Source organism: Rhipicephalus microplus, unplaced genomic scaffold (genome assembly GCF_043290135.1).
Source record: "Rhipicephalus microplus isolate Deutch F79 unplaced genomic scaffold, USDA_Rmic scaffold_18, whole genome shotgun sequence".
Classification (NCBI taxonomy): domain Eukaryota; kingdom Metazoa; phylum Arthropoda; class Arachnida; order Ixodida; family Ixodidae; genus Rhipicephalus; species Rhipicephalus microplus.
In genome coordinates, this window is record NW_027464591.1 from 10,495,728 (window position 1) to 10,639,906 (window position 144,179).

Consider the following 144,179-nt stretch of genomic DNA (forward strand, 5'->3'; position numbering starts at 1 on the left):
TAAAGCATCAAAGTTACTTTCACTTCATTTTCAAGCAGATTAAGTTATTTTCACTTTACTCAAAAGCGAACGCGTGGCTGTGTGGCAGAGTATCAGCTTGCCTCGCAAACGACCCGCCTTTGATCCGTCATTCGGACCCAGAATTTTTGTTTTTTTTATTTTATTTGGATCTTTCTCTGCTTTTCCGTCACGCACAATATGATTTTCGCTGACAACCAACGACGCAACGCCAGACCTTCTACGAAACGAGCTCTTTATTTCCATTAAGTTAAAATGCAACTAACCTCACAGAAAACGACAAGCAACTGGAAAATTTTGCAAGCAACTACGAGGAAAAAGCAGCTAAAAACCGTTTGTCATAAGCAGAACTAAGAACTATGACCATCACCTAACTAAAACGAAGAGCTTAGGTACAGTGTACACAGTAGCTTTGATGTCGGTGTTCGTGGTGCTCTTGGAGAGGTGGTGATATCGATACAACAGGTGCCTTACGAAAAAAAAAAGTGTCTCGTCGTAAGGGTAAAGCAATGAACCAACTGAGAAAATGTTCTAATGCTGTACGAAATAATGCGTGCAGCAGATTCTTGTGAATCCGATTTAGTGTAGCCGTAAAAATTGCCGCTGTACTTGAATACGGCCACTCCAGAGAGTGAGTGATTTACACGCTGTCTGTCGTCATAACACTAAGTAAATGGTCAGAGCACAGCATCCGCAGAGGCATAAGAGCAGTATCTGTTGTCTGTCAAAACAGAGCTCACAACCAAGCCCTTTTGATCAAAAGTTCGTGGTCACTTTTCAAGCGACGCCACCCTCTCGTCCCTCTCTATACCGGTACCTCATCAAGCTCTTTCTCCTGACAAAAGCCGGGTGGGGCACTTCCTCTCTGGTTGGGGAGCCATTCGCTCTTGGTCTAGCGCTTCGTATGACGGATTGCGGCTGGCTCCTTTTATCTCTGCTTCAGCCGCATTTATCCGCCACATTCACGCGCCTTCACATGAGCATAAAACACATGATCCGAGGAAGGACACTATTAATTCGACTTTATACTGAACATTATCGCGACGGCAAAACTCACCGACAGTGTATATATAGTTACTATCGCTGTGAAGGTTCTTTTCGCGAACGTGTGTGAAAGCAATTGTATACGAAGTGGAAACGGTCATCTGCGCCCGTTGCCAATTCCCTCTCTCAGCTTTATTCTTCAGACTAACCTATGAAGGTGGGCACGTGAGCACCATGTATTTATGTGTTAGCGCAACAGCTCACACCATGTTGCCGCGAACCGTGCATGAGGTTGGTTTATTTGTGTTTTGCTTTTTCGGCCTCGCTGCGCCGGCCTGTGCTATCACTGTTGGGTGTGTGTCAAGCACGTATTCTGTTCTTTTTGCACGGCATGTATTATCTCTTGTGATAGAGACAGCGTTTCGAACAAACGTGAACCGTCTAGCATAATCTCAGTTCTTCTAAAGTGTTCTCAATACAATTCGACTATTCGAGAAACCCCCGCGCCGAGGGATAAATTCCCGCACAGCCGATGCCGCGACATTCGATCGCCGACGCTCACTAGCGTGCACGTCGTTTTGCCGATCGCTGCTTCGCCGCCTGTGTATTCTTTCAGTTGTTAGGGGAGCACAAGTTCGCTCCAATAAACTTGTTCTCCTTATAGACAACTGCGTCGTCCTTTGCTGCGTGACATCTGGTGGAGGTTCTGGGTACATGAACCCTAAGCCATTGCCAAGCCGACAAGCAAGCCCAACTCGTGTCAGCCGCCGACAGCAAGGCTTTCAGCCAGAGTTTGGACTGCTCCCGGATAAAAAGAAGAAAGAAGACGTAAAAACCACGATGATCAACGCAGGCACCATGACCAGTGCTACCAACTCTCCCGTCGTTCTGCAACAACCTCGTGAGCCCCCATCATTCCGAGAATCTCCTGGTGAAGACCCGGAAGAGTGGCTGGAGAAGCTGGAGCGCATCCGCATCTCTAACAGGTGGGATGACGAAGAAACGTTTTGTCATGTCTTCTTCTATTTGGAGGATGCAGCTCGAACGTGGTTGGAGAACCATGAAGACTCCCTAACCGACTGGACTGTCTTTGAAAGCGAATTCCTCAAAACATTCGCTACGGTTGTGCGGAAAGAACAAGCCGCCCTTTTGTTGGAGACGCGAATGCAACACCCTAACGAAGGTGTTGTACTGTTCGCTGAGGAGATGAAGATGCTGTTCCAGAGAGCTGACCCCGAAATGGCAGAAGAGAGGAAGGTGCGCTTTCTGATGCGGGGAGTTAAACAAGAGCTCTTCGCTGGACTCATCCGCAACCACCCTAAGACCGTCGCTGAGTTCGTCACCGAGGCTTCGATGATTAAAAGGACCTTGGATATACGTTCGCGGCAGTACGATAGACCACTCAACACCCTTTTGGTGAACCCGGTAAATGCCCCTTGATTGGCGACGGAAGACTTGCGGGAGACCATCCGCGCCGTCGTTCGCGAGGAACTGAGGAAGTTGTTCCCAGCAACGCCGCAGCCCCAAGTCGCCTCCCTCACTGACGTCGTCCGCGAGGAGGTTCAGCAAGCACTGGGGAATTCTACGCCGTCGGAAGCATCTTACGAAGCACAAGCAATGACCTACTCCGCTGCTGTTCGTCGACCCCGACCCGTCCCGACCCGCCATCAAGAGGCCCCGCCGTACCGCCGCCCAATGTCACCCGCCCGACCCCCTGTAACCCGAAACCAGGCGCCCAGGAAGACCGAGGTGTGGTGAACGCCAGATAATCGTCCGCTGTGCTACCACTGCGGAGAGGCCGACCACGTCTACCACCGCTGCCCGTACAAGAGGCTGGGTTTGCGTGGGTTCTCCGTCGACGCACCGCGCCCGCGAGCCGGCCAGCGCCCATTTGAGATCGAAAAATACCTGTCGAACAGCAGCCGTGGACCATCCCGTTTCAACCGTTCGCCGTCGCCCTACCCGTACCAATCCCCCAACCGTCGCAGCAATGCTGACTTCGACCGTGGAAGGTCCCCCAGCCCACGAGGGGGAAACTAAAAGCAGCAACTTCTGGAGGTGAAGTTGCACAACGGCGAAAAAATGAAAACCCTCCAACGACGCAAGACCGTGATTCACGACATGCCCACATCCCGACGACCTGGCGACACCCTGACGAGACTCCCGTAAACGACGACAGCTACGCTGCGCGACGCGTACCCGAAATGACGAAGCCTGCCGCTGAGAAGACGACGAAGACGACGCATAGTGCCCGACCATCAGCACGCGCAAGCCTCGATACGACGCCCCGACGCACCCGAAATTCGAGGAAAGCGGCATCCGACGTCCAGTTGTCCATCGACGGCCTTGACGTAGTCGCCCTCATCGACACGGGAGCTGACTACTCGGTCATGAGCGGGTCATTCGCGTCCAAGCTAAAGAAAGTTACGACCAGATGGGACGGTCCGCACATACGCACAGCAGGAGGCCACCTCGTGACCCCAAGTGGAATGTGCACATCGCGCGTCACAATAGACGGCACTACGTACCCTGCGGAGTTCGTCATTTTGCCTAACTGATCCCGCGACGTAATTCCCGGAATGTACTTTTTGACGGACAATGGCGCAATAATTGATCTGCAGACCAGGTCGATAACGTTTTCTTCCGATCACTCCACGACGCCGCAGCTGAACCTCGGACACCGTGCTGCTGTAAGGATCGCCGACGATCACGTCACCCTGCCACCCCGCGCAAGCTTGATGATCACCGTCTATTGTGAAGGTGCTGCTCCTGACGTCGACGCTATCGTGGAGACTGACCAAAGGTTGCTTCTAGACTGCGGTGTGTCTGTCGCAAGAGGCATTGCGCGGTTTAAGCAACGCAGGTCCCACGTTTTGGTCACCAATTTCACCGAGGAGTACCAGCATCTAAACAAGGGCACTGCAATTGCGTTCCTCGAAGAAACGCAAGAAGCGAGTCAAGTGATCGCGGTCGCCACCTTTGAACGCGCACGCGCAGATGCTTCCAGGCTGCCACATCCTTTCGACGTGAACCCGGCGCTGTCGCAAGAAACTCGGGACGGATTACTGGAGTTGCTCCATCGCTACAGCGAGTGTTTTTCCTCGAACTCGAAGTTACGTCAAACACCTTTGGCGAAGCACCGGATAATAACCGAAGATAGAGCCCGACCTGCCAGACAGTCACCGTACCGCGTTTCTTCACAAGAGCGCGAAGCCATCCGGACTCAAGTAGATAACATGCTCAGCGACGACATAATACAGCCATCGAAAAGTCCGTGGGCTGTGCCGGTTGTACTCGTGAAGAAAAAAGATGGCACTTTAAGATTCTGCGTTGACTACCGGAGACTAAACAAAATCACCAAAAAGGACGTGTACCCCCTGCCACGAATCGACGACGCCCTCGACCACCTCTGCCACGCCAAGTACTTCTCATCCATGGATCTGAAGACCGGCTACTGGCAAATTGAAGTGGACGAGAGAGACCGAGAGAAGACTGCATTTATAACCCCGGACGGTCTATACGAGTTCAAGGTGATGCCGTTTGGGCTGTGCACGGCGCCCGCAACGTTTCAGAGAGTCATGGACACTGTGCTAGCAGGCCTGAAGTGGCACACTTGCCTCGTATACCTCGACGACGTTGTCGTATTTGCCCGGACTTTCGACGAACACCTCACAAGGTTGGAATCAGTACTCGAGGCCATTCGTACGTCGGGGTTAACGCTGAAGCCTGAGAACTGCCGTTTCGCGTACGAGGAACTCAAGTTCTTGGGTCATATCGTGAACGCCGCGGGAGTCCTACCTGACCCGGCAAAAACATCAGCCATTGCGAACTTCCCAAGGCCGAAAGATAAGAAGGGTGTGCGAAGGTTTATCGGACTGTGCGCATAGTACCGGCGTTTCGTCGCAAACTTGGCACGCATTGCAGAGCCATTCACGCGCCTGACGAAAGAAAGCACCCCTTTCAGCTGGGAAAACGACCAAGAAAAGGCATTCTGCGAGCTGCAACAACGCCTGCAAAACCCACCCGTGCTCGCTCATTTCGACGAAAACGCCGAAACGGAAATGCACACGGACGCCAGTGATATCGGTTTGGGTGCCATCCTCGCCCAAAAGCAAAGCGGTTGCGAAAAGGTAATCGCCTATGCAAGCCATGGTCTGTCGAAGGAGGAGAGTAACTACTCTGCCTCCGAGAAAGAGCGCCTGGCTATCATATGGGCCATTTCAAAATTTCGCCCATACGTCTATGGTAGACCGTTTAAGGTTGTGACAGACCATCACGCGCTGTGTTGGCTCGCCAATTTGAAGGACCCCTCTGGCCGTCTTGGGTGGTGGAGCTTGCGCCTGAAAGAGTTCGACGTTACAATAGTCTACAAATCCGGCAGGAAACACTCCGACGCCGACTGCCTGTCCCACGCCCCCGTCGACCCACCACCACAGGACTCCGATGAAGACAGCGCGTTCTTCGGAGTCGTGACAGAGAGTGACCTAGCCGCCCAGAAGCGTGCTGACCCTGACCTCCGCGCCATGATCGACTTCCTCGAAGGACGCAACGTCGCCGTGCCTAGGGCGTTCAAGCGCAACTCACCAGCGTTCAGCCTCAAAAACTCCATCCTAGTGAAGAAGAATTTCAACCCCGGAACGAGAACGAATTATCTACTTGTCATCCCCGCAGACCTTCGTGACGAAATTTTGGAAGCGTGCCACGACGACCCGTCTTCCGGACATCTCGGAACAGCTCGCACGTTTACAAAAATTAAGGCGAAATACTTCTGGCCCCGCCTTACATCCGATGTCACCCACTACGTCCGGAGCTACCGTGACTGCCAGCGACGAAAAACACCACCGACGAGACCCGCCGGACTTCTGCAGCCAATCGCCATCCCAACGAGACCTTCCAACAGATCGGAATGGACCTTCTGGGCCCGTTCCCTACATCCCGATCCGCGAACAATTGGATTGTCGTAGCGACAGACTACATGACGCGCTACGCAGAGACCACCGCTCCTCCGAGGGGAACTGCGCAAGAAGTTGCAAAGTTCTTTATTAACGAAGTTGTGCTGCGACATGGAGCCCCTGAAGTCCTAATCACGGACCGCGGAACGGCCTTCACTGCGGAGCTCATGCAAGGAATCTTACGCTACAGCAACACGGATCACCGAAGAACGACGGCGTACCACCCCCAAACGAACGAACTAACGGAACGGCTGAATAAGACAATCGCGGATATGCTGTCTATGTACGTCGACCTTTAACATAAGACGTGGGACGAAGTCGTCCCGTACGTCACGTTTGCGTACAACACGGCTATCCAAAAAACCACGCTGATGACACTGTTCGAGCTCGTCTACGGAAGACGGCCGACTACGATGCTCGACGCCATGCTTCCGCACGTAGAAGATGACGACCTCAACGCCAACGTCCAAGGATACCTCCAACGTGCGGAGGAGGCCCGCCAGCTCGCTCGAGTTCGTATAACGGACCAGCAACTGGTGGATGCCTGACGCTACAATCTCCGACGCCGAGACGCCGAGTACCATCCTGGAGATCGTGTGTGGGTTTGGACTCCCATTCGACGACGTGGACTCGGTGAGAAACTTCTACGACGCTATTTCGAACCCTACCGGATTTTACGACGTGTTGGTGAACTAACGTACGAAGTGATCCCCGATGGTGACTCCCGTACATCACTACGACGCACGCGGCCCGAAGTCGTCCATGTGGTTCGCTTAAAACCTTTCTACGGACGATGACGAACTTTTATTTTAATTTGTTTGGACTGTCCCTTATGTTAGCATCGGGTCGATGCACTCTTAGAGGGGGGATAATGCCACGAACCATGCATTGAGTTTGTTTATTTGTGTTTTGCTTTTTCGGCCTGGCTGCGCCGGCCTGTGCTATCACTGTTGGCGGTGTGTCAAGCGCGTATTCTGTTCTTTGTGCGTGGCATGCATTATCTCTTGTGATAGGGACAGCGTTTCGAACAAACGTGAATCATCTAGCATAATCTCAGTTCTTCTAAAGTGTTCTCGATACAATTCGACTATTCGAGAAACCTTCGCGCCGAGCGATAAATTCCCGCACAGCCGATGCCACGACATTCGATCGCCGACGCTAACTAGCGTGCACGTCGTTTTGCCGACCTCTGCTTCGCCGCCTGTGCATTCTTTCAGTTGTTAGGGGAGCACAAGTTCGCTCTAATAAACTTGTTTTCCTTATAGAAACTGTGTCGTCCTTTGCTGCGTGACAATATTTACGTCGTCTCGGCAGCCACATTTGGCTCTGCTTAGCGGTCAGGATGCGGTTGGCGGAGAGTGCATGATCTCGCGGGTCATGCCAACGGCTGCGCAAACGTGCCACTACGGAAGAAGCATTGTCGCTGCTTTTGATTTTGTACGGTCAGGGGCGTAAGCCAGTTTTTTTCTGAGGGCGAGGGGGTAGGTAATCTTTTTCATCTGAAGTGAGGGTGGGACTGGCATATGAGTCTGAGTATATTGTTTTTTTTTTCGGATGACTTCCTGGCATGTCACTAAGCGCTGGACAACGCCAGGACTGCTGTCAACAATACTGACCAGCGACGCAGTGCGCTAGTCCAGAAGGGCTGCTCGCTTCAGGATACTGTCGCCTTTGTCACCCAGCTCGCTCCCTTCTACGAGTGCACCGGCTTCGCCACGAACTCGGCAGCCACCTCACCCCATTTTACATGCGCGCCAGCTCCCAACAACAACCATGTACGGATGTGCTGATGGCTGTACCAGCTGCGACCATACGTGCTGTGCTTGTGCTGATACCGACACAATCTCCGACCCATTGATTACGTACCGCTGCTCTTGTCACGCACGGAGCCCTCGCCGCGGAGAATTAGTCGGCCAAAAGTGCTCCCGCATTGAGGCCAACAGGACTTCAACACGTGAGTTCAACGAACCGCTAATTTTCTCATGCCTGCGCTACGCGCCCCGGCTAGTGCTTCACGCGCTCAGGCAATCAGAACGTGCCGTTCTGAAGTCAATCAGGGTGGCGATTTCGGCTTGTTTGCATGATAGCGTGATAATAAGGCGGCTTAGAATAGCGCACCGCAAGCCCTTCTGGTACACTCACTGCCACTGCGCATGCGTCAAAACGCGAACCACCATTCACGTTTGCGGCCCGCCCGCAGAAATTCCGAAACAGCGTGCGGCGATCGCGGCCCGCGAGGCCTGCGAGGTGCTTTGTGCAGCGTCCGTGCATTTGAGTTTGCGGTCAGGGTGAAAGTCCTTAGACATTTCCCTAGGGCGAGCAAACGCTATTCTAAAACTCATATGGTGCCCGCAACTAAAGTAACGCCCGCAACGCCCGCGAACGTTATTCTAAACCTCCCTAATTTATGATAGCGCAGTTAGCCAAGTTATCGCTATATATGTTGGCTTGAATGTGCCTTCTAATGTCCATGTCGTTTGTCTGTGCTGTCATATATTATCATGCGCCATTCTGACCCGCTTGTTTTGCTTCTTCAGAGAGTAGTTTTTCCGGCCTATACCCTGCGGCTTTTGTTCTGGGCTGTCCGTTGCGTGCAAGAGCGCTTACTGGGGGCAGACAGACACACTCCATTTTTTTGGGGTGAGCTGACCTTATTAGGCCAACACTCCACCATCGCCATTTTGTTTTTTTTTCGGTGGACCCTTCGCTCCACAGGGAAAGGAATGTTTGAGCACTTAGCATAAACCCGTTGAAGCTATCCTATAATATGTATGCCGCAAGTGCACTTGCGCAGTGCTGACTACGCCGAATTGCGTCTGCTAATTGGCGAAGTACCCCCTATGACCCCGTAAGATAACACGCACAACTGCACGCTTTGGTGATGATGCTGCTGATTATGAATATTTATGAGTCCATTCTAATCAGTGGGCCTTTAGACCAACCCCTTTGCACAGTTCGCAAGTTTGTATGCCTGGTCACATTCTACGCTTCAACTACGCCATTTTAGATGCTATAATGGTAATCCTCACACTACAGGGGCGCTGGTGTTTTAAGTAGCGTCAACATATCTTATTCACTTGTTGACATAATCCACACCTGTTGAATTACACCTAAGACATTGTCAGCTAACGCGAGCAACCGATGATAAAATATAGAGGCCTTGGTGTTTGTATTTCATCAACTCTTACTTTTCCTAAGCCCTGTGATGATGATGTAGTTATCCTACAGAATGGTAAATTTGGTTAAACGTAACTACCGCTTCGCTTCTCTCAAAATAAAATAAGTAGTTTAACTTTCAAACGTCAGACCTCTATTTACATAAGCCTGTGTGGCTTGGGTCTCACACCTTAATTCCCTATCTATTATGCTCAGCCTGGTACAAAAAAAACAAAGCAACTTGTCTTGTCAGTTGTAACTATGACCTCTCGTTTAGTGCTACTGCACTTTAGAAATTATGGTGAGCACTACGAAGTACCTAGAAAAAATTGTCAGAATAGAAATCCTTTTCGAAGTATTTTGTTGAATGTGGTGAAAATAAATTTTCAATCTTACCTTTAGCTCCCCATATCTTAGCTCACAGAAGTGACCAACCTCTGAATTGAAAAAAAAATTTTTTGCAGAACACACGCCTACAAATGCTTGTTCTTTTTCTATTGCACAATTTTCCGGTGCAATCTACTTTCTCCGACGATCGTTTACTTCTGCACTGAGACATTGCTTGAAGACGAAACAACACTTTTTTCTCTTTTCTTCTTTTTTTGTTTTGTTTGCTTGTACATAATTTTTATGCAAGAATATGTTACCCAGTGCGTCCCCCTCCCCCCTGCAACAATGCTTCAGGTGCTGCAAGTAATTTGAATTTAAAAATGGGTAAATGAATTATGAAACAGTTTTCAGCACTAACATAGACATAGTATGTAAGAAAACCTCCCCAGGCAGGCATTCGTATACTATGTGAAATTTTCACTCACAGACAACGCCAATGTTTTGCCGCTAATCAACGATGCCCTCACCAAAATTCCTGCAATACAAGCTACCTTGTCAAATGTTTTATTACACCTACAATAGGTGAACTGGTGTGGACGTTGGTGGCGCGGCTGAGGAAGTCGGCGGTGATCTTTCCAGATTCCGTACGAGCCCGATGTCGAAAAGCGCGTTCCCAATAGGCAATATGCGAAATTAACAGCGCCATCTAGTGAACGCAGCAGGTACCATATCCGCCATTTTGATGCTGGCGAGGCTTGACTTTCCTCCGTGGCTTGACCACTACGCGCGAACGACCCACATGCGAACGTACGCGTTTCAACGCTTCGACTGTCGCAGTCACATTTTTTTTGCTGGCGAAATGCCAGTACACTGCTGTGTGCCGCTGTGCAAGCTGCACGGGGTCACAGACAGCGATGGGAGCAAGGTATGTGGCATGAATTACGATTTTGCAGCGATCATTTAAACGCAAAACAGGGTATTGGCGTGCACAAGCTTTATGGGCACAGTCTAGGATGCATATATCTCCGCGGTGCGCGGGCTGCACGAGAGCAATGCAGGACTAACCATTTTTCTGTGTTACGAGGACAGGCCGTGTTTTTATAGGTTTGTCAGCTTTGCGGCTAGGTGTTTTCACTACGTCGGGCCTCTACACGACAGTGGTGCTCTTCAATTTACCGTCTCGAACTCGCTGAGAAGCTGTGCGGCAATAAAATTTTCTTACGACTTCGTGGAAGCCTCGTAATACCCGCGGACTATCCGCGGTGAGTCTGAGATGGTAAATCGAAGAGCCCCGGTGAGTCCCTGCAGTCGAATAGAGAGTCCGCCACTGCTGGTGGCGTAACTAGTGTGACAGAACCGAACTGTTAGGACGGGCTTTTTTGTGACGAGATTACACCATGTAGGTAGACGACGTAGAAATGTTATTTTTGAAGGTGACTGCGCACAGAGACGTGCAGAGCTTCCGCTACTCCGAGTAACATGCCGTACACGCATCCTAGAAAGGCAGCTCGGTTGCTTGTCCGCGTTCAAGCTCCGTTGTGTCCGTAAGTACGGTCACCGCGCAGCAATAAAACAGTCATTCGGAAGATAAGGGCTATGCAAAAATCTAGGTGGTGTTGGCTATTCCCCCTTTGGAACAGGAAAGTATCTGCTCAGGCACTTAACTTCAATTCCCCCAACGTGCGCGGACGCAACTTTTCCATTGGGGCCTCTCTCACTAATTTTCCTTTACCAACGAAATAAAATCAAAAAGATAGCGGGGCGCACTGCCGTGGGTTTCGAAAACTGGCACCATGAGTATCGCCAGGGCGTGACTGAATAACGTTCTGCATGAGTTCAGAGCGCGGCAGTCCTATTTATTCGTAAGACGGGATTCATTCTCTGCATTTTAGTCTCTTGGGCTCAGTTGCGTTGCAGCTGTTTTTTGTGTTGCAACTTACCTAACTTGAAAAATGTTTCATGTTGCATTATAAAACATACAGCTGTGGAGACAGCCATAACTTAGTTGTATGGGATTCAACATTTTGGCTGCCTTACACTCGCAGCTCCTAGAAACCTTTGAAACTACTTAGATATAAAAAACAACTGATTTAAATTCCCCCGAGTGTCCACAAGTGACTAATGCCTCTTTAGGCTTGCTGTGAAGAGCCATATCTAGGAAAGGCTGCCAAGAAACGGGAGTGTGCACAGAAAAAACTGAGAGGGAGGAGGTCACATTATACAATTGCATCATTAGTCTTGCAATGCACATATAAGTGTGACCTCTATTCCCTGTGAGATGAATTTGTGATAGCGACTGTGTTTGTAAACAACAATCGTTTAAACAGCTGAGAGAAACCTAGCTCATGACGTCGCACTGAATGTTTGTTTGCTTATATCTTGTAGGTATCCTTCCACCGCTTTCCGAAAGATTCAATGACATACAAGTGGCAAGATGTGGCAAGATTCCTAAACAGTTCGTCCACATCACAAGTTCGGGCACTGGGAAACGTCTTGCTGTGGCCACCGCAGTGGCTCAGCGCAGTGAAGCAAGTGTTCAGGAGTCGTACGGCCGTACTAGCGAACGCGTTACCGTCGACCGCTCGCCCACATTAAAATGGCGGCGGGGTCGTAATGCACAGTGTTGCCAGAGCACAAAGCCATTTCGCATATGGTCCATTGCCTTCAAAGAGAGCGAAATCGGCAAAACTCAACTAAAATGCACTCTTTATGTCGCCTAAGATACCTGAAAACTACGCCCCGAGGCCGGTGCGAAACGAATTGGTCGTAGAACGATATTTGCGCCACGTGGCGACGGATCGCCTTTCAGCTGCACGGCTTTTGCTGCACTAGTGCCACTAACCCAAACTACGGGATGTCAACATCCAGCTTCAAACCCAACAAGGCGGCAAAGGCGCCGTGGTGGCTCGCATCACCGTTTTGATAATTGCTCGTGCAGTATGACAAAGCACAAGGCCTGGACAAGGACGCTATCGTCGAGAGACCCGTTTTAATTACGATCGCTGCGGACACCGGAAGCTGAAAAAAGTGCAGCTGCAGCGAGTCGACATGCCCTCACGTGTCTCGCTTTTCTACAGCCGGCTGAAACCACCACCGCTGCCCGCTCGTGTCGTTTCTGCTGATGCATCTCCAAAAACTACGTTTAAAAAAGTGCAGACTGTTCCTTTGCAGTGCTTTGAATACATACCTAAAATGCGCTGTAAAACTTAATGTTCAAAAAAATAGAAAAATGTAATAAATTAAGGTGGTGAAGGCGGCGGTGACATGTACGAGATGCAGAAAGAACGTGAACGTTTTTGACGTGCGTGAACGTGGCTTTCCGGCTACTCTGGCACTTTCGTTTTTGCTTCTCAATTGTGAATGTGCCATAACTGTGGAAGCGAGATGTGAAGCAATGACGTGCGCCACGAGCAAATGATAAAAATATATTTGAAACGCAGAAACGAGCTCCCATGAGGAGTTCGGAGTGTAGATCCAAACATCTGTACAGTGTGGCTGATCTTGACTAACGTGAATGCAGCGATGAGTTTACCTTTTTGAGTGGCGTGTGCTTAAAGCCCCGACTGATCTTGAATGTAGAGATGAACATCATGCATTGCTACGACTTGCTTTTCCGTAGTTTCGCCATTAGTAATCTAGTGACATGATTTTAGTGTTTAAAAGTCAACGAGCATCCAACGAAGGGGGTTGCCTGTATAGGCCGACAACTGCCGTACCTTCTTTGCACATCCTTGGTTTCGAGTCGTGGTTCTCGTTTGGTCTCCGAGGCGAACCTTATGAAGGGGGTGAACTGAACGAGAAGCAAGTACACTTGCACGGCCTCGAACTTGCTTTTTGCCAGTGCTTTGAGAATACCGAGAATCGCATCAACGTTAGTTGCCCGAAGTTTATGCTGAGAAGATGAAGATGGGGCGTATACATCGAGCACGGGCATCCACCTGGAAGTATAGGTTAAATACTCCTCAGCGTGTAACGTACCACATATAGTCTATGCTAGTAACATTTTTATAAGGTAGGAGCAAAGCCGGTTTGTTAATGCGGTAGTTGCAGCACGACGTCAATGAAAAGAACATTCGAGGCAAGAAAGTACAGTCGCTTTCTCTTTCCTCCTTACCGCTTTATTAATTATTGTCCAGCAGTATTTAAGACACCCCGAATCATCAGCTTACCCAAATAAATCTGTTCCTGCTTAATGATGTGGCGTGAACAGTTGTAAGCATAGCAGGGGAGCTCTGTCAACAATCATATTTATTTATTTATTTATACATTTTGTCAATCCCAGAGGGATTATAAGAGGCGGACAATCTAAGGCAGTGATTAAGTACAGTCAATAGAAAGGGAAAAATAATAGGAAAAAATTAACAAAAGAACAACAAAAAAAGAAAACATATAAGCACATTTGTCAAAGTACAATCATATTGGCACTTTACTTAAATAACAAGAAAGGTCACATAGGACCATATTATGTTTGCGAGGCTATGAAGTCGCTTTCTACTAGTTTTGTTAAAGTGGCTAAGGATGTGCTACTGGTAATGGAGGGGGACAGGTTATTCCATTCTCTGATCGCAAGCGGAAAGAACGAGAATTTCAAGGCATCTGTGTGAAATCTGTATGGGGCAAGGGCATGAGAGTATTTGTGGCGGGTAGTTTTATGGCGGGATAGCTTTATGTGGGCGGGATAGCTTTATTTGTGGCGGGATAGCTTTATGTAGCGGGACTTGTCTATGTTTAGTTGACCATGTAACAGTTGGTACTTCAGCTTTAAGCGTGCCAATATCGCCCTGTTTTTATGGTTAGTAGTCCAGCCTTTTTAAGCAGCCCCGTAGGTGAATCTGTTCGATTAAATTTGTTAAAGAAGACCCTAAGCGCTTTTCGTTGAATACCTTCGAGCTTGCTGGTTAAATTTTTTGTGTACGGTAACCAGGCAGTGTTTGCGTACTCCAGGATGGGTCCTATAAGTGTATTGTAGGCCAGTAGGTTTGTGTGTGGTGGTGCTTGCTGTAATCGCCTTTTTAAAAAAAGTCTTTTCAGCGCAGATGATGTGATGTAATGAATATGAGCGTACCACCGTAGGTGATGTGTCAGAATGACCCCTAGATACTTATGTTTCGTGGCTTTAAAGGGTAGCTGAATTGATGACGTAATTGAATTTGAATTGATGCTTTTATCTAGTTATAGAAAAGAGCGCAGACTTTCTTTCGTTGATGTTCATTTCCCAATCACTGCACCAGGCTGAAACTGCGTCTATCGCTGTATTTAGGGCGATATGGTCATCGTGTGAGTGGATTTCTTTATACAGGATGCAGTCATCTGCAAATAATCTGCATCCAACATTAACAGATGAAGGAAGATCGTTCACGAAAATTAAGAGTAATACCGGCGCCAAAACACTGCCTTGCGGTACGCCAGAGGTCGCCGGTACGATTGAAGTTTGGACATGGTTTAATTCCGCGAACTGCGACCTCTCTGTTAGGAAGTTAGTAATTCTGTCAACAATTTGGCCCTTGCCTAGAAGAAGTTGGAGTTTCAAGATGAGTTTGCTGTGTGACACCCGATCAAACGCTTTCGAGAAATCTAGCAGAATAAGATCAATTTGTTTTTGGCGATCGATGCTTAATGAGGCGTCGTGGACCATTTCAATTAGTTGTATTACAGTAAACATGCCCTGGAGGAAGCCGTGTTGAAAAGGGGACAGTAGTTTGTGTTCTTCTAGGTGTTTCGTTATGTGCTTTAAGATTATGTGTTCAAGCAGTTTACCAACCGTACATGTTAATGAGATGGGCCGATAATTGGAGGGTTCAATGTGGCATAGCCTTGTGCCCTTAATGACACCCATATGTTTCATCGTTTCGCAGGTATCCGAAACTCTCATGCACGTGTTCGAAAGCAAGCATGGTACAAAATCTCTAAGTCGCAACGTAGCGGTGCATGAACAGTGCCTTTCGCGCATCAAATGACCAATATCCAGCACCGTTTACTTGCACTACGCGTGGCCGAAGATATAAAATTCTACAAGAGCCATCTCGTGCCGGGTACATTATTAGTTTGCCATGTATTACCCCGCCGCGGTGATCTAGTGGCTAAGGTACTCGGCTGCTGACCCGCAGGTCACGGCATCAAATCCCAGCTGTGGTGGCTGCATTTCCTATAGAGGCGGAAATGTTAAGGCCCATGTGCTCAGATTTTAGTGCACGGTAAAGAACCTCATGTGGTCGAAATTTCCGGAGCCCTCCACTACGGCGTCTCTCCAAATCATATAGTGGTTTTGGAACGTTAAGTCCTACGTATCAATCATTAGTTTGACATGTGGTCCAAACTGGATCAACCAAAATCAAATGTCACGATATTATCTATTTGAGACATTCACACTTGCGGGCAAACAATCGCAGAGTGCAGTGTTGCCATAAACTAGAATTAGAGCAATAATTTCGCCCCCACACCCGAAATAACTCGGTGTTACTAGGAATAAACGAGCAAAAAAACCCCCAAGCATTTCCCCGAGGGTGAACATGGTTAAGTGCGAATACACGGGGTGATTCTTTATTCATTCTTTATTCAGTGAGTACCCCGCTTTGCTCAAAAAGGCGTTACAGCAGGTGGGTTACAGACTGGAATAAAACAATTCTTCGTTTATACAGCACACTTGCTCGTCTTGCAGCTGGTTCCAATCTCTAATGGTCATCACAAAAAAGGAATTATAAAACATGGTCGTTCTTGCTCGATACTCTTTCACTTTGCGTCGGTGGTCATGTCGACTAGATATGTAGCTGGGTTCACTGAAATAGTTATGATGGTCAATCCCAGTCCGCCCATGAAAAACAGAAAAGAAAAACTTCAAACGCAGTTTTTTCCTGCGTAAAGAAAGCAATTCCCAACCCAATTCAGCTTTCATAGCACTGCAGCTGTCTCTCCGCTCGTACCGCCCTAAAACAAACCGCGCAGCTCTGTTTTGTATTTTTTCAAGCTTATCAATCAAGTTCGCCTGCATCGGGTCCCACACAGGACATGCATGCTATGCTATGAGGGGTATTTATTAATTCGCAGTATTATATTTATTAATCACACTATGGTGCCATTATGGTGTAATGGTTCCTGGGAATCGCAATTTGATCACACGGGGGAGTTTGCGTTAACTCACTGGCGAATGCCAACGGATTTTAACTTTACTCCCCCTCATGACCCGCTCTCGACGGGAGACTGAGGGAGAAGGCGGGTGCGCGAAAGAGAGGGGTGCGTGCACAGCTGCAGCGAGCGAGGAGAGCGGAGGAGTGAGCGAAGGGGGAGGAGGTATAAGGCGCGTTACTGACACCGATATCAACGTCACCTCCGTGGCTTATTCGGTAGAGCGTCGCGCTGCGGCCCGCCAAGTCCTCTTTCTTTTAAAGATAGAGAGAAGACTGCGGACGCCGCCGACGGCGGTGGATGGTTTGGGGTCTGGGGTCGCTTATAAAGTGTATTCACACTTAAAAGGCGGTGATTCCTTTCTGGTGGTCACAGATACGGGTCTTTCTCCGGAACTGGGCCCGTACTATATCACGTTGAAACATAGTGGTGCCTTAGTAACATTGATTTACTCTTACCAGGCTGCACGCTAGGCCAGTGCACAGATCAACGCACTACACCGTCGGATGCCCACTTACGTACAGTGAACGTAGCTAGCGGCGACGGTAGTTACTTTCGTTCTTTAGTGACTTATGCAGCTTCAGCACTAATTATCTCCTTAAAATGTTTACCCTTACACACTTAGCACAGTCACTTCATTCGTTCTCCGCGTCATAGCAGATCGTTAACCAGTGATAGCTCAACGTACGGTGGAAGAATTCCACCACTGTTCTACGCAACCGCCTACTTGGCCTGCATTGACCGAAAATGATTTGGCACTCCCTGTCCGAGCCGTCCTCGGGCGGCCCTCGAAGACTTAGGACGCACAGGTGTGTGTTACCGCTCACAACAAAGCTGCGAAGCCATGATAGCAACTGGATATCGCTACATTGCAACTTCAGGTTAAAAATACCAGATTTCTTCATTTTACGACGTTCCTGATCTAACCGAATATTCTGAGCAGGGTAATCACTTTGTGTTAATAAAGTGTCAACTGTATATTTCATTTGGTATATAGATTGCTATGTAAAATCCCCGCGTGACTTTGATGAATAACGATTGCGGATTCTTCGTAATGGCGAAAGCCGTCAGGCGTCATCACACCTTCTGGCCTCGCGTCCATAAGTGGTATTCATAATGCGGGAAACCTCTTTTTCTACTTGACCCGTATGAGCTAAATGAGTAAATATCCTTCTGTGCAGCTTTATGCAGATGCAAAGTGATTCACTATCACGTGTGTGTTTTGAAAACGCAGGGGAAGGGCAAATCAATGTGTTAAAATAAAGCAGTATGAAAGTCACCGGTGAGTCACAGCAGGTGCTATACGTCTGCTGCACTATGCATGATGTCGTTGTGAATTCGGCTAGCTATGTTTAGATCTTGTTACATGTCACAGACGATACTATTAGAGTGTCAGACGATACTAAAAGTCACACATCACTCAATCCCGCACAGCAGCGCGCGTGGACAGCCAGGGTATGTAGAAAGGACCTCAAACACGCGGTGCGGCGGCCCTATGCGGCCTGCTGAGAGGAGGAGAAACTTTATTGAGAGAAAAAAAAGACGTTTCAAAAGCGGGCACAGCTTCACAAGAAACAAAACGTTTTGGTTATAATAAATGGTACTAGTTATGCCAACTCTCTTATTGGGACTATTAGCGCTTTTTAGGGGTAAGCTACCGAGACAAAATTCGTCTCGTGCATTTTTTTTTCGTGAGGCACCCCATGCAGTCTTGCATGTGTTCAAACGCAAGCATTGTACGAAATCTCTAAGACACAATCGATGACCTCTTTCAAAACTTTGTAGAGATCAGTATACGTGTTTCTCGAATACCGACGCAGAACCCATTACAAAAATTATCATTAAATGGGATATGCAAACTGTGTCCTTTCAAGTGACTACCTTTGGCGACACGTACCCCACCACCCTCTCCCGTTTATCTCCATTCCTGGTACTTGTGGTCGTAAAGTTTCAGATTGCGGCACGCTAATTGGGGTGAGTTCAGGGCATCTGAGATAGGTGGTTTACATATGGCGAGCTCTGCCATAAGAGAGAGTATATGTAATCACAAAAGTGCTACCTGTAAAGCAGATTTGTTGCCAATTATATTACCGTAATATTAGTATGTAGTCATTGACGATTATGTAAAGCGTTTCTTGGTCCAAGAGTCATGCAATGGTCAAAGAGTGCCAGTATATCAGCCAAAGGAAGTGAGTAATGAGTGTGGTGACAGGCTGTATAGGGGCCGAATGTTCCTCGCAATAAAGACGGGTAAAACATATACGTATTAAAATTATGACTGTGACATTAAATATGTACAGTGAAAATGACTAGCGAAAGACTGGGATGCAATATTGAAAGCTCCCCGAGCCAAAATAAACCTGTTTTGGGTTGAATCTTATTGGATATTTCGTCTCGTTCAAAGCCCAACCCGCGTGACCACGCCAAGTATACTGTTGGCATGGCACCATTTCTTGAAGGAGGCTATGAAGGAAGAAACAAGTGGCTATTTACGGGCTTTTGTTTGAAGGTCATACAGTAACATCCCCTCTAGTTGGTGACGAGCCATTGTTCTTGGCGGACGTTCTTCTCTTGGCGCTCCACACCGACGTCGTGGGTGGCTGCCGCCGAAAGTGTGCTGCGGCCCTTCGTTCTTCGTCCTTCGTCCAACGCAACATTGGCACAACTATTATTGCCACAATTGTGCGTTATTTCTCATTATTATTGTGCCAAACAAGGAAAAACGAGCGCTCGGATTTCCACCTTAACCTTTAGTTCCCAACCCCATCGTGGCGGCTATCCTCAATGGGTTCTTAAGAACCTGCTTCCCAGGACACAACTCAAGTTCATCTACTGGTCTGTCTGTTTCCTTGGTTGATTGATTTTGGGTTTAACGTCCCAAAACCACCATATGAATATTATGAGAGACGCCGTAGTGGAGGGCTCCGGAAATTTTGACCACCTGGGGTTCTTTTATGTGCACCCAAACTTGAGCACACGGGCCTACGACAATTCCGCCTCCATCGGAAATGCAGCAGCCACAGCCGGAATTTGAACCCGCGACCTGTGGGTCAGCAGCCGAGTATCATAGCCACTAGACCACCGCGGCGGAGCCTGTCTGTTTCCTGCGTTTATAGTTATGTTCTCGTTCTGGCTAACTTGATGCGTTCTTGATACGAAGGTCACGGGTTTGGTCCCTGTCAGTGGCAAGTTAACTTCTCATGTACTTATCATTCTTTTATAATATATAATCTTAATTATTGGGTTTTAACGTCCCCCAAATCAGCATATGATTACAAGAGACGCCGTAGTGGAGGGCTCCGAAAATTTCCACCACCTAGGGCTCATTAACGTGCACTCGAATCTGAGCACCCGGACCTCAAGCGATTTCGCCTTCATCAAAAATGTGGTCGCCATGACTGGCATTCGGGTCGATCAGCAGCCGAGTGGCAAGGCCCCTAGACCATCGGCCGTAGCGCGTCAATTTTTTTAAGCATTTGCATTACCCTTATGACTATAACGACCTCAAGACTTTTTCTGATATGACTGCTCGTTTTCATGAATGTTATCCCCATGTATATCAGATGGTCGTTTTAAAGCTACGCAGCGCGGGCTCTCGGTCTATGGGGAATTTACAGCATGCTCTGTTGTATGCATATTTCGGAGCATACGTGAACCTTCTATATCGATGTCATCTGTGCTGATATACTCTCTTACCGGCAGGCTTTATTTTTTTTTAGTTTCTCAGTGATAAACGTCTTTAGGTCAATGGCAACAGTCCATCATACGAGCGTTTTGATACTGTAACCTTTTTTGGAAAAGTATAAGGGTTTTAGATAACATAGTAAAACCCTCGTAAGTATGTAGACTGCTTTAATTGCACACTGACTTCATTACTGATATTTTATATTATCAGTATGTTTCACATTCGTCTTGCTGTTTCTTAACAGTAGCACTTACGTTAATAATTTTCCTGAGCTGCATGTTAATAGACAACCTAAAAGGTGATCCTTATAAATACCTTTAGTGTACCATCATGTCATTTATTCTAAATTGAATTCATAGCAAAAATACTTAGGCAGTGCGTAAATTTCAAGTATTCATTGTTAGACTCGTCGTTAGCCTGAAGTATCCCCTACACATCTTTTCCCGCTGAATTCTGCCAGAACATATGACTCATTTGCCTAATCGCACCACATACCTCACTTGGTGATTACTCAGAACAATCATTCTACGTGATTCCTGACTTTTATTCTGTCGTAGTGATGAGCACTGAGTGCTGGTGACAGGCTAAGGTCGGCAGACCATCGCTTGAGTTAAGGACGAACTTACACAAGAAAAGCGTCCTGGCTGTGTCTGAGCTTGGAATCTAACTATGGAATGGGTTTTTAACGCACTGGCTTTCTTTGTTGCATAGTGTGACTCTTTTAATGACTCTAGCAGTTTTTTCAACTCCTGTCAACCACAATGTCACAGGCTTGTTTTTTTAAGGCGTAACCGCTTTCTCGTGGAGGAGGAATAAAGAAGGGTTTTGATACGGTTTTGAGCTACGGGCTTAGCGAAAGCCTCACTGTCAGAATAAATTCGCAGGTCTAAAAATTCAGTGTTTGTAATAAACAATTGATCACTTCTAGCCCTTGTTACATTTTCTTTTTGTGATTGCTAGTGAACACATCTGTGAATGAAATATATAGAGAGATGGCTCTTTCGCAGTGCCAGCCAAACGAATATATAAATTATTTCCGCAAAAAATGAATGTGTTTTCTTCTCTCACCTGACATTTTCTTCGTCCAGGTCTAGCGCGTCATTTTCTATTGAATGCAAGGGCGTAACATTCACTTGCGCTGAGTGGACGAATGCGCGTACAGCTTCGTCCAAGTGTTTCACGTGGATGTTTATAGCGCAAATGTCTTGTATCCCGAGTTGAGTAGAGGCCTCGTCTAGCAGCGCACTCGTCAGATCAGAGGCATTGCTGAGAACGAAAGAGAAGCGGCAAGCTTACAAACGGGGCTGCATACTGACACCAGCGCGTTCAATATAATGTAAGTTAAGAGGGGAGGGGAATGATTTTAAATGAAAAGAAGAGAAAAGTGGATCCCGTAACTGTCCCTCAAGGGGAGGACATCTCAGTGGTAGCTCACGAGGAGTGGGGTAAAGGAAGGATTAAAAGGATATGATGAAAAGGTAAAGAGATTGAGAGAGAGGAAGGAAAGAGCGAGGCACAGGGACAGCGAATAACAGAAGTAAGGAGAAGATAGGAAAGATGAAGACGGTCGCAGGAGTCCGAGGACGGGGCACCACTCGGCAAAAGCTCTTGTCGGCGTCAGGAGATGGCGTAGGGCGAGCCCAGTCGGCCAGAGCTGCGCTGTCGTCGGAAAACCGGTCGGCACGAAATTCAGTGAGCGAGTCCGAAATAATCGTTAGGGTTGAACGTCCCAAAACCACCACATGAGTGTGAGAGACACCGTAGTGAAGGGCCCCGCAAAGTTTTACCACCTGGGGTACTCTAACGTACACCTGAATGTAAGCAGACGAGATTCAAGCATTTAAGCCTCCATCAATCATGCGGCCAGCGAGGTCGGGATTCGATCCCACGACGTGCGAGTCAGCAGCCGAGTACCTTAGCCACTAGACCAAAGTGGTGGGTTGTAGCGCGTTCTAATGAAAACGGAAAACTACAGTGGAGCCAAACGTTCACAGTGAGAGGCTATACGTTACCACACCATATATTAATGTCCCTAGTCAGGAACTGGGCACTTTTATTTGGGCGTACCCAACCGTCCTACGTACGCCGCACGATGCGTTGTATACGCTGCAAGCGAAGCGCTCAACAACACTTTTAGTTGATCGTATCATCATCATCATATCATCATCATCATCGTATCAACCGTACCGAGATGCCTTTCGTTCAAGTCGATGTGTCACATGCAAAACGAAACAGCTGTCGGGCGATTCAAGGAAAACTTCTGTGTGTAAGTAAAGACAAGGACACGGAAAGACCGGAGAGGGAGAGCCGCATCAGGCGCTGTGTCTGCCTTTATTTGCGCACACCCGTTAACCTTGGAATATGAGTTAACTCGCCCAGCTTCAACTTTTCCTGAACCACATTCCCAGTGCTGCTTTGCGTCATCGTCTGAAAGCGACCGTGCTAACGGCTACTGGCATCCAAGTTAAAACCAATACTTGGATCCATGGTTTTACGTTTTGTGCCATCCTGCAATCTGACTGATCTTTGATTCGATATCTCGTGAAAGAGTATTGTAGCCAGCACTACATTTCGTTACGTTTGCGTGTGTCGGGCCTTTCTTTTTTTCGGACGTATGCACGCATCGGTAGAATAGATACGTTACGTACTGCGCATGCGCATTTCTCTACCGTAATCATGCTGCCTACGTAAGCTCGTTACGTACGCCCAACTAAAGTTTCTAATGCCGCTGCTATCGTATACGCTTGCTTACCCGTACACGTCAATTGGGCTGCCTGGGTACACGTCAACTGTTCCATCTTTATGGCTGTGAATCATCAGAGCAGACGGCAGGTGGCTCTCCAGTATTCCGCGAACCATAAGTTGGAAGAGCGCTGAGAAAGTGGACACCTGCATCCATGCGTCCGTGTTCAATTTAGCAGCATGCCACATTGAGCTCAGGTGACCTTTGGTGGTCGTGTTATCGAAAAAGGCGATGCAAGATTGGTACGATCTGGCCACCTGAAATTGAAAACAAAAGTGACTCTGTAACAAGCTCGCAGCAGTTGGAATGCGTTCCCGATGTAATAATCTGGCCTCTCCACGGTGGTCTAGTGGCTAAGGTACTCGGCTGCTGACCCGCAGGCCGCCGAATCGAATCCCGGCTGCGGTGGCTGCATTTTTGATGGAGGTGAAAATGATGTCACCGTGTGCTGAGACTTGGGTGCTCGGTAAAAAACCCCAGGTGGTGGAAATTTGCGGAATCCTCAACAACGGCGTCTCTCATAATCGTATGGTGCTTTTGGGACGTACGTGAAACCCCATAAATCAATCAATCATGTCATAATCTGCATGAAAATTGAAACTTGATCAAGTTGGTACGTATTCATCTTTATTTTAGCAGTGAATTTGGGAACGAGGAAAAATGGCGAATTTTATTGAGAGAAAAGGAGTAGAGGGACAGGGCAGTGGGGAGTGGGAGGGGTAGCGGGGAGAGCAGGGTCACACGATCTGCCAGGGAAATGCGGCACGCTCCTGGAGAGCAGGTGAGAGGGGTATGAGTGCGGAGACCATGTGAAAGCAAAATGCGCCTCAAATCGAACAGTCACTACTTCGTTACCCTAGTACATAGTATATTTGTGCAAGGATGCATTTGGCAGACGTTCAGCTGTCATCGTCGCCACCCGTAAAAATACGGGGAACAGTGGTTTTGAGCTACACATGATTCCGACGAATGCCACCGCACTCCTCGGATGAAGACAAATTGGGAGAAAGTGACGTTCATAGTCGATATGACTCGTTGTACTGCGCCTACTCCGCTTTTCAGGCTAGAGCACTATACAAACTGCTCCTCGCTTCTCTCGGCGCAGCAGAAGCGCTCTCGCTCAACCAATGAATGAAAGGGCTCCTGCACCTGTTCGACCACTAAAACACACCGGCTCTGAGGAGAGCACTTTCAGCGTTCTGTTGAGTGCACCTGCTCTCCTAGTGGAATTCACCATAGAAGATCCGTGTTGTGCGCATTCTTTTCTTCTTAGTCCTCGTCTTCTGGTGCGCTGCTAAAATCAAGTTAAGTCATTATTTGCTATGTTTGAAAACCTTCGATAACCGCACGTTTAAGTAACAAAGGCGCACAATCTGTTTTATCGAAGTGGCAGGCTGGCGATCACCTTTTTCACGTATATCGTTTGTGGACGTGAAATTGCGTTGCTTTTAAACATCTTCCAGAACGATCGGAAGGTGGAAATTTCATGCACAATCTTTAAAACTCGGCTGCTCATACTTGATTCACGGTTAAGAACCGCGCAATCACCATTTCTTGCATTATTACAGGTATGTATTTCGCTATTCTTTTCGGTCCCATGACTTGCAGCTAGCAGTACCAACTGTTCATGCTTAAATCAGTGAATGCACAAAAGCAAGTACACACGTGAATATTTAACCTCGGATGTGTGTGAATTTTCTCGCATATCTATGAATATCTGTATGCTTCTCTAATCTTGCATAACTATTTCATACTTTGCCTGATTAAGTTGGTAGTAGACTGTTATGAATCGCACAAGGTATTAACATTCCAGACAATAACACAACATTAAGTTGTTTGTAACAAAAGAGCACGAGCAATAGCATAACATTTCAGTACGTTTAGATATGTAAGATCTCCCCATGCGGTGTTGGTCGCCTTATTAATGGTATCTGGAGTTTAACTTCCCCACACTACGATATGATTTTGAGAGATGTCGTAGCGGAGGGCTCCGGAAATTTTGGACATGTTGGGTTGCTAACCATGTTTCGACATTTCACAGAATCACAGACTCACAGTACACGGGCCTCTAGCATTTCACCTCCATCGAATGGCGACTGCTACGGCGGGAATTGAACCCGCGACTTTTGCGTCCTCGTACGTTAACCACTACACCAACGCGGCGAGTGAGGGTCGCCTTTAAGGGCCGATGAGGACGCTCGATTATGACGTTAGCGGACGGTGCGAAGGCTGCAGCAGTGTTTCACATTCAGGATGTGAGCGAAAACATTTGCTATGTTCTCGCGTTAGAACTGAAACAGGTGGCGCGATATCAAATAAAACACGCCACACACTAATTAAAGTGTCAATGCAGCACCCGGAAATGGAGATTCCTGGTTTACCACTCCCAAATCAAAACTCAGCTAGTACCCTGCGTGGGGAAGGATTGTTTCTGTCGTCGTCATCGTCTGTGTTCTTGGACTTGAGCAGTTCCAGCATCCTGGTGTTCACGTGGGCGACGTAGCGATCTTCCAGCCACTGCTGATAAGTGCCCGAGTGGTTGCCGCCGTCCTCGAGACCCTGCTGCGATACGTTCCAGAGTCCGCAGCAGAACTGGTAGAAATCGGAGCACGGATTGACACCGCGAGTACGGACAGAGTCGGTGAGGGCATAGGCAGCTGTTCGGCAGTCCTGAAACGCAGTAATAGGAGAATGAAGCAGAAAAACATAGGCAAGAAAAAAACTATTATTGTAACTAAAATAACACCATTGCAGTCACTGAGTCTTCGGGTTGCCACTCTTTGTTCAACAATTATTCAGCAACATACGGCCATTGTTCTTATTCGCATTTTTACGCCTTTGTTCTTCTAATTGATCGTCAGCTGAGTGTTATGACCATATGTGTCCCGTGCAGGGTCCATAACTATCATGCCTGTAATAAAAAAATAAAGAACTAAACACTTTTGATGAATGTGTTGCGTGAACTCCAGTGATGAAATCTGTGAAAATATGTTCTTTTTTGAGTTTTCCGATCTTTTAACTTTTAGTTGTAAAATCTAGGAATGATTATTCAATATAAAATTAGCACTGAAGTGAATTCACTATGTTTCCGGTAAGGTAGTCTTATTTCCTCAGGAGGGTAGCTGTAAAAATACAGTTGTACTCAATTTGCTCCACTGTCCGATGTTTGATACAAAATAGCACACTTTAGATATTTGGAGTGTTGTGCATCCGGCTTAATGCGGTTCCGCAAGAAGATACAGAGTAGAGTTGCTCCTTCAGACGTAATTGTGCATTAATAAAGTCTCATAGCCAGAGAGTAATGCGGTTGCGCATGACGATGCAGAGTAGAGTTGCTCTTCCAGACGAAATTGTGTATGAATAAATTCTCATTGCCAGAGAGTGGCGTCTGGCACATATTTAGGCTTATTTAAAGCTGTAGCACAGTAGTACGGGCTACCAAAATCCGACCAGTAGAAGACAATGAAGGCCCAACAAGCACAAGATGATAGCGCCTGTTCCTGCTGGTGTCAGCAAAGATGGCTTCAGATTAAATACATCGTGGTCTTGAAGCATCGTCATTTGTCTCCAAGTTTGCAGGAAACAGGTACACGGAATAAAAACTTGGCAACTACGCTTCAAGTCCGAGCTTTTCGAAGGGGAAGCGGGTATTCTACTGCTGCAGCACTTTGGTGCAGCCGCGTGCCGCTCTCAAGGCAGACACATTTCAAACTACTGATCCAGCACCCCAAATGCCTTGACCCAGTTTGGGCTTCACTTTTCGACGCTCGTTCTGGACGCCCCCCTGTTGTAGTACACTATACCATATGTGAACATAAAATTGAAAATTTCCTTTGGCTGCGAAAAAAAATGGCAGCATATCCACGGAGTGAATGATGAAGAGTGGGACGAAGAATTCGTCCGTCCATTCGTTCTTGCTTCCGTCCGTCCATGCGTCCGTCAGTGTGACCGTCCATGCGCCCATCAGCCCATCCGTGTGTGCGTATGTTCGTGCGTCCGTCCCTGCGTTCGCCCATGCAGCCGCCCCTGCGACCGTTCATGCGTCCATCCATGCATCTGTCTATGTTTCCGTTCGTTCATCTATTCAACACTCCAAGTACCACCATCTCGCATATTTTCATCATATATTCCCCATATAGAAGCACCGCCATCCAGCGGACATTCCAAGGACTAAACGAGAGGTGGCACACGCACACTTTCTTGCGGCTTGCGCTTCGGGTCCACTTCCCACCATTATTCACCTCGAGTTCATAGTATAATATAGTTCACTGTATTCATGGCACTGCGGCCGAACGCTCGCTAAACTTTTCGAAAACCAAGGAGGTTACGCCCAGCGAGTATGACGTAGCAAACTTTTTCAGTCAGATAGTGCTCAATGTAAATGCCAATGGCTGCTAATGGGAAATAAGAGGCGGAGAATTCGGCTTTTACTTTCTTACGGCTTGCGCTTCGTATCTACTTCCCAATTAAACCACCTCGAGTTCATTCATGGTATATACAAGTTCATTGTATTCATGGCACTGCGGCTCAACGCTCGCTAAACCTTTCTAAAGCTAAGGAAGTTACACCCAGCGAGCATAACGTAGCAACCCTTTCTTGTCAAATAGTGGTCAATGTACATGCCAATGGTTGCTAAAGGTGATTGCAGCCTGCGCGTTAACTAAAAGCCGAATGCTCCTGTCTCTCATTCCCCATTAGCAGCCATTGACATGTACATTGAGCACTATTTTTTATTGTGCAACAACGCACAGAAGAAGTCTCTCACCGGCACCACCTTGGAGGTCAAAATGTTATACTTGTTACATACTGCGGGGGACGAACGGGTGCCGCTATAAAAAGTTTCGCCCCTAAAACTTGCTATGAAGACAGCCCAAACACTAATTTTGCTTCCTAAGTTGACGGATTCATATATTTACTCGGCCCCGTATACTGACTTGGTAGCAATGAAGGTGCTGCGAAGGATGTCCCCCTTTTCTGCCGGGACACCCTGCTGACGCATATGACAAAGAACAACGTAAGGTACAACATCTAGCGACAATAATTATATGACGCAGCAAATCATCTCCGTTACATCCAAATCTTACTTGGGAGGTACAAGATTTCATCACGTCCTTGATGAGGTGACGAAGTTTGAGTGGGTCGGTGCCGTTGAGCGCTTGGAGTGCCTTGGCGATCATGATGCTGAAGGACCAAACGCCGAGGCAGAGGATAGCAAGGGCAATCACGAGAGCGCCGATGACAAGGAGCAGAGATATGTGCTCGGCAGCCTCCTCGTCATCATCCACATCCTCACCACCAGCGTCGGTCTGGCCTTTCGTTTTCGATTTCACTGCATCAACAGCAAACGATTTGTTAAAGTACAACTGCGCCTTTTGTCAGCATGAATAGCATCCGCTTTTGATCAATTTAATTGAAAGCTCTGAATCGTCCAGTCGAATCAGTAATGAGAGAATTTACTTCATAAAACAAGCTATTAATCCCAGCAGCCAGAGTTACAAGAGAGCCAATTATTTCCTCTAAGATATAAGACTGCATTAGTCGTTCTTTGTTCAGACAACGATTTGCACATATACACTTAAAAAATTAGGTGCCAAAGTTAACTATAACTGACTGATAGGTTTGTGTGAGGAAAATTCAATCTGAAGATAATGAAAGTAAAACAACGAACAATGCACTGTCGGCTACACCGAAGTATTGCAGGCTACCACAATAAAGAATGCATAGAAGAAGTGTAAAGTAGTAATTTTGAAGAAGAAAAGAGAGAGGGAGAAAAAAAGTAGAAAGCATCATCACTATCGCCAACCTCCTTCGAAGGAACCAGCGAGGAACTCGGCGATGTACTGTACAAAACTATATAACGTAATACACAAATAAATTTTTCGAACTTGGTCATGATTTGCAAATTGTTAACTTACAAATATACAAATACAATTTTTTTCGCTCATTTTTTTTTCTTCAGCTTGATATATTTCTATCTTCGACGGTGAACCCTCCGTCTTCCTTGCCTCTTCCTTTAATGTCCTTCGCTCCACTTTCTTGTGTATCACAGTGAACCATAAATAATAAAGCTGTGTCGTGATGCACGCGTCCACACGAATCCTTAACACCATTTGAGCTTAGTCGAGTCTTTGTAGCCACCGGCACTGTACAAGTTAGAGCTAACACTGTATCAGCACTGTTTAAAATAATGAAGAAAAACACAAATAAACAGCTAAACGCTAGTCGGATAGTTGGCACGACTTCCCATGAAGAGCCGGCAACGCCTGTAGCTGTGTAATTATTCCTATCTTTATCTCGCATCATGCCATTGGGCCATACGATGTGGCCAGAGAATTCACTCGTTTGGCTAGGGAAAAAATGTGCATAATAAAGTCGTGTCATTATCAACCGAATCTGTGTCAGGGGCAAGGTATGTCTTGGAGAACGTATCCAGATTCATATAATCGAAAGTCATATCCCTAAAATAAGTTATATGTTTTCAATGACTTGCAAGTAGTTTCGAGCTCTAGAAGAAAGGCGCCTTTGTTATAAAAAGGATTCCTTATACGGCTATGGTTACAAGTAATTCTTATTTGTGTGTACACAATAAAGAAAGGCGAGGGTGGGCCTTTTTATGAAGTATTGCGATATTGGGCAAAACCGCTGAGGGGGCGAAAGAGGTGTCATGCACGCCGCTGTTAGTAACACAAGTTATACATATTAGGTATATATATTCATGAGAACAATCCCACCCTCCCGGACATGGGTTACGTCACTGCATACGCAAATGTACACTATAACGCCATGAATACATCCTAGGTTAAAACCGAACCAATTAGTGTGTATCGGGGTAGGCGCAAAGCTATCCACACAACAATAGAGAAATGGTAAAAATAAGTACACGTCGTCTTCTCTAACATTTTGTGATGCTCTGCACTTTCATTGGACATCCATCTTCTCAGAGTGAAATGGTCCGTAGCACTTTTAAGCCTAAGTTACCTCTGCGTAGCTATGCAGCCCAACGCGAAAGTTCCTGAACCTGATGTTGTAGTTCTGAGGCACTTAGTGAAGCATGCAACAACTAGTACAAATTTCGTGGCTAACGTTTCATAATCTAAAGCGTCTGACACTAATAGGCAACTGATCAGAGCAAAAAATTACTACCCAAGTAAGTATTACTGTAGAATTTGTTACTTTTTTGGCATGAAAGGAATACAATCAAACAAAGCCTATAGTAATGCAGATGGTTGCTTTTATCTTTATTGCCCAAAAGCTTCTTATTTTCACTTTTGTTTGATTCAGTTTTTGCCCAGAAAGCCAGTTAAAAGGCTGCAATATTCGACAGCACATGTATAAATGCCGACACACTTCGCCGCATGTCAGTTGATCGACAGCCGACGTTCTGTTTGGTGCTATCAGTGCCTGTGTGTATCTCTGTGATTAAACCTTCTGTTTACCGGCCCCAAGTTCAGCCTAATAAAAGTTCAAACGTGAACATAAAGTTTGCTCCATCCATCCCCGTCACGACCCCATGACAATATTGGTAATAAACATTGGGTCAGCATTCTTTTTTTTGTCTTTTTTGGGTGGTTCTGTTTGTTAGATTATCCCCATATCTATACTGTCACAATAAAGTTTAAAATATTGTACATTTCATAAACCAGTCATACATTATGCTCTGTAGCAAAACAAAAAAAGCTACTGCAAGTACACTTGAGATGTCGCCGCGGCTTGCGCTATGTCATAAACACATTTAGGCAAGGCCTCCTTTGATTTACACTACATATTTATATGCAAATATATAAAGCACGTGAACGCATCGTTCAAGCTACGCACATTCGACACTTCGTATGCATCGCCACTGAGGTATATCACGAGCTTTTTACAAATCTTGAAATGTCTAATGCCGATTACTATGTGTCTGCCTTCAGAAAGGTAGTGTCGAATTGCCGTTATTTATGGATCAAGAATTATGTATAAAATTTATTTTATTGAACCTTTGGTGACAAAATAATCCTAATACACCAGCGGTCATAACAATCAATCATTCATTAGGAAGAGAACATTTAGTTACAAAAAATTTCTACCTTCCCAGCGGTCATAGGAATCTATCATTCATTAGAAAAAGGAAGTGGCTTAGCAGCACCGTATCTGTAAAAAAAAGGAGGGGGGGGGGTGTTCAGTGAACTTAGCCTGTATTAGCACGGTACATGTAAAAAGAAAACTCGACGCAGGCGTGAACAGACAGGATGGCGCAAAATCAAAACACTTAACAAAAAATGACAAACAAATAAAAAAGCAGATGGGTGCTCACAACCGTTATATAGCGCCTGCCTGTTTTTTACGTATGTGTCGAGTTTTTATATTATATTGGCAAATGTAAATTTCCTTCCTCAAGTTTTTTATCGCCATAATACAGTGTAAGCAATGTTCGTCTAAGTAACTTCGTGAGTGTAGTAGATCATTTTGTAAAGAATACGCGTGCAATGCGAACATTACAGAATATTCTGGAACTTACGTGGCCATTAGCTATAACGCTGGAATATTCGACGGCACATATATAAATGCCGACGCGTTTCACCACTTGTCAGTTGATCGACGGCCGACGCCCTGTTCCCGCAATCAGTGGCAAAGTGTTACTGTAATATGACTTTTCGTTGAGCGGCCACAAGTACGGCTAAATAAATAAATTTATCTCCGACCTGCAGTCTGCTTCCTTTGTCGATGTCACAACCCCGTGACAAGAAGTACAGCGCTAATACAAGATAAGCTCATGAATGTCCAACTCACCCGAGCTACAACACCTTTGTTCAGTGATTGAGGTTCTTCGCGTTGTCATCAGTACTAAGGGTAATACAGCAGAAAAGAATAAAAATCATGGCTGGTTCTGGTATAACTGGGAGTCCAAACCAAACCTCATTGCTTTTGCAAAGTATTCAAGCTAGTATCGTGGTTTTAACACCGATAGCTTGGCTGATGCATCCAGCGTCGAATCCAGCGAGCCCGCCAGGATGATGCAATCGACGACATATCTAGCGGTGCTTCTTACGCAACGCGCGGCAAGGCGTCCTCACCCACGGGTCCGATTTCAGGAGCGACCAGCGGCGGTTGGTGACTGAAGGCTTCGAACTACTGTTGGTTGCGAAACTTTATTGAGGTCCTGCAAGGCGCACGTCAGCGCGCAGCGGGCGACTCCCACGTCGGGACCGTTAGGCCAAGCCTATCGGCCGCTCCGCGGGCCTGCTGGACGGCCAAAAGTTGGTCGGCCAGGAGGGAGCTGTGTATGGCCACCTCCCACCTGACCGATGTAGTGTTGGGGTTAGTGTACCTTGCCTTGCACTCCCAGAGCATGTGCGCCAGCGTGGATACATCCCCACATGCGGGGCAAGCACGATTGGGAAACACGTCAGGATAAATAGCGTAAAGGGATCTCAGGTTAGGGTACGTGTCGGTCTGCAGTAGTCTGAGCGTAAGGGCCTGTGGCCTATTAAGATTTGGATGAGGGAGTGGATATAGTCTCCGCGCGAGGTAAAAATATTTTGTTATTTCGTTGTACGTGGCAGGCGCGTCCCTGTTTTCCGCAACCCCGTTGGCCCCGAATCGTTGCCCGGAACCCGCGCGGTCGGTTAGTGCGCGCGCGGCCTCGTGGGCAGACTCGTTGAGGTTGGGGGGAGCGCCTTGGACCTGTCCAACATGTGCAGGAAACCAAATCAGTACGTGGTGCTTGATGCCGTCGCGGCCACCACTTTCGAGCACGCGCAGGGCTTTCCTGGAGATTACACCACGCTCGAAAGCGCGAATAGCTGACCTAGTCACTATAAATGACCTCCCTTTCACCTTCCAGGATGGCCAGGGCGATGGCCACTTGCTCGGCAACCGTCGGATCATCAGTGTGAACTGATGCGCAGTTGGTGATTTGTTGTTTGGAGTCGACGACGACTGCGGAAAAGGCGCGGCTCCCACGGTACGCGGCCGCGTCGACAAAGCTGACGCCGTGCTCCTCACTGTGAATCTGCTTGAGAATAGTGGCAGCTCTAGCCCGTCGCCTACCACGATTGTGCTCGGGATGGACATTCCTCGGTATCGGTGCCACGGTGATGAGGTCACGAATCTCACGGGGCACCTGTCTCATCTTCTCGTCCACTTCAGCCGGAGAGTGACCGAGCTCTCGGAGTATATGTCTGCCGGTCTGGGAGCTCGAAAGGCGCGGGAGCTGGGCCCGCTCCTGCGCTTCGGCAATCTCCATCAACGTATTGTGTACTCCGAGCTGGAGCAGGCGCTCGGTGCACGTCCTGATTGGGATACCGAGGGCCCGCTTGGTAATCTTTCTGAGCAAGACGTTGATCTTGTCACGCTCGGCACGCTGCCAATTGTGCATGGCCGCGACATATGAAAAGTGGCAGAGCACAAAGGCATTGACCAGGTGGATTAGGTTGTCTTCCTTGAGGCCTTGGTAGCGGTTGGCCACCCACCAAACCAGCCCAACCGCGTTATCCGTCTTGGCGGCGAGCTTGAGTATAGTCTTGCCGTTGGCACCATTGGACTCGATGGTCATGCCGAGGACCCGAATGGAGTCAACTCTGGGTATTGCACTGCCATCTCCGGTGTAGAGCTTGATATCACTCTTCGAGATCGGCTACCAGTTTTTGGGCTTGGGCCCTCGCCTAGCGGGTTGGTAAAGGAGAAGCTCGGACTTGCTTGGGGAACACCTCAGGCCTGTGGGACAGAGGTAATCTTCCATGGTGTCTATGGCCTGCTGCAGGGAGCGCTCGACTTGCCTGTCGCTGCCACCTGTGCACCAAATGGTAATATCGTCCGCGTAAATTGTGTGGTTAATGCCTTCGATACATGAGAGCCTCTTGGACAACCCGACCATGACAAGATTGAACAGGTTGGGCGATATCACTGACCCTTGTGGCGTGCCGCGCGATCCCAGCTCGATCTCCTCGGAGACAAGGTCTCCCACACTGAGGGTGGCTCTCCTACGGGTCAAGAACGATTTGACATATTTGTAGAATCTGACTCCAAGGCCGATCTCAGCAATCGACCGCAACACGAAAAAGTGAGCAACATTGTCGAAGGCTTTCTCTAAGTCGAGGCCGAGAATGGCCCGCATGTCTCGAGTGTTGCAGTCAATGACTTGGTGCTTGAGCAGCTTCATAGCGTCTTGCGTCGAAAGCTTGGCCAGAAAACCAATCATGGTGTACGGGTAGAGCCCATTGTCTTCCAGGTACCGAGTCAACCTATTGAGGACCACATGCTCGGCTACCTTTCCCACGCAGGATGTGAGCGAAATGGGGCGCATGTTGTCCAAGTTGGGTGACCTCCCCGGCTTAGGAATGAGCACGGTGCGCGCGACCTTCCACGGGTCGGGGACCTCACCGCTCTTCCATGCTTCGTTGATGACCTTGTAGCACCCTCGTTCGGGCGGCGCGCAAACCGGAGAGCGCGCGATGGCGACAGAAGAAAATAAAGAAGGCGCTAGGCCGTGGCACGTGAAGCCACGGCTCGCGTTCCTGGCTGGCATCGGTTATCGTTCAGGCGTGTCTTTCTTTCGCTCCTGTGGCATAAGCCTACAAGTGGTGACCTCGGACGAAGACAATGAGTGACTCGAATGCACCCGCAACCGAACAAGCCTCACGTCCGCAGGACGTCTCGGCCGTGCAACTGCGTCTCCCATCTTTCTGGCCACAGGACCCGCAAGTTTGGTTTCATCAGGTCGAGGCGCAATTCTCCCTGTACCGCATCGCCTCGGAAACGACACGCTACTACCACGTAGCCTCCGTCCTTCCTCCTGACGTTGCCAGCGAGCTCTCCGACGTCCTCTCTAACCCCTCGGACACTACGCCATATCAGCACCTTAAAACCAAGGTGCTGGAACGATTCATGCCTTCGGAACGCGTCCGCCTACAGCAGCTCCTTGCAGAGGGGGACCTTGGCGACAGGCGCCCCTCCCAACTACTGCGCCGAATGCGACAGCTTCTTGGGAAACACGACGTCTCTGCCCACTCGGCGTTGCTTCGCGAGCTCTTCCTCCAACGCCTTTCTCAGCCAATCCGCCTCGTCCTCGCGGCGGCCGGCGACGTCAATCTCGACCACCTGGCGGAGCTCGCCGAAGAGGTTCATGAAGCGACCTCCCCATCTGTCAACGCTGTCTTACCACCAGCAGACACAGCGATTTCGCGCCTTGAGGCCCGCATCGACGAACTCGCCGCCTCCATTGCCGCACTCCGGAGCCCCCTGCAGGAGACTCGTTCGCCTCGTTCCGGTCTGCCCCGCCGCGGTGGTCTAGTGGCTAAGGTACTCGGCTGCTGACCCGCAGGGCGCGGGTTCGAATCCCGGCTGCGGCGGCTGCATTTCCGATGGAGGCGGAAATGTTGTAGGCCCGTGTGCTCAGATTTGGGTGCACGTTAAAGAACCCCAGGTGGTCTAAATTTCCGGAGCCCTCCACTACGGCGTCTCTCATAATCATGTAGTGGTTTTGGGACGTTAAACCCCACATATCAATCAATCAATCGTTCCGGTCGTCGAGCTCTTCCACGCACACGAGATGCTCGGAGTCCCAGCCCTCCACCCCTCTGCTGGTACCATCGGCGTTTCCGACACCGAGCCACGAAGTGTACACCCCCATGTTCGTGGCAGGGAAACGCCTGCCGGGATCACTGACGGCGGCGTGTGATCTTCCTTCTCGTCCCAGCCGCCTTTTCATGGTCACGGACCAGCTATCGGGCGCCAGGTTCCTTATAGATACGGGCGCGGAAATTAGCGTTGTGCCCCCGACTAAGGCTGATCGTTCAAAGTCACAGGGGCAAGTGCTTCGTGCTGCCAACGCCTCGTCTATAGCAACGTATGGGCTCAAATCTCTCACCCTCAACTTCGGCCTTCGCTGCATTTTCCGGTGGGTTTTTGTCATCGCAGACGTGGTTCAACCGATCATCGGCTCGGACTTCCTCTCATACTTCGATTTGGACGTCAGCGTGCGGCGGCGCCGCCTCAGATGGTAAGACTCGTCTCTACATCTCGGGAGTTCTGTCCGACATCGCTCCAATGGCCATCCGCATGCTGATACCTTCCTCACCATTCGAAAAAATCTTGGCGAGTTTCCCGGAGTTAACTAAACCGTGCAACCTCACTCAGCCGCCTAAACATACGGTGACACACCACATCGTCACCCGGGGTCCACCGGCAACCGCTCGACCACGCCGCCTGTGCGGAGACCGCCTAGCTATTGCTAAACGGGAGTTTGACCACATGCTGCAGCTCGGCATTATCCGCCCGTCGTCAAGCGCTTGGGCTTCCCCGCTGCATTTGGTGCCAAAGCGTGATCCTGGTGACTGGCGTCCTTGTGGGGACTATCGAGCGTTGAACGCCAAGACTGTCCACGACAGCTATCCTCTACCTCACATCCAGGATTTTACATCGCGCCTCGACGGCTGCACAATTTTCAGCAAAGTGGACCTTGTTAAGGCGTACCACCAGATTCCTGTCGAGCCCGCCGACATACCTAAGACCGCCATCACGACGCCCTTTGGGTTGTTTGAATACGTGCGGATGCCTTTTGGACTCCGCAATTCGGCTCAAACTTTCCAGCGGTTCATTTCTGAGGTCACACGGGGTCTTCCTACTGTGTTTGCGTACCTTGACGATGTCCTCATCGCCAGCCGCACACCTGAAGATCATGAGCACCATCTACGCGCTCTGTTGCAACGTCTTCAGCAGTACAGCCTCGTTGTGAACGCCTCTAAGTGTACTTTCGGCGCATCTGAGCTCGAGTTCTTGGGCCATCACATATCATCCAAAGGAATACGCCCTCTCCGGTCCCACGTTAAAGCAATTCAGGATTATCCTCAGCCTACAACACTGCGCCAATTACGCCAATTCCTGGGGCTTGTGAATTTTTCCAGGCGCTTCATACCACACTGTGCCGAACTGCTACGACCGCTCACCGACCTCCTTCGGTCGACCGCCGGCCCGTCCTCCGCCATTCCTTGGTCGTCAGAGGCCCAGGCCGCCTTTGCTGCTGCTAAGCAAGCGGTCGCTAACGCCGTACTTCTTATTCATCCACGCAGCAACGCCCCTACTCGGTTGATGGTGGACGCATCCAGCGTGGCCGTCGGAGCCGTCTTACAGCAGTGCATTAACTCCGAGTGGAGACCCTTGTCGTTTTACTCTCGGAAGCTACTTCCTGCTGAGCCCCGCTACAGCGTCTTTGGCCGGGAACTACTAGCCATCTACGCTGCAATACAGCACTTTCGGCATTTCCTGGAAGGACGCTCGTTTTACGTGCTGACTGACCATAAGCCACTGGCGTATGTTTTCCGCACTAACTCATCCAAGTACGTGCCCCGTGAACTCCGCCATCTGGCTTATATATCGGAGTTCACGACTGACATCCGCCACGTGAAAGGAGCTGACAACACCGCCGCAGATGCCCTTTCTCGTATAGCCGCGGTTGACTCTCCACCGCCAACCATCGACTGGGCCTCATTCTCTTCGGCACAGCAGGATGATAGAGAGCTTGCCGCTTTTCGGAAGAACCCCCGTTCTCTCCGACTACGCCTGGTGCCTCATCCATTATCATCTGAGCGCTTGTGGTGCGATGTCTCAGCTGACCTTCCCCGCCCTTTCGTTCCCGCTTCATTACGACGCACCGTTTTCCACTCCTTACACGGCATCTGTCACCCTGGCATTCGGGCTACTCAGCGTCTCCTCACCCAGCGCTATGTCTGGCCCGGAATCAACGGTGATGTGCGCGCTTGGACGCGCATGTGCCTGCCCTGCCAGATGACAAAGGTCTCCCGTCATACTAAGACGCCGCCCCAACCTTTCCTTCCACCCGGCCGTCGTTTCGACCATGTTCATCAAGACATTGTGGGCCCTCTACCAGTGTCTCAGGGGTACCGTTATATATTGACCATGGTCGTTCGCTTCACACGCTGGCCAGAGGCTGTTCCAATTCAAGATATCACAGCCGAGACAGTTGCCCGCGTTTTCATTTCTACGTGGGTATCCCGTTTTGGCTGTCCTGGCACCGTGACAACAGACCGTGGACGTCAGTTTGAGTCCTCGCTGTTTACTTGCCTTAATCGCATCCTCGGAGCCAGACATTGCCGTACCACGGCTTATCATCCCTGCGCCAACGGCATGGTGGAACGCCTTCACCGACAACTGAAGACCGCCTTGACTACCCGCCTCAATAGAGCCACCTGGGTTGATGCCTTGCCACTGGTGCTCTTAGGTTTACGAACTGTCATCCGGGCAGACCTGCAGTGCTCAACAGCAGAGCTGGTGTATGGCACTTCTCTACGGCTTCCGGGAGACTTCTTCACGTCAACGAAGCTACCAGACCAGCCACAGCAATTCCTACAACGCCTCCTCGACTGCGTTCAAGACCTCCGGCCCACTCCACCCACACCTTCCGAACACAAGACCATATTCGTCCACCCTGATCTGGCCACTGCAACACATGTTTTCGTGCGCCACGACGCGGTCAGACCACCTTTGACACCAGCCTACGACGGACCATTCCGCGTCCTTCGCCGCACCCCCAAAACTGCCACTCTACTTCAGAACGGCCGTGAAGAGACAGTCAGCTTGGACCGACTCAAGCCGGCGTACCTGGAGACCGCCCTAGAAAGCCTCTCATCTACGACTGATCTTCCGTTGGAACACCACAAACGGCATGTCACATTCCGACTTCCAGTATACACGGGGGGCCCTGTAGCGCCCTCGTTCGGGTGGCGCGCAAACCGGAGAGCGCGCGATGGCGACAGAAGAAAATAAAGAAGGCGCTAGGCCGTGGCACGTGAAGCCACGGCTCGCGTTCCTGGCTGGCATCGGTTATCGTTCAGGCGTGTCTTTCTTTCGCTCCTGTGGCATAAGCCTACAACCTCGGTGAGGTAGTCGATTGACCGGTCGTCCAGGTTGCGTATGGTCCTATTAGTTATGCCGTCGGGTCCCGCGGCAGACCTCCCATTGAGCCCGTAAAGCACCTGCCGAACCTCTTCGTGGCATATCTCGGCGTCCAGTTCAGTGTTGGCCGGTCCTGAGTACTCACGGTATGTTGTTGCGGGGTTCGAGTCGACAGGGAGGTACTTTTGCACCAGCTGCTTCAAAACCTCCTCATCTGAAGAGGACTGCTTGGCTTCGTGCATGGCTCGCGCTAGTACGTTCCACTGGTTAGTTTTGGTGTTAGTCTCGCTGAGCAGGTGCTTGAGCAGGTACCATGTCTTGCCATTACGCATCTGGCCATCTACAGAGTTGCACATCTCGTCCCACTGCTGCTTGGAGAGGACGCGACAGTGCTCCTCGCTGGTCTTGTTTAGGTCGGAGATTTTCTTGCGCAACCTGCGATTGAGGCGCTGGCCTTTCCAGCGGGCGAGAAGTGACTGCTTGGCCTCGAGCAGGTGGGCAAGGCGGCTATCCATTTTTTCAACCGGAAGGTCAGTACTAATATTCTTGGTGGTACTTATGACGTCCTCTCTGAGCTGGCTAATCCACTCCTGTAGGCTTGGCCTGGTTGCAGGTAGGGGTCGGTCGTTGCGGACTTTGCGAAACTGGTCCCAGTTTGTCCAAGAAAACTCCCGTGCCCTCTTTCGGACCATTAAGAACTGCGTCACCAGGACGTAATGGTCGCTACCTAAGTCAATGTTTGATTTGGCCCACTGTACATCGGGGAGATTCTTGACGAAGGTCAAGTCGGGAGTGGAGTCTCTGCAGGATGAGGTGCCCAACCGAGTTGGAAAGGCCTTGTCGGTGATTAGAGTCAGGTCCATGTCCGTCGCGTTCTGCCACAGTTCCGCGCCCTTGCTGGTATTGTACGGGTAGCCCCAAGTGTGGTGCGGAGCATTAAAATCGCCCGCCACAATCAGGGGGTTGGGACCTGCCAAGTTGACGGCCTCCTTTATGAGGGCCCTGAAGCGCTGCCGTCGGTCCTTAGGGCTACTGTACACGTTGAGAAAAAATATGCTGCTTCGGTCCGAGCTGCGCTGCAGAATCTCGGTCATGACATATTCGGCGCTGCTGGTGGCCATTTTGAGGTCGTGAGAGATGTGTGTGAGCTTGTTACTGACCAAGGTGCAGACGCCCCGGCCATCGGAATAACGCGAGATGGGCTTGCAACCAGTCAGTGTGACATTTGGAGTTAATGTTTCCTGAAGCAGAATGACGAGGGGTTTTTCGCTAGAGCATCGAATGTACTGCTGCAAGGACGCCTTTTTACTAGGGAAGTCCCTGCAGTTCCATTGCCAAATAAGAAACGTCTCACTTGGCTTGGCCATCTTGGTGCTTTTGTGGGCTGGTGCTGCCCTCAGATTGGCTAAGAATAGCGTGGACGATGGGGCCTGTAGCGCCGGGCTGGGGTTGTACGACGGCGGTTGAGGTCAGAGCTGGTTTCACTACGCTTTCGAGAAACGACTCTACCTTGGATACTCGGTCATTTTGCGCGGCCAGGGTGATCTGCAGTTGGGCGAACTTCTCCCTGAGCTTATTGATGCTTTCACTGAGCGCGGATAGCCTGTCTCGAAGCTCAGACCTGACTCGAATCGCTACACTTCCCTGTTCGTAGGCGACGGCCCTTTTCTTGGGAGCACTTTGACCCTCACTGCTGCTGTTGCCGGCTTTAGTGCTGTGCACCTCCATGGGTAAGGGCGTTGTATCGGCGACGCATGCGACGGCGGGTTGCGGTGGTGGGTTTCTCGCGTTCTTAATCTCAGCAATTTCGGACAAAAGCCTGTTTATGGTTTCCTTCATCGCTGCGTTCTCGCGTTTCAGGTGGGAAATCTCGCGCGCGCTCTCCGCATGCTCTGCGAGTGACCCCGACAGTACATCAGCTGGCCCTCCTTGGACCGTGTCGGCCCAGGTTATAGAGCCCGACTTCTTGCTTCTCGCTGACACCCCGCTAGGCTGCTGTTGACGCCCGGTAGACCTGGATCGAGACCTGGAGCGGCTCCCAGACTTGTAGCGCCGGGCTCCTCCTCGAGACCGGGAGCGGCTCCTGGACCGGGAACGGCCCCTGGAACGGGACCGAGAACGTCGCCTGGAACGGCCCCCGGAACCACGTGACTGCTGAAAGTCCTGCCCATCCGTGGGGGGTGATGGTGGTGCCATGGCTTGGCCTTCATCGGTGGCGCGAGACTTTTCCCAGCGCCTTCGTCGCACGACATACGGGATCTGGAATCTTTGTCTACAGTCCTTGTCAGCCGTGAGGTGTTGCCCACCACACAGCCTGCACTTGGAGGTACACTTGTGTTGTGCGTCAGGATTTGAAGCCCCACAGCCCCGACAAACGACGTTGCCTGGGCTGGGACACACATCAGCACGGTGACCGAGCCGACAACAAGCGTAGCAAATGTCTATTTTCTTGCGATAAAGCGAACATTGCACAAGGGTGGGGCCGTAGCGTACAAAGTTTGGGACTCTATGACCGTCGAAGGCGACGATTACCTTACCGTTGCTGCCTATGCGCTTGGCTGCCAGGGCGAGCGGATTTCTTTCATTTACGATCTTGTTGTCAATATCATTCGGGCCGTCTACGAGTGGAATACCTCGGATCACGCCCTTGCACGTGGAATGAGGGGCGGCCTCGTAGGCACTAACCTCGTATGTTCGGCCCATGACGACAATCTGCCGAACTTTGACGTAGTGGTTGGCATTTCCCCTTCTAGGTGTGCTGACAACCATAATATTCTGCTGCATGTTTGGGCATAGCGTGTCGCCCCGCAAATCTTCGGCGCAGATGCTTGTGGCTGCCAGGATTGCATCAGCCACCACGGTGCAGCCGGTCTTGACAATATTGAGGCCTCCACGGGGCCGAATCACGATCTTCGTATCCTCCCTGGGGAGCTGGGGCATCCGGCCAGCGCGGATGATTCTAGCCTTGATGTTATTGCCACTGTTGCGGCCTCGCGGGCCCTCGGCCGTTGTCGACTTCGTCTCGTTGAGAGTAGCACCATTAGGATTAGTGCCTGCCGAGCGCGCGCCAGCTCTTCTGGCGCCTGCAGACTGCCAACCTCGGTCTTCTGTCACCTCTTCGGGGGTTATGTCCTCCCCCACCACCTGATATTCAATTTTTTTCTGAAAATAAGCCCTGAGAAGAGCGAAAAGGGCACCCGGGAATGGCGCCGCAGCTGGCGTCGCGCCGTGGTGGGCTTACCTCGTTAGGCTTAGCCCAGGTGGTGGCCGGCTCCGGAGAAAAAACGTTCCAAAACGTGAAAATAGTCCACTCACGCAGCAGGTTTTGGCATCAAAATAGTCCTGGCACTTTCACTGATGCGACACAAACAAAGCTGAACGCGCACCCGAAAAATTCACTTGAATATCATTGTAGGAAGCAGGAGCCACTCGAAGGTCGTATGAACAACACAGACCTTCGAACTACTGTCTCATGCAAGAAATACCCAGGGCCTATAAAAGAATCAAGTGGTGCGAGGAGAGAGCAACGGAAGAAATCCCGGCTCATCGTAGCACCTAAATGCGTACTCCTTAAGCTGTCGGGTCCCAGTGCCGAATATGTTACGCCCCTGTTAACACCATACATAAATGCTGCCTTAACTCATCGTCGCCTTGTCCGCTTCGTCTATCAGCAGATGAAGCTGCGAGCTGAGACACGCGATAGCCAACAGTTCCCGAGTTATGATAATCAATATAAAAAAACATGTCCTTACACAGGTTGTTTGTCTATTATGGATCGATAGATCTAAGCTTGTACAATGTCAACGGGTGTTTGGATGTTACTTTACCATTTGACGTGGATGTACTCACGTCGACGCCTAAAGACAAATCTCCATTGCGATTACTAACTCTAATAATCATGATTTGGCCACTGTGGTAAGGGAAGTTGTTGGCGTACAGTTAAACACAGTATGACGTGAATCCCTCACGGTATGCCTTAATAATGAGTGCAGAATAAATGATTTTCATTTATACATCTCCAAAACATCGTGAAGTGAGAAACACTATGCTGTGCGCTCCCGAGTTATAGGGCAACATACGACGGAGCTTATGCATTCACTATATACCAGCCTTCAGCAGCATGGGAGACAGAGTTTCATAGCTTGAGCTGCGAACGCGCAAAGGGATTCTACATGCCGTTGGCCTCCATATCCTTTTACATATGCACGAAGAGAGATACGGTTAAGGACTCGCTTTCTTTGTTAGAAACATATTCAAGAGAACTGACAGACAATTACTCAATGGAAAGTATAGGGAATATTGTTAATTTCACATGCTTTATTCTCGTACAAACGTACTGGAAGGCCGAGAAACGTAAGAAGGCCGCAAATTCATTCCAGCACAAGCTCGGGTCGTGCGTCAAGAAGGCAAGCCACTGACGCTGTGGCTTGCCTTCTTGACTACTTCGTCATCGTCTCGCATTGCTCACTCCATTAAAAGCAATTGTAACATAAATATAAAGAAATATTAGGGGATGAAAGGATAACTTGTTTTGGGCAGGAACCAAACCTGCGACGTTCACTGGACATTAAGGGGAAAAATGAAGTAAGCCACATACCCCGCGTCATGCACCCTGATCGACATATAGGACGAAAGCGAGCAAGATTTCAAGCATAATGCGAGTCGTAGGTGATGGTACATCTAACAGACCAGTTCTTTACGCTGATGTGGCCGGATATTCACAAAAACAGGTCGTGTGTCTGGCCGTAGTTGACAATACCGATTCCGTAACGATATCCGCTACGCCTAAAATGGTGAACAGTGGCCCGGCAGAGGAGGCTGCTATCAACTTGACTATTATATATGCTTCACGAATACCAGCACCGGACGAAGCAATCACAATACTAACTGATTCACAAACTGAATATCAGAATTTCGCGAAAGTAATACTCACAACGAACACACTGCATCCTGGCATATGTACAACCCTGTTTGATACACAGGGTGCGTATCATCTGGACACTTGGATACGTCTCTCTCCATTGCACTGATGATGCTGATGTGGTAGCTCGAGGGCTTACAAGCTGGCTGCCATTGGGAGTGCATCGGGATTTCCCGCCACCACCCAAATCACTCAACCCAAGGGGGTGGAGTTGCCTGGCAGCAGCTTCAGACTAATTCATTTCTCGGCCTTCACATCCTTGAACTCTTCCACCCCACACAATATTCCCTCACACTGCCCCGCTTGTGAAGCATAGCCCACGGTGTATCAGTGCACCTTTCAATGTCCTAAACGACAAGGCTACCGCCCTATTCTTACACCCTTAAATTTCTCCTGGGAGCATGCATGCGCTTACCAGCTCAGAGCCACAGGAGCAACGTCGGCTGATCCAGCGGACGCGTAGCGAAGCGCCAGCCAATGGGCCCTGAACTAAGAACTTCTTTAGGGAGGATGACCCTTTCGGCATGCATGAACAAAAGTTTTTCTCTCTTTCTCGCCGATATTCACTCTTTAGCAGCGTCATCGTAAAATTACTCCATATCGACGCTCGTTAGTGTCATGACGCTGTAGTTCACTTAACAGCTAATCGACGGCGTCACCGCCACATTCCACCTGGTCCCACTAACAAAAAGTTCCGCGCAAGAGAGCATATGACGCCTTTCTAAATGGTCCTGTGTGTGCGCCAGTGGCGAAGTAGTCATAGTGGTAGGCACTTATGGTTGCACACCGTAAAGTCGTGGGTTTTATTCCCGACAGCCAACTTTCCTGTTGTCTTTTTTTCGCATACGTTAGTGGGCATTTTGCGCTCATTGCTAAACTAAACAGGCATTGCTAAACTTCAAGGGTGACGTCTTAGTGGACCATGGCATAAACTTTCGTGTTGGGACTGTTCATGCTGCTTCCCTTCATGCTAAATTCTTTAACAATAAACCTTATTCACGGTTCTTAATCACTGTAATCATTGCAACGTTTCATAATCAAGGAGGAAGTATGAAAGCTTTCCCTCAAAATTGCTGGTTCATTAAAGAGTTGAGGACTTTGCAGGACGAAAGCCAAATGGAAATCAAACTTTGAGAAAAATAAAAAAAATTGTTACAAGTATATTTTAAGTTTTAAGGAAGTTACGAGAAGGACCGAAAAGAATCCCGACGGTTGAATAGAAGTATGTAGAAAGAATTTTTTCCACAGCAGATTTCCGAGTGCCTAAAAATGCTTAGGTTACAACTAGAAGTACCTTGTTTTGAAAAGGCCATTTCAAAGGTCGGAGGTTATCTTTAAGGCCACAACAAGGTTACATTGTTATTTTACAAGCTCGTCACCGGTGAGACAACAAGGTACCATGGAACAATTTAGGAGTAGTAAAAGCTGCACAAAAGAGACAGAACAACGCGCAACATTTGTGTCACTTTAAATAGCATAGAAGCATATCTTTTTTAATTGTATGGGTTAAACGACTACAAACTTTGAGTAACCGCAAAAGTGATTAAAGGGGTAACTTTAGAAATCATTGCCATATCCTCAGAGTGAAAGACGTTAGAGGAGCTTGCTCGAAGGTGCACGGCGCGTTTTAGGGGCGAAGCTCCTTATGGCGTGGTTGTGCGTCCCTCGTAGTACGTAGCCACCAGTGGCACATACCAGAAATAAGTATAACATTTGACCTCCAAGGTGGTGCCGGTAAGAGATTTCTTCTGTGCGTTGTTTAACAATAAAAAATAGTGCTCAATGTACATGCCAATGGCGGCTAATGGGGAATGAAAGACAGGAGCATTCGGCTTTTAGTCAACGCGCACGCTACGATCCCCATTAGCAGCCATTGGCATGTACATCGAGCACTATCGGACAAGAAAGGGTTGCTACATTATACTCGCTGGGTGTAACCTCCTTAGTTTTAGAAAGGTTTAGCGAGCGTTGAGCCGCAGGGCCAAGAATGCAATGAACTAGTATATACCATGAATGAATACGAGGTGGTTAAATGGGGGAAGCAGATACGAAGCGCAAGCCGTAAGAAATTAAAAGCTGAATCCTCCTGTCTCTCATTTCACATTAGCAGCCACTGGCATGTACATTGAGCATTATCTGACAGGAAAAGGTTGCTACGTTATACTCGCTTGGCGTAACCTCCTTGGTTTCAGAAAGGGTTAGCGAGCATTGGACCGCAGTGCCATGAGTACAGCGAACTAGTATATACCATGAACTCAAGGTGGTTGAAGGTGGGGAGTAGACCAGAAGCGCAAGCCCTAAAAAAGTGTGCGTGTGCCACCTCTCGTTTAGTCCTTGGAATGTCCACTGAATGGTGGTGCTTCTATATGAGGAATATATGATAAAAAGATGCAAGATGGTGGGACCTGGAGTGTTGTATAGATGGACGAACGGACACACAGACAGATGCATGGATGGATGCATGAACGGAGGCAGGGGTGGATGCATGAACGAACGCAGGGACGGGCGCACGAACAGACGCATGGACAGACGAATGCTTCGCCCCACTCTCCATCATTCACTCCGTGGATATGCTGCCATTTTTTTTATTGGCGAAGCTTCCTAAAGTGGCACCCGTTCGTTCCTCGTAGTAGTGCCTAACAAGTTTAACGCTTGGACCTGCCAGGTGGTGCCGCTGGGAGATTTCTCCAGTGCGTTGTTGAACAATCAAAAATTCGCAGCGTGCGCGTTAACTAAAAGCCGAATTCTCCTGTCTCTCAATCCCCATTAGTAGCCATTGGCATGTCCATTAGGCACTATCTGACAAGTAAGGGTTGCTACGTTATACTCGCTGGGTGTAACCTCCTCGGCTTTAGAGAGGTTTAGCAAGCGTTTAGCCGCAGTGCCATGAATACAGTTAACCTGTATATACTATGAACTCGAGGTGCTTCAAGGTGGGAAGTATACACGAAGCGCAAGCCGCAAGAAAGTGTACGTGTGCCACCTCTCGTTTAGTCCTCGGAATGTCCGCTGGATGGCAGTGCTTCTATATGCGGAATATAAGATGAAAAGATGCGAGATGGTGGTACTTGGAGTGTTGACCAGATGGACGAACGGACACACAGACCAATGCATGGACGGACGCATGGATTGCTGCACGGACGGACGGACGAATGGACGGATGCAGGGGCAGATGCATGGATGAACGCAAGGATGGATGCACGGATGGCCGTGCAAACGCACGAACAGACGAGCGCGCGAATGGGCGAATGGACGCACGGACGGTCACACAGACGGACGCATGGATGGACGGAAGCAAAAAGGAATGGATGGAGGGATGCTAAGCCCCACTGTACATCATTCATCCCGTGGATATGCTGCCTTTTTTTGGGGGGGGGGGGGGGGCGAGGCCATTTTTGTAGGAAGGCTTGCTAACTAGGCGGTCCATGATGTGTACGTCGAAGGCAGCGTGGCTGGGCACGTTCCACAACTGGTACTGCACAGTTTTGGCCACGTCGATCGGCACGTTAAGCACCTGTCCCTTTATGCCATACTGGCCACTGCTGTGAGTCAAGTGCCTAACGCAGATAAATGGCAGACGTGTAGCCATCAGCCGTTCTTCAACGGGATATAGAGCAGGCAGGTTAGGGGGCTTAAGAGTATATCGGTACTCGTGCGTAACACTTATCGTAGGAACTTGTAACGCGCTGCTGAGCCTACGAAGGGACGTTAATGAAGTATACACACGTAGTCACGAGGAGGAGAGTGCGCGGGCTATCAAAAACCGACGGTTTGGGTGCAAGCGCGACAGCAGAAGAGGGAGGGGTGCTTCAAAGGATATTGATACTCGTGCGAAGCACTCATCGTAGGAATTTGTCACGTGCTGCCGAGCCTACGAAGCGACGCGAACGAAGTGGACGTAGTCGCGAGGCGGCGAGCTTGTGGTCAAGCGTAGTGCGAGCCATCGAAAAACGGAAGCCTTGGGTGGCGGCGCTCCATCTAATAAGCATTGTTAGAATCACCAGAGCCCACCAGAGCACCGCCATTGAGCGGCGACTCAAGAAGTGTGCAGTGGCAACAGTGGTATACGAGCCATCGGCTGACGGACAGAGCGCGAGCTTTAGGAGCAAGCCCCTAAAATGCCACGTAACGCCACCAGGACACCTCAAATTGCTGCAGTAATTCACTGTAGAAATGGCTGATGACACCATACAGCAGATCTTCACGCAAACAAACAAGGAATACTGAAAATTATGCTACATGGTCCTGCCTAATCACAACAGTAGAGAGTTTGGAACTGCAACAACACAGAAGCAGGTTTTCAAGATTGCCATGGGCTGATGAAAGAGAAAGATCGTTGCCTGCTCCACTGCGCTTTTATGGATTCAGCCACTAAATTCACTGCGACTTTATTTTCTGAGATAACTTGTGCACATTTATTACTTCAGGAAGCTCGTACGTAGTGTACGAGTTTAGAAATACGAAGAAGCAATGCAAACGCATGCGAACCTTCTCTGCTTTCTTGTCTGGCGCTTCACGAGCCCCGATAACTAACATGCTCTAATCCTAAAACCGCGGAATCGCTTTTAATTAAGACGAACAATAAAATGCTTTTGTTTTACATTTTCAAGGCGGAGACCCTTTGACCCACTTAGAGATAAAAACACCAGAAGTAAGTTTCACCAGTAAGCATATTTCAGGTGATATTATGAATACTTTTATTTCTCACACACGATGACAAAAACATGCTCAACAATTATTTTTAACATAGGTCAGAAATATAGGCCCAAATGCGTTTGAAGCTGTCACAATTTATTCACTACATTTCTCTGCTATATTTATTGGGTGTAGCTTTTCTATATGGACCAGCCTACAGAATTTCGGCTATAATGTATATCTCTATAGGTAATATTTTCACGAGGAGGCTAGCAAAATAAGATACTATCAATGTACGTGATAGGTGACTGTACAGACAAATTGTTGAAGTATGCTAGGTGTCTTTCGATTTGTTACTTTGAACATTTATGGTTGAAGAAAGTGCGAAATACTTTATATTGAAATGAAAATCCTATATACTGCTTATTTGCCAAAGGCCTACAGATCGTCAGTGACCCTGTGTACTTGTTAGCTCAGGAATCATTTTTGCTGTCTGGTGCCCTTTGATAGGAGCACGGATTTATCGACATGGCTGTTGCGTATGTAATATTTCGATGACGCCTGGTATACAGCCATCATTGAAATGTGATCGTAGTTGCCCAGGAAGAAAAGCTTGAGCCCTGGTTCCTATATCAGCGGAACGCCGTAGCGAGAACTCCACCATTCGGTTGAATCCTAAAGTTTGTAATAAAACTTCCACCATGATTTTTTTTTGGTGAATAACTTACGCGGGCTGAATAATTTAAACGGTGTGCTGCCATGTCCACGCGCCACTTTTCGCCGGCGACGCATTTTGATCAGGGCCCTGCTCACGGTAGTGAGGTGCTGGTCATTGTTGTGGCCAGACGACTCCATTGGAGAAGTGGGCTGCTCATCTGGCTCGTGTGGCGTTCCTGCCTCCCCCTGTTTTTCTGGCTTGGGTGAACTTTGCTCGTCGTTTGCGTTCACTGTTGGCTGCTTCCCATCAATCTTCACCTGCGATGTGATAGACAAAAGAGGACATAAGGTACGACTTCCAAGATATCACTTGAAGTTGTAAAACACGACGGCCCCGTCGCATGATTTCTTCGCATGTTACGTGCTCTATTCGTAATGCGGGACTTGTGTTTATTTTGGATCAACGCCCCTGGCAGGAACAAACCTGAAACATGAGTAGCGTATGCGTTGCGCCTTGTGCGCTGGTTGGTCTTATTGCTTGCTTTTAGTACAATAGCGTCCCTTGTAAACAAAGCACTTGACGCGCGGTGCTTGCAGGCAGCTGTCACAGCGACCTCCACGCAATAGCTAAATTCGTACCACGTGACTAAGTGCTACTGTCGCACGCGCTCTGCAATGGCGCTTCGTCGAAGCATGCAGCAAGATGCTCTGTATCAATAACACAGCGTCGTTCTAGGCACAAAAGGCCTTAGAGGAGGCCTTCGTTAGGACCATGAAAGAATAAATTACTTAGTTCCTTCACAGCTGAACTCACGAAAATGAGCCTTGTCAAGGCCTACATGTCGCTTTGTTGTCATAATTGGTTCATATTACTTCTTATTCATAAGGACATTAAACGCACCTAAATCATTTGGGAACACAAATTTGTAGCTACATATCTTGACAAAGGTACAGCTACAATGCCGAAACATATATAGCAATAAACAACAGAAATGCGAGCCCGGATCGGACTACTTAAAGTACAATCTATCCTACTATTTTTTGCCGGTGCGTTTATTGTAGTAATGCATCCGGCTTGTTAAGTTAGTATGTGGCCCAAGAGATCTTACTCAGCTGTATAATTACCTATATGAGAATGAGGTCTGCGAACTTTGTTTGCAGAGACCATTGCACTTTATTTCTTGTTCGCGTTCCACTTGTCCATATACTTCTTCGTATACAGCATTGGAGCAGAGATATCTGAACTGTAGGTGTGGTAAAGTGCGTGCTACAAAACAAGCCGTCAGGAAAGAATGTCTTAAACCATCAAAATCTGAGCAGAACATTTTCAACCACCAGGTTATCGTTTGGTTTTGAAATATAAGCCCTTAGGAGCGCATGGAGGGGGATATAGTTGGCAGAGTGGGTGGTAAGTTTCACCCACGATCGCTTGTAACCGCACTCCTCAACAAGGACAAATAACTTATTCTTACATTCTGCAGTGAGCATCTCACTTGTGTTATCCTATGCAGAAGCCCAATTCACAACTGCGGTGGTCCAACAAGTTTCTGTGTATATTTAGTAACGATGCTTCAGCTGCATTGCAGCAATGACAGCCAATAACGGATCAGCTACAAATGAATAGCAGGAATAGCTCTCTGGGGTCATATTTCTAGCCGTCTCACATTAACAGCATGTATATAATAGGAAGCTGTTGCAATCCAGAAGAAATTTTGCATCATTTCAGCCAACTTGATCAACATTACCAGCTCCTCTTTTTTAAAATACTCACTAGCAAAGCGCATTCTCCACAATTCCACTGCTTTTCAGGTAAACCTGCTCAACTTGCCTCAAAGGGAGACTGTTCTGAAAAAGGGCTTTTGGGTGTTTTGGCACCACCCGTGTCTGGCTTCTTGCGTGGCAGGTTGAGCTGGTCAGGTTTATCACGTTTGACTCCTGGCGATCCTTCTTGCGGCATCTGCGTTGAGTCACGAGCACATACTAATAAGAAGGCGTTACTTCGAACTCCTCCCCTTCCACTACGGCAGTAAGCAATAACAAGTGCACGCGTGCGTCGTTATAAAAGGAGACAGTGAAGTGTGAGTGTGAAGATGTATCCAGAAAAGAAGAAACCGTCTGTTAGTCTCAGTGCAATATTGAAGAATACTCATCGTGTTGCTGGTCGGGGCTTGTGCTCTACTATGAACATTTACAAGCAAGTTTTAAAGGGTCCCTGCAACACTTTTTCAAGTACCCATGAAATTTAACCACAAGAGAAGCTTGTTGCCTCATTAATTCCCCACCGCAAAAATTTTTAGAATGTGTACAGCACCAGCGGAGTTCCAAAGATTAGTCGCACGCTGCTATTGCCTTTTCTATTCTCTCATGCTGACAAAGCGCTGGGAGCTAAGCAAAAAGAAATGACATGGGGAATAACACGTCACGTGTACCTCGTCACTTGAAGCACTTTTAGGATCGAAGCTCCAAATGGCGTGGCTTGTGCGTTCCCTGCTGTCAAAGTGCTGGACCTGTGGAACATACCCGTATATCACTGGCGCATACGCGCCTTCGGGCACATATCTGTTTGTCCACATGTTACGAGAAACGTAACACGGCGTCGTTCTCACGGTATCAGTGTTAACAAAGCCTGACAGCAGAAATGTGGTACATACTCTCGTTTAGTCCATAGATTGTTCACTGGATGGCGAAAATTTCATATGATGAATATATGAGAAAAAGAAGCGAGATGGCGGTACTTGAAGTGCTCCCTAGATGTATGGATGAACGCACGAACTGACGCACGAACGGATGCACGAACGGGTGCACGAGCGGGAGCATGAACGAATGAACTGACGCACGGACGGACGGACGCATGGACAGCTTCACGAATGAATGCACAAGCGGGCACACGTACGGATGAATGGACGCATGGAAGGATGCACGGACGAATTGACAGATGCTTCGCCCCCCTCATGATCATTCATTCCGTAATTATGGTCAGATTTTTTTCTCGTATTTCTTTTTCTTCGAATTCCCCACTTTTCTGTGCGATCGCGTGCGCACGCGTGGCGCGTGGACAAGTCACGGCTTCCCGCGGCAGCCCCTGCAAAGACCGAGCACGTTGTGCTAAAGTCTGCGAATGGATGATACAACGGCTGTGACGAGAGATGTTTTATCTTGTTCCATCATTTGTCGTGAGAAGAAAAAAACAATTTTAGGTGACTTTAACAACAGTTATGGTGTATTGTAGGCTGGGCGCTACGCTATATTATTTCATTCGCGTGTTCACGGGAGCCTCTACTACCAATAAGCAGTATTTTCTGACCCTGCTTATAAAGTGTTACAGGACCCCTTAAAGGTAACGCCAAAATAATGCAACCATAGAGAACTCCGGCGTCCTTTTAGTCACACTGAACACTAACTGCGGCTCTCATTCAATACATTCCTACGATGACAAGGGAATTCTATTCTATTCCGTTACTTTTCAACGAATGCACATATTCAACTTGCCTCTGAATGTGGTTGCTCCGGATCAGGATTTCTGGGTGTCGAGACGCCGCCGACGACCAGCTTTTTGCGTGAAAGGTTGCGCTGGTCAAGTTTTCCGCCCTTGGCTGCTGGTGATCGTTTCCGTGGCATCTGTGTTCAGAACAGCATATATAATGAAGAATGTTGGTTCAAAAACCTGATGTCTCCAGCGTGGCACTGCACTTGGGCACTAACATATGCTATTCGTGACTCCAATTGAATTCTCGCCACCTATCGACCGCACCTGGAAATCGCGCTAACAGGGTCAGTCTTGAAAGGTGATGCCTTACCACGTTGCACGCGTTGAGAAACGGCCGCATAGTTTTATTTTCGCCATGCCGCACGCGCGAGCCCGAAAGAAGAAAGCTATTTTCAAAGATAATTGCAGTGTGCCACACTGCGTGGTATTGCGGAGGAAAGATGGCAATGTATCATTCTATCACTTCCCGAAGGATGCTTACAGAAACTGAGGCTTTGGAAGAAGGTGACGGGCACTATGATACTTACAGAAACTGAGGCTTTGGAAGAAGGTGACGGGCACTATGATACTTTGTCCTAATCAATTCACTCGCGACGATTAAATTCTCCTCAGTGAGTACACCATTATTTTAGCGTGTGTGCATTCTTGTGAATATTTGGGCTTCTCTAAGCTCCGAGGCCATTACACGGTGCGCCCGGTAGCACGAACGCCATCTGGCAACAGGGACGAATATTGTGAGTGGTTCATAACTGCTCTGACAGGTGCCACCATCCTACCATTCGATCTCATATGCGCATGCATATGTGTGTGCATATGTGCAGCTCTCAGACTAACAGTACGCGTCAACAACCACTAATTCCCAACAATTTGTCTATGTCAATAATATTCCTTGTTGTAAGAAATGCGCACGACAGTGGTGCAACTTTTATTATGTTACAACGTTACAGAACACCACACAATGAGCAGACTGATACGAAGAGAAACGACGCATACAACAAGTGTTTATTCTTAACAAATCAGTTTGAAGTATATTACGCATTCGTATAAGGGACCTGCATGGGCACATGATATTACTGTCACCACTGGCTTGTCTATGTAATATTTGAAATTATGAAAATGTTAGCCGTGGAAAATGAAATTCATTGTCCAATTGATTAACTGAACCATGGCTTACCCATTTTCATCTTTTTACCAATGTCATAGGCATCTACCACCATTCTGTCAATATGATACTATTGCTTATATTTTATACATGCTTATATATCATACTGTATAGGCCTCATCTGTCCTCTTAACCTCCCTCAGTCTTATCACATCCCATTTAACACCATCTAGCTCCTCGAATAGTACAGCTAGACTTGCCTCAGTAGATAAGGTTCTAGCGTTAAACGTATCCAAGTTCAGGTTTCAATGGTGACCTGTCGAGACCCAGAGATTCTTAGTACCTTCTGCTGCATTGCAAATCTAACCACCGCGATGGTCAATTGCTTTGCAGCCGCTGGAGACTGAGGGCCCTGAGTTAATTGACGTATGCATGTAGGAGGTAGTGACCTGTGTTATTGTGGCTTCGCTGATAGAAGAGAACTGGGAGTGGGATTCCTTATCCACAGAAACATAGCTGGAAATATAGAGGAATACTATAGCATCAATGGAACGGTGGTAGGTATCTTAATTAAACTCAATAAGAAATACAAGATGAAGGTGGTGCAGGCTTATGCACCTACATCCAGTAATGATGACGCGTTGGTTGAAAACTTGTATGAAGACGTCTAATCGGCAATGAGTAAGGTAAAAACACAGTATACTATACTGGTGGGGGACTTGAATGCCAAGGTAGGGAAGAAGCAGGCCGGAGACCAGGCAGAAGATTATGGCATCGGTACTCGAAATGCCAGTGGGAGGCTATTCGTAGAACTCGGAGAACGCCAGAATTTATGAATCTTGAATACCTTCAAGTGAAAACGAGAGAACCGTAAGTGGACCTGGAGGAGCCCTAATGGCGAAAATAAGATCGAAATAGACTTTATACTGAGTGCCCACCCAGGCATCGTGCAGGACGTGTAACTTCTTGGCAAGGTACGTTACAGTGACCATAGATTGGTACGGTCTCGAATTCGCCTAGACTTGAAGAAGGAACGACAGAAATTGATACGCAAGAAGCCAATCAATGAGCTAGCATTCAGTGGGAAAGTACAGGAATTCAGAGTATCGCTTCAGAACAGGTGCTCGGTTCTTATGAAGGAAACCACCATTAGTGTCGACGCAATGAATTATAATCTCATGAGTATCAATACGGAGTGTGCAGTGAAAGTAGGAGGTACGGTAGATAGAAAGGACACTGGCAAGCTGTCCCAGAAAACGAAGAGGCTTATTAATAAGCGTCAAAGCATGAAATCTTCAAGCAAAACAGACATAATAGAGTTTCCAAATCGAATAATAAGTGCAAGGTATCCGATGTAGGAAGGTATAACATGGAGAGAATCAAACGCACTCTGAACAACGGAGGAAGCGTCAAAGCAGTGAAGGGAAAACTTGGGATAGGCAAAAGTCAGATGTATGCACTAAGGGACAAGCAAGGCAAAACAACTACCAATATGAATAGAATAGTTAAAATAGCGCAGGAGTTTTAGAGAGATCTGTATAGTAGCTAGGAAAACCGCGACCTTACTATAAAAAGTAGCAGTAACCCTGATGGCTCACCACCAGTTGTGATGGAAGAAGTCAGAAAAGCCCTTGAGAGCAAGCCAAAAGGCAAAGCTGCTGTTGAGGAACAGGTAACATCAGATCTGCTGAAAGATTGTGTTAGATAAACTAGCCACCCTTTTACGAGGTGTCTTCTGACGGGAAGAGTACCAATATCTTGAAAGAATGCTAACATCATCTTGATACATGAGAATGGAGATGAGAACGACTTGAAGAAATATAGGACGATCAGCTTGCTCTGCGTCGTTTAAGAGCTATTTACAAAGGCAATTGCTAACAAAATTATTGCGACAATAGAAGTCAATCAACCAAACAAAAAAGCAGGGTTTCGGACAGGCTAATCAACAATCGACCACATTCATACTATGAATCAAGTAATAGAGAAAGGCTCAGAATACAGCCAAGCATTATACATAGCCTTCATAAATTACGAGAATGTGTTTGATTCAGTAGAAATATCAGCTGTCATGCAGACACTGCGGAATAAGGGCGTCGGCGAAGCGTATGTAAAATCCTGGAAGAAATCTACGGGGAATGAACTGCTACCATTGTGCTTTATAAAGAATGCTATACAATACCAATCAAGAAGAGTGTAAGGCCGGGGGATACAATCTCCCCAATGCTATTTACCACGTGCTTACAGGAGGTTTTCGGAGGCCTAGAATGGCAAGAGTTCAAGATAAAAGTTAACGGAGAGTACCTCAGTAATCTGCGCTTCGCCGATGCACTGCATTGCTGAGTAACTCAGGGGGCGAATTGCAACTCATGATTACGGAGTAAGACAAGGAGAGCAGAAAGGTCTTAAAATTAATCGTCAGGAAATGAATAAAGTACGATAACTTCGAAAGAAAACAGCGCTTCGAGATAAGTATTAGTACACTAAATGTTGTAAAAGATTGTGTCTACTTAGGACAATTAATATCTGTGGAGCCAAACCACGAGATTGAAGTAACTTGAAGAATAAGAATCGGGTAGAGCACATTTGGCAAACACTCTCAAGTCATGACAGGTAGATTGCCACTATCCCTCAAGAGGAACGTATATAACAGCTGCATATTGCCGGTAGTTAGCTACGGAGCAGAGACTTAGATACTTACAAGGAGGGTTCAGATTAAATTGAGGACGATGCAGTGAGCAATGGACAACAAAATGGTAGGTGTAACCTTAAGAGGCAAGAAGAGAGCAGAGTGATTCAGGGAACAAATCGGGGTTAAGGATATCATAGTGGAAATCAAGAAGAGGAAATAGACATGGGCCAGGCATTTAGCGCGTATACAGGATAACCACTAGTCCTTAAGGGTAACTAACTGGGTTCCCAGAGAAGGCAAGCGGGCTAGGAGGAAACACAAAGTTTGGTGGGCATATAAATTAAGTTAGCGGGTATAAATTGGCAGCTGAAAGCACAGGACTGAGTTGACTGGCGGAACATTGGAGAAGTCTTTGTCCTGCAGTGGACGTAGTCATGATGATGATGATGATGATAATGATGATGATGATGATATTACACTTGTGCTTGTGAAAACAAGGAAGTGTCAAAATTATCAACGGTGTAGAGCTGGTTCAGCATTAGCAACATTCTTCAAAAAAAAGCATTTTATTTCTTCAGTTGATGGCTGCATTTCCATGTCACGTGTGCATGCATGTCGCTCATATGTATGTTGTGGGGTTTCGAAAGACGAAGAGCGCCACTCTCAAAACACGAACACAGTTGACGCGACGGAACCTGATTAGACATTGCGTACATTTCTTCAACTATTCTTACATTGACGACATCGCTAGCCGAATCAAATACGTAACTAGTGACAGTCTAAAACAACCATATAGAATATTCCAATACACTCAATCAACATAAACATTGAATAACGCGAAGCTGGCGTCCTTGAATCACCACGAGGAGCCCGCGGGAGACATCTCGCGGTGGTGCCCCCATGTAACTACCGCGGGCGACGATCATTCGAGCCAACCGCAACACGCCAGAGACTCGTCCATGATTTCTGTACGGCCACCTAGTCCCGCCACCATGGGGCTCTTCTGGTGCTGCCGAGCTAACTGTGATGACAATGATGATGGTGCGCTCACGGGAGCACTGCGCTACCTATCGCCCCACAGTTGAATCCAAATTCGGCCTATTTGCGAGGCATGTGTGCGCCACGGGGCCCGCACACACATTTCAAGGAGTTTTTGCACCCCCTCAATGTGCAATGCGCTATGAATTGTTTAGATACGTGTCAACACATGAAGGTGCGTTGTTTGTTCTTTTATCAATCTGCCTATTTGTAGGTGCGATGTAACATTGAAATAAGAACCGAAACCTACTAGGTCGAGTGGCCGTTTTACTACTGTTATATTGATTGTGGCACTCCGCGATAACGCGCGTAATTCAGTGCACCTCAGTTGGCACATTTGGCGACAGTCACGGACATGCGGAGCTCTTGCGCCAAGACGGTCGCCTGAGGGAGCTTTCCGTTAATACACAAGTTGCAACTCTTCATTAAATGTAGCTAGGTTTTGATTGAACGGTGTTATTTTAGGAGCGAAGCTCCTTAAGACCTCACGATGTCCGCCGTCTCCCGTCTGTCCGTAACACGTCTTCATCTGTCTGACATTTCTGAACCATTTTCCATGTAACCTTCAACTTATAAGCAACAGAGGGCGTTGGTGGTAACCGCTTTGCATGTAACCTTCAACTTATGAGCAACAGAGGGCACTGTGGTTAATTGTAGATGTGATGGCGCTGCTGTCAACGCTATATATATGTATATATATATAACCACGTTCCATACCATACGTTCTCTTCTCTCATGTGGACGAAGACGAACGCAGGAAAGCGTGGCGTGCTGAGTACCAGCGTCGGCGTCGACGGAAAGCTACCGCGGAGACAAAAGAGAAGGAAGCGGATGCAAAGCGGCGACGGCGACAACAAAGTTCTACACCACAGACTAGGGCTAAGGCAGCAAAGGCTAAGCGGGAAAAACGCCAAGCTGACTCGCAGTTGAGACAACTTGAAGCGGATGCAAGGCGGCAATACAAACAAGAAAATTCTTCACCGGAGACGAAAGCTAATGAAGCTGTAATTATGAAGTCAAAACGTAACCCGGAACTCGGAACCTTACATCAGCTATAAAGAAGAATCACCGCTATATCACAATCGGTCTCCGCACTATCTCTTTGAATAAAAAAATATATATAAGTATCACAACCACAAACAGTCTCAGTACTATCTCAACTTTAATCACAATAATCACCTCCCAAAGCTTCGCCCCATAATTATGTTCAAGCAACTTGAAATGCGGTGATTTTTTGTGTTCTCATAAGAAAGAACAAGTGCTTCTGTTTTCAAAAATATCTCTTGAAGGCTGTAGCTGTATCTTGTTCTGAGTACATTATCGTAGCATGCTCGTCGTGTTACACGTAAGAGAGTCATCTCTGCTGTAAACTAGTTACTAGCATGCTCAATGTGATGTCAATGCAACCGAGCATAAGTCGCATCATTTCAGTCACCAGGTTCAAACATTACTGAAGGGTTCCGTTTTATATAATTCTACGATTGCTGGCGCCCTCTACTCTATCCTGCTGTATTCAACCAGAAAGCATATTGAATTTACCTCAAAGTTGAATTGTCCCGGATTTGTGTTTTTAGGTGCTGCGGCACCACCCGCCTGCGGCTCCTTGAATGGCTGGTTGAGCTGGTCCCGTTTTGCGCGCATGACACCAGGTGATGCTTCTTGTGGTTTCTGTGTTGGGCGTAACACACAATCTGAACGTGTGGGCAAAATAACTTTGCCTTCTAGAACTACTTTCAAGCACTCTAGCATTACTTCTTCGTTTCGCTACTGTATGATAATGCTGCACCAACTGTTGTTAAAATCATAAAATCCTCTCTTCCACCAATTGCGGTAAACAAGGACAAGTGTTTGTGTCTTTTCGTATGTGCCTAAATGTGTTCATTGGGAGAAGGTTCATTGGTGTTCATTGGTGTTCATTGGCGTTCATTGGTGTTCATTTGTGTTCATTGGCGTTCATTAATGTTCATTGGTGTTAATTGGTGTTAATTGGTGTTCATAGGTAGACACGTGCGCTAGCGCGCGTGTCTACCTATGAACACATTTACTACAATGAACACATTTAATAATATATCACCCAATAAAAGCTAATGCAGTGACGCGACTGCTATATCAATAGCCCCAATATGTGTTATGAGGGGCAACCTAGTGCATGTTGCTGGATTTGACGACAGCCCCCTTACTTACGACTTCTGTGCACTAAAACGGTCCCATGACTATATCTGGCTATAGCAAACACTGCCTCTGCTCTTAATATGTAATGAAACATAGAATTGAATGGAATTTGTAATTTTCGTTGGTAGACGAGGAAGTGCTTTTGTATTGAATGGATCTGTAAACGTAAAGAAGCAAATTGGGCTAGTTGGAACATACTTATGGCGATCAGAATACAAAAAAATAACAAAAACACAAGAAAATGTACTACGCAGTGCTTCCATCGTGACTTTCGTGTGTTTTTATAAATTTTTATGCGCCGATCGGGATGGGAATCTGTATAAACAAGTAGCAGTTTTAATGGTCTGAAGACAGCTTCACAGTAAGCTCATGCGGTTATTTGGCGATGCGTAAGCTCTGCTTTGTCCTTGCTTAAAAGCAATGCCAACTTGCTTAAAGCTTGCTTAAAAGCAACGCCAAACTACTGCATCCAGGGAGAATTCAATGGTCACTTCCGTCAGTCTCATTAACTTTAACGAGCGCTTTTATGTAGTATATGCTTACGATGGCAAACGCCTTGTAATTTAATCTACTGCCTTACTATAGTAAGCATACTTAACATGCCTCAGGGGGTGATTGTTCCGGATCTGGGGTTTTCAACGTTTCGGCTTCGCCCGTGTCCTGCTTCTTGCCTGGCAGGTTGACGAGGTCACGTCTTCCACGCATGACTTGCAGCGATTCTCCCAGCTCCTGTTTTGAACATAGCGCACATAATTAGGAACGTTGGTTCAAAAACCTGAACTCTCTTTACGCTGCTTTTGGACACTAATATATTCCAATACCATTTCACTGTTTCGTGTTATTACTTTGTACAGCGTGGTTCAAATCGTATGCTCTTTTCCTCTGCCCTTCCCCTATTGTAGTATGCTTAAGCACTCAACAACAGTACCGCGCGCGTGCGCGAACGCACGTGTGCGCCCGCGCGTGGGTGCCTGTGTGAGTGCAGCCAAGTTTTGCCGAGTGACTGCAGCGCTAGAACGCGAAGCCTAGTGGATAATAACAGCAACAATAAGACGTGGTTGGTCAGGCCGTAGTCAGAATCGAAAGCGATGCGTGCGTCTGCTTCCGTGCATGAGCAGGTGAAATGTGGCAGGGTAACCAAGCGCAACATGAGGAACGTGTGTGTGCGTCTGTTTTCAGCGTGCTGCTAACGGTCCATGCCAGCGAATTTCGTACAGGGAAGTGTGAGAAACTCAGCTCTTTCGGGCCAGTGTCCGGCGCCTATAATACGCATGTGTGCGTTTGTGTTTATAAATTTCTGGCTGACAGTACGCGTTAGCAGCCGCTGCCCAAGAGCCCTTGGTTTAGACGCGAAGCAGCTCTTTGACTAGCCTATGTAATGCTGTCCCGTACGTCTGTACTAACTCCCTCGTCGCAGGTGTTGGAGTGATGCCAAGTATGTCAAGTCGCTTCACGCCGTGACGTCATTGTCTCCTTTACCCGCATTAGCTGCCGGCCCTTCCACCCGCTCGCAACACGATTCTCTCTCGCTTCACCCTCTCCACCACCTGTGCAACGCTCGACCGCATTTCGAATGAAAGCACTTTTTCGACTCGCTTATCTACGATGAAACGAAAACGATACCAAACACGCCTCCAGTGGCTTCTCGTTTCAAACAAACGTTTACTCGAGTGAACGCTACACCGAGTTTCGCTTCAAACCGTTCTTCTGGCAACCACGTCAACGCCCGTTTCAACCGGGCCAACGACGTTGATGGTCCATAACTTTTCAGTGCCTACAATATTCCTGGCAATAATCGCACACTGTAAGTGATAGCTACCACAGTGACTGTTATTTAATTATGAAAATCTGCGTTAACTGGTGCATTTCACTTTATTCTGCCAAATTTGGCAATGGTCGCCAACTGGGCGACCCTCGGTGATCTTTCCGAGAAAAGAAACACTGCATTTGATCATATATGTTTGTAATACAATTTACAATTGGAGTCATTTTTTTAGTTTTCAAGAAAAGAGCCAAAGAAGTGCTTTACAATGGAAAGATATCTGCCAAAATGAGTAATTCCTTCATTGGCACGATGGCATCTTGGGAGTAGTTTCTGTGCTACTCCTCGGGAATTAACCTCTGAAGCATTCGTCACATGCTTAAAAGTGCCTATGTTACATCCGCTAAGTTACAGCGCACGAGAACTCGACTGTCATGTCCATCACCTGCACAAACATTACGAGCTGGTCTCATTCAGCATAAATTACAATGGCAAGCACCTTCTATTTTTTCCCGCTGCTTTTAAAATAGTATAGACGAACGCAACTTGCCTCGGGGGGTGGTTGTTCCGGGTCAGGGCTTTTGGGTGTTTTGGCACGACCCGTGTCCGGCTTCTTGCGTGGAAGGTTGCGCTGGTCAGGCCTTCCGCGTTTAACTTCCGGCAATCCTCTTTGTGGCTTCTGAGTTGAGCACAACACATATAATGAAGATGGTTGTTTCGAAAACCTGAATTCTCTTGTTGGAAGCAATTTCAGGCACTGTATCTTATACCCTTACACCATTTTTGTTTCATATGTTCTTGCCGTATCCAGTATGCTTTAAATTATATATGCCTCGGCTCACCTGTCGAACTCGGCATAGTGGCATTTGCAGATCTTTAATACACTAGTGCGAGTGTACGCGCGCGATTGCGTATTCGTTCGTATGTTTCTCCACTTATGTGTGTAGTGGTGTGCGTGCGTGTTTCCGATTACCTACGTGTCAAGGACCACCTCCCAACAGTCCTAATTTTTTTACAGTGAAAGCTGTTATAAGATCACAACTCGGGTCACGCGAGGTTCTCCGCCGCCGCCGCCACTGGCGGTGTCTGTAACCACATCGCACGAAATTAGAAAAAAAAAAACCTGGCACTAATGACACAGTGGGGCTCGTACACGGGTTCGCTGGGTGCCGGCGCAGTATTCTACCACTGAGCTATGCCGGTGCTTGTGACTTGTTGGCAAACTTGCCATAGGTAGGCGTGATGTCGGGAAAGCAATCGCGTTAATACGAGTTATAAAGCAATTTAAGACAACGGAAAAACAACCAGTCGTCGCACGATACGTTAGCGTAACGAGTAAGCCGTCGCATGCCTGGCATGCATTTCGTGACTGGCATTTCGTGACTGGCATTTCGCAGGCATGGCGTTTTGTAATGTTTTTAATATTCCTGGCAAGAATCACATAGTGTAAACAGTGTATACTGCAGCCGTACGACTATTACAATCATTGGACCAACCTTAAATGGGTAACCCATATCATGCCGACACATTACGCAACCATATTGTGCCAAGACGGTGCTTAGGGTAACCTTTCCGAGAAAAGAAAGACAGGCGTCTTCTCATAATTCCTAAGTAAGCTTACCAATGAGCGCAGTTTGGGTTTTCATAACAGGAGACGAATAAGTGCTTTTGTGTGTAAAGATACACCTCTCGAAAGTGGCAACTGCTTTTTTTTCTTTTTTTCAAACATTTTTGGAGCAGGCTCATCGTTCGACTCATCAGCACGCAATCTCTGCTTCAAACTACTACAATCACGATTAAAAACAATGCCAAGCTATTGCAACCGACGGCAACTCATGTGTAATTTCAGTCACGCTGAATAACAATGACAGCGGCTCCCTTTCAATAACTTCTATAGAGAATTGCAAGCATGTTCTACTTTATATTCTGCTTCTTTTCAAACAATACACTAACTCAGCTTGCCTGAGGAGGTGGTATTTCCAGATCGAGCATTTTGGGTATTTTGGCACCGCCCATGTCCGGCTTCTTGCGTGGCAGGCTGATCTGGTCACGTCTTCCGCGCTTAGCTTCCGGTAATCCTTGTTGTAGCTTCTGTGTAGAGATACAGCACTTAAAACAGGAATATGCTGATTAGGAACATTTAGGTATCCTTCTTGTATTTCTTTCGGGTTCTAGCTGTGTCCTAACTGTGCACGTTTACACTTCGTAATGTTATCACTGTACCCAACTTGGTTGAAACCATATACGCCTCAAAACATTCTATACACAACTTGGGAGAACATGAAAAAAAAGCTCGGAAGTAATCACTGTCTCCTCAGAATTATAATCTCCGCTAAAATATGCCGTAAAACATGGATCCAAGCAAATCTCACAGACTGGACAACCTTCTGCTCTCAGGTCATTCTCCATGCACCCCCATGTACCAGGTGTGAGAGGATATACTGAATGGGAGTAACAGCTCTTTGCAGCCAATTCAAATTGTCTTAAACTTTTAAAGACTACGGAAGGCACCCTCGCCATTGTTAAGTACTTGCTTCACCTTTAGGACACCCGCAAAGGCTCAAGTAATAGCGGCAAAATAAGATCAACCTCAAGCGTAAACTTAGAATAGCCGAGTTGAGTAACCAAGTGGAGCAATACGCTGCACATCTCAACGAATCTAATTGGATGCAATTCGATACAACGGTGCATTGCTGTAGCTATAGAGATGAATACAAGAAAAGCATGGCGCCTGTTTTGCACTCTCATCGAGCAGCTCAAACCAGACCAGCACAAAAGCAGCTCCGTCGAACCCTGCGAGGTTTTCAATGAACTAACTCCCAGTTGACTGATGTTTTATGCAATAGATACCTGTGTCCTACCCTGTATCCTAACAAGAATGCGTACGAATACGCGAGTAGAGAAAACAGTCAGCTTGAAGCCCCTTTTCAAATGCGCGATCAGGAAGCAGCACCGAATAGAATGCACAGGGGCACTGCCACAGGCCGGTATCTCATCACTTTAAGAAATTTGTCAGACAAATCTTATCCCCATGTAATGAAGTATATTATCACAATCTGGGATGACCAACCACTCCAAACTGAATGGGAAACGACGGTAATCACATTCATCCCTAAACCATGCAAGAAAATCAGCCCGGACAACCTTGGACCTATATCATTAACTTCATGTGCTGGCAAAATAATGGAAGAAATGGCTACAGACCATCTCTCGACGTGTATACTTTGAGTGCAAGGGATATTTCTCAGATTCCATGTTTTACTTTAGGCCACACCTGTCTGCACAAGATATCTTCTTGCAACTAAAGCGAGCCATTATCCAACCTATTCACTAAATGCACATCAACAGAAAAAATTTTTGCACTCGACTAGAAAGGCGCATTCGGCAACGTTAAACATGAAAGCATCCTAAACAACCTGAGTGTCACAGAACGAGCGCTAAAAATGGGCGCGCCTCCAAATTCTTGCGATAACGCGCCGGAATGACGCCACGAGGTCAACGAAAAAAAAAAGAAAACAACCATCTAAAGGCTCCCCGGGGCGCGCGACGCTCTCCCCTCGGAAGCGTGGCTTCGCTGAAGAACCTCCTCACCCCACAGCGGCGGCCGGGCAAGCACTTGAAAGTTCTAGAAGGAAAGGGGCGTGTTCGGCCGGGTTGAGTCATCGGTCGGGGACGGCCCTCGTACAGTCTCGCCCCTCTCCCCAGCCTTCGCTGCGTATCGCGCCGACGAAATGACGAGAACCTTCTGGAATGTCGCGCGGAAGGTATTTAACCGAGCAGCCGAGACGAGAGATGAGGAGAAGACGGAAGTTAGCGCCAGGGTGCGTAGGGATTCCGCCGTGTAGTCGGCGAAGGTTTTGTCCGTAGGGACAAAGCAGGAGAAGACGGAAGTTAGCGCCAGAGTGCGTAGGGATTCCGCCGTGTAGTCGGCGAAGGTTTTGTCCGTAGCGACAAAGCAGGAGAAGAAGAGGAGGATTTCCACCTGAGGGGTAACGGCTCGAGCTACAGGCAAGAGCGTGGGTTTACCACTATCGAGCGAAGACGCGTGGCAACAGCTGCGTGTGTGAAGCCGACGTGTTTCCGGCGGAGAAGTTTGAAGCTTGGTGAGTGGCCGATTGAAGACGCGAGGTTTCCTGGAAGAGAAACTTCGGCGAGGTTTCCTGGAAGAGAAACTTCAGGGGGCAGCGGAACGGCAACAACGCTGGACTTTGAGTGAGTGATTCTCGGAAGAGTATCATTCAGACTTTTGTTCCAAGGACTTTGGACTGAATAGGTTTTATATCTCTTTAGTCTTTAAGTGTCTTGGTTGTTCAATGCATGCGACTGCATTGTAGTGTGTACTGTTGTCTGTGTCTGTTGTTCGAGTGTGGCTAATTGTACTGTGTAGTACGTTGTTTGATCGGTGGCATATTGTACTCAGCTATTGTGGAGTGAGCATATTTGTGTATTGTTTTTGTGATCTGCCATTATTGAGAATATAGTTTTGTTTGTTTATCAACTCTCGGCTCTGACTTGTTCTTTGGGCCACAGCCGGCGTCCGCTGGCGCACCAAAAAGGACCACTTCTAAATTGTCCACGCTTTCGTGGTGCGGTTCGGGGGGCCGATACTTCGGCCCTTGGAATTAGCCCGGCGATCGCCTCCCTAATTAACGGGACCTGTGTGACACTGAGTCGCACCCAGTGCGGTAGAAAAATCTTTGCCTACATCAGAGACCTTATCTCCGAGGGACTGGCGATTCTACCCATAGATAACGAGGAACATGGACCATTCAAAATGGGGACGCGGGGAACCGCACAAGGAGTTCTCCCATCTCCGCTGCTATTCAACATCGCTATGATGAAGCTCCTGTGGGCATTGGCAGAAGTGTAGGATACATATCATGCAATATACGCTGATGATATAACGTAATGGACAAATCGCGGCAGTTTAGGAAAAGTTGAACAGCGCCAGTAGTAGGCCGCCTCTGTTGTGGACGCCTATGCGGCTGTGTTGCAGTGCGCTCAAGCCAAATCTGTAGTCCTGCGCATTAGGGAAAGCGTTCAAAACAGGTCAACTCTATACTTAACCGTATCAGGAGCACCTATTCGACAGGTTTCGCAAATAAGAATTCTGGGTCTCCTCACTCACGACAGAATAAAAACCGACACTACGCTAGACAAGCTGCGGAAAATGTGGCGACAACAAGGGCACATGATCCAACGGGTCTCAAACAAACACGGGAAGATACGAGGCAGGGACGTACTTCGGCTCACCCATGGCTTTGTAACTAGCAGTATTCTATTCTGAGCGCCGCCCTTACGACTGGCTAAACATGAAGAGAGCAGAGTCGATGTTATTATTTAGAAAGTAAATTAATGCACCCTTGACCACTGACTTGTCCAGCACTTCAAATCGAAAACTCTCTGCCCTGGGAGCCTAACTCTATGCCGGAGCTAATAGCAGCACATCTCACAAATAAACCACATCTCACCAAGACTTCATAATATACACGTCTTATGTAGCAGTCCCCTTGGCGGTGCCTACTGCACCGCATGTTAATCAGGCACGAATACGAAACTGAACACGCGGGGCGTATTGCTGAACTTTGGTGAACTGAAGTCTGGGTTTCCCCGCTTCCCCGTAATATTGTCACAAGGTCACAGGAACGCGGGCACAAACAGGGCGTTTACTTTCAGTAAAAAATGCCATAAAACGAACACGAAAACACGCGCCCATAAAACTACCGTTATCCTCCTCAGAGGCTGGCCGCTATATTTGCAAGCCTACCTTGCGTCAATTCCCCCCTTTCAAGAGCACCGTCGCGGTCAATTAATTAAGATGCTGAAGATGGCCAAGGACAAATATGGTCACGCCAACAAAAAAATGATAACCCCTTGCTGTCGTAGATAATAAAAAAGTTCAAAGTGTTCACGAATCGCGGACGTGGTACGGTTTCATCCATCCTACGTGGACTATTACTAGACGTGGACGTCGTCGGCTTAAACTGGCATCAAAACTTTGGGGAACTACCTCGTAATTCACGTCACCGAGGCAGCGCACAACTTAATGAGGGCCAAAGTAGCATCGCAATAGCTTTTCCGAAAGCCCACGATGTCGAACAATTGTCCACACCTATACATAGTCACCTGGTTGATAGTGAATGTTGCTTCGGCCTTGCTTGTAATGACGAGTGTTGGTATCTTGCTGCATGCGAGTGCGGTTCCGTGCAAGCTGGCGGGCTTCCTCGGATTTCTGAACGAAGTCGTCAACGCCGTCATTTCCGCTGGTGTCCTGGTATACTGTGGGAGCATAGCGTCTAATGATGTTGTGACGTGGCGGCAATGAACAAGCTCGAATGTTATTAGGTCTGTGGTTTCTTGCACAGCGGTATTATAAGCAAACGTGACGTATAACAAAATTCCATCCCATGTCTTGTGCTCTACGTCAACATACATAGGTAGCATGTCGGTCAGTGTTTTGTTTACCCGCTTTGTCAAGCCGTTCGTTTGGGGATAATAAAGTGTTGTTTTCCGGTGGTTGGTATGCATCAGCTTGATGACCTGTTGGAATACCTCTGCCATAAAGGCTGATCCACGATCAGTTATGAGAACAGCAGGTGAACCATGACGCAAAACAATGTCGTGGACGAAGAATGTGGCGACTTTAACGGCAGTTTTCTTAGGCACAGCTTTGATTTCTGCGTAGTGAGTCAGATAGTCGGTTGCGACAATTATCCACCTATTTTCTGATGATGGCCTACGTAATTAACAAAGAAGATCCATTACCACTTACTGAAACGGTGCTAGAGGTGGATCTAAAGGCTGGAAGAAACCAGCGGGCTTTAGGGGTGGAACTTTACACCTCTGACAGTCACAGCAGGTTCGGGCGTATCGCTTAACAGATGAATATAGCTGTGGCCAGTAGTACTTTGGTCGTATGCTCGCTAATGTCTTATAAAAGCCTAAGAGACCGGCGGCAGAAGAATCGTCGTGGAACGCCTGCAAAACTTCCTCACGCAGTGCCGTTGGAACAGCGAAGAGAAAAGATTCCTGGCTGTTCTCAAGATTTCTCTTGCAGAGAACACTATTCCGCAGGCAATACGATGTTAATCTATGTGAGAGCTGGCGTGTGACGATAACGACTGCTCCTCGAAGACACTGGATCACAGGAAATAGCTCAGTGTCCTCACGTTGAAGTTCAGCCATCCACACCAAATCGACGATGCAAGAAAGGGTACATCCTGTTCAATGTCGGATGACGTCGGGGAAGTAAGAGCACGAGACAGGGTGTTTACTAATCGGTACAAAAGCCCCCCCCCCCATCCGAAAATTGGCAGGATATCCACGAGCTGAATGATGCAGAGTGGGCCGAAGCATCCGTCCGTCCATGCGTCTGTCAGTGTGACCGTCCGTGCATTCATCTACCCGTCCGTGCGTGCGCCTGTTCGTGCGTCTGCACGTCCATCCATGTGTCAGTCCCTGCGTTCGTCCATCTATACGCCCCTGCGTCCGTCAGTACATTCATCCTTCCATGCAGCCATCTATGCGTCCGTCCATGCATCTCTCTGTGTGTCCGTTCGTCCTTCTATTCTACACACCAAGTACCACCATCTCGCATCTTTTCATCATATATTCCCGATATAGAAGCACCGCCATACAGCGTACATTCCAAGGACTAAACGAGAGGTGGCACACGCACACTTTCGTACAGCTTGCGATTCGGGTCTACTTCCCACCTTTAACCACCTTGACTTCATGGTATATACTAGTTCACTGTATTCATGGCACTGCGGCCCAACGCTCGCTAAACCTTTCTAAAACGAAGGAGGTTACGCCCAGCGAATTTAACATAGCAACCCTTTCTTGTCAGATATTGCTCAATGTACATGCCAATGGCTACAATGTGGAATGAGAGATAGGAGAATTCGGCTTTTAGTTAACGTGCATGCTCCGAATTTTTCATTGTTCAACAACGCACAGGAGAACTCTCCCACCGGCACCACCTTGCACGTCAAAGCGTAAGACACGTTACATACTACTACTAGGGACGAACGGGTGCTGCTTTAAGGAGCTTCGCCCCTAAAACGAACACCAGAGTACGTGTCCAGAGAACTACTTCGCTATCCTCCTCAGAGGCTGGCCACTATAGTTGCCAGCTTACCTTACGTCAATATTACGAGGGAGGTGCACGAGCGTAGAATGCAAGCGCGTGCTTAGGATCTCCAAAAATGACTTGGCCCGGTAACGGCGTCTATCACGCCGATGTTGCCAGACCATCCCCCTGGTTTACTACACGGCTTCAGTGATGCATCAAGGAACGTAGGTGGATGGCCTTACCTTCAAAGCATAAATTAAAACAAATAGTTGCCTACTCTCGAAAAGCCCGCGAGAGCTATGAGGCAGAGTACGTATCCTTGCTGGCTAATAGACTATTGAAATTGAGCCTAATGAACCACGATCTCATCCCAAAACGTCTTGTATAGACATCAGCTTCAACGAAGCTGCAGATGCAGAGACCCGCGCACTATCTTGCCGGAAAGCTCTGCATTGACCTGATAGACCTGAATGCCCCACACTTTCAACACGGTTCCGGGAAATCTGGGGTTATTACATCGAGCAACATCGCTTGTATGCCGCACCAGTTAAGGGACTCTCGAAAATTGAGGAGTGTGTCCTACAGACAGACAAACACGCTGTTTTGCAGATAAACACGCTGCTCTATCCGGCTGTACTCGCATATTACAAACCAAAAATAAGTGGGAATGGCCAGCACTGAGGGGAACTGTTGAACACTATCATATGGTCGGGGCCTGTCAAATGAACCCAAAATTAACCCCAATCCCCAACCACACCAAACAGGACTGGGAGACGACCCTGCTCAGTAGCTCCGCACTCTGGTGAAGTGAGCCCGGGTGGCGGCTGCGCCTAATGAAGTCCCGGACTAGGGAGGTCGACCAGCCCGGTGGGGATGGGCTTTCTGACACTGGCGGCTTGAATCAAGGTTTCTACTCCTCCGCTTCCCCTGCCCTTCCTTTGTCACCCTGCAGCATATGCAGGCCTTATGTGACCCTACCACGAGATTACACACGTGCACGAGTGTGCAGCTGTTTGCCCGCGTGTGGCCATGGCAGTGCATGCGTACGCGCGTGTGTGAATAATTGTATGTTTACGTGTGTTTGCAAATCTCTGTTTGAACATAAGCGGCAGCGCCTGCTCCCCTCCACAACTGCATTTTGATTGCCCATTGGCTAGAATTGCCCACCCTAAACAGTTCTTGCTGCAGTGGTGTGACTGTTCCAATATTTGTGCCAGTCTTCATTAACAAGCGTAATTCCTCGCACCCTGATATATTTGGCGACAGTCGTCAATTCAGGGACCATATTGTGCCAAGCAGTGTTGCCAATGAACGTTTGCAGCATACCCTACACAATGGTTTAAGATACCCTACTCTACCCTACGCAACCTTTTACTATACCGTACATTTCACCCTATGCGTAAACTAACAATGTTAAAATAATACTGCATTTAATACATCTTACCACGCGATGTGCAGAGGTATCGCGAAGCTGTGCACATCACGTGGTAAGATATATTAAAGACAGTAGTATTTTAACATTCCATAAGAAAGTAGGAAAGTGTACGCTGACGTTCATTATATAGGGGAACACTCGAACGCACGGCCTGCGCTCTGCGGCGGCTGCCTGCAGCACCATCGACCGACAAATGAAAAAAAAAGCACTTTCGCTTTTGGCGCCCTTTGTGGCCAAGCAAGATAACGAGTTATGGCTGGTAGATAAGCGCTGCTGAATTGCGTTCCCTGATCGCTTGCGCGGTCAGTGATATTTGGTGATTACTGCAGCTTGCGCTGTGGTCGCAAACAACGTTTGATATTTGCGCAGTGGACTACGAACTGCAGACGTGAGCAGAGACAGAGTGCAATCTATCAACGCTTGTCTACAGACCAGAGTTACTATTTTTTGCAACAGATGACGCTGAAAACGAACGTGTTTCCTTTTGCTGTCGGTTGATGGTGCTGTAGGTAGCCGCCGCGGAGCGCAGGCCACGCGTTCGCGTGTTCCCTTTCATAAAAAAATGACAGTTTACATGCTATGTAGAAGATAAGAAAACAACAGAGCATGTTCTGATTGGTTGCTACCCACCAGGCATATATATGGGCGTTACTCTATGTGTTCCCTTGGCTTTTTTGAAACATAATTCTGAAGGTAATCAGGATGGTGATACAGATAAGTATATAGGAATGTACTAGAATATTTGTGGCAGAGCAGTAGACAGTGAAAAATTCAGGAAAACATGTTGAGGATGCCGCAAAGCGTGGAACGCTGGGCTGTCAATTTGTAAGAGTTTTCTTTTTTTAAGAGGTCGAGAAAGTTATTTCAGCTAGACATATATGGGCCACGACGCTCTTAACATTCACTCTCACGCTGTCATTGAAAAACTTTCCATGTAATCGTCTGAGCTGAATGGAAAGCCGAATCCATCTTCGTTTGCTTCGATATAATTCGGCAGTGTGGTTTTGGTTCTGCACTGCTTCCGGGATCGAAGAATTGCAAACTTTCTGCCCTTCACGCGCTTATGGCATCGGTCCACCTACGGATAGGTTATGTCGAGTGATGATGCCAATTCACATTGCATCTGCGATATCACAGTGACGTCACTATGAATGTACGATGATGTCCCAAATTCTGACACTTTGTGATGCCAGGATGACGTAATGAGGCGACAAAATAAGCGATATTTTTATCCTCCCTCGCGTTGACGCCCACCGTGACTTTTCGGACTTGATCGGATGTGTAAGGCCTTTACTTCAGCTCAACTGACCACGGTCTCAAAGTTTAAAAGCCTCTCTATGCAACTAATGAATGGGAGACTGCCGAGAGGGAAGAAACAACCCGTGGGAAAAAAACAACAGTAGTGCAACAGGGATGTCTAGCATATTATATTCCGTCTTTGGCTTATGCTGGTGAAATGTGAATTAAAACATTTCCAATTTTATGAAGTTATATAGTTTTAGAATGTATTTAGGAATGTAACCTTAATAAGACTTTTCTCGTGGATCGTCTACATTTTTCATTGGTCGATGGCGAGCTAAAGGGGGGGGGGGTGGAACACTACGTCTGAAAAGGAAATAGTGTTACTGTCTTGCCACCTCGAGCGGTCGAAAGATTCCAAAAACATGGCTGATCTCTCTGACATAAGAATCAATATAACGAGAAAGTGAAACGTGTCTTCGCAGAGGTGGTGGAGCCTTTATTGCGCATTGTTTCAACACAAGGGCGAATGAATCAATGCTGCAGAACTAAACTCTACTATCCCACTAAGAACGGCTAGCATCTCGAAACTTCCTGCGCGCACCTCAAGCAGCAAGGACGCACGAAATCAGCAGACACGAACGAGCGCACTCTATCAACTGTCACCGCTTGACACGTTGAGCGAGCTGCTCCTACATAACGAAGGACCGACGAAACGAACACGCACGTATGGGCTAGCTCCAACTGCCGCCGTTGCATCTATCGCAAACGTGCTGCAGCGAGTAGAGTGCCCTTCGTATTTTGTGTAACTTCAGCGCCAACCTTGGGGGAAATACGAGACGTGCGAACCACCTCCACCAATATGGGGCACTTTCCGCCAGTCGCCCCATATTGCTAGTGGAGATCAAAACGCGTTGTATTTAGTGAGCTTTGAGCACCTATCCATTAGAAAGTTGAGCATACGCTCTGTGGCTAAGTGGTTTCACGCCACTCGCTGCGGAGCGAGGGGTCGTAGGTTCGGCGACCAGCAGCGAAACTTATCTTGTAGTTTTCTTCACAATATCTTAAGTTTATAGTTTATTACGTCCAATCTGTGAAGAAAATGCGTCAGTGGAGCCGTGTTGAACCCCGGCACAAAACACGTTCGTGTTGAAAACTTTTAAAATAGGGCAACTGCCTAACATATTGCTATTCTCCCGCATAGAGTAGCAAACTGGGCATGTGTCTGGTTAACCTCCCGGCCCTCTTTTGTTCTCTCTTCCTTCCTTCATACTTTTTAGTGAAATTTTGAAGTAATCCTGAGAGGAGACAAGGAAGCGATTGAGAGTGAGAGATCTATTGAAACTAGTAACTGCATGCTTTGTTGGTCTGAGGTCAGTTTTGGAGTAGGCTGATCGTTTACTCATCGTGGCGCGGGCTCTAATCTGAAAAGCAAAGCCAAGACAATGCAAGTGAGGAGAACTCACGGCTTGTTTCGGTCACACTGATGAACATTACGGCGGCTTTTGTTCAGTGTACTCCTACGATGGCAAGCTTGTCATTCACTAATCAGCTGCTTTTCACGTAGTCCACATACTCAACATACCTCAGGGGGTGGTTGTTCCGGATCTGGGCTTCTCGGTGTTTTGGCACCGCTGCTGTCCGACTTCTTGCGTGGCAGGTTGCGCTGGTCAAGTATTCCGCTCTTGCTTCCTGATTGAGCTTGATCCGGCTTCTGTATTTAGATAAGTGTTCACAATGAGAAAAGAACGACTGAGAAACATGATGTTGCCTTCTGACACTTCTTTCGAGCACTGAGCGTATATCATACTCCATCTGTACAGTGATAGCTTCATATCACCAACACGAGTGCGCATGTAAAGCGTGTGCGTGTGTGCGTGAGAGAGAGAGAGAGAGAGCGAATGAGTGTAGACGCTTATATTATTCATAAAAAATTATACAAGAACGACTATTGAAGCGATGCGTTTGCTACATTAGTAGTGCCAGATTCGCGCTGGCAAGCCCAACCTACTGGGGCCATGAGTAATTTCTGTGTTCTCGTAAAAAAAAGACAGGTAGGAGCTTTGGAGTTCAACTGTACCTTCAAGAACACTAAAATGCTTATTACTCCGGTGAAAATATTGGAATGGTTCACTGCGTTACTCGTCGGCGCAGGAGCTATATATGTCTGAACTACTACTAGCATGCTTCTAAGTAACATTGTCAGTGCGATCGAGAACTAGTGTAATGCTTCAATCGCGATAAAAATTATCAGCGACTCGGCTTCAATATATTTCTACTACAAAAGAAGTCTTCTACAGTAATTCATTACTTTTCAGCTACACCAACCCTACTTGCCTCAACGGGTGGTTGTTCGGGATTTGGGCTTCTAGTTGTATCGGCACTGACCGTTTTCGCCTTCTCGCGTGGTTGGTTCTGTTGGTCACGGCTTCCGGGCTTGCCTCGTGGTGAACCTTGTCGGGAATTCTGCATTAAGAACATTGCATACCATGGAGCAATGTACGCTTAAAACATAACAGAGCACAACACTTGGAGAACGCAAAAACGAGGACAGCGGAAGGCGACCATAACACAGCGTGAAACACTAAAGTTTACTTCCAGAATAGCTTTCATGTAATGGAATATAACTTGCCCGAAGAGGTGGTTGGTCCGGATCTGGGCTTTTAGGTGTTTTGACGCTACCTGCGTCAAGCATCTTGAGTACCTGGTTCAGTTGGTCCCATGTTACATCTTTGCCGCGGGGCGAACCTTCTCGGGGCTTTTTCTGCATTGAGAACAGGTGATATATAGAAAAAATGCGCGCCTAATGCCAGATGTTTCCCTTCAGGCATTGCAACACAACTCGCCTCAAGGGGCGCTTGTTCCAGATCTGGGCTTTTCAGTGTTTTGGCCGTGTTCAGCTTCTTACGTGGCTCGTTTTTCTCGTCCTGATTTGCGAGCTTGGCTCCAGATGGCCCTTTTAACGGCTTCTGCATTAACAATATAGCATATAAGAGGAAAGAATGGTTGAAAAGGTCAACGTCTATTTGTGCAACTTCAACACCGCACTGCAATATATAGTAATACGCGACCGCTTCGTATTATTGTTACACGGACTCAGTTTGTTCAAAATGGCAAATGCTCCCACAAGAGATGAGTGAAATCAAAAACAAAGCTGCATTTGCCAGTTCTCATCAGCACTGCCTCTAACGCATGTCTTGTGTGTGCGCGTAAATATACATTTCGAAAATAAGAGGTCTCAGCAGTGTCTCATTAACTAGGTACCCTGGTTTGTCACTCTCGGTTATCGTTGGAGAATACTGTACGCTGCAAGAAACGTCTACTGCAACAATGTGATTGTTTCGCGTAATGCTCCGAGAAATAAAACATGTTACATGCAGCTAAACGATACCAAAACTAGATTTATTGTGCCTTCGCTTTGTCAGGGTGCAAATGATTTCAACTTGATATCACGGTTTTGTCACGGAGCTTGTGCTTGCAAGAAATGAAGCGAATACTTTTGTGAGATTGCTTTACTAGGTCGTTTCAGAAGATGTCGTAAATCTTATGATGTCTGTGGAGTGTTCACATTGATTAAAACACGTTTACTGCTATTAAAGGTCAGCCACAGCAAATGTTTGCACTAAAGAATTTTTCAAACTTATAGTGATGCGTCACCTATAACTTGATGGTTTGAGATCCTACCTTGATTTTCTGTGGTTTAACTTTCAGAATCAATGAACGTTGCATTTCCTGTACAACACGTAACTATTACACAATGGTTTTTCACTTGAGCACAACAGCCGTTGGGCTTTATCACCCAATCACACTTATTTTACAGTTAAAGTGCAAATGCCACGAAAGAGTTATTCGACAGTAAAAGTAATTCCGTAAATATTTACGACGTGTTGCCAGATTAAGTCTATTCCAGCCTACGTATCACACACAACGAGCCATCTCAGCAAAATGATGAGATGCTACCAACACTCAGCGAGGTTTTTCAACGGCTGCGTTTCACGGCAGATGAGCATATGCATCGCATGTCACACTCCAGTTCCCAAGTACAGTCAAAATAGCAAAACAGCATCGGTCACAGATAACGCGGCAACCCCACGGTGAAACGACAAAGAGTGACTTGAGCCTGAATAGAGCCTAATCTCACAGTATCAGGCGCTATCATAAGCCCTTCTTGTGCATCACTTTTCAACTAATGATGCGAACAAACACGCCGTCAAAAAAAAACAATAGATCACAGAAAATCACTACGGAAATACACAAAACCCACAGCTCTGATGTCGCTACATATTGTAAGCTTGGACGGTGGAGCTGTTGTAGTTCTCTGTAGTTTGTGTGTTGTTCCCAGATAAAAACATAATGAACCAGCATGTGCCCCTTTTGTCCTCTTCTTTATGACCATCGTCGTCTTCATCTTCCGCTTCGCTCCCAGAGCACAAGCGCCAATTACTACCGCACGGGATGTAATTCTCATGAGTCAGACGCAGAGTACTGGTAGAAAGGGAGAGGAAAAAATAAAAATAAATGTAAAAATATAAATTCCAAAGGAAAGATATTTCCGGGAGGTGGGATTTGAATCTGCACATCATTCGTGCATCAGTGACTAACAGAGCTCAAATAGCATGCGAGTAGAAAATAGTATATATAGAGAGGAGGACAAATGTTAAAGATAAGGAGAGATAGAAACACATGTTCAAAAAAGAAAACTGGAAGAAACGCAGAGAACAAAAAAAAAACGATCGAAAGAAAGAGAGAAAATCAAGGACAGAAATATAGTTCGATAGAGGTAAAGTAAGTGATAAATACCAGGAGAGAAACAAGTAAATGAAAGGCAGAACTTCAAAGAAAAAGAAATTTAAGGAAAGGAAGCAGGAAAAAACATGAGGGTCAAGATAGAGATGAGGGGAATGCCGCCATCACCTCTCTTACCTTAGTTGTCGCGCCACCATAGTTCAGAGCTGCCTTTTTTTCTTACTTTAATTTTCAAACAACGAGGCATTACGCAATGCATTCGGGAAGTGGTGTGAAGCAGAAGACCTGAAGTCACGCCATTCACTGAACGTACAACAATCCACAGAAAAAAGGAGGATCGCTTAGTTATATTGACGATATGGGGCATTCCGAAAGGTCCGCGCTGGTAAAACGCATATAATGACTGTTATTGAATAACGAACACCTTCCACTCTTGTTGAAAAAATATATTCCTTTAAAATATGTGCAATGTGAGACTGTTCTGAGGCGTTCACAGGGCCGCTTATAGGCTCACTTGGGGCTAAGTGATGCTTTTACAGCGCCCAAGTAGAAAAACTACAATTCAAGACGTGGAAACGGAAGCCAATTATAGCTTTGCTACTTCGAATTGAGGTACTCATAAAACCTCTCCCGAAGTAACTATAATTGACAAACACATGAGAGCCGTACAGTTATTGTAATAGCCATAATGCAGCACTTTAGGTAATTCCATCAGCACTGCACGCTGTGTAACGGCATAGCTGCAAAGCAACCATCAATGCATCTTATGAAGGCAGAAAGCTGTCCCATTGTTACAACTGCATTTTTATAGAGGCACTCTAACAACACAACCAACCCTTCGCGAATTGAAGTTGCACTGTGTATGTTCATTACCGTTGCTGCGGAATTTCAGACCTATCATGTGACACTACGAATATCAGTGTCGAAGGAACCGCGTCAGTCGGAAATCGATTGCCCGGTACACGTAAAGGGGTATTACTCGAAATCATGCGATCTGCCGCTACTGCACGCTTATATGCCATTCGTCCCTTAGGGAACGAAGTATATCTTGCGAACGCATGTCTTTGGCACACTAGCCTGTAGAGATCTTTTCTCCAGAGTCCTAAACCACATTGAAAGATCACATACGCCATGTTGCCCTGACATTGAAAGAAATCTGGAAGAGTTGCCATATTTTTGTCTGTTCGACAAAAAAACATTGTGAGGTAAGGAGGAGGAGGTAAGTTTATTTACAGAAAGGCTGAGAGGTCAGCCTGAGCGATAGCTTGCTCTAGCCTGCTACTCTACACTGGGGGAAAGGAAAGGGGAAAAGAAAGATTAGTGGATGACGATGGTGAGATAGAGAGGTTAGTATATAGTGTTCTTTCTAGCTGAGACACAATTTATAGCCGCGCACATAGTCCAGTTGTTTCTAAAAAGGTAATAACTGCTCTTGTGACCGCAGTTGCACTGTTGGTGTCTGGCCAAGGGCCCAACATGGTCTCATCAGTTAATGACCTACTGCAATATAGTTCAGTAGAAGAAATCAGTGTTTGTCGTTCACGTGCGTATGCTGGACAGACACAAAATATGTGCTCAAGTATTTCTGGCACATCAACGTGTTCACAATTTGGATCGGTGTCCCTGCGACCGATGATATGTGCGTAACGTCTGGTGTACGCTACACCAAGACGAATGCGGTGGATCATACTTGTGAGTTGCCGTTTCAATTTAGGAGGCATGCGGAACCTCATTTCCGGGTCCCATTTGTGAAGTCGCTGGTGTCGCCGTTCCGGTTTGGTTCAGTGCTGAAGTGTGTAGCTGCGCATCACGTAGCGAAGCAGGGCGTTCGTGTCAGCTCGTGAAAACGCAATGCGTACTTCAGGGGCACTGCTTAAGGCATTTTTAGCATCAGCGTCTGCCTCTTCGTTTCCCATCACGCCGCGATGAGCGGGAATCCACTGGAAAGTTATAAGATGGCCATTTGTTGAAGCAACCTGAATAAGTTCTGTGATTTCTATTGCCAAGCTGTAATACGGACCTTGCTTCAAGATGGAATTCATGGTTTGCAAAGCGGGTTTGGCATCACAGAAAATCGTCCAGGCTCGAGGTCGCTCTCCGGAAATAAACCTTATTGCCTCTCGGATAGCGACAAGCTCTGCGGCAGTTGATGTGGTTTTATGGTCCACTTTGAATCGTCGAGCGATACCCATGTTTGGGATGACAAAGGCTGCGGCGGAGGTGTTTAGCGTGGTGGATCTGTCGATTTACACGTGCAGAGAATCACTGTACGTTGTATAAATGTGATATAGGGTCAGTTGTTTGAGGCCAACAGAAGAAATGAGCGACTTCTTCGTAATTCCAGGTATCGTAAAAGAGATAGGTGGTTTAGGCAGGACCCATGGAGGCACTGCAGGGGCGTTTGGCGGAGAAAACCTTGATGGTATATTATTTTCATGCCGCTATATTACTCTTGAGAAACTGCAATCTGGGTGAGTGGCGGGTAGTACTGACAGTGGGTGCTGTCTGTGTCTGCTCAGTAATCGGAGGTGAACTCTAAGTGACTCGCAGAGCATGGCTTGTCCCCATTTGCTGATGGGACAAGCCAGAGCCTCTGCGATTGCCCCATTTGTTGAAGTACAGCGCGGTAGACCCAAGCATCTTCGTAAGCATTGAGCTTGAACACTCTCTAATGTCTTCACACAACTAGGTCTCATATTGGAGAGCACCGGCATGCTGTATCGAATGTATCCCACAAATAGAGCATTGTACAATTGAAGCAGCGATGATTCTGATGGGCCCCATCTTGCTCCTGCTACGTGGCGAAGAATGAGAGCAAAGCTCTTCAATTTAAATTTAAGTACTGCGACATGCCTCGTCCACGGTAGATCTCTGTGTACGACAACCCCAAGGAACTTGTGGTGCGTTACAGCAGGTATCGCTGTCCCAATAATAAATATCGGGTATTGCGACATATGCTTGCGCGTGAACGCAATCATTGCGCATTTGATTGAAAGAGTGAGCCCCTGACGTCGTAGATATTTGTATGTGATCGTCACTGCACGCTGTAGTCGAGCTCGCAATTGCGGACGAGTAGTTCCGGATGCCCATATGCATATGTGAGGTAAAATGTAAATTACACATGCGCAATGAATAAAGAACGATGATGCACACACCAAATACACAAGTTCTCGCCATCATTGAAGGAAGATTCAAAGTCCTATGGGTCGTGCGTGTAGTCTTCCCTGCTTCTAATAAGCTTGCCAACATTCGATTTTATGGAAGACACTTGTGCTGTGGTGCGGCTTATAGCATGTGTGCAGATAAATAATAATAGATATACTTGTTTCCGTAAACTATTCTTCGTTAACAACTTGACTTTCTCATGCAGGCAGATTTACGTGGGCCAAATACGATGTATGAACATAGGACTTTTCTAAAGTAATCCTTATTCACTAAACTTTTCTCGTCAAAATGTAGAGCATTTGGTCGCCATGCAAAGTACAAGCACATTTTGTTTCTTCATACGTATGAGCAGAAGAAAGATAATCAAAGCGTTTTGTTTTGATAGAGAAGGGAAAATACCTGCATACGGAAGTAAGCTTCTGGTGCCGTAGCATAAAAGAGTCAAAGTTAGGTAATCTTTGCCACGTTTGAGTATTTCGGTCTAACAGGTGTTTCATTTTCATTTATTTGGGCTTAGTTATAACCTACGTGGCACGTGTATTGACATTATAACGCGCACAGCCTCTAGCCCGCATTCGCAGTGCTTGGCTGTAGCGAGGCACTGTTAGCCTCTCTTCTGTAAGTGAGCTTGTTGTGAGAAAACACTCGCATTGCGATCTTCCGTTTCACAGTCCTTGCCTGTCTGGCCTTGTTTCCTGTTAAGTATGAATTGCCATAAATTCTACGAAACTTTTTTTTCTAATGTAGTGTTCGGCACAATGAATGTTACAAGAGAGTGTAAGTACGTTAACCTAGGTTTTACAGGAGGGCAATATTTATTCCATGATATATCGCAGACTTAGTATTTCAACAAGCAAGAATAGGCCAACAAAAACGCAGTATTTATGAAGCTACGCTGCCGGAATAAATGGGTCTGGAATTCGAGAAATTGATAACAAAAATAAGTTCAAACTTTTTTTGGGCTATGTAATAGTCTTCTCGGTGTCAGTAGAACATTTGATGTTAGCTTAACTACGTGGCACCTATACGTACGTGAACGACGGCCGGTTCCAAATCTGGTTTCTTCAAAGTCCCCAATTTCACCTTAGCCGAATTCCTCGCTGATTGATTTACGGGGTCGCGGATCTCCATTTCTGCCTGCAAATGCCAGGAATCATGACTTCATTCATGTACTCAGCATTTCCACACTTCAATTACTAAAGGCAAAAAGGACCGTCATGCGTTGATGCCTAGGCAACAACTACTTGTGGCACCGAGAAATGGCAAAGTATATCGATGAAATATCAGATTACCCTAAGAGAAACGGCTCATCGCTGACAAGCTCACATTTCAGAGAGCACCAGTTACTGGCAAGCCACGGGAACAGTCTCGCATGTGACCGATACACTTTTGAGAGCCGCATTTACGTGCTTTAACCGGCGCTGCGTTTTTCGCCTGAGACGCCACAGAGTTCTGTGACTTCGCATGAAAAGGTTAACCAGAGACGACTTCAAGTTGGACACGCTGTACACGCAGTGTAAAGATCGAAAGGCGAAGAAGCTCGCTGTATGAAGCTCATGAGAGGGTGCATTGAATGTGCTGTCACTGTTCCCGATAAGTGCATCTAACTTGTGCACACCTACTTCTTAGCTCGCAACAAAACTTCAACTGATTTATAAAGAGACGATTCGCTTTTGGGTTCAGATCAGTGGCTACGCAAAAGGGATCGACTGTCATTTTCCCAATAAATCGAATGCAATGATTATCACAATTCTAACGATCCATCTCAGTTGGTCGAAGTGGCGCACAATACCTGCGCAAACAATCTGTAAATATAAATTTAAATATATACTGAGCATTGACAAATTAGTTATCTCATATGTGATCTTGCAGGCACTGTTGCAATTGCGAACTGAACCCCATGAAGCCACCCACATTGCCTTTGAACATTTTTTTAGTGATGCCAGTTTTGAGACAATCCTTGCCACTGCTTTTGCACCCGACCGCGTTAGAGATGTACCTACTCTCTCGTGCGTCACAGTGCAAAACGGTGTTTTGTTATAAAAAAATTTTACGCTGCAACACATGGGGCATGAGACTTAACATGTCAATAACCAATTGTAGTACATTTCGCAACAAGAAAACTCGCAGTTTGAATGAATCGCAGTTTTACTATTTGCAACACCACACTCGAAAATGCTATCAGGTAAAATTCTTGGGCCTTATCCTCACTTCTGAACATAAATGGAAAGCTCACATCTACTCCATCTGTCAGACCGGCAAACGCAAATTATATTTTTTAAGAAGAAAGCTACGTAAAAGTCCATCACGTGTCAAATTAGGTGCCTTCAAAACACTTTTATGCCCTGTGTAAACTATGATGAATAAATGTGGAGCCCTTATCAAAAAAGGACGCCATATCCACGAAGTGAATTATTATCAAGGAGCTTGCTTTGGAAGCAAATGCAGTAAATCGGGAATTCCTCGTACATCCACTAGATCATCATTTATCATACAAAGGCGTGCCCTATCAGAGACAGCGAATGTTTTAGGAGGGTAAACTCTAACAATTACTATTATTATATTATTATTATTACAGCGAAGGTTCTCTGCAGCGCCTCCTCTCGCTCCTATTTGGTCGATGTATGACCAAAATTTTTGTACCCGCATCTGAGGTGACCAGGGGGTGGCTTCCTCCGCCCCTCCAATCCCCCAAAACACGCCGACGCAGAAAAGCCCGCGCTGCAGTCGCGTTGCGAACCCTCCGCTTCACCACCTTAGCTTCTTCAATGTTCATGGTGTGTAGCAGTATCGAAGCGCACAGAGTGATGTCTGGCGAAACAGAGAGGAAGTGCACGAGCAAGCGTTGTATATAGGCGTGGTTCCATCCAACTAGAACACGTGCCGAGTGTCAAGCGAGCGTCAACTAAGCGGCGGCGCGCTATCTAGTGAGCCTTCTTCAAACAAAAAGCACACCTGCGCCTCTAGCGGGAGCAATGAGCACTAGCGTACACAACGGCACAACGACGAGAGACAACCCCTCAGCGAAAGGAGCAAGCTCCTAAAACAATTAACTGATAAAATTGAACGGATACAAAAACCATCCACTATATCCATGTACTCTGTGCCCAGAGAATGCAGCGTTTCTGAGCTATTAGCAAAAGCAAACCTTGAACTACTTTCATAAAGATTAATACTTGCCAGGCGTTAGTTCAGTGATCGTTTGTCCTATTATCATTTCCAATTCCAAGGTCCCGTTATTTACGTCATCATTTTTTACACTCACTCAGAACTATCCACAGCAAGGCAACCAGACAACTTGCCAGCCGCGTGCACACGCACTATTTTCTATTCACTATTTTCCTCAGCAATTTCTCAGATGAGCAATTTTCTTATAGTTTTGTGAATTCGGCTACTGTATAACCATTTGTTACTGTAGTGCAAGCCATAAACTTCAGTTCGTGATTGTCATTTTTATGGTTACTTCTACAACTAATTCTGCAAAGGCCGATGGAGTTTGCAGTATGTTCAAAGGATAAAAACAATGGTGCATTCTCCACACAACCTCGGCGGCGCATATCTTTACATCTGCATCTGGTAAAGATTTCAATTGAAGTGAATGGGATTCTTCACGACTCGCAACTCGCAAATTCAAATGTGCGAACTAAAGTGAATAGTTAATTTAGCGGATGCAAGCACGAAGTCACATAAGTGGGCTTTTCTTCGTTTGACAGTGATGTGAAAATGTTCTACGCTGCTCGTTGTACAGCTTCCCTTGACTTGCAGGGCAGCCATGGGTGGCCACGCTTTACTAGTTAAGGTTAGTTTTCCATGCTGAAAGCACAAAGCTCCATTCCCCTCTCCTTTCCACACCCTGCTAGTCCAAGTAAGCTTTGCTTGCTGGAAGCACGGAGCCCCACCACCCTCTTTCTTCCACCAGGCTCCGTGCCAGTAGCCGCACGCAGGCTAACGTTATCGTGACCGACGATGATGATGAAAAACTTCATTACACCTATTGAGCAATGAGCGGAGTCCCCAGTCCGGGACCCCATTGGATCGCTCCCCTATCCTTGCGCAGGCCACTAGTGCCTCTTGGACCCCCCGGTCCGAGCTGGAGAGGGCCGCCTTCCACTCATCTCTACTGAATTTCTTAAGAGATTGCCGGTTCGTTTCCCCTCTACTCGGGGCCGCGTGCGTCAGCAGCGCTCGGGTGCTCTTAAGGCACGTTCACATTGCACGCGAAGCATGTAAGCGGGCAAACTTACATAAAATCAGATAGGAAGCAGGGGCGCGTGGTTGTTCAGACCAATCGCGTTGCCTTCTGCCCGCTCCACAGCGGGGGCGAATCATGATTGATATGTGGGGTTTAACGTCCCAAAGCAAACCACCCATCTACAGTGTATGTGTCGCCATGTTGCAGCACTACGCGATACGGTGCGAGTGCCTCGAACCCTGATTGGCTGCTGTCAAAGTGGCCAAATTTACCGCGCGGGGAAAATTAGTCCCTCAGCGATACCGGTGAACTGCAGCGCGTTTTCTGCTTTTGCGGCTTATGCGCGTCTGCTTTCCCGATCCGCGCCTGGTGTGAACATGCCTTCACTCGCACGTAGACGAAACTATACGTGCGTGGGTATGCTATCGATTTAGATTTTAAATTCAACATGATGGTGACGCCTACGCAAAAACCTGCCGGAAGTGTTTACGCTATAGCTACATTTATGGACATAAGCGTGACTTACCTCTGTAGATACTTTTTCATTGTCCTCGGGACTAGCGCTGCCAGCGCCATGACCTTCGGCCCACTGCCAAGCAAGCTCCCATGGTTTCTTTTTCCAAGAAAAACGCCGGCGAGTGGTCTGCGCCGACGTATAACTGTACCGCACAGGATCAGGTGGATGCAGATGTAGATCGGGACTTTCGATGGCGGCTGCTTGTTCTTTTTCTCGTCGATCTATAAGCTGTGGCTCGCACTCAATGATGTCCGTTTTGTTTTGTTTTGTTTTGTTTCCCTGGGAGGTTGGCTCATACCCACTTAGGGGGATTGGCCAAGAAAGTGTAGTGCAGTTTATCTCTAATCATTTTAACTATGTGTAATGAATTGGTATTATAATAAGACTAATGTAAAAATAAAAACAACATAAAAAGAGCAAACGAAAAAAAAAATCAAGTTGAGCAATTTTGAGATTTGTGGTGTTATGTTTACCACTTAGCTGCGTTTACTTCACTCTGCCCTTGGGAGTAATAAATAATTTTTTTTTGTTTTTGATTGAAGATCACAAAGGTATACGCTTGGTTGCCTGAATATAATCGCAAACGGCATTGAAAGCATCCCTGTGGCAATGTCCCAAAGCTGAGGCGCCAAAGCTTAGCGCCGTTTCCGCCGTCAATGTAAGACCTATTTTCCGAAATGGCATAACTAGTAACCTTTTTCTAAGTATTTCGTAGCGGCGACAATACAAAAAAATAATGATCTAGTGATTCCATTTCTCCGCAGAATGCGCAGAGGGGTGATGTTGTCTGACCAGCTCTGTGTAGATATAGGTTTAGGGGGGGGATACGACATGGAAATTTAGTGATTAAGACTTCGATCCGGATTCACATCCATCTTCTTCTATTACCTTCGCGTGAACGCGTGGTGCACGTTCGTTCTTTGCTTGCTTGTTTGAACCTTTCTTGCGGCTCTTACCCACTAACGAGGATTGGTCAAGAAGCCGGCGGTTCATGTGAGTGAGCAATTTAGGATTACCCAGTCTATGGGTAAATATAATGATGAAATAAACATTTATTTTTGAAACAGTGTTCCCGAGTTTGTGAGCTCGGTGTCACCCTTGGTAAATATGATTACTTTGTTTCGACAAGACGGGGTTTTTTGGCACAATGTTGAAGCAAGTGAAACAAAAGAAATATTAGGATTTTTAGGAGCGAAGCTCCTTAAGGCGGGCTGTGCGTCCCCTGTATGTAGCCACCTCTCGTTCAGTTCTAAGTATTACGCTAGCCACCGCCCGATCTAAAGGGTACAGCCATATCCATCCGTCCATCCGTCCATCCGTCCATCCGTCCGTCCATCCATCCATCTATCCATCCATCCATCCATCCATCCTTCCATCCGTCCGTCCGTCCGTCCATCCGTCCATCCGTCCATCCGTCTATCCGTCCGTCCGTCCGTCCGTCCTTCCGTCCATCCGTCCGTCCGTCCGTCCATCCATCCATCCGTCCGTCCATCCATCCGTCCATCCGTCCGTCCGTTCGTCCGTCCGTCCGTCCATCCATCCGTCTATCCGTCCGTCCGTCCGTCCGTCCGTCCATCCGTCCGTCCGTCCGTCCGTCCAAAATATGCAAGATGTTATAAACTAGACGGCGGTACGTGTAGTTGATTATGAAAGATGTGAGGTGTTATAAAATAGGAATGATGCCACATATGGCGCGTGTCATCGTTCGATATAGTGCGGCGACGTACGCTAGGGGGAGCGTTGCAATAAAATTGAGTGAGCAAAATGTACGGAGGATTCATGGTTTACCAGGTTTACCTCCGCAGCTTCGCCCACTCATCATCATTCACTTCGTGGATATGGCGGCATTTTTTTGAATAACTGAGGCATAATCATTCTATCAAATTCTAATGTAGGTTAGGTCATTACAGTGTAATATCAAAATGCTAAATAATAAAATACTAAAAGTTTTCTTGAGCCTTAAAACAATATGGCACACACCCTCCCGTGGGGACAGGCCAAGAATTCGTAGTTTAAAATTGAGCAGATTTTTAAATAATGTATGAATGATGTACAACAACAATCTAATAAACATAGAGTACCAGGTAAAATATAAAAGAACTGCTGCAGACCATACTGCCACATTCAAATGATGGATTGTTTTCTTAGTCGGTTCGTAGATGAGTGGTTAGGCCAACTACGCAGAATTGGCCACGAATCGTCGTTGTTGTTTTCTAGAGAATGGTACAGATAACCACGGGGGATGGGCCGCAAAATGTGCGGCAGTAGAATTTATGAAAAGAAGGGGAAAAAAGAGGGGGATATGCGAAACAGTCATTCATACTGGAAGGAAGAATATTTGTAGTAATTTGGTTTTGAAATCACAGAAATATTTAAATAAATACAGATAAAAGGGATGAATAAACCATTATAAATGAGTCGACGTACCTATATTATTACCAAGGCAATTTTCATTTCTTGTATTTGACTAAATACAGCTTCATGTATGACACAGTAGCAATGTCCCAGTGCTGACACCTCAGGGAGAGCAATGCTTTAGTGGAAAGCTCAAGGCCCCCTTTTTTGAAGATGGTTTGCGGAATCTTCGCATTAGGTTTCGATGTCGGAGACATTCGTGCAGCAGAAGCATTTCTGGGGAAAATAACTTAAAATCTTAAAAACGTAGTTTGTAGGCAAGCGAAAACATTACTGGTGCGCATGGAATTCATCATTGAATGCTCAAGAGAGGGAGAATGTTAAATAAAAAAATTGCGTAAAAAGTTAATATAAATAGCAATTACCTCTATAAGGTTTTGAAAGAGAACGTCTGCATCAAGTATCCACCACACCTGCCTAAATTTCTGAATGTGTTTGTTTAACAAATAATAATAGGAGAAGTAATGCTAATAGAAACAGATAGCAGCCGAGATCGGTATTGTTTAGTAACAGTACCAAAGGCCGTAATAAAAGCCTGAAAGAAAAAAGAAAACGCGATGACCACTTCTTCGAAAAAGAAAATCGCAACGTTAAAAGGCGGAACCCTGGTCACAAAACAAACTAAAAGGGTAACAACTGTACGTACGCCTACAGGGCAATAATAAAATTCGCAGACTTTGACACAGCCAGCAGCAACTGCAATCTCTTGTTTTCAATAAGGTTTACTGATTCTCGCCGCATGTTTTCGTTGTATTCCCATATTATTCGTTTTAATGCTATGAAAAACTGCCAGTTGCCAAGTGGCTCGTACAACCATTCGAATCAGAGTGTGCTTCGAAATGCTTCCTGCTCTTTCTTTTGCGTTTGTATATATTCATAAAGATGGCGCCTCCGATAGCAAAACTTTTCAACGTATTCGGTTTGGAACAATTCATTAGAGCGCGTCATAATTCACAGCATACTTCAGCGTATATACAGATACGTAGATAGAAACGCTCAAATTACCGGCAGTTTGCTAAGAAATGCTTCGCGTTCATTAAAGAACCAAGAATAGAGTGTGCTACAACTTGTAGTTTTGGTGATCTCACATCGCCAAATCGCTCCGAATTGAGCACAGTCCCAAGTGACCTCAAATTCTGCTGTGCCTCGCACGATGCTAGAAGTGTCGGTACTAATTGACTTTACCATTTTGGGGGGGGGGGGGGGCACCTTTCAGAATGAGTATCCACAAGATGTCGAGCACCAGCTTGCAGCACTCTGTCCATGAGAAAAATCTCTGGGTTCCTGGCCGGCACTGCGGATTGAACTCATAACTACCTCATTCGGTATAAGACACTCCAGCTATGAGCATACTTATTATTTCATGCGCCTTAGATGCCTCAAACGAGAAAATTGTCCAATAACCCATGCAGGCAGCGTCACCATGAATGCTGCAACATCACCATCATGTGACGACGTCCCCCTACCATGACGTCTTGACATCACAGATCGCCAAAACCAGCGTCATCATCATGACCCATACTGACAAAACGTGTGGTGAAGTGACATGATGACGTCATCACATGACATTGTAGCACGTGACATCGCCTTATGAAGTGCCTTCGATCTCGGAGGCAGCGTAATACCACGTAAGCTGCAGAAACCTTTCGTGGGCTTGCAGGGCAAGTTGATATATCAACCGAGGGGGGGGGGGGAAAGCACCAGACCAATGCGGAACACGACACACTTGTCACAGGAAAAGCTGGAAAGGTGGCCTTTCGAGAGCCTTTTTTAAACACTTTTTGAGTCTTTGCTGTTATATAGGGCGTCGCTGCCGACTACAGCGCTATGCGATGGCACGTGCTCGGCGGCCACCGCAGAGAGGAGAAAGAGGATGGAATAAACAGGGACGTCTCCGCTACAATTAAGAAAATCATCTCAAAATTATTTGAGCTCTTTCTAAATATTAACCATAAATCTAGTGTGTATGATTCGCCCGATTCATGACCAATTACCCAGAGTACGTTAGGGCCAATGGTCCAGGGAGCATCATCATCATCATTCGTTCATGCTGTGATAGTTACGCTCCCTTAAGAAGCTACGACTGGGTAGTTTCTTAGGACCCAAATAAAGTTTTTTGACTGACTGACTATGCCTTCCATGGTTACTACGCTCGATGTAACAACTTCTACAAGTACACTTGCAGGTTACCCACAAATTTATAAATCATTATAATGTTTGTTTGTTTTTTGGTAATAGGGCGGCATTCACCGTCACTACGCCATTCTTCGTCGTTCTTCACAGAATCATAGATGCCCACTGAAGGCTGGCGAGGATTTCGTGCGATTTTTGATGCTGTGTCTGACGGGGACGAAAAATTATGCGTGAGGCTTCTATAACGGGTTCGGGCAGTCGATGACCTACTGGCTACGCAATTTGCATTGTGTGACGCCTGATTGTTGCTTATGTGTTCTAAAATGGTTTATTACGCGTAATAAGCGCGATTTCTGTCTCACAATAAGTGTGTTTAGATCAGCTTGCAAAGGAGTTTTAAGCACCGGCATAGCAAATTGGTTGAATACTGGGCTGCCACGCAGGGCCCTCAGGTTCGAAACCCCTTCTGCCCTCGGTGTTTTATTTAATTTTACAGCGAAAGCTGTTATGGAATCACAACAAGAGCGGCGTGCGCCATAGCTGTCCACCGCGGCGACACTGTACCGCGGCCGCCTCCTGTGTCCGTAAACACTATCAAGTAAGAAAAAAACTTAGTAAATAAAAAAAACATTAGGAACGCGATGAGATTTCAACCTGGGTCTCCTGCGAGTCAGCCCAGTATTCTACCACTAAGTCCCACTGGTGCTTGAAGCTTTGTTGCAAACTGACCATGTCAGGAAATGAATCTCGCTAAATTGAGTTGTAAAGCGTTCCAGAAAAGTGAAGTACCAACGAGGCGCCATAGAATACAATTAGGTAGCGCGTCGGTCATTCAATGCTTCAACCCTTTAGAAGAGCCTGAGCCATAATTATTTATTGTCGTTAGCCACAGCTTCAAAAACTTGCAAAACATTCATTGCACGTGTGCAGTGGGCACTACGCTTCCCAAAAAAAACGATGAAGACTGGCATGATGATTGCTTCCACGCTATATAAAAAATACGTTTCATAGCCTAGTGGGTACCTTGCAAGTGTTCTTATAGCAGTTACCCAAAAAATGTTTGAAAAAGGCTCTACAAAGACCGTTGTTGTAGCTTTTGCTTTGACAGTGGGGCGCATTCCGGGCAGGCCTGGCGTTTTATGGCCGAAGCTCTTAAAGCCGTGGGTCTATCGATCTCTTATGTCTCGGTTTGGAACGTGAGCGCTCAGTTCTATGACTCCCTCAGCAGGTGCCGACGGACGGACAGACGACCGAACAGACAGAGAGGGACAGACGGACGATTCACGATTCAATAATAAAACCCTACAAAGCTGCACTTCACTCATTGTCATTCACTCCAAAGATATGCTGCTGTTGTTGTTTTTTTATATTTCGCGAGATGGTGGTTACGAACACCTGTGGTGGCAGCGGTGGCACGCCGGATAACTGCGGCGCCAAAAATGACCTTTGTTTTTATCTTTTAACGGCTTTCAAAACTGAAAGGACTGGGGAAGCTACAGACTATAGTAGCTCGAAAACTAAGGAAATGGTCAGCTGGTGGCGTTGCCCTTCTGTTTTTTCTCCTCCTTGCCCTCACTGTTCTTTCTCACTTCTTTCTGTACTATACTATACAAGAGTGTGCTATACTTCGCCCTTTCACTCCCCTCTCCCTTTCGCTCCCTCCATCTCTCTATTTGTATCAGCTGCAAAAAGCTGCAAATCACTAGGCCTAACAAAAAGCCGTTCGCCACGAGAAACCATAACAGTCTCCAGTGGGTGCGCCGCCACTTACGTCGTTCTCTACCTCGCCTCCAAGGGCACGCGCCATTGCCGGCAGCGTCACTCACGTCGTTCATCCCTTCACAGTCATGCCGTCCAGTCCACGCTCAACAGTTTCAACTTACAGCACGGGCAGGACACGCATCGTATGAACGCCGGAACAGTAGCAACTTTCCAAGAACAGAGCCCACAGCTGATCCGCAAAACAGTTCAAGTTCACCGGGCCAATGCATTGGTCCGGGCACAAAGCAGGCCCAGCGAGGGAAGCGCAAGCAACAGCTGCACAGAGAATTCAGAAGCCTTCTGAGCCAAATGGAATCGTGAATGGGGAACCTAGAAAGCATTTTTGCAGGCAGAGCAGCGTCACTGTAGAAATTTCGCTGCCGAAGTACCCTTTAGTTGGTAGTTTTTTGAGTGATACATTGGTTTCAGCTACGACGTCCGCAACTCCCCTGAGGCCACGGGCTTCAGCTTCACAGAGTGATCATATGTATGGAGTGCTTGGACGATGATTTTTAGGGGCGAAACAGGGAAGTTTATTGCAAACTGGTAACAACATTTCAGGTGAGTACAACTGTCTGGTGTAACAAATCACTTCAGTGGCATGTACAAACAAGAGAACATAGACAGGATGTAACACACAGCACTTCCAATATTCTCACTGACCACGAATCACTCAAAAAAAAACAAAGAGAAAAGAAACGCAAAAAAGCAGTAAATTGGAACAGATTCACATATTACGTGCGACGAGAAGCAATTTTCTCCCCCGAGTTAAAACGGCAGTAAAGGAAGTTCAATATTCCCGTTCCAAACTCCAAAAATATGTGTATGCCACCTTCTGATAAATGCTTCTTCATCCTGAGTTTCCATCTGTTCGGTAAGGTACCGAACCATCATCATTCTAATCTTCTGTAATGCTGGGTATGCAGCTCGTTGGGGTTATCGCCATGCTTCGGCCATACCACGGTGACCCCACAAGACGAACATTGTGACGTACAGTACGAGTTCTTCAAATAAGCCCCTTCTGCACTGTTGGCTTGAAGGAATTGACACTCCGAATTGACGACGCACGACGTGCCACACGCCTTTGGCCGCTACACTTTCAAACATTGTGTGGCGGATCGTTTCTCTTTTCCCGCAGTTGGGGCAGTGGTCATTGGGAACGACGCCCCACTTTAACAGTAGTCTCTGACGAGTGGGCAACGTGACCCATCGCCGCAGCCAATCAAGTTCTCTAATTATTTCCGGTACGTGGTTGTTCCGCCATTTCTTCCATTTGCTGGGCCTCCATCTCTGTTTTTCCTCGACAGTAATCGAGCGACTAATTACCATTTCGCTAATCCGTGTGGGTGCGAGCATTGCAAAGTATTCTTCTGTGGCGTCGCCGTCAACCGAACGCTTGAGGCCCTCTGCTGCCTTATAACAGGCATGTGGGTGTTTTGCTTGAGGTCACCGGTACCTTTCCGACGTGAATGCGGCTCCAAGATTTCCGGTCCAATATAGCAATAAGCTACGGTCAGGATAGTCATTGTCCTGAAACAGTTTGTGGGCTGTTTTAGCTGCAAGTGTCTTTGTGAATGTCGCAACATCTGGCAGACTGAATCCTCCACAACTTTTTAGGAGCTTCAGGATCTTTTGTTGAACTTTTGTTGTCTTCCCGTCCCATAGGAAGGCTCCAACTAATGACGCAAGGCGGCTCGCAAAAAGTTTGGGTATAAGTGCAATGTGCCCGACATAAAAAGCATATGCGTATGCTTCGGTTTTCACCAACGTCACTTTTGCGTCAAGTGACAAGTCAGTGGCATACGCGAAGACCTGCGTGGCTCGATGAACGGCGTTCTCCTAATTTCTATTGGCCACCTCCCCGTCTTGAAATTATACCCCGAGGACTTTTACGGCATCCACGTATTGAATGCCACCAGGCAAAGAGCCATGGAAGCTACCGAAACGAAGGGCTTTGTTTTTCTCCGCATTCAGGAAAGCACCCAATAAACTGACATACTCTTCGAACAGAGCCAAGAAAGCTCCAACAAAGGTTTCGCACGAACACAGAGATGTCATCCGCGTCAGTGGTGATGCTAACTGACTCCAGAGCTGTCATTGGAAAGCCCTGAATATTAGAGAACTTTGCCACTTTTCTAAGGAGAGGATTTATGAAAAGGACAAAGAGCACTGGTGCGATTGGGAATCCCTGGCGAACACCTCTTGTTACTGGAAAGCTTGGTGTCTCCACGCCGGCGATGAGAATTTGGCTGGTCATGTTGGTGTATAGAAGCTTTATACAGCGAACGTACTGCTCAGGCAAACCAAACATTCCAAGTACGCAATATAGGTAGTCATGTTTGACTCTGTCAAAAGCCTTAGCTTGATCCAATGACACGAAAGCACCTGTAACGTTTTTGGCGTTGGCATAGTAGAACAAATCTCTTATCAGAATAAGTGTTTGAAAAATTGACTTACCCGGCACTGCACACGTTTGCGTGGGTGACACTATATCGGGCAGAAAAGGGTTTAGCCTCAAGCCAAGGATCGTAGCTACAAGTTTGTAGTCCGTGTTAAGGAGAGTAATCGGCCTCTATGACCGTGGATCGTCAGGATCCATGCCCTCCTTTCGCAGCAAGAATGGACGGCCCTCACTGAAAGACCTCGGCTTTTGCCCATCAACAATGAACCCGTTCACCATGTCAGTAAGTGCGTCGCCTAGGACGTCGAAGAAAGTTATATAAAACCCCGTCAGTATTCCGTCTCGACGTGAAGCCGTGGTAGTGTTCATTTTCCTCAAGGCTTGACAAACTTCATCTTTCGTCGCCTCAGCGCAGAGCATATCAGATGCCTCAAGACACAGCGTGGGCAAGCCTTCGCAAAATTCTGCGATTCTTGGATGCTGGTTGCTGTCTTTGGAGCGATGATCTGCATAGGAGAGCCTTTCAAAATGCGCCCTAAAGACCTCCTCGATTGATTTGATATTTGTGACGATGCTCCCACACTCTGTCCGTGCTGCACCGATAATACTGGGCTGGTGTTTCCTTACCCCTACTCGCTATGCGTATGCCAAGTTACCTAGTTCAGCCGTCAGCAGGTGCAGTTCTTTTGCGCGTTTAAAAGCCCCGGACCTTGCCCTCAACAAGAGGTCGTATTTTGCCTTTTAGGGGCGAAGTTCTTTATGGCGTGGCTTGGGCATCCCTCGTAGTACGTAACCACCAGTGGCACATACCCGAAATATTTATAACATTTGACCTCCAAGGTGGTGCCGGTGAGAGATTTTTTCTGTGCGTTGTTTAACAATAAAAAATAGTGCTCAATGTACATGCCAATGGCTGCTAATGGGGAATGAGAGACAGGAGCATTCGGCTTTTAGTCAACGCGCACGCTGCGATCCCCATTAGCAGCCATTGGCATGTACATTGAGCACTATTGGACAAGAAAGGGTTGCTACATTATACTCGCTGGGTGTAACCTCCTTAGTTTTAGAAAGGCTTAGCGAGCGTTGAGCCGCAGGGCCATGAATACTATGAACTAGCATATACCATGAATGAATTCGAGGTGGTTAAAGGGGAGAAGCAGATACGAAGCGCAAGCCGTAAGAAAAAAAAAGCTGAATCCTCCTGTCTCTCATTTCACATTAGCAGCCACTGGCATGTACATTGAGCACTATCTGAAAGGAAAAGATTGCTACGTTATACTCACTGGGCGTTACCTCCTCGGTTTTAGAAAGGTTTAGCGAGGATTGGGCCGCAGTGCCATGAATACAGTGAACTAGTATATACCATGAACTCAAGGTGGTTGATGGTGGGAAGTAGACCTGAAGCGCAAGCCGTAAGAAAGTGTGCATGTGCCACCTATCGTTTAGTCCTTGGAATGTCCCCTGAATGGCGGTGCTTCTATATGGGGAATATATGATAAAAAGATGTGAGATGGTGGGACTTGGAGTGTTGAATAGATGGACGAACGGACACACAGACAGATGCATGGATGGACGCATGAACGGACGCAGGGGCGGATGCATGAACGAACGCAGGGACGGGCGCACGAATGACGCATGGACGGTCACACAGACGGACGCATGGACGGACGAATGCTTCGCCCCACTCTCCATCATTCATTCCGTGGATATGCTGCCATTTTTTCTTGGCCCCAACGTACTCTTGAATTGCGCTGGTCAGATTACCTGCGCGCTCAACGATTTGAATACGCCTCAAAGTTTCATTCATTTGTGATGTTAGACGTGCATGGCGCATTTTCCCAGCCTCCTGCCCAATCACACGCCATCTGGCCTTCAAGAGATCCCATGCTGTCGGCGTAATTTGCGGCGTGTCTTTAAAGACGCATAGATATTCATGCGCATTTCAGATACCGAAACTTCATCATTTAAAATTGATGAATCCATTCGCCACAACTTGGAGCAATGCCTTCCAAGCTTGGCCTTCAAGGTGAACAGCACTGGCATGTGGTCGCTGAGCTTGCGTTGCCCAGGCGCTAAAGAAATGACATCGCATGTCTCTAAATTTTATACGAGCTCGTTAGGGATATAGACTCTGTCAATTTTGCTCTGAGACGTACCCTGAACGCGCGTGGCTCCGAAGATGTTCCCGTGAAGCGTTGTCTATGCATCGATCAGCTTCAACTCTCTACATATTTTCTGCAACTCTTTCGAATGGTATGTGCTGTGTCCTTGACTAGGGCCTCGAACATCTTGAATTGGATCAAAAACACAGTTGAAATCACCTAACAACACGCACGGTGTTGAATTTAGCAGGAATTACCTGGCACCTCTAAAAAAGTCATTGGCAAGAGACCTATCCACGGGTGCGTAAAAGTTGGTGAATCGGATTTTCTGGTTGTTTATCCACATGTCCACCGCAATAACACGGCCTTCTGCATCGAAGAGGCAATGCGCACCCCGCCTGAACCTCGTAATGAGAAACACGACACCGGTGCCACGCGAGTGCCCCTGCGTTAAGGAGAAGAAGACTTCAACCAAAAATATAGTACGGAAGGTCATGATGTCGTGCCGCGTTTGAAAGTTGGCCTCTTGCAGAAAAAGCACGTCGACTCCGAACGAGCGCACAAGGTTCATTATCTCCTGTTGTTTTACAAGATCTTTGATACCACGAACATTGAAAGTCATGAAAGATAGCCCATCCATTTAAAATAAATTCATGGGGAAATGAAACAATCGTTTTTTCCTCTTTTTTATAACAGCGATGCGTAAGGGGACGGCACGGCCTCTCCTGTGTCAAGCGGCAGTGGATGAAGTCAACGTCATGATACTCGAAGGACTGGCGCTGAGATTTACTCACGTGCACAGATAGAATGGACCGAGTAAGCAACACCAATAATAAGAGAAATAGTACACGCAGCATGCAACGTAACTCACATGAAGCAATTACTATAGCAGGGCATAGCCACCACAGCATAGAGCTCACAAATTGGCACACGAAGGTTCCATTGTGAATGACAGTAACATATGGAATACTTAACAGTTTGCATGCATCAGAGGCAACAAATTCATAGTGGTTGTACGGCTGCGATGCAAGCATTGCAACGGTAAAGACAACAGGAAGCGGAAAGAGTGGATGTGGGCAGCACAAATTAAAAAAAAAAACATTGAGTCCTCACCCGCATCAGGTGATGGATTTTGGTTTGGCGAATTCAGTCGGTGCTTTTTTGATGTTCTGGAGGTGGTGACATCACTTCCACTGCTTGAACTACCAGGCTTGGGGCGGCGCTGAGAGTTCGTGGCTCTAGACAACTTGTCGGGAGAACACGTATTTTCAGAAGACAAAGATACCGATCGTGAGGCTTGCGAAAATCTGTCACTCCTTAATTTTCGTGATGGTTACCGGCTCCTACGATGTCTGGATGTCTTGTCGGACGCTTCTTATTGAGCCTGTAAAGTGTGTGTGCGAGCCGTGTTAGGTTTCCTTGAAGACGTGGTCTTTATTTATTTCGTGGGCGTCGTCTTGATGCTACCTTCCAGGCCCACAGGTGGCCGTTCATGGAGCTCGTCACTCTTGCACTTGTTGCCTCAGAATGTCGGAGCAATTTTCCTGGTTGGCCAGCACTCCGAGATGCTTGGGACGCTTCCTCCAGTGGTGATGTGTTCGAGGATTGTTCGTTTTCTTTGGCCTTGAGTTCCTCTGATGAAGACGTAGAAGACGCACTCGGCGTCTCCACAGCGTTACTGGGATCCTGTGACGACGTTGTGGGAGATGAAAACGCTGCGGTGTCCCCAGTCAGCGCAGAAACGTCATTTTCACTAGTTGTGCATGGCGATGCGGCATCAACGCCACTGGCGTCTTCTGTCTTGGCGTCGTAAAATTCTGTGTCAGTTGCGCTGTCTTCATGCCAATAATCTGGAATCTTCTGTGGCCGTGGCTTGGTTTTGCGTTGCAAATCTTCTATGGGCCTCGAGGTTCCAATTTGAATTGTTCTCTTTGAAGCACTCTCTCCAAGTTCTCGGAATTCTTTCAGTGACTGTGAGGTGCTCTGCGCTGCGTCTGCGTATCTTTCGAAAGCAATCTTTCGTCGCATGGTCCCCATTACAGCGCTCCCACTTGGACACACAATCCTCAGATTTATGGCCGAAGGTGGCACATCGTTGACAGAAAGGTGTTGTGCAAGTAGCCACAACATGACCTTCTCTGCTGCAGCGTGCGCATACTCTGCGCATACCACAATACTCCAGCATCACGCGGTGACCTTGAATTGATAGGAAGTTAGGGGCGGGCTTGGCAATCTCGATTCGGAGAATGCGGGTACCAGTGTACATTGATTGATGCCTTTGCAAGGTAACAAATGTGATACCCATCACTTTTCTGTGTGGCTGAAGAGCTTAAATGACTGCGTCATCTGACACGTACGGTGGTAGGCGGAACGCACTGACTTGTACGCTTGGCGCCCCGACTGCCTCAACTTGTACCTTGTGACCTTGTAACTTGAATGCTTTGTTTACCTTCAACTTGGTTGCTTGTGCAGCCGACAGAGCCGCAGTCAGGAACTTCGAAGCTTCGAGGTGTTGCAGGAACAGCACCCCTTCACTCCCCATGACGTCTTCGAGGCCATCGATGATCTCCTCGACGGACGCCGTCCCCTCCGAGGCGGTGAAGTTGAAGCAGTGTTCCTTGAGGGGGAGCGCCGCAGGCCTTGACGCCATCCTCGCTGGTCCCTGCAGGGGCCGACGACGATGGGATCAGGCCTCAAAAAAAATGGCAACTTATCCACCGAGTGAATGATGGAGAGTGGGGCGAAGCATTCGTCCCTCCATGCGTCCGTCTGTGTGACCGTCCATGCGTCTGTTCGTGCGCCCGTCCCTGCGTTCTTTCATGCATCCGCCCCTGCGTCCGTTCATGTGTCCATCCATGCACATGTCTGTGTGTCCATTCGTCCATCTAATCAACACTCCAAGTCCCACCATCTCGAATCTTTTTATCATATATTTCCCATATAGAAGCACCGCCATTCAGTGGACATTCAGAGGACTAAACTAGAGGTGGCACACGCAAACTTTCTTACGGCTTGCGCTTCGGGTCTACTTCCAACCTTCAACCACCTTGAGTTCATGGTATATACTAGTTCACTGTATTCATGGCACTGCGGCTCAACGCTCGCTAAACCTTTCTAAAACCAAGAAGGTTACGCCCAGCGAGTATAACGTAGCAACTTTTTTCTGTCAGATAGTGCTCACTGTACATGCCAGTGGCTGCTAATGTGAAATGAGAGACAGGAGGATTCAGCTTTTAATTTTTTACGGCTTGCGCTTCGTATCTGCTTCCCCCCTTTACCCACCTCGAATTCATTCATGGTATATACACGTTCATGGTATTCATGGCCCTGCGGCTCAACGCTCGCTAAACCTTTCTAAAACAAAGGAGGTTACACCCAGCGAGTATATTGTAGCAACCCTTTCTTGTCCTATAGTGTTCAATGTACATGCCAATGGCTGATAATGGGGATCGCAGCATGCGCGTTGACTAAACGCCGAATGCTCCTGTCTCTCATTCCCCATTAGCAGCCATTGGCATGTACATTGAGCACCATTTTTATTGTTAAACAACGCACAGAAGAAATCTCTCACCGGCACCACCTTGGAGGTCAAAAGTTACGTCTATTTCGGGTATGTGCCACTGGTGGTTACGTACTACGAGGGATGCACAAGCCACGCCATAAGGAGCTTCGCCCCTAAAAACTGGCTGGCAAAGTCGCGAGTGGACGACGACCAGCACCGCCGCCGAAACGCTGACCGCGTTGAAGACTGGAACGCCAAAACTCCTTATAGCGGCACCCGTTCGTCCCTCGTAGTAGTAGTAGTAGTAGTAGTAGTAGTCATAGTGTGTAACCAGTCTTAGATTTTGACCTCAAAGGTGGTGCAGGTGGGAGATTTCTTCTGTGCGTTGTTGAACAATAAAATAAAAATTGCAGCGCGCGCGTTAACCAAAAGCCGAATTCTCCTGTCTCTCATTACCCCTTAGCAGCCTTTGGTATGTACAATGAGCACTATCTGACTGAAAAGGGTTGCTACGTTATACTCGCTGTGGGTAACCTCCTTGGTTTTAGAAAGGTTTAGCGAGCGTTGTGCCGCAGTGCGATGAATACACTGAACTAGTATATATCGAGGTGGTTAAAGGTGGGAAGTAGACACGAAGCGCAAGCCGTAGGAAAGTGTGCGTGCGCCTCCTCTCGTTCAGTCTTTAAAATGTCTCCTGGATGACAGTGCTTCTATATGAGGAATATATGATGAAAATATGCGAGAAGGTAGTACTTGGAGTTAAACGTAAACATTTTGTCAGCAATCTGTCTGGCTGGGTAGAAAAGTTTAGAAAATTGAAATTGCTCCAGCCACAGTTCAAATAGAGTCCGACGTTTCGAGACCGACTCGGTCCCTTCCTCAGGGGGTGACTGTCTTGGTCATGGAAGTGTCGTCGCGTCATGTTCTCTCACCACGGCTCCGGCTTTCCCTTTCCACCACGTTTCGGAGACCGTGAACGTACACCGAAGGCATTGTTCCCAGCGAGCGGTTCACGTTGGCAGGCGTATGCTGAATGTGCCAAGACTCGAGCAAGAGCCTCTTTCCCAAATTCCGTTCTGTTTCAATAACAGAGGCGCCGTCTAAGTCAATTTTATGGTCGTGCTTCTCCCAGTGCTCCGCCAGAGCGCTACGTTGCACTTCCATCTTCCTGACGTCGTTCTTGTGTTGGCGCATTCTTTCCGGGAAACACTTGCTCTCGCCTATTTAGCAGGCTGGACACCCAGGACACCCGGGCATAAGTGAACAGCTCTCGAGAGTCCTAGGAAAAGCCGGGGTCACGGTAATTCATAAACCTGTTTCGACGCTCGCTCGCTTGCTACCGCGGCCGACAGACCGACCTCCGAGGGAGCTACACCCGGGCGTTGTCTACAAAGTGTCGTGTTCTGGGTGTCCAGCCTGCTACATAGGCGAGAGCAAGTGTTTCTCGGAAAGAATGCGCCAACACAAGAACGACGTCAGGAAGATGGAAGTGCAACGTAGCGCTCTGGCGGAGCACTGCGAGAAGCACGACCATAAAATTGACTGAGACGGCGCTTCTGTTATTGAAACAGAACGGAATTTGGGAAAGAGGCTCTTGCTCGAGTCTTGGCAAATTCAGCATACGCCTGTTAACGTGAACCGCTCGCTGGGAACAATGCCTTCGGTGTACGTTCACGGTCTCCGAAACGTGGTGGAAAGGGAAAGCCGGAGCCGTGGTGAGAGAACACGACGCGACGACACTTCCATGACCAAGACAGTCACCCCCTGAGGAAGGGACCGAGTCGGTCTCGAAACGTCGGACTCTATTTGGACTGTGGCTGGAGCAATTTCAATTTTCTAAAGTACTTGGAGTGTTGAATAGGCGGACGATCGGACACACAGACAGATGCATAGACGGACGCACGGATGACGGCACGGACGGATCAACGCATGGATGGATGAGGAGCGGATGCATGGACGAACGCAGGGACGAACGCACAGATGGACGCGCGGACGCACGAACAGACGCACGCACGGACGGGCGGATGGACGCATGGGCGGTAACACAGACGCACGCATGGACGAACGCACAGATGGACATGCGGACGCACGAACAGACGCACGCACGGACGGGCGGATGGACGCACGGGCGGTAACACAGACGCACGCATGGACGGATGGAAGCAAGAACGAATGGACGGACGGATGCTTCGCCCCACTCTCCATCATTCACTGTGTGGATATGCTGCCATTTTTTTTCAAGAGCTTGCTCGCCAAGCGTCGGTGCTCGGGGCAAGTCCCTTCGCGTGTCATAGGTTCTCCCGACCAGTTCCAAGCAAGCACTTCCACCATCCCTCACTTCATGGAGGTGGCGGGATTTTTTTATTGTACCATGTTTTTTTTGCATCTGGATATCTCGCTTCACACTCGTGCTCTAGCTTTCCGCTTTTTTTTCGACGCTTGCGAAGAGATCTTGGTTGGGCAGTGTACACTAAACAGCTTCACTGGCGTGAAACCGGAAGAGGTGCAAAATACCATTTATTTCTATAGAGACTCTTCAATAGCAGTGAAGGGACAGCGTCCTCTCATTCCTACAAACAGCATCGCAGGCAGCGTCCACTGCAGAAGCTGAGCTTTTCCTGAGCCGATGCGCTGTTCTAATTGCCACTCTGTCACGTGCACGTGGCATTACCTTTCATTAGCGAGAGAGGGCTTTCGCGAACTTTTCCTGAGCGAGAGCTCCATCTTTTGGCCTCTTAGTTGCTTTAACGTAACGACCTACGACAACGTGAAGCACCGTCAGCCTGAGCGCATAAAGTGCTTGGGCTGACCAGCACATCATTTCGCCCCTAAAGGCTTTCCCTTTCCAAATGTCTTAAGTTATTTTGCAAGGGAGCCTGCGATTTTTTGAGGTCAGGTCAGTCTCTTAGCCGTCATAGAAGCTGCTTTCTAGAAACTTTGAGCATTGCAGCTGATAGAAACATCCATCATTAATGCATGCCAGGCCAGCGACATCCTGATGGTTCTTGAGACTTTGTCACTGGAACGAGCACTTAAGTATATCTGCTTCGCAGTACTAAACACTCTTCTAACACAATATAGACCGTGATCCAGTCATTATGCACAGCGAATTTATTTACATTTGCTGCCGTAACACTGTGGGAAGTTACGATCGGCAACAATGACTGCACGTTGTGAAACAGTAAAAGAAACAGGACCAGATTTACCGTCGCAATTTACTAACTTACGAAGCTAAAATATATCTGGCATGAAACGTTTATTTAGGTGTTGATAATTGTGGTATCTCAATCAAACTCACTGCGAAGAAGATGTAGAGGAAGACTATTCTCGCTTGATTCCAGTTCTGTCATACCAGGAGAAACAGCAACTGTGTCTACTTCACGCCTGGGGGCAAACTTTCTGGTCAAGCACTGTAATGACCATTGGGGAGTGCATCGGCTACTCACTGATAGCGTTCGGGCCATCGCTGGCTATCTTCTGGGTAGTCGTTGCTGGCCAGCCGAGCCGGCTCGTTGTGTTCCTCGTCTCCTCGTTCTTCTGGCTCCTGTCGCTGCTACTGTCATCTGTCGCCTGGTACATCATGCGAGAGCTTTTCGATGCGATGTTCGCTGTTGGCTTGATCACGTCTGTGTGTCTCCAGGTAATTCACTTTGTTCGGTCATCCTTTTACAATCGAATGAAGATGTGAAGCTTGCACGATTTTATGCCCACGCAGTAAAGAAGTTGGTTATAAGAAGTTGGTGAACACAGCCTTCTCAGTGATCTTTCGAGACTGTTTGCTTACTCGCGACCGTTATGTATCGGCATACATCAAAATATTGAGATCTCTATTGCTGACATGAAAATTGGAGATGGTACGATTGTTCAAAACATTTGCGACTTGATTAAGTTGACGCGAATCTCAGTTTGATGGAACTAAGGAATTGCTCGTTTTGTTCAATAAAAAAACACATGCCCACTAATTTAATTCCCCCAAACAAGACTGCCTATCTCAGTGATATCGAATTTCCTGTCTAGCGCCGGCTTTTTTTATGTATTGCCAATCAATTCCTCAATTTCATCCGAATACCTAATTCTCTGCCGTTCTTGGCTGCCTTTCTTATCCTTTGTTACCGATTCCGCTGCTCTAAATACCAGACATGTGCATATCAAACGATCTGTCAGTCTATATTCAAAAATATGTGTTCATTGGAGCGATTCGTGTCACAAAAGAGCCGGTATCTTATCTACCATTAAAGGAAAGCAAGGTCGTCGGTGCGATGCCGAGGGTTTTTCTAGAAGCTGCCAAGGGTACGCTCGAGAGGTGTGAGTCGTATAAACCTCTTTACTTTCCAAACAACACACTTCAGATAACCTATAGGACGCCTTAAAAGTATTTTCTTTTTACTAACCTCTCCAGACTAAATAGCCGATATAATAAGGCTGGAAATTGAGCAAGTTCATTGCATTGTTCTTGACACCGTGGTGTCGGGAGAATGGACGATATTTATTCGCAATGCGAGTGCCCGTCACACAGATGTCTAGTGTCTGACCATGCATCGCGATATACATGCCCGTTTCAAGATGTAGCTCAATTAGAAATACAAACATTATATCATTCGACCTTATAAGTTCGACCTTTCATGTCGTGCGTTTCCTTCTAGTTTTATGCTATCCATGCTCATCACAACGTAATAACACAAAATATCCAAAAATTAAAGAATGAAATAGATTGAAAACTGTCACACAGGTCTCCGACGATTCCAAAACACTGCATTTCTTAAAAGCCAGCCAATGTAAACGCTGAAAATTCAAACTGTTTTTACAGGAAATGTTCAGGTATCTGGCGTTTCAAACACTGCGTCAGGCCGAGAATGCGCTGGAAGTGGTCAATCTCGTCGGCAGTGAGCTCGACGTGGTTCTTTTGCGCTACCACTCTACGTACGCCTGCGTCTCCGGCCTTGGCTTTGGGGCTACCAGCGCAGCCACAGCGATGCTCAACGTCCTCGCTGACGTGGCCGATGGACCAGGTACGTTGAACTCGTAAGGATGACAATACATGTATTGTCTTTATCCTAGCTATGTGTTATTATATACGCAAAGAAGTTGCCAGGAACTTATGTATATAAGGGATAATTGTGAGACACATAGTGCCACTTATAGGTTTCATGCCACGTATATTATATAGCTTGAGCACGCCCAACCTATCTTCCACGTAGACTGCATTCTCCCAGTACTGATACCTCGGGTCGCAGTGGTGGTCAGTGTATCGCGAACTCAGCGCGCTTATTTTCGATGACGAGTTCACTCTTTTGTCGTTTCTGACAATCAAAAATGCTTATCGCCCTTTTCGTCGCAGATCTCCATCGCATGGAGCAAAAAAAAACACCCTTTTTCAGGTTGTTCAGCAGAAACTACTTCTGCATGATTCAGTCGAAGACCGGACAAATTTCAATTCTGCACCTTACTCTCAATGAATCCTATGCCGTTTGCCTGAAATAATCTGGCTCCAAGTGCCACCTGCTTGTCGCGCAACGACTTCATCGTACAAATAAGAAAACCCACGAGGTAAACAAGAAGTGTGACACCTAACACCGCCCTAATAAAGGGAAGAGAACAAACTTGTGCAATAACTGATGAGCGCTCCGTTGCATTAGGAATCTATGACAGCGGCACTTCGAGCGTAGTCAGACTGACTGCTTGTAATACCAGCGAGAAAGTGTTAATTTGCGTACAATAAATATTCCCCATGGTAGTCTGTCAATGCCAAGCCCTTTTACGCCTCAAAGATAGCGATTTGCCACTGAAGATGATGGCCGGTTGGACGTGTTTGTATATGTTTTGGATGGTGACGTGCTGCTAAGAATGGAGTCTTTGAAACAGGTGTTTCAAACTCACCTCAGCTAGCAGCCCACAACCCGCAAACCTTTGTCCCGCATGAGGCGGGAAGAAGATCAAAGGAGAGAGAGGGGGACACCAAGCGTTCCCTAAAGCGTCCTTTCATTTTCAACAGCTGAGTTGTGCATAATTTCTGAGAAGGATATGGCGTTAGGATGGAACTTACATAAATCTTTTGCAAGAAGACTTCATTCAAATCTGAACGAAGGCTCTGAAACGTCGAGATTTTGTTCAGCGGATATGTTTCAACACATTCGACAAATGGTGGGCGCATTGACTTTACCACAAAAAAAAGAGGGGGAGGGGAGTTGAGACCAATCCCGCTACTGTGGCTTACCCAAACAGAACGTTATTGATCACAATAGGGACAAAATAATGGCAGTGCCATAGAAAAGACACTCTGTTGAATAATGGTTGTCCGAAGGGAACACCACTTGACATTGAGAATTTCATAAAGATAACCATATTTCAATTTTCTTTAAAAACGGGGCTCAACTCTGGTTAGTATTTGTTCAGTATGTACTATATGGGACAGATAGAAACGCTAATGCCTGCTATATCGAGTATTTTAAACGTGTGAAGAAGTTACTACTCCTTAAATTTTGCGTCTAGTGCGGGCCAGTATTCTGACTGAAGTATGTAAGGTTCGAGACCGTCAACGTTAAGAGCTACTGCACTGAAATGCCATACAGCGACTTCAAGAAACTTCTTGCCTAAGTGTTGTTGGCCCCGCCGCGGTGGTCTAGTTGCTAAGGTACTCGGCTGCTGACCCGCAGTTCGCGGGATCAAATCCCGGCTGCGGCGGCTGCATTTCCGATGGAGGCGGAAATGTTGTAGGCCCGTGTGCTCAGATTTGGGTGCGCGTTAAAGAACACTAGGTGATCGAAATTTCCAGAGCCCTCAACTACGGCGTCCCTCATAATCGTATGATGGTTTTGGAACGTTAAACCCCACATATCAATCAATCAATCAATCAATTCCGTAAGTGTTTGCGATGGCAATGGAGGTTAACGTTAACAGGCTCTCCTATTTCGCTGCTCCACTGCTTGCAACAAGAATAAAGGTCTATCGTGTATAACGTTTGAACTCATGCCAGTAAATTTAGATTTTTATTTCTGGACGCATTCACTTCAGGTGCTTTTAAGTACGACATTACTTTGAAGATATTTGCAAGACATATTTTTAACAAGAAAAAGGCATTAATTGGCCATGAACTCACTGTTTACGTTTGCATACTCTTAAAAGAGGAACTCTGACAACTTTTTATATTCACTTACTACAATAAAACTTCAAACATGTGTTGTCGCTCGTACTGTGGTGATATGTGCCAAATTATGCAACCGTGAGTCACTTAGCTTTTTTAGAAAACAAATTATAACAATTGGCAATCAATTCTGAAATCACGCTTGTAAAGGTGAGTCACCCTGTGTATGTGACCTAAGTGCCTACCCTTTTTCAAAACCCCTTTTTGCCCAGCAGGCACATGCTACGCGCGCTTTCATCTACGAGGCGACGATGACGCGAGTGCAGTTCAGTTTTGTTGGGTGCATACAGCTTATTTGTAGTCCTTGGCGTCGGGTCTTGCATTCACAATATTAGGCAACGAGGAGATTAATAAATCAAAAGGCGATGCTTCCGCAGTCATATATCTTTTTTTAGCACTGAAGGAAAAGCTATGGCGCCAAACCACGCACATCCTACCGGCAGGGCAGGTAGTTACAAAATAGCGCCCGTATTTTCAACGTGAAGTATGGATGTTCCTCCTTTACTTTCTAAGTGGAGCTTTTTGAGACACAACTCCACACACACCTGTAAGATATTCGGATCTGCTTTAATTTATCTCTTGTGATTTCGCGTCTTTGAATCTGTGAAAAATTTCCGCCTTTTTACGTGCACCTCAATCATTAACCAGCGTCTGCCTATACATGAAACGCTGCTGGTGCGCCCCCGTCATTTTCCGCAGCGTTATACGAGACGCGCGCCCAAACGACTACTTCGTGTAGTGCTACACTGGCAGAAGCTCCGCCTCCGTAGCTTTCAATTCATTGCCAAGAAACGTTGTCGCCGACTATAATAGCTGCAATCATCGCGAACCTTTGTCCCTGGCAAGTCAAGACGAGCTGGCACAGTTTAATTCTGCGTCGGTAGCATCGCCGACTTGCTTTTTGCGTGTGATAAGAGGCATGTGGGCTATACACCCTGACCAGCCGTGGCGGTGTGTAGTGGATTTCGTGACGTCATCCAATGCCCATCATGGAGGACAGAGCAGCTTCCTGCTTTGGTTTCTATTTTGACTAATTGTTCATTGCCTAATTAAAATAATAATAAGCGTCTAAACAAAATGAACGACCAAAACTGTTGCAGGACTGTCAATACTATTTTAATCCGGTATAATCTCTGTAATCTCTACGAAAGTAATGTACAACCACCTCGGAAGGGAACAGCGCTTCGAGATAAATAATAGTGCACTTGAAGTTGTGGAAGACTATGTCTACATAGGACAGGTAATAACCGCGGAGCCGAACCACGAGACTGAAGTAACCAGAAGAATAAGAATTGGGTGGAGCACATTCAACAAGCACTCTCAAATCATGGCAGATATATTGCCACTACCCCTCAAGAGAACGGTATATAACAGCTGCATCTTGCCGGTACTTAGCTACTGAGCAGAAACCTGGTGACTTATAAAGAGGGTTCAGCTTAAATTGAGGACGACGCCGCGAGCAATGGAAAGAAAAATGGTAGGTGTAACCTGAAGAGACAAGAATAAAAGCAGAGTGTATTGGGGAAGAAACCAGGGTTAAGGATATCATAGTTGAAATCAAGAAGAGGAAATGGACGTGAGCAGGACATGTAGCATGTATACAGGATAACCACTGTTCTTTAGGGTAACTAACTGGATTTCTAGAGAAGGCAACCGGGTTAGAGGGAGACAGAACGTTAGGTGGGCAGATGAGATTACAAAGTATGCCAGTATATATTGGCAGCAGCAAGCACAGGATCGAGTTGACTGGTGGAACGAGAGAAAGGCCTTTGCCCTGCAAGGGACGTAGTCAGGCTATGATGCTGATAATGATGATGAATCTGTATGTTTTAAAATACACAGGAGTCCCCTTTCATGTTCCTAGGGGGTAGTACAAGACCTTCGATACTTGGCAGTATACGTTGCTAAAGCGCAAGGGTAGCTGCTAAAGAACTGGATTCGTACAAACTCGCTCTAACTTCAGTTGCCTTGAGACTAGAGCTGTTTTAAAAGCAAAGCACTTTTTAGCGAACTTCGGCGACTTTGAGCGTATCTATCTATCTATCTATCTATTTATCTATCTATCTATCTATCTATCTATCTATCTATCTATATATCTATCTATCTATCTATCTATCTATCTATCTATCTAACTGCCAACGACTTTCAGCTCTCTTGGCCGTTTCGATAATGGTATCGATACCTAACTTAGTATGGCATAACGTGACTGTATGAAAAACATATTTGACGAGTAATAACATGAACATCATCACTGGTATATCACGGATGTCAAGATTTACATTTCATGGTCCTGCAGCTCTTGCGGTGGTTTCGCTCACACGGCATGTTGGAAAACTGGTATGGTATGACATGATTCATGGCGAATACAAGCGACAGACCCTAAAATGAAAATTGTGACATGCGTGTCGCGTAACAACATGATTACATGCCACGCTCATAATGCGCTCGCAGCCTTTCGCTAGCGTCACATGTACCGAATTTGGTATCATGGTACGGGGATGGATTACGAAAGTATGTGACAGGTGGAAACATAATCGATAAATGCGTGTCATGTGACAACATGACTACATGCTACGCTCATGATGCGCTCATGGCTGTTTCGCTATCTTCTCGTGTACCTAACTCGGTATTACGCGGCACGAACGGACGACATAGGTAAATGATACATCCATACATGATAATCACGACATGCGTGTCATGTACAACATGACTACATGCCACACTGATGAAGCGGTCACGGCTGTTTCGCTAGCTTCACATATGCCAAATTTGGTATTACGTGACGCCAATGGATGACGAAGGTATGTGACTGATGCGAGAATAATAATCATGCAATGCGTGTCATGTGAGAACATGACTACATGCCCCAGTCAAGGCGCCGATACATTTCGACGTGATGTGGTGCGCGTGCTCGCCGGCCTTCATGTCGTCGCGTCACGCCGTCGTTTCCACACCAAGCGCCGGTCCTGTCATATACTCGCACGTGCGCGCCGCGCTGCGTTGTTTTGACACATGCGCGTTTCAGCGTGTCCGACGTCCCTTCGTCACGAAAAGAAAGAGACGCAGTATTGTCTGGCTAACGCATTGGCGCAAAATGCAGCATGTAGCCTCTCGTGCCGGTTGCCGTTGGGCCGCGCCGATGGACGCAGGCGTCAGAGTGCTTGCATTTTGCTAACGTAGCTTCACTGTGCCCAGCGTGCGCGCGCGTCAACGCTACATTGAAGTGTATTGGGTCCTTCTTGATGCACTCGAGGAAATTTTGCGATCTCCACATACACCAACTTTGGTGTTACGTGACATCAGTGGATGACGAAATATATGACCGGTGCAAACATGATAATCCTGACTCACGTGTCGTGTAAGAACATGACAACATACCACGTTCATAGCGTGCTCGTACCCTTTTCGCTGGCTCCACATATACTAAATTTGCTATCACGTAACGTGAATAGATGACGAAGGTAAACGACCCATCCAAACATGACGATCATGGCACGGAAGTCATGTACGGCATCATTTACCTCCACCTCGTAGCGTTGTGCTGATTTTAAAGTGACATATCAACATTTGTCATTCGCACTTCGCATATCATCGATTCCCATTGTACGTGGGATCTGCCAATTTTTGGTTATTCACTGCTTATTGCGCCCACTTGTTTGTCAAGCTTGAATAAAGTGTGTCCGCGAAAGTGGTGTTGTGTTATCGGTGCTTGGCTGCTCATGTGAAAGTCGAGCGTTTGATCCTGGCCAAGGTGACAGCGTTTAAATAACGCCAAAATGCTGGAGGTGCAGGTACTGTGCCATTTCGTGACACTTGTGAAAACAAAACACCCAATGGTCGACATTTTCAGAGACCACCACTGCGGCGCGCCTCACAATTATATCGTGCAGTTTTGCCATGGAGACCAGGAAAAGTTCTTATTTAACTCAATAATAAATCATTATTAACCTCTGAGTAAAAAATTTGGCCTGTTTGAATGGCATTTCAGCCAATGCTTCATTGATGACAACCTGTATTTATCATCCTTGCTGCTTCAAGTAATCTAAGAAGGTGGTAACTATTTAGTGCAAGAATCAGCAACTTGGATAACGCACGCATCTTGCCAGACAGTATTATAATACGCCGCCCGCGGCACGATGTCAGACCACTCTCTTCTTTCCCTATCAGAATCAGAAATCAGAAATGCTTCTATTTTCGAATGAAATTGTTGGGGGTCCCTCAGGCCAAAAGCTGCACAGTACAGCTTGAATGGGCCTGAACGCCCTCACATGGCAGCAGTAACACTAAAACCAGCATACATACAGATGTTTAGCATATATCCAAATAGATTACATCATTTTAATTGAAACAAAAAATTTGCAACATGTTGAATATATTCAGTGATTTCCTACGAACACATGGTACCTAAAAATAACATAGAAATGTAATACGTATGCGAGAAGAAATGTGACAATACATTGTGATACATCAGAAACAATAGTATTTACAACACTAAGAAAATCACTGCTATAAATATGACTATGATGCACAATATGATGATACTTTGTATATTGAAACACTGAGCGCGAAGTAGATAATACAACAAAAAATGCGAAAATGTAATAACGGTGTCTTTAACGATAATAACAATATCAGTTTATATGCGGAAGACGAGGTACAGTTTTGAACCAAAATGCAATTTTTGCCTGAGACCTATTTTATTGAAGGCTTGTAATATGCATGCTCAAAATAAACATGAATTTCACTCAAGTTCGGAACATTTTGCCAGTTAGTGAAGTTCTTTCTCTTCATTTGCTAAGCCTCCCCTTCCGCACCACTGTCACCTCTATTTACCATGCATATATCTGATATGTTGGCTCCCTGAAACTTGGCCTGATGTCTCAAAAGGTGGCCGATCCCTGACTTAGTGTAACAGGAAGCACAATAATAAACTGCTAAAGAGTTTAACTAGTATAGGTTACAGCTTCTAGAAATCTGGAACGTTGTAAAACACTTTATTAAAAGAAATATTTGAAAATTATACACACAAGACTAGAGGCAACAGAGTGGTTTATACCATGTATGTTTATTTTCGTTCTTGCTGAAAGAGATCAATTCTTGATACGGTCGTCATCGACGAGGCAATAACATAAAACAGGGCTCATCAAGAAATTACTTCCGGTTTATTTATCTCTCTGATTTGAATTTCCCCCGTGGGAACATGCTAGAAATATAGAATTATCAGGCGGGTTCTATGCGAAACATAAAACACGTATGATTGAAAAGATAAAACACGAGTAGACTGCACCACTTTCTTTTTCCTCCTTGTACACTAATGTCTTTCAAATTTTATTGATAAAAGCATTTACACAGACGTTATTGTAGTTGTAACTTCGTAGCCAATCATGAAATAAAGGAGTACAGGTAGCGTGAAAACGTCCTCGAAAGACTTCAAGAGGAGAGTGGCGTGCTTGGTATGAATATGCTTCATTATTTATTAAAGCTTTAATTGTTAATGCCGCCTTAGAATACATCACGTCAAAGTCACGCACTTCATTGACGCCATCATTCAAAAAACTTCGCCGTTCATAACTGCCGATTTTCATTGTGAGCGGTGTATGTAGTGTCCACATTTGCAACTGAAACGTTACCAGCGAGGTGCCGAATGGTTAAGGTAATAATGCAACTGAAACGTTTCAGCAACAGCAGTTCCGCTGCAAAAGTTTCGTGAAGACGTACCCACGTTTCAAAGTGAACCGAACGTTCGAAAGGGTTCTACATTTAACGAGCCCAGACGTCTTAAACTTCGTAATATCGAGGCCTATGGCACGGAGACACTGATTAGAAAGATGCAGTGATGCACAGCACTTGCGTGTCTTTTTAAAAGAAAAGCTCCTTGGGCCCACACTCCACCATCACCGTCGACAGTCCCTGCGCCAGGAAAGCACACCGGGCAAAACAGGGACGCGCTCCCGGCGAAGCGGTGAAGCAGGCACCACAGCTGATGGCTCGCGTTGAGCCGCGCGGGCCCCACGTTCATTCGCCGAGTCGTTCCCATAACCGAACGCGACCGACGCTTTCCCTACCCGCTCCCCATGCTACCGCCTTCACGAAAGCCAGCAGTGAGATCAGGTGCATTGTCATTTGCCTTTCATTTCTAAGGACCTTCGCTCATCGGTTGTATTCATGTGCGGAACTGCTAGTTTTTCGGGTGTCTTTTGAATGTGCCACGAAACAATGTAGTTTTATATTAAATATACCAGCCAGCGCATGTAGCTAGCCTTACTGAATGCGTACGTCGCCGGTTAGAAACGTCATCACAAAATTTAGGTTCGACATCGTATAAGGACCTCCGCCCGTATTCTTTTGGGTCACGCAGGTACTTTGGGATTCTTCGGCGACCACAACAGTCTGGACTACGTCCTCTTCTCGGCGATGGCTTCGAGCTTCTCAGTGCTGCACACATTGTGGAGCGTAGTAGCCTCCCGCGCACTGATTCTACGGCAAAACTGCGTTTTTCTCTTCGTGACGGCGGCCCACTTGTTCACGTCCTCCATGACGATGCTAACTCAACAAGCGCACCTGGACGTCAGGTACAAGGTCATCCCTTTTGTATCAGTCGGTGTGGTGCTCTACCTGACGGCCGTGATGGCTTTCATTGTGTCCGGAGGTACGCCGAAGAATCTGCTCACCTGTCTCGGAAATCTGCGACGTGGCACAAGCGTGCCTTCTAACGCACCTGAGAGGATTGGGTTCCATCCAGAGCTTCTTTAAGGACAACGGGCATATATTTGATGAGAAGTTTCATTGAGATGGCAAGATGATAAAGTTTCGTTACTATATTTTTAAAAAGTAGACGTCTGCCTGCTTTGGTGGAGTATCAGTAACAGCGCAAGCCTTCTTCTTTTGGATGTGTTGCGCAAAGCATCCGTATCCCGTTTTACAATTCTGTTTTGTTCATGGTACCGACAGATCTTGCCTTCGACCGAACTCAGTCAGGATGGTTCGCTGCAAACGGAGAATGTGTTGCGAACAAATAAATAAATTAAGCTCAACCTCGTATGGCTACATTAAAGTTATTTCTTAATCCAGAAGCTGCAGAAATACACAAAAAAAGACAGTATTGTGAATGTAAAAGCTCGCGATGGGAGATTCGTAAAAAAAATGTGTATGCAGGAACCGGCGTTTTTAGAAGTTAATTTGTCTTTTTTTTTGCGCGGACACGCGGAAGTGGTTTATAGCTTGAGCTCTTATAATAATAGGCGTAAAACCTGAATGGTTTAGTAACCAGAAAAAGTAGGGCAAGAACGAGACTTATGCAAAGCGCAACATTGACGAGCACTCATCATTTTTTCGTTTCTCTAGGGATCGTCTATGATGCATGACACTGCCGCTTAATACAATGTGCACAATACAGCACTAGTGCTGTGCCAAATGGCGTAGTTTATCTAATAAACAAATTAGGCTAAAGTGACTAATTACAAGATGAGGCATTTTTTCGCAAGCCAACATTCACCTCACTAATGAGAATTCTATTTTATGGTTGGTAGTCGCACTGCTGCCATGGTCACTTTGTACGAGATCGAGCTTGGACAGTGCATATTTGGCTATGCCACTTTCCGTTTCCCATTGCACATGCGTCAGGCAAGGACAAATAGCAGCAGGAGCATGGTGATTAGTATTAGTACGCGAGAGACCATTTCAAAGTGTTAAAAATGCAACGTCTGAGGCTGCCTATAAGGTGGCAGGCTTGCTGCACGTTCATTCCTTTCCACTCAATATTTTCTTCATCTCACATATGCACCCAATCTAATTTACTGTAACAACACGCACTTTCCGATATTTCCTACTTTGTCTAACTTTAGCCTTTTACTTCACCATTTGGTATATTCGCTGTCTTTGAATTTTACTATCTCGAACGAACTAAAAAGGCAACGATGGCGAGTTCTCCAGAGAAAATTATCCCGGCTATCATATGATACAGGTTGTCATAGGAGCCCATGCGGTCCCGAAAGAAACCTGCGAAGTACATAAATGCGACATGTTAGAGGAAATACACGAATGCTTAATGTTTGGTAAATTGTATTAAGACGAGTTTACGACGAGATCTATTAAAATAGGCGTGTATATGGCCTAATAAGCACAGCAGTCATACTTTCTTCATCACAACTTGCGAAAGAAGCGGTTATTACCTGTCCTAAGTAGACGCATTCCTGCTTAGGATAACGACCAGGGGGCTGAACCGTGAGAGTGAAATGACTAAAATGAAAAACAAAATTGGCAGATCCGACATACGTAAAAAATCGATGGTACGCGAGGCATGCGCATGCAAGCTGCCTGTGTTGCAATTTTTTATTGAGCGAAACGTTACGAAGTTGCGCTAAAGATATGTACAAGTGCACCCACAAACATGCGTTTAACAGCCGCCTATGTTATATATCATCAGTTGATTACAGTAGAGTAGATTCCAAAGCAACATGGGTATTAGCAACATCAGCAGCGTTAAGCTGATATAAAGTACTGTTGCTCGCGAGGATCGTAGCCGTGGACAATGCTACATAAATAAACTTAAGCGGATGACACTTGACCACAATTGATGTAAAGCTGACGTAACAGCTGCATGGTGGGAGAACCTATGCAACGTTTACGAAAGGGAAAGCCAGCACTCAACCACAATTGGCGTTTCACGAACAATAGGATCTATTTAAAAGGTTCTTCACTTGGCATGACTCTGGAGTAGAATACTTGATTGGCACACAGATTTATTGATTGATTTGTGGGGTTTAACGTCCCAAATCCACGATATGATTATGAGAGACATCGTTGTGGAGGGCTCCGGAAATTTCGACCATACCTGGGGTTCTTTATCGTGCACCGAAATCTGAGCACATGGGCCTACAACATTTTCGCCTCCACCGGAAATGCAGCCGCCACAGCCGAGTTCTATCCCGCGACCTGCGGGTCAGCAGCCGAGTAACTTACTCGCTAGACCACCACGGCGGGGCTAGGGAACAAAACTTAAGTAGCAATCGTGGCGCAAGTAAGCAAGTAATTATTAACTTGGCAATAGAATGGCGCGAACTTCCTGGAAGGCCGTCTTGCCGCAGTTCAGTTAGCTCATAGGCGAATAAGCCAGTCGTAATACCCCTCCAGGAGATCCTTAAAGGAGAGGTAGCCCTCCGGAGTTATCAGTCCGGAGTAAAACGAGGGGTCGCCAACCTCGTTCCCAATGAGTTCTCTTTTGAGGTTCCCAATGTACGTCTGCGTTTGAAGGTAGAACACTTTTTTATTGTGTTAACTTCAAACTGTCGGCTTAGGGAGCACCTCTCCATACTGAATCTTTATAGCTCACAATTAGATGCTCGGCAAACTTCCGATGCGCTTCTGTGCAAAGCCACCAATGTCACTGGCTCGGTTCCCTTGGCACTTACTGGCCACTTCAAAGCACGTCACCAGGCATTTCTCGGCACGTCTCGGCAATTCTGCAGCGAGTGAGGGACACCACGCCATACCTGGCTTTTCTCAGGAACGTTGAGCGCCTCCTCTGGCAGAACTTGCACAAAAACGTGGGGAGCGACCATTCTATTGCGTTGGTCTCCCGCGAAATTGAGGTACCACCACCGCGAGTTTTCAAAATTGTCGATTCGGACGTCTTTCGGGAAATTCTAAAGCGTGATGAAAATGAATACAATGACCTTGGTTAGCTACTCCAGCAGGTCGCCGAGCTAAGCTTCTTGAAGCGAAGACCTTCATACTGAACAGATGGCGTACGAAGACTGCTGCAAAGCGGTATTTGCCCGTCGCCCTTAGTTTAGAGTAAATTTATTGACAGTATGAAGCCTCCCTGCCCTCATTGCGATGAGAAACGATGCACCTTATCCCACATGCTCTGGCAATGTACAAAGCTTCGCGATGGTGAGCCTCTAAGCACAGAGGAGGCCTGCGGGACGGCAATCACAATCTGCGACCAGGAGGTCCAAATCCGGGTTGTCCAGAGGACCCGCAGTTTAAGGGAGGGGCATGCTCTTCCTGTTCGAACGTGTGGGTTGCCTGCAGCCAATCCGCCCTCTTCACGAGCATCGGCTCCTCATGACAATGTATGAATAAGGTTCGTTGGAGAGTTGGGGCATTGGACAACCCACTCGTTACTCTATTTGCATTGTGCGACGACTAATTGTTCTTTCGCCTTTGAAGACGCCTTATAAGTCGTATTAACACGATTGCTTTCCCAACATCAAGCCTGCCTAAGGCAAGTTTGCCGACAAGTCCCAAGCATCGGTATTGCTCAGTGGTAGAGTGCTGGACTGGCACCCGGCGGATTCAGTTTCAGCCCCACTGTGTTATTAGTACTAGGCTTTGTTTTCTAGTTTCACGCTAAGCGGACACTGGCGGTCCATGGTGGCGGCAGCGGCGGCGGACAACCATGGGGCTGCGCGTGACTGGAGTTGTGATCTAATAACATTTTTCGCTATAAAAACATGGGACGTAAACAGTCGTGTGTGCCACAAGCCGCAAGCAAGACGTTTGCGGTCCGTATGAGGCTTATGGGTTCAGTTTTTTTTTTGGATCCCTGGCATAGACAAACCTCGCCGACTGATTCGCATGACACCTGTTCGCACAAGACGTGGGATGTGTCGAATTTTTAGGGGCGAAGCTTTTTATAGCGGCAGCTGTTTGTCCCTCGTAGCCGTTGTAGAAGTGTTTAACAAGTATAACATTTTGACCTCCAAGGTGGTGCCGGTGAAAAATTTCTTCTGTGCGTTGTTCAACAATAAAAAATAGTGTTCAATGTACATGCCAATGGCTGATAATGGGGAATGAGAGACCGAGCAATCGGCTTTTAGTTAACGCGCACGCTGAAATCCCCATCAGCAGCCATTGGCATGTACAATGAGCACTATCTGACAAGAAAAGGTTGCTACGTTATACTCGCTGGGTGTAACCTCCTTAGCTTTAGAAAAGTTTAGCGAGCGTTGATTCACCACACTACTAACTAAAGCGACGCAGATAGCAGGCAACCATCCCCTGATCATCGCGGGGGACTTCAACGCCCCCCATGTAGAATGAGGTTACAATCGCACAACACAGAAAGGACGCCACTTACAAACACACATCACTCAACACAATCTTATGTTACTTAACGACCTCTCTACCCCCACACACATAGGTAACTCAGTGTCACGGGACTCATTTCCTGACCTGACCCTAGTACGCAACGTATCGAATCCCACACGAGTTAATCTGCAAGCTAACCTCGGTAGCGATCACTTTATCTGTAGCACAACAGTCAATATAGGCAGCCTCGAGCCCAGAGACTTTAAAGTAGTAGACTGAGACTTTAGGCAAATACGCAAACAAGGCACTAACCATTACTCTTCACTCTCTGAACTCTTTGCGAGACTACATCGGGACGTAAAACAAGCTACCAAAATATTTCTACAACACGCAACATAGACCACATGGACAGCCACCTCGCACATCTCCTGGAGGCTCACAAATGTCATCAAGAAAGATGGAGAATGCATAAACTCAATCGTAGGCTACGAAAAAGAATTGAAGTACTCAACCGACAAATCGCAGAGTACAGTCAGACACTAGCACGCAATCAATGGAATGAGGTGTGTAATTCGCTCGACGCACGCATGAGAAAGAGTCTAAAATGGGACCTTTTCAGGAATCTACTCGGCGACAAGCCCACTAAGTCAGAGCAACGACTAACCCTAGATAGACTGTTACACAAAGCACGAGGACAGCAACTTACCGACGCGCAGATTTTAGATGCTACAGCAGCCCGGTATCTATGCACAGAACCTACCTCACATGAAGACTATCCACCTTACGCGGGGGCCACAGACGACCCATTTGAGCAGGCTATAACTTGCGCTGAAATACGCGCGGTAATAGCAGGGCTCATTACTAAGTCAGTCCCGGGTCTTGACGGAGTCACCAACAAGCTACTCCGCAACCTGGCTGACCATGACATTGAATCACTAGCCACCCACATGAATGAGGTTAGGGAGCAAGGGAGCGTCCCGCCAAAATAGAGGGCCGCGACCGTCATGCTTATTCCCAAGCCGAGTAAACCCCTAGAACTCGGCTTTCTACGACCCATCTCTCTCACATCCTGCGTGGGTAAGGTCATGGAGCACGTCATTCTCCGTCGAGTCACAAAATATTCAGAGCGAAAGCGCCTCTTCCCATTCAATCAAGTAGGGTTCAGGCCGGCTATGGCCACGCAGAACGTACTTTTCATGCTGCAGGAGACGTTACTTAGAGTAAGGAGCAAAGACCTCAAAGCAATCCTAGCTCTTGACTTAGAAAAAGCTTTTGATACCATAAGCCACGCTCATATACTACACGAAATTCAGGAGGCAGGCTTAGGCCGCCGCTTCTACGAATACGTCCGCTCTTTCCTAAGAGCCAGAACGGCCACACTTAACGTTGGGGATCTCAAGTCACACACCTACAACCTAGGCCCGCTCGGCAACCCGCAAGGGTCGGTGCTCTCACCGTTTCTTTTTTTCAATTTAGCCCTCAGACAACTTTCGCAAAAGCTGAAACACATCGAAGGCGTAGAACACGCGCTCTACACCGACAATATTACAATTTGGCGCACTGGAGGGAGCGATGGACAAATCGAAGCGAGCCTTCAAGAAGCAGTCACTGCAGTACAAACATTTTTAAAGCCCACGGGCCTCAGAATATCGGCATCTAAGTCCGAGTTGCTGCTTCTGCCACCACAGTACGGCCGCACCAAAGGTGAACCTACCGTACACCTCTCCACAATGGATGGCTCGGTTATCCCGATAGTGTCGTCGGTTCGAATTCTGGGCGTTACCCTGCAGGAGAATGGCAAAAAGGACTTAACCATCACAAATCTCACCAAAAAAGCTGAGGCAGTCATTCACCTCGCCCGACGCGTCACTAATAGACATGCAGGACTCACAGAAGAGAGCTTACATCTTTCATGCGTTCTTAATGTGCCATTTTCACTACGTTGCCTGCGGAGCAAAGGCGATGGAGCAAAGGCGATGAAACTAAAGTAGACAACCTCATCCGAAAATGCCTGAAACGAGTACTCGGTCTACCCATGTCCACAAGCACGCAGCGCCTGCTAGCCTTTGGGGTACATGACACGTTCCAAGAAATCACCGAACCACAAAAAAAGTCCCAACTCATACGCCTGTCTTCGACAGCTGCGGGTCAGGAACTTCTTTCACACATAGGTCTTCCTATCCCAACTGAAGTCAACGAACCAGAACTGTTACCGCAACACCTTCACAATAAAATCACAGTGCTACCCTTCCCCAGGAACATGTACCCGGTGCACAATCAGACTCGAAGAAGGGCACGAGCTCAAGCCTTACTAAAAGCGGCCAACCTACACACGACAGATGTGGTTTTCGTAGACGCCGCTAAATACGTGGACAAACCCTACTTTGCAGCTGCGGTGGTCGCCCCAGACGAAACAGCTCTTAATGCTCTTACCGTAAAAACACAGAAAGCCTTCGAGGCTGAACAAGTGGCCATTGCCCTTGCTCTAGCACTCCCTCAGCGCGACACAATATTTACTGACTCTAAACCCGCTGCACTGGCATACCGCCGCGGTACACTTTGCCAGGCGGCATTAATAGTTCTAGCATGTTGTGATGTAGTACCTTAAAATGCGAGCGTAGCAGACGACAGCACCACATCATTTAGAAGATGAGAAGAATGAAGAGGCATTGCAGCGCGCCCTTTGAAAAAAAAGAAGAGAAGACGCTCACGGAGAACGAAGCTGTTCAGACGCCGGCAAGACGACGCAAGGGAGCCTAGGGCGAACCCGCAACTACGCGCGAGGTTCGAAAGACCGGGTTCCTGTTCTCGAGCCATTGACGTCATAGGGGCAGCGCGTGTCGGCGTGGCCAAGCTTGAGTTCTCGGTGAGTGGTCCTGTGGACATCTCCGGTACGGCGAACGCCTTCGAAAGACCGGAGCTGCTGACCATGTCCATCGAGCCGACGTCGCTGACAGTGTGCGGCTACGCCTAGACCTGGTGATGCCCCTTACAGTGGTATGCTGACCTGGAACGCAAGCGGCGACAGCATCCGAGCACGCAACAGGTCCCACTTCAAGGCACCGGGCTACGGCACAGACTGTGAGACTGTTTACTCTTTTCTTTCATGTGTGAACTGCGTGCGTGTACGACTTATAGTACTGTATGTGCAATAGTTTTTTTTTCGTCCAATATAACTCCCGTTTATTTTCCTCACTGTCTCCATCTTCCTCGCGTCACACGCCTTGCTATGTGACGAACCTAACACACGACATATCTGACGTCCGCGAGACAGGACTACTCTTGGTACGTCTAAGGAGAGTATCACATCGCATATGTGTGTGTGACGGTCGATGATGGAGGCAGATAAGCTGATGGCGATCGAAAAGGAATTGGGGTTAAGTGGCTCAGCACTAAAGAAATGGATGGACCAAGAACGCACACGCGAAAAAGAGGCACGTGACGCTCGTCTGGCTGAACGAAATGCCGCGAAAGAAGCTGAGGCAGAGGCAATCGCTAGATTACAAGCAGAGAAGGAACTTCTTGAGCTCAAGTTAAGGTTGCATCAGTTAGGTGCGACAGCAGGTAGCACAACTACTGGGCAGCTTACCGAGGGTGCGCCCATAGGCACTACGCAGAACTACCGAAGTCCACATAAACTCATCCCAGTCTTTAACGAGGAACGCGATGAGCTGGACGCATATATACAGCGATTTTAGCGCGTCGCTACTAGTCAAGACTGGCCGCAAGACAAATGGGCCCTATCACTAAGCCTTTGCTTGACCGGAGAAGCCTTGAGTGTAGTTAGTAGGACGGCACCTGAACACGCCATAGACTACGTAACGTTGAAGAAAACGCTACTACAACGCTTTAGGTTCACAGAAGAAGGCTATCGGACAAAATTTCGATCAGCCAAACCAGAGAATTCTGAAACGGGTACGCAGTTTGCCGGGCGTCTATTAGGTTATTTTGACCATTGGCAAGAAATGGCCAAGACAGACCGAACCTACGATGCTCTGCGAGACAAAATTGTCTAGGAGCAGTTTCTCACACAATGCCATGAGAAACTCGCTGTGTTTCTTAAAGAAAGAAACTGTGAAAGCCTTGAAAAACTTGCGGAGGCTACAGACCACTACTTGGAGGCGCAGGGGTTGATTAACCTTGGCAAAAGTAAAGACGATACCCTGAGCAAGCCTCCAGGTCAAAGTCGAACGTCTGAGCGGCAAGATGACAAAGAGAGACCGCAGTGTTTCCTTTGCAACAAAAAGGGTCACAGAGCTGCTGATTGCTGGACCAACAGAAAGGGTCCAGGTACAAAGCCACTCTTTTGTGGAAAATGTCGCCGCACTGGGCATAAAACAGCTGACTGCTCCAAAAGGGCTAACAGCGTTGAGAAGGCCTCATGCTCTTTTCAACAAAGAGATGGAGCCAAGATAATCAATTAAGAGTCACAGGCTTCCCTTTGTGTTCCTTATAGTCCGGAGTGCGAAGAAACGCACCCAGCCAAGCTGAAGGAAAAATCGATGCCCACGGGTGAAGGTGTACTCAAAGGATATCCCGCAACAGTATTGCGAGATACCGGATGCGATTCAATCATTGTCAGAAGGTCTCTTGTGGCGGATAGCAAGCTGACTGGAAAGCTTTCCTTGATTTACCTCTTGGATGGACGGTTGATGAAGCTGCCTGAAGCACACGTGGAAATTTTTTCACCTTTCTTCACTGGCAAAACTCGAGCCCTTTGTATGGATACTCCTTTATATGATGTTGTCTTGGGAAATGTGGAAGGCGTTCGAGATGCTCACAATCTTGATAACGATAGGAAAAGCCGTCTTTACACCCAGAACACTGCAGAAGAGTATTCTGGCGCAGAAAAATCTGGTTCTGCACACGGACCCTTGTATGCAAAGACTTCAACAGCGGCTGCAAGGAAAACACGTTTCAAGACAAAAGTTGCTGCAGTAAACCGACAGGCAGGAAATCCACATCTACTTCCGGCTCCAGATATTAACCCCTTAGACATCAGCCCACAGGACTTTAAAACCAAACAGGAGGAAGACAGCAGCCTGCGGAAATGCTTCGAAGCCGTTAACAAAGAGGTCAAGACAAGGTTTGGTAAAATATTGTTCTTCGCGAAGGACGGAATCCTCTATCGCAAGTACACCCTTCACTCTAAGAGGCAGGTGAATCAGCTTGTGGTACCAAGGTGCCTCCGACAATTTGTTATGAAAATGGCCCACGAAGGCATCCTTTCGGGCCATCAGGGAATTAAACGAACTACCGACCGGGTACTCGAAGAGTTCTACTGGCCAGGGGTTCCGTCAGACATAACATGATTTGTTAAATCTTGTAATATATGTCAAAGAACTATTCCCAAGCACTTGGTGGGCCGTGTACCTCTCGGCAACACTCCTATAATTGACACCCCTTTCAAGAGAGTAGCCATTGATATTGTGGGTCCATTATCACCGATGTCAGAGGATGGAAACAAGTACGTACTGACGATGGTGGTCATGGCAACGCGTTATCCCGATGCTGTAGCACTGCCGAGCATCGAGACGGAGAAAGTCGCTGAGGCACTTCTGGAGATGTGTTCTCGTGTAGGTGTCCCGTGGGAGATAATCAGTGACAGAGGCACGTCATTCTCGTCACGCCTAATGAAGGAGCTAAGCCGACTTCTCTCCTTCAAACAATTGCCAACAACCCCATATCATTCCATGGCTAATGGCCTTGTAGAGAGGTTCAACGGCACCCTGAAACAAATGATAAGAAGAATGTGTCAGGAGTGTCCGAAAAAATGGGATCGGTACCTGGCACCCTTACTCTTCGCTTATCGCGAAGTTCCCCAGTCGAGCTTAGGCTTTTCCCCGTTCGACTTGCTCTACGGCCGTTACGTCAGAGGTCCCCTGGCGATATCGAATGAAATATGGGCCGCTGATCATCTTGATGATGATTTAAAAACATCCTACGGGTACGTAGTCGAACTTCAGAATCGTCTTGAAGACACCTGCCGTCTAGCACAGGAGGAGCTTCAGAAAGGGAAGCTAGTACAAAGGAAGCATTTTGACCAAAAGGCCAGACCACGTCACTTATCCCCTGGAGACAAGGTTCTGCTTCTGCTTCCATCGGATACCAACAAATTGGTTCTGACGTGGAAGGGACCCTTTAATGTCCTTTAGAAGAGAAACAATGTCGACTATTTAATTGACCTAGGTACCAGAAGCACGCTATTTCATATAAACCTACTGAAATGTATGAGGAATGGCCGCCTGCACCACCGCATGAAGCATCAGCTGTTTGCCAGGCGGATGACACTGAAAGTGACGAGATACCATGCGTACCATTCCAACGAAAGGAATCGTCTGCTGACGTAAGCATATCGGAGTCACTTTCTCCTACCCAGCACGTGCAAGTCACCAACTTATTGACCAGGTACGACAACGTATTTGCGGAAGTTCCTGGCAAAACGCACCTCGTACAGTGTAAGCTAAGATTGACCACGGATAGACCCGTAAGCATACGGTCATACCCTGGGCCATTTGCTACCCAAGCAGCGATACAGAAAGAAATAGCAGACATGCTGCGACAAGGCATCATAGAACCATCGGAGTCTGCTTACAATTCACCTGTAGTAGTTGTGAAGAAGAGGGACGGAACGATGCGTTTGTGCATCGATTTCAGACAACTTAACTAGATTATAGTCAATGATAACGAGCCTATACCCCGTGTAGAGATCATCTTTGGTAAACTTGGACAAGCAAAATACTTTTCAAAGTTTCCGTAAGCATACGGCCATACCCTATGCCATTTGCTACCCAAGAAGCGATACAGAAAGAAATAGCAGACATGCTGCGACAAGGCATCATAGAACCTTCGGAGTCTGCTTACAATTCACCTGTAGTAGTTGTGAAGAAGAGGGACGGAACGATGCGTTTGTGCATCGATTTCAGACAACTTAACAAGATTATAGTCAATGATAACGAGCCTATACCCCGTGTAGACATCATCTTTGGTAAACTAGGACAAGCAAAATACTCTTCAAAGTTTGACTTCGCTAAAGGCTACTGGCAGGTTCCCACGGAACAAGGCTCAAAACCAATGACTGCTTTTTCGACAGAATCAGGACTGTATCAATTTATATTTATGCCGTTTGGCATTAAAACCCCCCCGCTGTGTTTAAACGCCTCATGAGGAAAGTGGTAGCAAACATACCGCACGTTTATTACTACTTTGACGATGTGCTTATTGCTACTGAAACCTGGGCGGAACATATAACTATACTTCAGTCTTTTCTCAAGCGAGTTCGCGACGCTCGTTTGACCGTTCGGCCAACAAAGAGTGAGATTGGTCAAGAGTCAGTCAAATTTCTCGGTCATCTCGTTGGGCAAGACGTTCTTCGACCGCAGGTCGAAACGCTCGACAAACTACAGGCTCCGAAGCGTCAACAAACTAAAAAAGAAGTACGCTCGTTCTTGGGCCTTACAGGTTATTACAGAGATTTCGTGCACAACTACTCTGAAATTTCTTACCCACTGACCGAATTGACCAAGAAGAGGGCCCCAAACAAAGTCCTCTGGGGAGAACGAGAACAGAAGTCTTTTGACGAACTCAAGTTTTTGCTATCTACGCCACCGATTTTAAAAGCACCTGATTTTTCAAAACCGTTTGTACTCCGCACCGATGCATCATCGAGAAGTGTAGGTGCCATACTCATGCAGCGTCACGAAGGAATACTGCATCCAGTGTCATACGCAAGCCGTAGACTACAACCACGTGAAGCTGCTTACGCTACAGTAGAGCGAGAGGCCCTGGCTCTTACGTGGGCGGTTCGGAAATTTTACATCTACCTACTTGGACGCACATTCATTCTACAGAGTGACCACAAACCGCTTGTGTACATCAAGTCGGCCAAGCATGTGAACAGCCGCGTGTTACGGTGGAGCCTCATTCTTATGGAGTACGACTTTTCGGTCGAGTATATCAAAGGCAGAGACAACATAGGCGCAGATTACATGAGCCGTTTGCCAACTCTGTGAGCAACATCTGTATGAAGAATCGATGCTCAGTGGTATTATTAGCTTATGATGTGAACCTTACAGCGCGATACAAGTGTCATGACGCTTTAGTTCTGTGACTTGTTTCTATTTTTTTCTGGTTTGTACTTCTGTGACCGAATGTGCCGAGTGTGCGGGGCTCGGAACTGCTATAGTGTGCAGTGGTGCTTACGTGTGTGTTTCCGTCTGCATACCAACGTGTCCACCGTGCGCCGTGCCCCAGTGCCCTCAAGTTCTTCTACCGGAAGAACTTTCTTAAGTGGAGGGTGATGTGATGTAGTACCTTAAAAATGCGAGCATAGCAGACGACAGCACCACATCATTTAGAAAATGAGAAGAATTAAGAGGCATTGCAGCGCGCCCAGTGAAAAAAAGAAGAGGAGATGCTCGCGGAGAACGAAGATGTTCGGACGCCGGCAAGACGACGCAAGGGAGCCTAGGGCGAACCCGCAACTACGCGCGAGGTTCGAAAGACCGGGTTCCTGTTCTCGAGCCATTGACGTCCTCGGAGCACGGCGTGTCGGCGTGGCCAAGCTCGAGTTCTCGGTGAGTGGTCCTGTGGACATCTCCGGTACGGCGAGCGCTGTTATGCCAGCGAGTCCTCGTCAAACGTCCGTGCCTCTGAAAAAGGCAATCTGGGTCAAGGCCAGCCCGCAGTCCGCCTGACGCGAACAACTCAACGGCGTGAACACGCGCGGCGCCTCTCTGGCCCACGTGCATTGAGTCAGCAGCGCACGTGACAGCGAGCCGGCGTCCTCGTGTCTGGTGGTCTGACGCATTGCGCGGCGACCCCATTGGAGGAATCTGCCCTGACGACCAGCGGCGCTTCTAATTGGACATTTTTGGTTGGACCCGGTGCCTATAAAAGAAGCCCTGCGGTGCGTCGCGATGGGCGGTCCTATGAGAGAGGAGTCCCCATGTCTGAGAGCCGACATGTGTGTGAATCGGCGGTCTTAGGCGAAAAGTTGACCTATGTGTGAGAGAGGAGAGCTCGGCTCTTCGAGTCTCTGTCGGCCCCAGTGCCGAATTTCTCTGCGCAGAAGCAGTCGCGAGCTGAGAAACATACGCTACCAAACGGCTGGTGACCTTCCCGGCGGAGTTGAAAGCAGTGGCGCCTTCGGGACCGTGTTGGCGTCGCCGTCTTTCGCAACAGTGGTTGGCAGCTGCGGGATCGGCCGGCGTCAGCGACATCGATGCGGTGAGTGCCTGATGTTTTCCCCTCAGTTCACCAGACTATTCTAGCTCAGGTTGTAGTAGTTTAGAGAAGGGCTGTGTGAAGCATTGAAGTGAGCTTTGATCGTTTCAAGCCAAGTCGAAGCGCTTTGAAACCAAAGTTAATGCAGAGGGGGTAAACACGGGAGTGTGAAAAATTGCTTGCGCGTCTTGCTAGTTGTCTTATAGTGGGTACGGCAAGTAAATTGTTAACAGGGGCAAACAGCAAGAGGCTAGTGTGAACGATGGAGAACCTTAAAGTGAAGGAACTCATCGAAATTTGTGAGGAACTCGGCATTACTTTGGGCCGTGCGAAACGAAAGCAAGCGATCCTTGAGATCATGAAGGATGAGGGAGTGTCGGCTGAGGAAGTCGGTGAGGCCTGGGTGGATATTAAAGCACGCCACGAAGAAGCTGAAAGGCGCGAAGCTCGCGAAGAAGCTGAAAGGCGCGAAGCTCGCGAAGAAGCTGAAAGGCGCGAAGCTCGCGAACGTGAAGAAGCTGAAAGGCGCGAACGTCGCGAGGAGGCCAAGAGACAGGAGCGTCTCGAGTTGAAACGACTAGAATTGGCAATCCTACAGTGTTCGCAGGCGCCTAGCGTAGCTTCACCAACAGTTCAGGTCAGCGGTTTTAGAATTCGGGACCAACTGCCACCGTTCGTAGTAGGCGAGGACATGGCGAAGTATCTCGTCAAGTTTGAACACGTCTGTGAGCGAAACGCTTTGGAGCGGCCTCTTTGGGCGCGGAACCTGCTAGCTCTTCTTCCCGGCGAAGTGTCCGACGCGATAACTTGCTTGTCGAGGGAAGCGTTTGAGAGCTATGACGAGGTTAAGGAAGTGCTCTTGAGACGTTATAAGTTGTCACCCGAGGCTTTCAGGCAAAGGTTCCGGTATGCTAAAAAGGGGAATGAGTCACACGTTGACTTCGCGTTTCGTCTTAAAGCCGATTTGATTGAATGGCTCAAGGGCGAAGGTGTTTATGACGACCGCGATAAAGTGGTGGAATGCGCTGCATTGGAGCAATTCTACCGCTGCATCGAGGAGGATGTCAAACTTTGGCTGCAGGACAGACTTGGGGAAGTACGGTTAAACAAGGCAGCTGAGTTAGCTGAGGAGTATTATACTCGCCGAAAGTTGCATAGCAGGGCAGTGCGCGTTGAAAAGGATGAAAGGAAGGAGGGCTTTTCAAGGAAACCTGATCAACGGAAACCCGCTCCGCACCGTAATTTCAAGAAGGACCCGTCTCTTACGAAGGACAGTGTAGGGGAAGGGCAAACAGAAGCGGAGAAATCGAGTGAGGTTTCTACCACACAGGCATTTGAATCGGAAAACAAACGGAAGCCGCTAATCTGCTGCAACTGCAAAAAGGAAGGGCACATCGCGAGAAACTGTCAGGAAAAGTTTGCTTTCGCAACGATCCGAGAATCAGAAAAAAACATTCGGTTGTTGGAGCCGTATCTCCCAGAAATTAGGGTGAATGAGAAAACGTGCCGAGCACTTAGAGACTCAGCGGCAACCATGGACGTTGTCCATCCTTCATTGGTGTCTCCGGATGACTTCACAGGAGAATGCGCGTGGATCAGGCAGGTCGCCGAGGAGCAGAGTGTTCGCTTACCAATCGCCACGGTTGTCATTAAAGGCCCGTTCGGTGAGCTTCGCACCGAAGCGGCTGTGTCTGCCGCGCTAAATGATCGTTTTTCTTATCTTTTCTCCAACAACTCAGAGCAGCTTCTCAAAGAGCAGGGCAAATCGTTCTTCCCCAACTTAGCGTGCATGGCTCTCACGCGATCGCAAGCGCGGAAGCTATCGCGGCAGCTTGATCTGGTTCAATGCGGTGAACTCTCAAGTGACCTTGTCGGCGGGTCGACGGAACCCCAGAAAGGAAAGTTTCCGCATGAGTCATGTGAGCAGTCACGCGAGCGGCCCATCGCCGAACCGACCGGCGCGGTTTCCGTAGAAAGGGGAGACGACATGGCGCCATTGAGTCAGAGCGAGAGGGTTGCAACGCTCTCGCCTGTAGCGGAAAGTTGGAGCGAGCTGCCGAGAGTTGATCGAGAGACGCTCATTCGAGAGCAGCGTGAGGATCTCTCGATTGAAGCGCTAGGGGAAAGCCAAATTGAAGCGCTAGTGGAAAGCCAGAAAAACGCGGCAAAAGTGCTGTCGAAGGAGCACTACGAGGAATCGGTGAAGAAGCGTGCTTTTGAAGTAGGGAGTCAGGTAATGCTGCTGCAGCCGTTCAAAAAGAACAAGCTTGAGGTTGATTGGGAAGGGCCCGCCAAAGTATTATCGAAGCCTTGCGATACAAATTATGAAGTGAAATTAGGAAGGCGGCCGGGCAAAATTTACAACTTGATGAAACCATACGTTCAACATCAAGCGGTCGTAAATCTGTTGTTGAATGCTTCAAAGGAAGAGGAAGCAGAAATTTTGAGTTCTAGTGAGGTAATTGAAGGGGGATCGAAAGTAATCCGGGAGCAGATAAACCTAGAGCCTAGCTTAAGTGAAGGAGGACCTGAGAAAGAGGACCTGAGAAATATTGGTTCCGAGTTTGAAGACGTGTTTTCGGACCGCCCCGGAAACACGAGGGTGATCGAACACGATATCGAGCTAAGCGATGAGGAGTCAATCCGTAGCAAGCCGTATCGTTGTTCCCCTGTGCAACGTCGAAAGTGTGAGCCGCTCTTGGTGCCGCATAGGTATCGTCGCCTAAAAGTGGCCGGTTACTGAAGTGGAGCATGTTGCTCCACAGCGCAACTTTGATGTTCGCTATCAAAAAAAGGGAAAGCTAAACGCTAATGCAGGTGCATTGAGCAGTGCGTTCCAGCTAGTAACTTCTCAACCTTTTGGTTTCTCGCTGGCGATTCGGGGCAAAATTTTGACCTCATCACGACCTGGGCTGAGCGCTCTCGTTTAGAGTGATCTCAAGGGGCCAACTTTGTGGTATTCTAATTCGTTACGTTGTTGTACGTGGAAAAAAAATTGAGTTGTCATTTTAAGAGTCTTGTGTCCCACATGTGCCTCTTGATGTAGAGGGAACAAAATTCCGATAGACACGTAGATAGGTATATGTTGTACTATACTTTGTCTGGTGTTCTGTCGGGTGACCGAAGGCACTTGCGTGTGTCGTGTGTTGTCTGTTGTCGATCCGTTCTTGGCAAGGTGCAGAACCATCGACAAGTGCTGAAACCGAAGGTGGTCAGAAGAGACGAGTGAAGCTGGTCGACAAGTTGTGGCGACAAGCCAGTGGAGCTGGGATCCGTCGTCAAAAATGGGATGTGTTCCCGGAACAGTCTGGAGCTGTATTCTCCCCATGGCCCTGGAGGCGAACCTGGAGGGACCTGGCGAACGAGCGCACCTGACATCCGAGCCCCGTGGAAGCAGCTCGTCTTTCCGGTGCATTGTCTGGCGGCGGGGGTGCTGTTATGCCAGCGAGTCCTCGTCAAACGTCCGTGCCTCTGAAAAAGGCAATCTGGGTCAAGGCCAGCCCGCAGTCCGCCTGACGCGAACAACTCAACGGCGTGAACACGCGCGGCGCCTCTCTGGCCCACGTGCATTGAGTCAGCAGCGCACGTGACAGCGAGCCGGCGTCCTCGTGTCTGGTGGTCTGACGCATTGCGTGGCGACCCCATTGAAGGAATCTGCCCTGACGACCAGCGGCGCTTCTAATTGGACATTTTTTGTTGGACCCGGTGCCTATAAAAGAAGCCCTGCGGTGCGTCGCGATGGGCGGTCCTATGAGAGAGGAGTCCCCATGTCGGAGAGCCGACATGTGTGTGAATCGGCGGTCTTAGGCGAAAAGTTGACCTATGTGTGAGAGAGGAGAGCTCGGCTCTTCGAGTCTCTGTCGGCCCCAGTGCCGAATTTCTCTGCGCAGAAGCAGTCGCGAGCTGAGAAACATACGCTACCAAACGGCTGGTGACCTTCCCGGCGGAGTTGAAAGCAGTGGCGCCTTCGGGACCGTGTTGGCGTCGCCGTCTTTCGCAACAGCGCCTTCGAAAGACCGGAGCTGCTGACCATGTCCACCGAGCCGACATCGCTGACAGTGTGCGGCTACGCCTAGACCTGGTGATGCCCCTTACAGTGGTATGCTGACCTGGAACGCAAGCGGCGACAGCATCCGAGCACGCAACGGGTCCCACTTCAAGGCACCGGGCTACGGCACAGACTGTGAGACTGTTTACTCTTTTCTTTCGTGTGTGAACTGCGTGCGTGTATGACTTATAGTACTGTATGTGCAATAGTTTTTTTTTTGTTCGTCCAACATAACTCCCGTTTGTTTTCCTCACTGTCTCCATCTTCCTCGCGTCACACGCCTTGCTATGTGACGAACCTAACACACAACACATGTGTTCAAATAACTGTAGACAAGCACATCCACTGGTTCCCGGGTCATGAAGAGATCAACGTTCAACCAGGGCTCCCAAACGGTAATGAGCTGGCCCATAACCTCGCGCGTGATCTGACGTGCCGCGGGGGGTCGCGGTCCGGCTCACTGGCCGGGGACACAAACACGCACCGGGAGCCACTCCTATCATATCACGAAATTTGCTCGCACTATAAGTTATTTAGAAAGCGATTCCCCTCACCTTACTCAGCACTAAATAAAGCACAACAATTAACGCTTCGACTGCTGCAAACGCACAGTTACCCAAGCCCTTATATCTGCAGCAAATACCTACCACATATAAGGCCAGAATGCCCCAAATGCCAAAATTCAAGGTGTGATTTAGGTCACATGCTGTGGCAGTGTCCCGTGCTAAATGCTAGCTTCGGGTCCCCTGCCACCGAGGACGACTGGATCAACCACCTCAGGAGCCCCGACAAGACCCTTCAACACCAGGCCGTCCAGAAGGCCCAAAAGGTGGCTGGCGAGCTCCGACTCCCAGTCCCCACATAAGCGGAGCCAACGGGCTGGCCCCCGTAAGGAGTGCCCCGTCCCCTTCAGGACCTTTAATAAAGTTAATTCTCTCTCTTAGCGAGCGTTGCGCGGCACTGTCATGAATGCAATGAACTAGTATATACCAAGCACTCCAGGTGGTTAAAGGTCGGAACTAGATGCGAAGCGCAAGCCGTAAGAAAGTAATAGCCGAATTCTCCTGTCTCTCATTTGCCATTAGCAGCCATATGCTTGTACATTGAGCACTATCTGACAGGAAAAGGTTGCTACGTTATACTCGCTGGGCGTAACTTCCTTAAATTTAGAAAAGTTTAGCGAGCGTTGGGCCGCAGCGCCATGAATACAGTGAACTAGTATATACCATGAACTCGAGGTGGTTAAAGGTGGGAAGTAGACCCGAAGCGCAAGCCGTAAGTAAGTGTGCGTGTGCCACTTATCGTTTAGTCCTTGGAATGTCCGCTGGGTGGCGGTGGTTCTATAAGGGAAATATATGATGAAAAGATGCGAGATGGTGGTACTTGGAGTGTTGAATAGATGGACGAACGGACACACAGACAGATGCATGGATGGACGCTTAAACGGACGCAGGGGCGGATGCAAGGACGAACGCAGGGACGGACGCACAAACAGGCGCATGCACGGACGGGCGGATGGACGCATGGATGGTCACACTGACTGACGCATGGACAGACAGAAGCAAGAACGAATGGACGGACCAATGTTTCGCCCCACTCTCCATCATTCGCTCCATGGATATGCTGCAAATTTTTTATGAGGGTTCATTTGTGGTAGACACCGTGCATCAGATCGTTTGTGGTCGGACACATTGCAGTTTTTTCTGGTAACCTCAATAATAAAGGAGCAATAAAACACCACCACGTTCTGTTTTCTTTTGACAGTTTCGTGGGTAATGAAAGACGCAGCACATCGACCAATGAAAAGTGTGGGGCTTGAATTGACAAATGCGTCTCTCAGAAAGGCGGCGCCCCCTTGAGCATGACAATGAGAAAGGTGGGTGAGAACACAGAAAGAAATAAAAGCCCGCGTTATGCAATATGTCTGCAGATATCTGCAGAATTGTTTCTGCCATAAAAAGCATGCGGAATTGAAATGAAACACCAGTTATAATCAATCTAAACCTAGTCATGTATACCGCAATGCGGAGTAGAATGAATTAATAGGAAATGCTAGGAGCAACGTATTTTTAAACAGACGTTGCGGAGCAGCTTTTCACCGAAACATAATTAGTGAAGAAAATAATATCTGTCGTAACCTATATCATCAAATCTTTAGATGAGCCAACAAAAGAATCAAATAAGTTACTTTGTATGTAAGGCAACAAGATAGGTTTGCGTTGTAAATTTTTATTGTGATTTAAATAATTGATGAGTGTAAACATATTAACGCCAAGAACCGTGTTATATTAATTGAGATTATATATTCTTGGACTTCAACCATCTACTATAAGCAACAAGACTGCAGTGGGCAGCAAATAGAGGCAGTGTCAAAATGCAGCATGAGCTAAAATTCGCTAAAGCAATATAACTTCGCGAAATTGAATTACAGGCAAGGATTACTTACAGAAGATTGTATAAAAGATCACATGAGTACACTGTAAAAACTACGCATGTAAATTCAGCAGTACAAGCCCAACGGACTCCCCAGTTCTGCAACCATCGGAAAGAATGGACCCTAGACGATGCCGAGACAGCTCGTGCGTCCACTTTCGTGCACCACAGTGAGCCGCATGTGGCGGGATTTCCACGGCAGCATGCCGCCTGTGCTGCGCCGAAGTTGGCGGAACTCGGTGGCTATGGCGTCGAACAGCATGTCGCGAGTGCCGCACTCTTGCGACTCTCGAAAAGCATCCGAACCGAGTTGCTTCAGCGTGACGCCTAGCAACCCGCTAGCCGCGATGAACTTCATCTGTGGAATAAAAAGCAGCCGCAAGGGCAATAGTGAAGTAAATATTGTCAAGGAGTCGTTTTCAAGCAGTGTGTCTAATATGAATGGCAAATTACCTAAGGAAGAGAAGCAATTCGAAAATGGACAAGAAGGCAATAAATAATGATATTTTGCGTCCCAGTAACGTGACCCAGAGTTATGATTTGCCATAGCTGATGTATGCAGACGTTGTACGGATTTCGATAACGGGATATTCTATATATGTATACTCGCAGATACTTTTGAAGAGTCGAAAGCTTTTGTTTGTTATCTTAATTACTTTTTCTGATCATGACGACAAAAGTCCACGTGGTTTCGCTGTTCCTTTGCTGCGTTTTGCCAAGAAAAGTTCCAGTTGACGCGCTTTCTGCTCCTCATCTTCCCTAAGACAAACGAACTCCAGGTACGCGCTTCCAATATTGTATTTTTGACGTACACTTCTGGCTACAGCATAGCTAGAAAAGGCTTCGGAGACGAGTTTCATGATAAATCGTCATTTAATCGCAGAGGACCACTAAAGAATGCCCGTTGTACGCCTAAGCGCGCTCTGTGTAAGACTAATGTGGAAGCAGCTAGGATTTGCTGCCTATTCATTCTAACATGGTGCCCTGGACCTGGTGCATTCTTTTGCGCGAGAAATCATAGACTAGAGTGGGAAAAAACATCTACGCATTTGTCACTGCGCCAAGTATTGTGAAAGCGTGTTCAGGTGCCTGTATTTTTTTGAAAGAGATACTGAGAAAATTTTATGTTCATCGAGCAACCGTTTCATACTTGCGAAAATGCGAGAGATGACAAAACGTTAGCACTTAGCAATATATTCAGCTTTACTTCCAAGTAAAGAGTGAGCCTCGGTTTTTTTTTTCTTTTTTCGTTAAAAAGACACTAAAGAGCAAAACGACTTTTCGCGTATATGTAAAGTACAATTTCATAATCCCGAAAACATCACCCTTGCCACAACATGACGCTTAGTAAAGGAGAAAACGAGCAAAAAGAAGATGCTGGTGGTGACGCCACTTTAAGATTGCCGCTGCATTCTTCATCACATAAGAATTTCCGAAAGTTTCTACTGGGTATTACATAGCCTCCAATCAATAAAATGAAGTACATTGTCATCTGTGGGTGCCATAGGCATAGCATACAAAGTTTCAGTGAATTGCATCGAGCCAATGCCGCGAAAATGCCGAAAATGTATTTTGAAATTTCATACATAATGCACGAAATTTCTGTGCGAAAAAAAATTAAGCTACGACCTTCATTTTTTTCGCTAATATTAGAGTTATTATAGTGAAGCATATGCCATTATAGTTTTGAGAGTGCATTTTCCTAATATAATTCAAGCCATTGTTCCTCTTTAGTGTCCCTTTAAACTCGCTACAACTTTCAAGAATATGGTACTTCTTTTTTCTTTTTCTTTTCAAGGGTTATCTTGCAGCATATCCTTTCACCCTTAACATCAATTAAAAAAGTGGCATAATTTTGTATATAGACTTAGCTGGTTCGTATTTCATTAGCTCAATTATTTAAAATAGCAATCAGCAAGAATATTTTTTCAAATAAACATACCAAGCATGAGATAGCGGTACCACAGCGAGATACACGACATATGAGCAAGGCGTAAACGTGGGCCATACGGATTTGTTCGTATAGACTTTACGCGGATTAAAAGTATCTTCTTTGTAACTAGAGTAGGTTTAGCACGCCAATTGGCTTTAGCGTATTATTGGATTAGTAGATGACGGCAGCGACATCTTGAGAGCCTTTATCTACTTAGACTGCCTTGTAGGCGTGTTTTATTGCATGATCAACGATCACCTTTACTCGACTATTATATTAAAAAGTAGCGAATTCCAAAATATTGCGCTTTTAATAACTGCAAACGCAAGGAGTGAGCTGTATTACACTTTATTACCTCAATAACAGTTATTATTCTGCCGGCTAAGTTCTGTTGCCAGAGCACACCCCCTATACAATATTACCGCTCAAGCTTGCGAAATGTCAAGTTGGTGCGTTTAACGCACTGATTCAATGTTGACGTAGAAAATATTTATTGCTAAGAAAATTTTTGGTCAAACTAAAGCCTTCTAGTTTGACGGACAGTGGAGGTACGTTCAAAGTATTGACGCCGTCAGTCTTCTGGGCCGTTGGCGCCACGTGTGTGACACACACGTGGATAAGTGAATCGATTCAAGAAACATCAAGAGACTTTTTGTTGCACAAAAACAAGGATTAGATATATGCACATGCCCCACAACGCTCCACCCCATCACCTCTGTTAGAGCCATGGCAGCACATTGGCTTTCACAGTTGATGTGAGAGCCATGCGAACTTGCGCACGACATTGAGACTGTGTGCTGTAAAAAGTAGGGACGTCGTAAAGCACAGAGCAGTTGATGCAGACGTTCAAGAAAACACCGAGTCAGAATCTATACAGTTAGCCTAAAGCCTACTCTCATAAATCGTGGTTGTTTGGAAAGTGTAACGCATTGAAGATGACGCATACTTCGAGCCATTTAAGCATATCCATCGTCCTTTTATGTCTCCGGGTTCGAAGACAGTTATATAGATTTGTGAAGGGTGTGATGACAACTTACCTTGCAACGAATGCTGTCTCTGGTTTCCAGCACGATTAATCTTTGTTCTTTCGAATTCATGAAGCAATAATCGTCTTCCTGCCAGGCTTTCATCTACGACGTGTCGTTCAAGTTTGGCACACCTGTAATAGGCGGACAAATTTTGAAATGTCTTGAAAGCTCCAGTCTTGAAGTACGACTTATAGCTTGTGGTTTACGAGGAGCTATTGATTATAAAGCACTCAAAACAGCTCAAAATTATGGGCTCTGTTAGAAGACATCAGAAAATGGCTATAATATAAAATATTTTATATGATTATAACATCCTCGGAGTATAAACATCCACGGATCAATATACTTGAAAAAAAAAGCGAATCGTTAAACAAGCACCTCATTAATCATGCTGGTTTTCCTGCAACGCTTCATCATTTAAGTGCAGTCCTACACTGACAGCACAGAAAAAGATAAAAGCGTTGGCTGATCTCCCATACTAATAACCTATGAGTAGTTATGTAGCAAAAATCTTAGAGAGGTGTGGCGTTCAACCATACTTTATGTGTTCGCGCGTGCGTTGCAATGTGCCTGTGTAAATACGCGTTCAAAAACTGACACGACACATTGAGAGGGTGAGCGTTAAGGGCAGGAGGGTGTCTAACCCCTTGTCCCACTGATGACGTTAGTGTTTCTCTTGAGCAGGAAGTGTGAATTTACAACGGCAATGGTGTGGACAAGATTTATAAAAACAGAAATGAGGCCACTGTATAAAGAATAAATTGGCTGTATGCTGGTAAATTCTTCATTGAATCATTGTGTTTAGTTTAACATTTTGACGTTATAATGTACCATAAACCTGTACCTAGGGGACAGAAGAAGGTCAGGCTAGTCCAATTACTGTCAAAACAAACTCATCTTTCTTTTTCTTGAGGCTATTTTTCTCATCTTTTCAACAGCAGCATTTACAAGCCTACCAGCAACGATACCGCGTAATACAAGGTAATGTGCAATGGGCAATATACATGTTTTTCTCCGCTTATTAGCAGTAGCTGTTTCTTGGCGCTCTCACACATATAGTAGTGCGCAGCGACTCTTGTGAAGTTCCTTCAAGCCGACGGAGCCAGCTTCCTTAAATCATGGAAGGCTGAACCTACGTTTGTTCTGTTGGTACTGCAGGTTTTACATAATTATCACAAGTTGTGACCACGAGCAACTGCGTAGAACGCATACGATTGTGAGCACTGCCAGTGCAAAAATATCTGACCAAGGATGCGTTTCCGTAAAGTGGAGAGTGGGCCGAGGTAACGTGGTCCTTTCGAACAAGATCTTTTGTGTCCAGCACCAAAAAGTCAATGGCCCTGCATGAAATAAAAGGGCTCTAAATGCTTTCGCAGCTGCGCGCTTCTCCAAACGTCCGTCAGTCTATGCAGAACAAGTAGTGTTTCCGTATAAAACGCAACCAAATCTGTTAAATTTTCTTGGTGAACACAATACTTCTATTAGCGGATACTATGTTCATTCCCTTTCTGGATAGATTATTTATTTTAGCGTTACAGAAACGTAGAGATGTACAGCAGAGCCTAGCCGGAAATCTAGATTTCGCGCGAGCGGTCGCAGATGGGCCCACGGTTTTCTTTAGGGTAACGCGACAAGTTTTATCTAGGCAATGCAGGTGACTCAAAGTACCTTTATTTTGCTTCCATTTCCTTGTCTCATATAAATTTAATGACCTGAGCAAGTTTCTACACTGGAGAGGCAAATATATGCGCATGAGATAGAGCCTACATCGGAACATAGAATGTGTACTCGGCTCTAACATAAACTTTGTAGGCAATCGTACACGCAGAAAATGTATCATTTTCCAGCATGTGTTCTTCTATGTTTTTATAGAGAATGTAGTAAGTCATCTGTTTTCTGTTAAAATTGTTAGTTGTCAAGTCAGTGCGCTAATGAATATGGATACCAAGTATAGCTCCCTTCCCTTTTATCAATTAGATGGACCATCAGAGAGGTCGGTGGTATATATAACATAGTAGGCACGGTAACTAAACTTCAATACCGTCGAATATTTCGAAACAATATAGACTAGGAGAAAGTTCCCAGAACATGGAGAGTATAATGTCAAAGTTCTGGACAGAATTTAAGCCCGTAGCCATTTGGAACCAATAAGGCGGCCCGAATGCATTTTTACACGCGGGACATTTGTTTTTATCCTACTAGTAATTTCTCCCATATTGGCAATCCACTTTCTAATTCTTCATTTTAAAAATTCCTTATGCTGCATTTATTCAAAAAGTTAGGTATTCCAGGCTGAACACTACAGTGCTGAACACGACGTCGTTGAAGGCAGCCGGTCAATGGCAAAAAACACGGCTGAACAAGAACGTTTGTGAATTCACTCTATAATTCTTGCCCTCTATCTTCTTGCAAAAGCAACTTCCCGCGGTGTAATGATGGCTTGAAAAGATGAGCGCTTTCACTGTGATACTTCATTGCTTTCTGAAGACAATGCAACATTGAAAAACTCACTGCATCACATACAGGAGCAGGAAACCAACTGCATTCTATGCGAACTAACAGGCCTGTGCCCTCGACAGCGGAATGCACAAAGCGAACACCCGTTGTATTCATCATCTGACACTCTTCGGGGGCTCATTGCTTGTGAGCCGTTATAATGGCAGTCGCATCCGTGTTCTCTAATGACCGAAAACATAAATGAGAGTGAATAATTGCGACGCATATAATCAGAATACGAGAGTTTTTCTTATTTCTGGGTGTTTTTACAACGGCTTCAAAATTTCCGTTTTGAGCGTGCGTTCACCATCTCTGAGACCGTGCGCATCTGCCTATTGTTCACGTCGATGGTCAACAGATGGCGAAAGTAGCTAAGTATATCGATTGTTGTTTCGGAAAAGGCAAGGTTTTTTTTTTTTTGCGGTAAAGAATGCTCATGGCAACAATTCAACAATTTAAACATTAAACGACGATTATGCAACCAACTTGCCCACAGGTTTGCACTATAACACATCCATTTCATTTGAAAAATACATGCTTATAAAAATAGAGCAAGTGCAAGTGCGGATCATAGTAGTTTCTTGAAAGATTTTACAAAAAAGTAAAGTGCACAACTACAATGTGCACTGATTTTTACATGAGGTAAGAATAATGTTCACACATTTTAGGCTTGGACTGCATCTTTGTGCACTGCAAAATACAGATGTGATATGACGGCTACTTCAAATGCGTTAAAGGCTTAAGGTCTTAGTGCGATTTCATATTCGAAAAAGGCAGCTTAGTTCGATCGAAGCTTTTATGGCTTAAGTGGTTTTCTTCTGGACATCGAAAATCGCTGGAATCCCTTGATGTGTTGGTTTTTGTACTTTAGCTGCTGCGATTACTAGTATGAATATTTTTCCACCTGATTACAGTCGTCAGCTTTCTTTTGTTTGCTAGTTTCTCAGTTTAGGACTCTCGCATGTCCCGTATATTTTGTAGAATTTGTAATGAAATTGTTCCCACCTTGTTTTCGTAGCAAATGAAAATTAAAAATTTTCTATGGGAGCAGTAGCCATCATGAAGACACTTTTGTTACTTCTGTTTCACCTTGAAGCTCTCCATCGATATGTGGGACAATTCGGACCATTTTTATGTCCAATGTAGCAGGAGACTTATGTCTGAATGAATTTTCTGAAATTAATATTTTTGCTGTGCTTTTCCTCACCGATAATGCAGCCTTTTATTTTAACGAGAAGCGGTGCTGGCATTCGCAAGAAATTTAATTTTATGTAATCAAATAAGACTGCAAGAATATAAATCCCAATCCATGATGACATTTTTCTCTATATAAGAAGCTTCTTATCAAAGTTTCTAACACGTTTTTCGTTGTTTTAAACAATGTCAGTGCTATGCCAGAACTGTTCATATTCCTGTGATACATGTAATAGCTAATTAGCAAGGGAATGCTCCATTGAGACTGCGGTCATTATACGCTTCATTGCATAGGCAAGCATTTTACTATTTCCCGTGTATAAAGCAAAGACCGTATGCATGCGTACCAAGTATTAAGATTTTTCAGCACGTAGTCGTAATAATTGTCAATTTCATTTCTTCTCGTTTTTCACTCGCCTGTGTAGCTGCCTAAAGTCCATCTGATTCACAAAACTGGGCGTCATGTAAACATTCGCACTCAATATCCACAGTTGCGTTGCTAACGCCATCTCCTTAGACACAGCCTGCAATGCAACGGAATGTTCTTTCTTGCACTTTATACGCCAAGATATATACTTGTAACGACTGAGTTGGCTATGGAACTCAAGATGCTAAGTAATAGAGGTCGCGAAGTTTATTTGAGATTGTCGCAGTAACGTTTTCCTGATGCATAATGGAAAACCACTGATATTTGAATCATTAGTTCTACGTTAAGTTATGCCTCACAAAAGTCAAACAAGAACCATGGCAGAGTGAAACGAAGCAAATTTCTTTCGAGACGTTGTATTTCATCATACCCTTGAAATGCCATATACATTTCAGAGATCACCAGATGGCACGTATAGATCATTTTAATACAACCTGTGTCATTATAGAAGTGTGTATATGTTTACGTTAAACACTTATTTTATTGTAATTAGGCAGCTCCTATGTATATCAGCATCGAGCTCAATCGATTCTTAACGCAGAGTTCAAGAAAATACCAATAGGCTTATAACGCCACACTAAAGCAGTAACCACAGCCGTGACTTTCGGCATTATGCCCCGCCGTGGGGGTCTAGTGGCTAAGGTACTCGGCTGCTGACTCGCAGGTCGCGGGATCGAATCCCTGCTGCGGCGGCTGCATTTCCGATGGAGGAGGAAATGTTGTAGGCCCGTGTGCTCAAATTTAAGTGCACGTTAAAGAACCCCAGGTGGTCGAAATTTCCGGAGCTCTCCACTATGGCGTCTCTCATAATCATATGGTGGTTTTAGGACGTTGAACCCCACAAATCAATCAATCAAACTTTCGGCATTATGTCCTGAAATGTGGTATACTGTTGACTTAAAGTTCTCGCAATGTTGTTAACGAGCATTATAATTCATAACGTGGTTCTCTAACTTTGAACGTTTACATTTCAAGTGCGCTTTCGTCTACACCTAACAATTTTTTCCCCTTTAATCTGGTAGCTTTCAACGTCTATGTGGCAAATACAAGGATTTCAGCCCATCACTACTCTTTATAGATCAACTTATCAGAATCCACATTCTACAACGTAGTAATGCTTGCTACAATGTTAACAACCACAAAAATGCATCGGTGCACTCAATAATTACGAACTATGTACGCTGCTTTCGCCTTATTCCATTTGATGAAAGCATATTTTTTGAAGAAATTCAGCAACGGCTTTCAAACAAGATTTTAAAGTTGTGTGACATATATATTGTTTTTTTTCTAACGTAGCGTTAGCTTTCTATATAAGTATTATACGTATGAGTTCATACGCCTATAACGTTTTTAATGAACTTCAATCTAATTGGGGAGGATTTGTAGACTTCAGAATCACTGGGGGAATGATATTTTGTTATAATAATTACGGCAACACTCCTGCATAGCAACAACACTTCGGCAAGTAAATGTGGCGTTCTGTGCTCTTCAGTGCATTTCAACATGATGTACGACACCACACATGTGCGACGGGAACTTCATGAAAAAGTTACCAATGCTGGATTGAAACAACGCTTCATTAGAAGGTTGACCAAACGCAACCCATCTTTACTGAATGTCTCGCTTTGCTAAAGGAAGCTTACGCTGCCTCATAATTGATTGCGATGTAAAGTTTCGCACAGTTAACTTACCTTAACCATAGCGTCAAAACCAAGAGCAGCTGTGTCTTTGGGTATGTCGACTTCTACACCATCGAAGCTGTTCTTTATTGCCCACTTGACCACACTACCGGTGAATAGAATCGTGTTTGAGGCCGCTCCGGTGACGTCTCGGACCATCACAGATACCAGCACAGGTAGACCAGGCCACCTCAGGGTCAGCAAGTTCGCGAGAGAGACTGCATGTAATCAAGAGAACGATGGCACACGTATGATGTGCCTAAACGTGAAGCCGCATTCACCCGAGTGCCACTTGTATTATCGGTGCATCCATTGAAGTTAGCATGTTTCTATGTGTACTAATGATCATATTTGTATGTGCCAAAATGATGAATGCGTTCCTTCACGTTAACCTATACAAACGCAGCAATATTAAACAGCTAGTTGTCAAACGTCCGGTGTCGGCATCGGTGTCAATTGTGCTGTCTGTGGACATGAGTGCCACATTGGCGTTGTCCGCGAACAAAACAATGTGACAGGCGCAAATTAAAAAATTATAAAGAAATATTCGGTCCACGTTGGAAGCCAGTTCAGTACTTCTGCATGGCAAGGCGGCGTTACAACCCGGAGTCGCGCCAATGTTTAGAACGGCCTCGTATAAAAACGCTATGAATGCAATGTAAGAAAACGAGTCGCCTTAACGCTTCTAGTATTGCGTGGTAAAAGGACAAATTCGCACAAGGTGTCGAAATACTGTCATGGTGTCGTGTCGTCAATAAAGGTAGAGACGACTTCCTCAAAATGAAACTGTTTATTTGGCCAACTTGTAGCCGTTAAACAGACACTCAGCAACTATACTTACGGTACGCCCTCTAGGACAGTTTGAACCATCCAAAGTTACGTGCACAAACATTCTTTTAGTTGGGGCAAGTTTGATGGCGATGTTCACTGGACTTGATTGAGCTATCACGCTCTTCTCTTGAAGGGGAAGCTCAAACAAGCGTTCATCGAGAATTTTTGGTAGCTGTATATTTGTGGGACTTTACAGTGCAGTACCCATGCATTGTGAGTGTTATAGTCAGCCTTATTAATTCTATGGCTTGTTGCCAAGCATATTCTGCATACTCTTGTTCAATGGTGAAATACTGAAAATTTCTCGGGACCAGTTGTGTGGTGTAAAAAAATGTGCGTGAAACAAGTGTTGTGAAAAGCACCTCCTTTTATTTATTTTGCAATTAAATTCTATAACAAAGCTCGTGCGATAAAAGCTTTCTTAATATTCTCCTCTGCTCATGCACATCCCACGTTCTCGCCACCAGGGTTTCTTACTGAGCAAATCTTTTAACAAACCGGCATGGATTAATCAAGTAAAGCTTTGGAAACCTTACAAGCGTTCGCTCGTCTACCTTCAACGTATCCCGGAATTACGATGCCGCGGTAGTCATACTCCACGCCCACAAAGACCGCGTGCGTGCACGTGTCGGTGTGAAAGTGCTGCAGTGGGTCGTAGACCCAGGTGCCACGTTTGGTCACGTTCGACCACGCCGGATCGTAGTAGCAGCTCATCACGGGACCAGGAACTGAACCACGTGGGTGGGTGAGCACGAAGACTGTTGGCATGAATTAGGCCACGTGCATTATCGCGACGATAACTTACTGAGCTACCAAGTTTTACTTGCATACACCGCCATATATTACGCATATAACGGGCGAGCTTACACCTGTGTCAAAGCTCTGATGTATTACCTAATTCGATCGTGAACAAAAATTGTGGGAAGTGCCTTATAGGAGTCAGAAAGCACAATTTTTCATTTCTCCGGTGAAATAGCTACCGAGATGCACGCTGAACTCCAGGGACCATTTCTAGGTTGTTGACACTAGAAAGTACCAAATCTCTGTCAATTGAAAGCAGCGTTTGGTGACACCAACACTTCTTTTTTTCAAGAGAGAAAATCTTGATAAAACGGGCTCTCCAATGTATCGTACTTAATTTAGGTTCACAATGTCGTCATGCAGCTTTGATGGTGAGGCTGATATTTGAGACCCTCTACAGAATAAATATAACGCTGGAGATTTCAATCTTGCCCAATAGAAGCATCGTTAATTCTGTAGCTGCAATGCTGACTTTTTCAATCGACATTTTGGTAGTGGAGGAGCTTAAGCGAAGAGGACACCGGATGTATCAGTATACGCTCCACCGGCTAGTGCAGAAGCTCAAGCAAAGTGTATATCGACTGCTGCATTCTATTGTGAACTAGAAGTGAAGGCAACGTTTTGCACCGCTTATTGATCGTCGTAGCTGTGATTATGTTGCCACACATACTGGTTTCAGCGTTTATATAAGCATTCGAGTGGCAAAACTGCATCTGCACCTTGAGGACTACGTGACACAGCAGTAGATTGTCAGGTGGGCTATGCAACGCGGAAACATAATGTAATGCTGAGGTTAGATATTGGAAGGTCCCGAGGTCTGTCCGAATCAGAATAATTGTTTTTCAATGAATTTAAACTGTGCATCGCTGTAAGTTTTTTTTCGCAGTTCAATTCAGAAGCGAGTTGAAAATAGCTTCATTACCTTTGGCTGAGCGTTCTGGTG

At 46.9% G+C, this 144,179-nt stretch overlaps 1 protein-coding gene across 1 annotated transcript; it reads left to right on the forward strand.

The window, feature by feature from the left end:
- Positions 1-7,501: 7,501 nt before the first annotated feature.
- Positions 7,502-112,942, forward strand: LOC142785114 (gamma-secretase subunit Aph-1-like). Its single transcript, XM_075883545.1, has 3 exons — positions 7,502-7,908; positions 103,774-103,975; positions 112,466-112,942. Exons 2-3 carry the CDS (start codon positions 103,777-103,779, stop codon positions 112,858-112,860), a joined length of 594 nt encoding a protein of 197 aa, XP_075739660.1. The 5' UTR covers positions 7,502-7,908; positions 103,774-103,776; the 3' UTR covers positions 112,861-112,942.
- The last annotated feature ends 31,237 nt before the right edge of the window (positions 112,943-144,179 follow it).

Coding starts and splice junctions, on each gene's coding strand:
- LOC142785114 (XM_075883545.1), top strand. CDS start 103,777: ATGTTCAGGTATCTGGCGTTTCAAACACTGCGTCAGGCCGAGAATGCG. Junction 103,976..112,465: donor TGACGTGGCCGATGGACCAG/GTACGTTGAACT, acceptor TGGGTCACGCAG/GTACTTTGGGATTCTTCGGC.